At 38.5% G+C, this 144,179-nt stretch overlaps 2 protein-coding genes across 4 annotated transcripts; one reads left to right on the top strand and one right to left on the bottom strand.

Moving 5' to 3' along the window:
• Positions 1-69,105: 69,105 nt before the first annotated feature.
• Positions 69,106-87,394, top strand: Serinc1 (serine incorporator 1). The gene is made up of 10 exons (XM_048425414.3): positions 69,106-69,264; positions 73,342-73,503; positions 75,253-75,422; positions 76,327-76,406; positions 76,629-76,766; positions 77,325-77,494; positions 77,590-77,680; positions 83,759-83,903; positions 84,005-84,235; positions 85,911-87,394. Exons 1-10 carry the CDS (start codon positions 69,226-69,228, stop codon positions 86,044-86,046), a joined length of 1,362 nt encoding a protein of 453 aa, XP_048281371.1. The 5' UTR covers positions 69,106-69,225; the 3' UTR covers positions 86,047-87,394.
• A 3,654-nt stretch (positions 87,395-91,048) lies between these two features.
• Positions 91,049-115,248, bottom strand: Hsf2 (heat shock transcription factor 2). Of its 3 annotated transcripts, none has more exons than XM_085690057.2 (13): positions 115,034-115,248; positions 109,451-109,559; positions 109,180-109,307; positions 107,607-107,731; positions 105,738-105,813; positions 103,802-103,863; positions 102,679-102,766; positions 100,587-100,732; positions 99,971-100,210; positions 99,248-99,353; positions 94,980-95,033; positions 92,468-92,552; positions 91,049-92,006 (listed from the first exon to the last, which is right to left on the bottom strand). In XM_085690057.2, exons 1-13 carry the CDS (start codon positions 115,124-115,126, stop codon positions 91,711-91,713), a joined length of 1,608 nt encoding a protein of 535 aa, XP_085546183.2. In that variant the 5' UTR covers positions 115,127-115,248; the 3' UTR covers positions 91,049-91,710. The 3 variants fall into 3 exon arrangements, with proteins under 3 accessions (XP_085546183.2, XP_085546185.2, XP_085546184.2); XM_085690059.2 differs by lacking the exon at positions 115,034-115,248 and adding an exon at positions 114,137-114,156; XM_085690058.2 differs by lacking the exon at positions 94,980-95,033.
• Positions 115,249-144,179: the final 28,931 nt, after the last annotated feature.

Genomic DNA, 144,179 nt, shown 5'->3' with positions numbered 1-144,179 from the left:
TTTTCTCTTCAATTCCTCCCATATGTCCCCTCTCACTCCTTCTCAAATTCATGGTATACTTAAACCTGTAGGGCATTTTCTTATTTAGTGATTGATGGGGGAAGGCCCATTGTATGTAGGAACTGGTGGTCCTGGATTCTATAGAAATGCAGTCTCAGCAAGTCGTAGGGAGCAAGTCAGTAAGAATCACTTATCCATGACCTCTGCATCATCTCCAGCCTCCAGATTTCTGTCCTGTTTGAGTTCCTGTCCTGACTTCCTTTGATGATGAATAGTGATGTAGAAGCATATTCCAAATAAACTCTTTCCTCCCCAAGTTGATGTTAGCCATGGTGTTTCATCACAGCAATAGGAACACTGACTAAGACAGTCCCTTAGGAGCATCATCCCTGAGGATAAATAATGGTTTGTCTTTCAGCAGACATTAGTTTCCTGTAGTTGTCTAAGGCTGGGATCCCATAACATTTTATTTTTACAAAAATCATGAGCACTACTTGAAGAGTGAGTAGATATTCTGGCTGTGCTATGTGAAAGTTCCCTGACTTTGGTGGCAGTGGGAGGGTATATCTTGCATCCTTGGCAGATGGAATATTGGGGTTCAGCAAGTGTGAGCCTGTGACAAAGAACCAGAACCAGCCACCTAGTAGTCTAGACAATAAGAATTGCAGACAATCATTGTTTTCCCATCAGCTTCTTCCCACAGGCTTTCTAGTCGGTGTAGAATAACAAACGCATCACAGTATAAGCCAGTGGAAAGAAGCAAAGCTTGTTCCAACTAAAGGAGGCCTGACAGCAGGGGGCTGGGCAGTCCTTGCTCAGAAAAGAGTCATTTAAGAACATACTAAGAAAGAAACCAATCAGTTTCAAAGAAGAGAATGAGGGAAAAAAATAAAAACTGAAATTTATTTTTAATTTACTTTATGAGTAACATGCTAATGGCTGTAGGCTTGGTAATTACCTTCATTTCATAGACTAGATGGAAACAACGCAATTCTGTGCTCGGATCACTTTCTAGAGCTCCAATTTCCCACCCTCCCCGATCACCCAACTTCTACAACCTTATTTTTTTTCCTGTAACCCATAATTGAGTGTAGCAGAACACTGTTCTTTGCTTACACTCATTTGAACCACTTTCATCAAAAGAAGAGACTTCAAACAAATTATCTCAGTGCATGCATTTAATCGCATTTGCTTGGAGCCTATTTATCTTCAAAGAAAAGAAAAACAGATTTTAAAAGCTTTGGAATAATGAACTGTGTTACTACAGGTAAAATATAAAATTTAGTGACTAGCCTTGCCTGTAATCTCAAGTACTCAGAAGGTTGAAGCAGGATAGCCGTAATTCTAGGTGACTGAAGTATAATGTCGAGGCTGGGATATGGATCAGCTGGGAAAACGGCAGCTGTGCACGCATAAAAACCTGAGTTTGGGTTTCTCAACACTCACTTCAGAAGCTGGTCATGGGGCTGGAGAGATGGCTCAGAGATTAAGACCACTGACTGCTCTTCCAGAGGTACTGAGTTCAATTCCCAGCAACCACATGGTGGCTCACATGATTGTGATCATGAGCTCTGGTGCCCGCTTCTGGCCAGCAGACATAAATGGAGGCTGAACACTGTGTACATAATAAGTAAATAAATCTAAAAAGAAGAAGAAGAAGAAGAAGAGAAGGAGGAGGAGGAGGAGGAGAAGCTGGTCATGGTGACATATGCTTAACTTCGTGTTTAGGAGGCAGAGACAGGAGAATATGGAGCTTGCTGGTGAGCTAGTCTTAACAAATTGGTGAGCTCCGTGTTAAGAGATCCTGTCTCAAAAAAATGGAGATCGGTAAAAAGGACAGCAGTAGAGGAAGACAGCTGACATTGCTATCTAGCTTCTACACACATGAAACAAACCTGCATACACGTGCACACAGTACATAAACACAACAGCATACACATACACACAAACCCAAAACACAAGAGTCATCATCTTTCAGTCTACTGTCTACATAAATCCTGAATGTAGAATCATAATTAACTTTATATTATGACCAGTTTTCTTCCACTTAATATTATTTTCTGTTCTTTGTTGTAAAAATTTTAGAAAATGTTTTTTCCTGCTATTTACTGTTCCCAATGAAAACAGTGCCATAACTTTTTATCTATAACTCTTGTGTACCAGGCCTTTGTCTAGCTCTAAATCTGTAGATGAAGCCTAGGTACAAGAAACATCAGTGTGGCAAAATGGTTATTAGGTAAGTAACTGAATGCCTCACCCTATAGAAGTCTTTAATTACAAACTTGAATTTAATCTTCATGATGCTATTACCCAAATTTTACAGAGAAAGTAGGCTCAGTGAAAATAAAATATAACTCATTTTGACTGGCATAATGAGGAAGAAGGCTCTTCTGATACCCTAGCTTTTCTTTTAAGATTTATTTACTTTTCGTTTTTATTAATGGGCATGTTGTTGAATGCACATCAGTGTACTATGTGTGTGCCTGGTGTCTTGTGTGGCCAGAATGGGATGGACATCTTAGAACTGGATTGACAGTTGGCTGTGAATTGTCATGTGGTTCCTGAGAGCTGAACCCAGGTCCTCTGGAAGAGTAGACAGTGCTCTTATCCACTCCTCAGAATCAGGTTTTTTCTGATTGCAAGCACCAGATCCTAACTGGACCCATATGGCCGAGTTCAAGAGAGCAGACTATGCAGTCACAAAGGGCCCGCTCTCTAAAACGCTATAAGCACATCACTGCAGCCTAACTAGCATTTGGAGTGATTAAATTTTAAATCTTTGCCATTTTTAGAGATGCTTCTGACTACAGTAAAGTTCACTAAAAGTTCACTGATGAATTCTTATGCCTTAAAATCATTTTTACTTCCTCTTTCAGAACTGTATGTTTATGCTCATTTAGTTTTTTTCTTATGGTTTTCTTAATGATTTTTGTGACCTTTATATTCTAAGAATATTATATTCTTAATAACAATGGTAATTTACTAATTTAAAATTTTTTATTGAATTTTCAAATTTCAAACTCCATATTAATTGTGCCATGACTCCAGTCTTAATTGTGGTATGACTTTTGCATTTGTAGAACTATTTTTACTTAGCTATTAAATAAGATTTTTTTACAATATTTAGTTAATTTTCTTTATTTTGTTTAAAATATCATTCTCATAACATGTAAGCACACAAAAAGCACATGGGAATAATATAAAGTTCTGTCATAATAATAGTGGTAAATATCTATTGTGTGTGTTTGCCCATCACTCCTTTTATCATAACATAATTTCTTTGATTTTTATAATTCTAATTTTCAAGGACAGGTGATAGGTCCAGTCTTTTCTATGAAGAAAACAAAACAGAGTGATAGCCACAGCTAGACCTATGACCCAGGGTTAAAATATCAAAGTCAACCCCGTGTACTTGCAGGAAGATTGGAGAAAGAGATGATGCTGTCTACATCTGTTTTCTGTTGTTATAAGGAAACTCCTGAGGCTGGGAACTTAATAATAAACGTATGTTTATTTAGTTCACAGTTCTGGAGACTAAAGAGCACGGTGTTGCTGTGTACAGGGCTTCGATGAGGTCCTGTGGATATATTACAAAGCAATCAAATATTGCAAAGGGGGGAGCAAGAATTCAAAAGAGATTCAGAAGTGATTTGTAATGTTCTGACTTCCACAAGGGATAACAGTGGCCCCACAAGAAGGACATCAGTTTCATCTGAGCATGATGAGGCCAGTGATTTAATCACTTCCTTCTGCACCAACCCTCTTCATAATTTCATTCATTCTCAATATCAGTTGGGGAACTGTACCTTTGGGTGATGAAGCATACCCAAGTCATAGCAAATAGCTTCTCAGAGTGGGCTTATTAAACTAAATGGGTGGTGAAGACTGCTGTGGGCTGGAGGCAAAGCCTGTTGGTAGAGTGCTTGCCTCTCAATGATGAAACCCTGGCTTAAGCCCCAGTACCTCATAAAACTATAAATGGTGACATATAACTATAATGTCAGCACTTGGGAAATGGAAGCATCATCCAAGGATTAAAAGTTCAAAGTCATCACTCAGCTACTCAGTGAGTTCCAGACCTGTTTGGGATACATGACAGTCCGAGAACCAACAAAAGCCCAGAGTTGTTTGCAGGTACTCTTGATAGCCCATTAAAAAAAATAAACAAATAAAAATCCTACAGAAAAGCAAAGGAAAGACATCAGAGAGAAGCGATACAGAGAGACAGGTTTCCGCTCATGTGAGTAGAATAGTCCCTGGATGGTCCAGGGGGTCAAAGCACTTGCTGCTCAAGCCAAATGATCTGTGTTTGATCCTTGAGACCCAATGGAAGAAGGTAAGAATCCACCCCAGATGTCACACTCAGACTCACACACACATGCGATGTCACACAAATACCCACACTTACACAAACAATAATAAGAAAGAAAATACTAACAAATACAGCACTCAGATATTCAGCTCTAACTACACCCATAGCCTAATTTGCCCCTGACCTTCCAGGCTTATAGCTTCCAACTATAAGCTATAGTACCAACTTATAGCTTCTTCTTCCCATTTTCTACCTACAAACAATTGAGCTAACATGGAAGATGGTTATTACTGACAGATATTCAAGTGTCAGGTTGGCCAAATTGAAGCGGGCTGCTGGGTAGTGAGTATTCCCCTTGGACCAGCTGAAAAGCGGTCCATATGGCTGTCCAGTAGGAAAGCAGATGGCTATACGGCTGTCTGTCATTCTTCAGACTCAGCTTGTGTGTTTCCTGAAGCTAGAACTTTAGGATGAGTGATAGAAAAAGTCAGACTGCTTCAGTATCTTCACCACATCCTAACTGTGCGTGCCTAAAGACAAATGAAAGCACAATCTGTAAGTCTATATTCCACAGTCCTACTTGGGGGAGAATCACATAGCCATGGGTTTTGACAACTATAAAAGAAAAATTTTCCACCCAAGACAAAGTGAAAAGAGAGGCAGTGAGGCCTGGCATAGTAAGAATTGGGTCTAGGGGAGTCTGTGTGATTTCCCAGGCCCTTCTCAGGGAGCCTGGGTGCTGCTTCCTGGCTGAAGAAATTAGAATACTTAAGGTGAAGATGACAAAAGCTTGATCTAATTATCTTAATTAAAAAACGGTGGAAAGAACATTGTGTCGTAGCCGCCTGGAGATATGGGGAAGATTAATTATCACTCCCAACCCCAACCAACTGTGCTGAGTCACCATAAGCCTGTGTGCTAAGAATTGAACTACCGCTTGGAGTTTCAAGGCCTGAATCTGAGAAACAGAAAACACTGACTCTCTTGAGAGGATGATTCAGCAAGACCTTAAGCTCCAGTTACTAGTTTAAGACATTAACCACATTTGAATTAATTGGCTGCAACTAAAGACTTTAGGAAGGTTTTTCAGTCCTGAGGAACTTCAACCCCAGCAAAGCAAACGTATGGCAGTACTACCTAGCTAACTTCCTCAACAGAATGTAGTCTGCTAATATAACAAATAGCAGACTTTCCCAGTATCAATATCAAATGGGACTTCAAGACCTTAATTATCAAGGAAATTGATAATTTTCTCTCATGAGTCAGATTAACTGACTGGGGACAGTGAAAAATAAAATCCTTAACCAGTAGAATCATTGGCTAGTTTCCCCTTCCTTTCTAATTCCAAGAGAGAATTTTATTGAAGTCATATTTGGTTTTGTTGACTCCATGATAATCTACTACATTTATTGCATAAAGGTGAACAAAAACATCCTCTTAGTTGTACATTGCTTGACCATATGTAGCTATATCCTAAAGTGGTAGAAAAGCAGACACAAAACCAAGACTGTGCTTATGGATACAAAGAATAATTACACCAAACACTGTATATTTTAGAGAGAAAATGACGGTAGGTTGTTATTGCTATGTTGTGTATGAAATAGTTACAGTATGTTATACAAAAATATTGAATGTGTAAAAATAAACTATGATTTATTAACTTAAAAATATATATTTTATGGAAAACCAAATGTTGTGTTGATTTACTGATTTTTTTTTTGCCAAGAATCCTAACAGCAGAGCTCTCCTTTCTGCCATAAATTTTTCTGAGGGCTACATGGGCTGCCTTAGTTCTTGGGTCATGGTCTTACCTTGCCTGCTACTTGTAAAATCCAATAACTGTTTATCGTATGAACACCTGACTCGAGATTCACCAGCAAAACCAGACTATACTAAAAGTGAGTCTTTGATAATACAAGTCTCATAGACTATAAACCTGGAACTGTCTATACTCAACTTTGCTATGGCTTACAGCGCTTCTAAGAATTAAACCAATGAAGAGGGCAGAGCAGAGAAGCATGGGGAGAAAAATTCTTGATAACTTCTGTAAGTTCTTAAATTCACTCAGGCCTAAAAAAGCAATATATGGTCCTCAGCCATTTGAATCAAAATTTCACTTTTCTGCTTCACAAGTTCCAAATGTATTTCTAGAACTTAGAGTCTTAAGAATATGAATATACTTCTGGTCTTACTCTCCATGCTAATTACATAAATTCCTTTTTCTTTATGTCCTTCTTTGTTGCAATTTTACTTTGTTTTCTTGTCATTACTGTATTGTGGTGGTGGTGGTTTTGAGATAGTGCTTCACCATAGAGCCCAGGCTCTCCTCATGCTCACAAGTCACTGCCTCAGCCTCATTGAGGCTGTGATGACAGACATGGACCTCATAAAAGAGAAAGAAGTAAGTACACTTGAACACATTGGCACAGGAAATCACTTCCTAAATATAATCCCAGTAGCACAGACACTGAGAGAAACAATTAATATATGGGACCTCCTGAAACTGGGAAGCTTCTGTAAAGCAAAGAACATGGTCAACAAGATAAAGCAACACCCTACGGAATGGGAAAAGATTGTCACCAATCCCACATTGGACAAAGGGCTGATCTCCAAAATATGTAAAGAACCCAAGAAATTGGTCATCAAAAGAATAAATCCAATTAAAAAAATGGAGTAGAGATCAAAACAGAGAACTCATAACAGAAGAATCTAAAATGGCTGAAAGACACTTAAGAAAATGCTCAAAATCCTTAGCCATCAGAAAAATGTCAATCAAAACAACTCTGAGATCCCATCTTACACCTATAAGAATGGTCAAGATCAAAAACACTGATGACAACTTATGCTAGAGAGGATATGGGGTAAAATGAACACTCCTCCATTGCTGGTGGGAGTGCAAACTGGTACGACCTCTTTGGCTATCAGTATGGCAATTTCTCAGAAAATTAGGAAACAACCTTCCTCAAGACCCAACAATACCACTTTTGGGTATATACCCAAAGGATGCTCAATTGTACCATAAGGACATGTGTTCAACTATGTTCAATGCAGCATTGTTTGTCATAGCCAGAACCTGAAAACAACCTAAATGCCCCTTGACCAAAGAAGGGATAAGAAAAATGTGGTACATTTACACAATGAAGTACTACACCGCTGAAAAAAAAAAAAAAGAATGACATCTTGAAATTTGTGGGCAAATGGATATATCTAGAAAACATCATATTGAATGAGGCAACCCAGACTCAGAAAGACAAATATCATATGTATTCACTCAGAAGTAGCTTTTAGGACAGTGAGGACCCTAAAAGAGACATACATGTGTAACATGAGGGGCCGGCTTGTTGGGGTTTCTGTCCCGCCCAGTACCCCATAGCCGGCAACTCCCAAGGAAAATCAATCACACAGAGATCTCTATAAGTTTTAAAGCTGATTGGCCCATTAGGTCAGGCTTCTTATTAGCTCTTGTAACTTATATTAACCCATTATTCTGATCTATGTTAGCCATATGGCTTGGTACCTTTTTCAGCTGGGCAGGTTACATGCTGTCTCTTCGGTGGTCTGCACAGGAGTGGCAGAGGAACCTCTCTGCTTCCCAGAATTCTCCTGTTCTCATTGCATCACCTCTACTTCCTGTCTGATTTTCCCGCCTATGCTTCCTGCCTGGCCAATCAGTGTTTTATTAAAATATGATTGACAGAATACAGACAATTCTCCCGCATCATACATGGATCTAAACTATATGGAAAGTAGAAGAAGATATGATCTCCTGAGTAAATTGGGAGCAGGGGGACCGTGGGAGAAGGTAGAAGGGGAGGGAAAAAGAAGAAAGGGGTATGGAGAAAAATATATAGCTCAATAAAAACAATAAAAAATACTTAATCATATACATAATCATAGTATTATGAAAATGTCTAAGAAAATCAAGAGCATATTTGCTGTAGTCATGTAAAAGAATTGAACTACCAGTGAAGAGACCTATTATAGTGCATAAAACTTACCCAGAAGGAGCTTGGCCATGGACAGTCTTAAAGAATGAGTAGAATTATAGGAGAGTCTCACACCAATGCAATGAGGTAATGGCCCAAAGTCAACAAGTTCACAGATGGTCAGAGTGGCTCATGCCTGTAATCTCATCCCTGGGAAGACTGAGATAGCAGGACGCCAGTTCAAAGCCATTCTGGACTATAGCATGAGATGGTCTCAGAAAGCCAAGGAGAGTGATTAATGCCTGCAGGGGACTCTGAAGACAACAGCACGTCAAGCCACCAGAGTGAGTCTGTGTCCTGAGCGGGAGCTGTGAGAGGTCCGTAGATGCCACTGTGGCTTCTGTGAGTCACACCAAGTTAGACCCCACACTGCTTTTACTTGGCCAGGACAACCGTTGGAAAAAAGGTTTCATTTCTCTGCTTCTTTAACTGGCTCCAGAGACTTCCAGAGAATTAAGGCTGATTTAATTCTCATGCCTTCCAAATCTCACAAGTTCTCTTTTGACGGACTCTAGGTTACAATCTTACAAGGGAAAAATTGGGGGACCTGTGGTTCTTAGCAAAGCCTTCCTATGGTCCATGTGTGGATGCTGGTAGGGTGTCAGGGACCACCCTCCACAAAAGCATCTCTTGCCAGAGTAGGGGCATGGGAATCAGAAATATAAGGAAAGAATACAAAGGTGTGTTTAAAAATAACAAAATAGAAACCATAGACTAGTACTGGGAGGGAGTTCCAGTGAATACTGAAATCGCCCACATTTAATTTTCCATGTGCTTTTATACCCCAATACAAAAGGAGGAAGAAGGCAACAAAATACTTCTTCAACATGATACAAAGGACAACTCAAACAATTAATTGCTTTAACACTTTGAGACATCAAGTCTTTAGTATTCTGTTGGTTAAGCAGTGAAGTCAGTCTAGACTAAGTATCCTGAAGACAGTCATTCACCAAATAACCTTATATTACAAAATAAGGAACAGAAGTATCCTTGCGTATCCTGATCATCTGTCAGGATGGGATGGATCTACTTGTATGAGCCATCTTAATATCAAAAGAACCAAGTAACCACATCCTGAGTCAGGATACGTAGCAACCCTTGTTGTCCACAATTTTGAGCAACCTTCAAACTCTCTGACCATCAGACAAAGTGGAAATAGGCTCACATTTTATGCCTCCACAGTAGCGTGTGCAGAAAATGTCACCCTAGCTTTCTCCTCCTCTGGATATTTATGACCTGAAGACTGTACCCCTAAAGGGGTTACTTCTACAAGGATTAACAAAATCTGTATCCTTAATCCAGCTGTGTACTGTAATCCCTGCCTCCTTGTTTATATGTTTATAATAATCCTACCTCTTTGTTCAACTGAACATAGTAAACACGCTGAGTTTCCAGTGTTCTGTGGTTTCTCCATCAGAGATTCCAGTCCAACCAACCCCAGATTTTCTGTCTGTCTGTCTGTCCTTTCTTTATTCCCTCAGCATGTCAATCATTTCTGTCTCTGGAGACTGAACAAGACTCAGCAAGAATTGGTCCCCGGAGTGTGCGTACCTTTCCAGGCCCCACAGTCTTTCGCTCACCTGCAGTTTCTTATTAAACTCTGTCACAGAATATGGGTAATAATGGCACCACCATTGATTTCAGTCAGTTAGGCAGCACAAGGTGCATATACAAGGCAGGTGCCAGTCTTACCAACCTGCTCAGTTAAGTTATCTCTTCTTGAAAATGATCAGTTTGGAGTTGAGGGGGAATCTATGACCTCCAAACCAGTTGTCAACTGGTGCAGAAGTGAGAAGCAAAAATTGATATCCACTCCTATTTCAAGCCTATGAATTACAGCTCTAGGCAAAACAGTATCACATATTATTCTCAAATTGACATGAATTAGCTGATTGGAAAGGATATCACTCCAGACTCCAGCAATATTGCTTTATAGTTGGCACCATAGTAGAGTTTCCCAAATGTCATTCCATAGTGAGGCTGCTTTAGAGTGATAGGCAACATACTGAAACCAATGTGTTCTATGGATATGAACCCACTGCCACATTGCATTTGTCATGCTAAGTTCCATGGCCAGAGGCAATGTTGGATCAAAACCCATGATGCTGAAAAACCATTCTGAATGGAGAATGAGTTGGCTTCGAAACAACCATGGGCAATGCTTTTGGCAGAAGCACTGGAGGTAGAGAAGGCATACCTACGTCCAGAGATACATCTATTCCAGAGGAAACAAAGCTCCAAAGCATCCATGATGTAAATGATCCAAATAATTTCCTTGTCTGCATCTAACTGTTGGCGACTTCCCAGGAGCACCACACGCATGCTCAGATTCTGTCTGATGGCAGGATAGACATTCAACATTCCGGATCAACTTTGCTCCATCAATCCCCCTTGCATATCTTTCATTCCATCTCCCATGACTATTATCTGTGTTCTCTTGGCTAGGATAACAGTGGTTGGGAAAGATGAAAGCCACATGATTATTAAAATTATTTTTTGCTGATGTCACTCTTCAAGGAGAATTCACTTACGAGAAAATATTGTCATTCTTTGTAGGCAGAGGCATTTGCTCATTTACTTCTCAAGACTGTCTCGACAAATTTCTAGAAGTGTTTTCAATAGTGTCTGAATATTCATCAAACTCTAAACAGTGCATGTGGATCAGAGTAGACTTATGACTTCAACCCTATTTCCTCACAGGCAGAAATAAACAGCCTGGTGCCATGATCTAGGGGTTTCCCTTGTGACTGTCCTTTGGGGCTATTCATGAACAGATCGTTCTTGAGTAGAGCTGTAAAACCTGCAGTTTTGTTCTTTTGGATGGTGCCAGCATATTAAGCTGAAACTCCTATAAACCAGATTTTATTCTTTGTAATTTGCCCATCATAGTGAACTCCACATGATAACATAGGTGCAGGTTGATATGGAACAAACAGAAGCAGAAGTATGGACCGTGAGCTTCTAGGACACTAGCTAACAGACTGACTTGTGTTATCAGGCACCTGCTTAATCCTGTCTTTTGTATAGTTCTTCCTGCAGATGTGGGAATGCTAGAGCAACATTTTGACTAAGAGCCAAGTATGGCCCCTAATAAGCAGCTCCTGTAGTCTTAAGAGGCAATGGTCACAAATGTAGCTTGCCAAGTAGCAAAGCCAAAGCTATTTTGGGAAAGTATTTTTTTCCAAAAATAAAAAAGCTATCTTTTTTTTCCACATAGACATATATTTACTCCTAAATCACGTAAACTCTCTGGCAGGCCCTCTCTTGGGAAGCTGACAAAAGTCTTATCCATGACTCTTATCAGGACCTCACACTTCAGACACCTCAGATCTGTTCACACATAAGAATCAAGTTCTGAAACAACTTTCTCCAGGGTTTTTATTTTTCCTGGTCCTCCTCAAAGTTGACAGCCGAAACTGGGTGGATGATCTGAAATAGTACACCGAAATGGGATGTCTCATTGTCTCCAAATATCCAACAAAGCCCCAAGGTTTGATAAGTCTTTGTTAGTGTGTGAAGAGGACAGATGCATGGGGCACCTTTCACTTTCAAAGGATTTACTGACATGCTGCCAAGCACTGCCCCTGGAACAGCATTATGAAGGGAACAAGCCTAAATTAACTCATGGCACCTCCATATTACATACACCTCTACATTTCCAAGGCTGTGCATTTTCCTCTTAAATATCCTGAGTCTAGCCTCTTCAGAAGTGTCAACACTAATAAAGAAGAGCTAGGAGAAAATGAACAGGATCTTCAAAACAGTAATCCAAACATGTTCTGAAAGAAAGCAGAACTCTACACTACAAAAGGAGTCAAGGCCCCAGGTCCTTCTAATGGCCACTTAAGAGGAGAAGAAAGGGAAAAGGAAGGCTGGCCGAGTCTGCAGCCGCAAAATCATGATACGCAATTATCCTCTCACATGGAAGACAGAATATGCGTCAAGGTTCTTGCTCCTCATCTTTCTTCCTCTTCTTAAGCACTCTGTGTTTCCTTGACTCTCAGCCTACATTCTGCAGCTCTTCGACTATTCCTGTGACAATTCTCAGTTTTCAGTGGCCTTCTCCCGGCTCCAATATAAATAGCAGACAACACTCAACTGAACGGTTCCTTCAAATAAGCATCTCAGTCTGGTTTGACAGACCGAACTGTGAGAACTCACTTCATGCAACCTTTTCCCCCATCCTGCCAAATCTGACATATACTACAGAATGTGCTGTGTTTTTTCAATTTCTAATCTCACATTTTGATCCCTTCACAGGGAGTGTCCTTTTCCCTGCAGGATTACTCAAGTCATGCTCAAGACTCACTTCAAATATCAACCCTAGGATTTCTTTGATTTCTCTAATATGTGGTTGAGTGCCATCTCTGAGTTCCCCCACCCTGTACAGTGGATGAGCATGATACACGAGTGATACATAAATGAATGGGTGGGTTGATCACCTTCAGTTTTGCCAAATTCTTAGCAGTAGCTCCCTATCTAGTCGGTTATAATTTACTATCGATTTTGTTTGAGATCTTCAGGAGGGAATTTAGCATAACAGAACAACTGTTTGAGCAATTAGTAAAGTCTATAATAGAATGCTTTTTTTCCCAAAGATTTACTTTGTTGTTTCGTTCATTGATTTTCTTTTGTTGGCCAAGTCGTGCATGAATCTCTCTGCAATAAAAAAAAAGCGATTGATCACTTAATTTCAGTGTTAATCTTCTTTTTATAGTTTACCCTGCTAAAATTATGTACTTGTCCTAGTATAATAGGCGCAGCCTTCTCATAAAATTCCACCTTCAGATGTAATACCAGTGAGACCTTTAGTACATAGCCCCATGTGGCTCATTCCTGCTTACTATGAAAGGAAGAGGACTGTTACTGCCTGTCTTCCAGATGTTATAGATGCTTCGCCTCTTCTTTGGCAAGAGCCAGCACTACTCAGTTGCAGGCATTCTGAGTATCAGGTATTGAATAAATACATTGATATATTCTGTGGCATGTGCCATGCACAATCTCTGTGCTCTAAAATTTATTTAACATTTTGCCTGCGCAATGTCCAAACAAAACAGGAACATAAGTAACTCCTCTAAATAGCTACAGTTCAAAACTTGTGAGTCAGATAAACCAGGAAAATTCAGGTCTCTTTGACTCTTAGTTGGGATGAACTATTTTGTTGTAGGTTAATGACTTACATTGTTTTCATGAAAAAAGTAGTTTTTAACCATAGTAATTGATAGCAGTCCTGTTATGTTGGCCAAATTTTCACTCAAGTCAATTCCAACTCCATAATACAGAGCTTTTAATTAGAAAAATTTTTAGAATTCTATAAAATTATTTCTAATTTTTTTAAAATTCACAAATTCTCAGTTATGCCTGTAGACCTAAAAATGCAAATGTGTACTAGGTGAAAGGAAGGCACCAAAGACTGACTTTTCCCTCCATGCAAACCACCTGTGTCCCTCTGTTCCATTTGGATGCACTCATGAAGAACGTTAAGCTCAAGCTGGCCTGACAGCTGCTTGAAATACCAGGGTGGTGCCGCCGAACTGTGATGACAGCAGTGGAAATAAGGTCGTATACCAGTTGGAATCATTGCTTCATTAACATTTTTTTCTTCCAAGAAATCTTACCCTCACTGCTCTGTAGAAGTAATTGTAAATGAAATCCCTTAAAATAGAACCCTTTTGTTCATTTCACAAAGGTGCAATGAGCTCTTCACATGTGGGCAAAAGATATCACGAGCTAGGTCTGGTAATAAAAAGAGAATACAGCATTCACCATAAACTCATGGGCCCTAGGGAGAGAAAAGCAACTGATTCAAGTCAAAAGGTCAAAGCCAGCTTCAGAGAGACAACACTGAGAGATCTTGAGAGATAGCGCACCACGCTGATGAACTCAAATATTTCTAGAGAAGGGAAGTTATAGAGTTTTAAAGCCCAGGGATCAATCTGCCTTGGCAATTTTGAAAACAAGTAAGTTAGACTCTTAAACGTAATGACCACCTGGAGATAGACAGGATATAGCAGGGCAATTAAAATGGGTTGATCTGGATAAGTGACCAAAGCGGGAGAAGAAAAGTATGGCAAGTCACAGTATTCCCCTGTGGGAAACACCCAGCATCTGAGGGACTTTCCATGACTATATTGAACAATAAAAACAGAGATTTGAACAGAAAAGGGTCAGTATGAAAAATCACTTACTACCTGGTTGTGGTTAGAGAAACATTTAGGTGGCCCTCTCTTAGACAAAAATCCAAACAAGACAAAAACACTGGACTTATTAACTCGGAAAGAGATGAAGCAAGGATAGGTAGTAAGAAATCATAAGGACTCTAGAGATATAGAAATATAGGTTTAACAAGTGGTCACTGTGCCTTAGGATGAGATTGAGTTTGAGTATGAATCGGTTTCTGCCTAACTTCTAGCTGCTTGCCCTACAGACAGAAATCTAGACCCCCTTAGCAAATGGCAGAAGTGTCATACTTAATACAGGGATGCTGTGAGATATTTTGATTGCATTCTGACAATAAAGTTTGTTTTGAATCAAAGGGCAGAGCTAGCCACTAGCTGACCAAAATTAACCATAGAGGTTTTGGAGGACTGAGGAAGTAGTAAGGCCGGGCTTAGAGTGGATCTCGGCCGTTGTTGGATTGAGGAACAGAAGAGAGAGGAAGTGACTGTTGGCATCTCTGCATCTCTGATCAATCAGGTTCTTGCCACAATATCTGACTCCTGATTTTTTATTGTTAAAATACTTAGACAAATGCTTCTCAGGGAAGATGCTGAGATGCTAAACTGATGGAATTTGTTGAAAACACAACCTTTGTGTTTTGAGGAGACTGTCTACTAGGAGGCGACTCATGGGAGACACTGAAATAAAGCACTTGACTGGGGAGATACAGAGAGGGTGAGCAGCTTGCTGTCAGTTCTGCTGCATGATGTGAGCCTTGGGGCCAAGAGCTGAAGATGCTTGTATGGAGAGAGCCTGGTGCTCCATAAGCTACACAAAGCAGGTGTAGGGTAGTTTCAGAATAGTGAGACACTCAAAGAAATCCTGGTTCAAATACAACATCGGAGATGGACAAAAGCTTTAGAAACTGGAAACAATTTAGGAAGTAGAGTTGGAGAAAAAAAAATGGAAAATTGGCAGAAAGTTTCATGGATTCCACCCACGACTGTGGGGTAACCGCCTTTCTTCAGTCCAGAAGATATTAAGGATTTTAGTCTCTGAAGACAAAACTGAGGTCTGTAGACTGGGAAATGCCATGCTCAGTGTAAAAAATAATGATAATATTATAAATTCTGAGATCCCTGAATTATTCTTCAATGATGTCCAGAAAACTAGCTTGACTAAATTCTTAATTCCTGTATTTAAAATGAAATCAATACAGGACAAGAGGAAAAGTGTGATAGGAAAGATCCAGACAGAAAACACAAAGATCTAAAAGGGGGGAGAGCCTGAAAAATACTCTCAGAGTAATCAGAAAGCACATTGCACTCACGAAACAAACACAGGTACGAAGTGAGCATTGGAGAGCAAAGGGAAAATCACTACAGAAGAGGACGATAAAATGATAAGAGGCCCAGTCGAGATGATGAAAGGCAACACCAAGGAAATCATACAGAAGATGGAGGATAAAAACAGCCAGGAAGTGAGAGAAGATAAGAACACAAGGCAGCCCAGGAGGAAGAGAGTTTCGATTTAGAAGAGATCAAATGAAGCCCTACGCTGAGGGTCATGAGCAGTGTAATTATAATTCCCCAGCATTAGAAGGCAAGAGTTCTTAGCTTTTAAAAGAAAGCAAAAAGATCAAAACTACATTCCATAGTAAGACCCTAATAGAAATTTCAGACTAACAAATAAAGTGAGAAAACAGCAGATTATGCCAATATGAGAAATGGAATTAGTTACAGGTATTCAACAATGCCACTTGTGTTGAGTAGAGGAAGAACTAACATGAAATTCTGAAGGAAAAAATCCTTCTTAACATACAAATTGATGCTCAATTTACCAATGTTATAATAAAATAAAAATGTTTACTGGTAAGTAAATTCTCAAGGATTGCATTTCCCATGCACCCATTCTCGAGAAAGAGAGAATATTCTCCAGTAAAATAAGAAATAGAGCCAGGAGGTGGTGGCGCACGCCTTTAATCCCAGCACTCAGAAGGCAGAGGCAGGCAGATCTCTGTGAGTTCCAGGTTTGTATTGTTCCTGGTTTACAATACCTAGTTCCAGGACAGGCTGCAAAGCTACAGTGAAATCCTGTCTCAAATCTCTCCCTCTCTCAAAAAAAGAAAAAGAGAGAGAGAGAGAGAGAGAGAGAGAGAGAGAGAGAGAGAGAGAGAGAATAAGAAAATGAGTAAAGAGGCAAGATGCCCGAATTAGAAGAAAGTCAAGAAAATTTCCAGCATAGTAAAGGAAATGGGCACCTGGAGGCTGCCTTTGGTAAAAACCATCCACTCTTTATTTGGGTGCACAAGCTGATACCAGCATGTTGAAAACCTGTCTTCATTTTGTGTCTCTTCAGCTGCGTTGTGGCTTTCCTCTGAACCTAACTAAGCCTGTCAGTCTCTAAGGAATGCCCAGGTACTCTGCTTCCCTTTAGAGGAAGAAGGCCAAAGATAAATGAAGTCCCAGAACAGCGGTCACCTTGGATTCCAGGAACAGCAGACCTCCGGGGAGGGAATTTCCCCCTCTAGACTGGGAAATTACCTACCCTGTGGAAGAGAACCAGACTAACCTGCTCTGGGGAATGATAGCAATAAAAACTCAGAGAATTATCGACCAGATAAGCCCACCAGAACTGCTTAATTATGCATGCCTCTTGTCCCTTGCCTTAGATCTTCCGCTGTTTAAATTGAAAGCTCTAGTCTGCAGCCTCAGAATGGCCTTGGGCCCTGAACCAGTGTTTTCCTTCCTCTCTAAAAGTGATCACATAGAATAAATCTTCTCTCCTCTTTCCTTTTGAGCATCGCTAATCTTTTATAGGGAACACTGGGTACGGGTAAGGAAGTCTAGCTCTGGAGAGCTGCCGGAGTCCCTGATTTTTCTCCGAACCTCTGGTTATGTAAGGTATGTAAGTTGCTGGACAAGTACTCTGCTGTGGCTCTGAAAGGCAATGAATGCAGATTAACAAAATTGACATCTCCATTTGGATGACCCATGAAGCTAATGAGGATGACCTCTGGGAAAGTGGAAAGCACATAAAAATTAGCAGAAGGCTTAAGTGGCAACAAGCTAATAAAAAACTCTATAACTAATGTCAAAAAAGATGAAAAATACAAGTTTCAGTAATTTCAAAAATGCTTAAATATGCTATTTTTATTTTCCTAGGAGCAAATTTATATTCAAACAAAGGTTTTCTAAACAGCTTTGTTATAGATAATAAGAAAAGAAAGCAAAAGAGAGAGACATTTTGGAGAGCTAAATCCTCAACCATAACATTAAAGAGTCAGTGCAAACTATCTAAAATAAAATAACAAGACATAAACAACTATAGATTCCTATTGTTTCTGAATATGGTGGTATATATGGAGTAAATCTTTAAATCTGTCAAATGGGATGTCTTCTGAGGTAGAAATCTGGAAATGCAGGAAAATTTTTCGCCATGTTACATGTTATTTTGCTCTGTTTAATTTATGGATTAGGTGCATGAATTACTTTTTACAATAATGAAAAGTATATTTATTTAGAAAGTTGATTTCATGTTAACCCTCACTGATCAAGTGTGTGCCAAGCATTACTATGTACTGTGTATGGGGCTAAAATTGGACCAAGACTCAGTTCCTAACCATGCAGAGTTCATATAATCAGCCAAGAGAGAAAAATTAGATGCATTCCTTGTAAATTCTAGATGTTTGGGTGTGAATGTCCAAGACATCCATACAAAAATCTTTTACCAACATCTTTTAATTTAGTCTTCAAATTTCAAATGAAGCACACTTTAGTAGCCTTAATGCAGGGAGGAGCTAACACACAGACATATCACGTCAATGCTAATGACTGGCCTGGTTCAGACTCAAGGGGATAAACTAAATTATCTTCTTGGCCATGACACACAGGGTAGTTTCTAGATTATGGGCTGCAATCAAGAAAAGCTGGGAAGTCCCTGATACACATGACCAGAACCTGGCACTGCTACCGGAAGAGCTGTGTGCTACAAGATGATTTTGCCATGTAAAACACTTCTTTAAAAACTGAATTGTAATTATCTATCTATCTAAATGTGTTTCCTTTCTCTTTAAAGAAATTCCTTAAAATTTCTATGTGAATGAATTCAAAACAGTCTAAAGGGGCTTCAGTGTTCTCTGCTTTTGCAATTCTCCAAATGCAAATATAATTAATTGTGATGTTAATATGTTCCTAAAAATTTAACTCTTAGATATTTTATTTTTCCACAAATGCAGTCATTTGAACCTGCCATGGTCGTCTTCCCACAACTTAAATAAAGGATGAAAGCTGGTAATGGTGCCAAATACTTAATTTAATTTTTTTTTTATTCATTCTGCCTTTGTTTCACGGAAGCAGCATCTACAGTACAACCCATATATCTCAACACTGTATTGTGAACTGAAATGAAACGATGGGCAGCATAAATATTTGATCTCTCCTCACTCCTGTTTGCAGTGTGCTCTCCATTCCGGCATCAGATGGCCACTTTGAAGGCAGTACGATGAGGTTTCATATTTGCCAAGAGACTCAGAACGTTTGAATACGCCCTGGAGTCCAGAGTTCAGCCATTGTCAGCCCATAAAATATTACTTAAATCATAGGAGCTTCCTAAATCCTCACCATCAAGGTCTCATGCTATTTTCAGATTTAAATTTTCCATGAACTTATTTTGAGTGAGAAAATGAATTGAGGGCTTTTATTAAACTAGTATGATTCCCAGGTGTGTTTCAAATTGATCACAGTCATGTCAGAGCAGGTCTGTTGGCGTTAAATTATCCTTTATTTCTTCCAACATATTCCTGAATCCAAGAGGAAAGACATCCAGTCGAATTCACATAGCAGGGTGCCTCTTCTCAGAAGCAGGCAGATTTCTTTGATGAATTTAGTTTCTTTGGCCACTAATCTGAAGCTGACCTGTGTGTGTACATTGTAAACAAGTGGTGCAAAGCCACAATGAGGGGACTCCCCAGTTCTCAGAAACTCAGGTGGGCTCTCCTGTAGCATTGCACTAAGCAAGGAGTGAGAGCCACAGCTCTTCTGCTCTGCATGGGGAATCCCTTCTTATGCTCTCTACCCCTGGAGTACCTGCCTCTAGTGTAAGACATGGTTGACAGTAAACACACTGAATTTACTAACAGTTTTATATTTATTCACTAAAACAAATTTTAAAAGTTAAAGACTCACATTCCCCACAGCTTACACCAACGTTAATGTCAAATATTTTCCGCTTTCAGCCTGATCTGAATAGTTTTTGTGTAACTGGAGATATTCTAGTGCTGTAGGAAGTCTTACAGCTGGTGGTCACCCGCCCACTGGGGCGTAGCCTCTTATACTATATGCTGATGCAGAGCACACATCCAGACTCTTTTCCAGCCTCTCCCTCTGTTCCGACTGTGGATTTCACTTTCTGATCTTCGTTCCAACAGAGGATTCTGATTTGTGAGTTTACCCCTAAATAAATAACGATCTATTTCTCAATTCTGAGCTAGTGTGGGATTTCTTTTAAGCGGCGGTCTTCATTCTAGTGTTGTTGGAGGCTGCTCATTCCATTCCTGGCCACCCAGAACTGAAATAACCACAAAGAAAGGATATTATTTATAATACTGTTTGGTCAATAGCTTAAGTGTAATGGTGTGAGGAGTCCCTTCTGCATTTGTGTTGTTTTTATTGGTTAATGAATAAAAAAAGCTATCTTGGGCCTGCACATGGCAGAATAGACATAGGTGGGAAAAACTAAACTGAATGCTGGGAGAAAGAAGGCAGAATAAGGAGAAGTCTCCCTTTGCCTGCCCACCCCCCCCCCCCCCTGTAGAGACAGACTTTGGACAGAACCTTGCTGGTAAGCCACAGCCACATGACAATGTACAGATTAACAGAAATGGGTTAAATTAAGATGTAAGAGCTAGCCAATAAGAAGCTAGAATTAATAGACCAAGCAGTGGCTTAATTAAGAGTTTCTGTGTGGTTAATTTGTGAGTCTGGGCAGCCAGGAAACAAACAAGCGTCCTCATCCAACAAATGGTGCCAATGTGGACAACTACATCCACATAAAACCTGAGAGAGCTTGGGAAGGAATTCTAAACACAAAAGAACAGATTTAATCATGACTTCTTGGTAGCAGCATCTTCTCAGGTGGGCTCTGTTTCCTAGAAGTACAAGCATCTCATTTAAGAGAGGCTTCCTGACTCAGCTTTAGCTGAAAAAACTTTGCAGCCCTTTTAAGAGACCCAGACACAAAATATTTAAATGGTGTTTATGAATAGTCAACAGCATGATTCTCAGTTGTGGCAGGAACTTTGAAACTCCACAGAGCTGTGGAAATAGACATTGCTCCCATCAGTACCTCAGCCATAAAGCTAGACGCTCAAAAAGCTAAGGAATTTGGTGGATCCAGTTATCAAAACCATAGTTTTAATCCTAGTCAATCCACTTAGCAAATTAAAGACTCATGTAGTCCGAAAAAAAAGAGATATACAGTAAAGATAGATTCAGACAATAAAAACCTCTAAATGGTTTACAGTATGTTTAAAAATATAGGCTAGGGAGAGAAAGGAAAAGAGGATAAAGTTCTTACAAAAAGAGAGAGAGTAGTTGGGTGTGGTGGCACACACCTCTATTTCCAGCACTTGGGAGGCAGAGACAGGCAGATCTTTGTGAGTTTCAGGACAGCAAAAGATACACAGAAAAATCCTGCCTCAAAAAAAACAAAAATTAAAAATAAAAGAAATAGAGTTTAAAATAAAGCCATGTAAATATGGAAAATACACAAAGAATTTGGATATTGTATGTTATTGTGTTGTCTTTGAATTGTTTGATAGCTGAGGGAAAAACAATAGTTGCTAAAAGACATTTAATTATAAATATTGCTGGATTAATCCAATATATATTTTGAAAATGTCTTGACTTCAAAATTTAAGTCAAAAGATATGTTACTTTGGAGAAGTGATGTGGGACTCACCTTGGTATGCTGTGAATATCATTAGTTAATAAAGAAAATGGCTAGGCCTGATAGGGTAGAACACAACTAGGCAGGGAAAACTGAACTGAATGCTTGGAAAAAGAAGGTGGAGTCAGAGAGAAGCCATGGAGCCACCGGAGATAGATGCTGGGAACTTTAGCCGGTAAGCCACAGCCATGTGGTCAGATACAGATTAATAGAAGTGGGTTACATTAATATGTAAGAGTTATCCAATAAGAAGCTAGAGCTAATGGGCCAAGCAGTGATTTAATTAATACAGTTTTATATGGTCATTTTGGGGCTGAGCAACTGGGAACAAGCAAGCAGCCTTCTAACAACAGAGAAGAGGTTTTGTTTTTGTTTCCACAGGAAATGAAAGGCTGTGGATTCATTCTGCATTAAGAAAAATCAGATTTGACCAAGGGAGGGCCCCTGAAAAAATCTCCAATAGGAGTTGATGGCTCAGATGATCCAACATTTCAAAAAACCTCTGTTTGAGTTTCTTCTGAGTTATACATCCAGAACAGCCTCAAAACTGTTGGCTGAGATGATCAAGCCTCACAGAATATTTCAGTCAGGACTTGATCATAATCCTAAATTTTTTTAGGCCTCCATAAGATTATCAGCAACCCTAATCATCAGGAAATAGCCTGGAAACTATCCCCACAATCCCAAAATGGATTATGGATGTTTGTCTTTGTTTAAAGTATTGGATACAAATTGTTATGGATAATGGTCAAGAAAAAAAGTTAAGCAAAGAAGATTAGATTCTTGTTCTGAAAATAAAAGGGGGGAATGCTGTGGGACAATGGTCTTACATCCTATAAAGATTTGTCAGTTGTATTTGTTTAATAAAGTGCTGATTGGCCAGTATTCAGGCAGGAAGTATAGGCAGGACAACCAGGTAGGAAGTATAGGTGGGGTGAGAAGAACAAGAGAATTTTGGGAAGAGGAAAGGCTCAGTCTGCAGTTGCCACCCAGACACAGAGAAAGCAAGATGAGAATGTCTCACTGATAAAGGTACCAAGCCACACAGTCTGTGGCTAACACAGACAAGAATTATGGGTTACTATCAGATGTAAGAATAAGTTAATAAGAAAGCCCAAGTTACTAGGTCAACCAGTTTATAATTAAAGTATATATGTTGGTTTAGTTTTGCAGCCAGTACAATGAAATATCTCTCTGTACTTAGCTCTTTCACAGTCAAAAAATGCAAAGAAAACACAATAATATACATAATCCAGATTCTCTTGTGCATATCCCATCTTTTCATGGCTTATTTTTCTTTTATTCCTTTAATCTATGACTGTATTCTATCTCCTCAAAGACTTCGTTTTACTTTTTAAAACCATTTACTATTTTTATAACTGTCTATATTCTTTTCCTTCTTTCTCCCAAGCCTACGTACATTTATTCAACACTGTGACACACTTAGAGGTCTTTTTCATCTATATTTGTCTTTTTTCATGCATATCTGTAATTATTTTCTGACCAGAGTGACTTTTTTTTAAATGCTAAGCAGGCATGGCTAGGACCAACTTCATGGTCATGCCTGTTGGCTCCACCCAGTCCAACATGGTGGAGGTCCATTCACTGTTTCTGAGACTACCAGGTGGGAGCATGTTCACCATCTAAACTCTGGTAACCAGTTGGTCTATGCTGCCACCAAGTAACTTGCAGCATACTGCCCACAAACCCCATTCAAGTGTTAGGTCTCCTGAAAGACAGAGTTCATGCTGGCAACACGGAGCAGGAAGCCACAGTTTTGAAACTACGTGGGTTTTTTTGTTGTTGTTGTTGTTGTTGTTGTTGTTTGTTTTCTGCTACCACTGAATCAGGAAGACCTCGCTTAAAGGAGATGTGGCACACTGCCAACAAACAGAGTCCATCTGAAAAAGAAAATATGACTAAACTTTGATTTTTTGTGTGTGTCTAGAATTCCTTTCTAAGATCTCTGGTTTTATGTGGATTTAGCTAGCACATGTTGGCACACCAGTCTGTTGTTGGAGGCTGCTCATTTGTTCCTGGCCACCCAGAACCAAAATAACTACACAAAAACTATATTATTTGCAATACTGTTTGGCAAATAGCTTAAGCATATTTTCGCTAGTTCTTATATCCTAAACTAACACATCTCCACTAATCTGTGCATTGCCACGTGACTGTGGCTTAACAGGTAAAGTTCTGCCCCTGGCATCTGTCTCCAGAGGGCAGCTACACAACTTCTCTCTGACTTCATCTACTCTCTCTGTGTATCTCTTTCAGCTTAGCCTTACTCTGTTAAACCATTGGCTGAAAGCAGCTTCTTTATTAACCAATGGCAATAAAACATATTTATAGCATACAGAGGGGAATCTGATATCACCCTAGCACGAAGGGAAAAGCAGCGATACAATTCTTATATTTAAAGCCTTCCATACAATAATCTTTTATTTTAAGGGATAAAATTAGTTGCCAATCCAGGCTTAAATCTTAATATTGTGTTTTTGAATTCCTAGACCTCATTTTCAAAGTACCGCAGTATTGTGAAGAAACCACACTTCATAGTACTGGTTTTCGACTGTATCATGTCTAGCTAGAAGACAGTTATGTTACACACAGCTCTGAAACGTGAAGGCACGAGGTTTATCTGATATTAATAATTTGTTTTGATTTTTCTCCTTTGACCACTACAGAATGACTCCTTCAAGAAAAGGTAGGACCAGAGAGGTGGTTTAATTATACAAGCTCAACAATCTGAATTTGATGCACAGATGCAGTGTGAAAAGGGAAGGAGAAAATTGAATCTACACAGTTGCCATATGACTGCTACGCGGGCTGTAACACACACATGCGCATAAATAAAATGCTTTTAAAAAGAGGAAGGAATTGGCAGCTTTTGATAGTAATTTGCCTAATTACAATCCCTAATTTTCCTCAATTTGTTCTAATTGACACTATTGTGTCATCCCATATTTACTGCTAATTGGATGATTTCTCTAAAGAGAAATGAGCCCTAAGGTAAGACTCTTGTCCCCGGGATTTTTCCACCCATGGCGCCCAGATCCCTCAGTTCTGCTCAGAGGAACCCCAGTGATCTCCCTTGACTTTACCTCTTCCCTGCACTTAATCCCGTTAGCGTCCTGGATGCCAACTGCACTGCTCTGCAGTATAGAGTTCACCTTCCATCAGACTCTTCTGAAGCCATGGTTTATTCAGTAAGATTTCATTGGGGAGGGGGATGGAAAGCTGCTGTGCAAGCCTATCTTGCAGGGTGCATTTTCCAGCATGCTCAGATCTCAAAAGTTTCTTCTGGTCGTTTTCTTTCAGGGAACAAATTCAGACACTGATTGATTCTTTAGCATATAATTTATACAACCCAAAATAACTGCCAGTTTTACTTAATATGGTATGTTCAGCAATTTGGCTTAAATATTTAAGCGTTTTAATTTATTAATATGTTGTGATCAAGTATATGATTTTACACTAATTTTAATATTTGAACAGAAAGTAAAATATGTATTCAGAGACTGCAAAAAAAAAACCTTGTGAAGTTTACTGGCAAATCTTCACTCAAGTCAAAGCATTTATTCATAAAGGCAGTACATACTGTCTAATATGTTTTCAGAGTGGGTGGATATCTTCAGGAATTACTGTCCCGGCTCAAAAGAATATGCTCTAAGGCTCAACTCCTCCCAGTTCCTCCTAGCTCCTCCCAGATCCATCCCCTGCTTCCACCCCTTCCCAACTTTGTGTCTTCTTTGGTTTTTTGTTTGTCTGATTGATTGATGGTTTCTTGCACTGAATCCAATTTGTTCTGCCTATAGATCTATGGGTATGGAGCCATCCATTGGATCTTTGTTTACCTAACAGAAGTCACATTCTTAAAGAAAAAATGAGTCTCCCTTCTGATCACATTCCAGAGTGGTAATTGACTTGATTTACTGCAGCTCTTAGCAGGAATTGACAGGTGCCATGAGTTCATGTGTAAAATCGTCCCGTTATGTTCAGAAGACACTATTTCTCTATGGTTCTCCACAACCCCTAGGTTCCTACAGTCTTCCCATCTTTTGTTCCTTGATAGTGTCTGAGCATCAAGGGTAGAGGAGCTCTAGATGTCCCATTTGTGTCTGAGCACTGTGCAGACATTTACCTGCATTCTAACAAGCCTTAATTCTGAAGCATTGTTCTGAACGCCTCATCAGTTTGTCTCTCTTGGGGTAAGAGAGTCTCCAAAGGAAAACCAAGGGTACACAGGACTGAAAAAAGTCTTACAAAGAAGATAAGAACATCATGTTGAAATATTTATGAACTTTTTAAAATTCTAATCAATTCAGGTTCTGCCATCTTTCAATACATGAACTGGGAGTAAGCAGTGTAAAACCATAAGTGTTAAATTTTAATAGTTGTCATTATAATAACATATAATAAAAACATCATGTCATGGTTTACTAGTAAAGAGCTCGAAAAAGAAAAGAAAATATTTTAAGTAATTTTAATATAATTGATCACATAATAATAACACAGAAAAAAATTGTGAGGAGAAAAAAGAGAACAACCAGTGATTTATAAAGAATGTCTAAAAAATCTAAATTTTAAGTTGAGTACCCACTGTAACGACTTAGTGTTCTGGCAATTGAATATCTTTCTGACATTATAAAGTCCCTGAAGAGAAGGATAAATTAAATTCATTAATTAATATTATTTTTTGGTGGACTGGGGAGATGGCTTAGTGGTTAATAGTATTCACTGTTCTTGTAGAGGACCAGGGTTTGGTTCCTAGCATCTGTATCAGGCAGTTTACAAATGCTTATAAATTCAGCTTCAGGGAATTTGAAACCTCAGGCCTCTGAAAGTGCGTAAGCACACGTGCGTACACACACACACACACACACACACACTCACACACAATATTACTATTATAATATAATAAATATAAAATGCATTTTTAACTATTGTATTTTATGAGCTGGATAGATGGCATGATGTAATACTTGCCTTGCAAACACAGAGCCTTAAGTTCAATATCCAGAACCCATGTGGAAAATGTGAGTGCAGTGGTATGACTTGTAATCTCAGTGTTGGGAAGGCAGAACATCTGAGATTACTCAACCCATAAATACAGCCCAGATATAACTGTCCCGAGACAGAGTTTTACTGGAACTCTAGTGGCATCCCTCCATTTTGGTGATTGCTTTTACACTAAGGTGCTGACGAGGAGCTGAGGTAGAAACCACAAGTCCTTGGTCTAAAATAATTCCCTTTACCGAAAAGAAAAAGTACCAATGTCTTCTTAGACTGCACAACAATATTTTCTTAAAATTTAAAAGTCTCTATTATTAGCTCTTGTAATGATTGTTAAATATTTGATTACTATTTAAACATTTTCCAAAAAGTTACATTGGAAAGAAAAATATTTTTTCCAAACCTCTTTAATAGAGTTGGAAAAGTAATTACATGGGAACTCAAATGTCGGACAGCAAACAGGAGTGAAACTTTTAGAGTAAGATGTTTTCTATACTTTGATGTAGATGTTGGCTAGGATGCTTGCACCGTAAAAGTATACTTATGTATACTCTGCAGAGCTTACACTCTATGTCGCAATAAAAGCCCACTAAAATAATCTAAAACATGAAATGCTTGAATACATTTAGTATATCTCAAGTTATTTTGGTCTCTAGATATTCTGAGGGTCTAAGACAAAAGTGACTGTACAAAATGTCCATATGAGCAGGACACCTGCATCAATTCCACACCACAGAGGAAGAGGTTATCTATCAGTGATGAAGTTAGATGACTGCCCACCCCAGCCTGGTAACTGCACCCCTTTTAGCTCTCCTGGAAAGAGTGTGAAGAAGAGAGCAAGCAATAACCTCCTTCTCCATTTCTCCACTGTTCCTGCTCCTCCTCCTTGCTCCCTTCTTTGCCTGCTTCCATTCTCAACCGGGGACTTGTTTTAACCATTGCCATATATTTGCAACTTCTTGATTCTAATTTTTTCATATTTTCTACATTTTAGCCAACCCAGCTCCCATTGGCTATAAACTGGATCTAAGGAGCAATGACCTGACTATAAGCTGGATCCCTAGGCAGATGGACAAGCCTCTGATATCCTGGTCAGCAGACTGGTTCAGGTTGAATAAGAAGGGGGGGGGGGGGTACAATGCACACAGAAAGCAGGCCAGTTGTGAGCACTCAGCACAGGCACCAGAAGAGAAATGTGTGATTTTGCAGCTATCAGCGAATCAATCCCACACCAGTTATGTTTTAAGGGGTTATTTATTTTGGGGGGTAAAACTTACATACACCATAAACCGTCAGGAAGGGAGCCTAGTCTCTGGAGCAGGAGCCGGGAGCAGGAGCCAGGAGCAGGCACCGGAACCAAGAGGGCCTGATCCGGATCTGCTTCTCTTTTTAAAAGAGAAATATACCACGCCCCAGTGGGCTGGTATTTCAGCAGCTATTGGCTGACGGAGCGGAAGTCGCTCCCCGCTGCACTGTGGGCTCGTATTTCAGCGACTATTGGTTGAGGCAGCGGAAGTTACTCCCACAACAAGCAGCTCATTCACTTAGTAAGTCTTTAAAAAGACAAGAAGGAGCAACTCCCAGTCCAAGTGTCTGTTGTAACAGGCCACACAAAGCCTTGAAAAATTAAGAACTCCAACCAGTGACTGGGGTTAGTTAGCAAAGACATTACAGATGCGTACACAGAAAACTGATCCTGGATCTTGACTCCACTTGGAACAGTCCATATTATATTAAATGTGAGGTCACTTCCCATGAGAGGCTGGTCTGAAGGGAGAGGGTGAGAAGGGGAGCATAATTGGAACTACCTGAATGATGAAGGACAAAAATTGCAAACTATGACCTCCCAGCAAACCAGACACAGGTTTGTGCCCCAGTACTGTACCATGAAATGTTTTATATCCTATAGGGAACACACAAGTTATCTAGTCTTTTACCTAATATTGATTTCTGTTATTAGCCAGGAATCATAGAAATTCATGAATAAACAATTTGAAAAATAATCTTAGTTCATACACAGTAATTCAAATGGAATATTTCACTTCTTTGAATGGACTACACAAACACTCATTCGAATGTAACATCTGCCCCTCCATTTTTATCTATCCTTAAATCAGGTTCCCAAGAGCACCTATTAAACAATGCTCTGTTCTTCAGTTTTCCGTTTGTACTTGAAAGTGTGAAAAGACCTTGCTTTACTCTCAAGCACTTACTCTCAGCTCTCTCTTACATGACCTTGACTTTCTATTAATCCGAATGAAGAGAATGTCTCTAAAGAAAATAAACTCATTTTTTTCTTCTGAATAAGATATTCTTTTCAAATGACAACTTTCAATGTTTATTAAACTTGAAGAAGTCATAAATTGAAAGCTGAAAGACTTTACATATTATTGTGTGGCTTCCATAATATGTTTCTACACCTGAACCAAATGGTTTAAATGCAGAGCTCTATCATGAAGTTATAAGCATGGAAAAGTATTTGGTACTGGGTTGGATTTTTTGATTGGATTTTTGATGAATTAGTTATCTTCCACTTAACTCTTGTAAGTTATTTTTCCATTCGGAATAATGTAAATTTTTATAAAATATCCCAGTAGGAGTTGTGAGTCTGAAGCCGTGTTACAATTTGGTTATGGGAACAATCATATTGCGATAAAGGGAAGTGTGCCCAAGCTGTACTGTCCACTTCTGCAATGATGCAGTCTCCTAATGAATGAATGAATGAATGAATGAATGAAATTGATTCAAAGTCTGAAGAAAACTACTTCAAATGCAATATCCACAGAAAGGAAATAAGTCAAGTCTTAAGCTTTCCCCACCTACTTCATTCAATAGATTAAGCACTCAAATACTTGTTATACTTACAAATTTGAATGTTTTTGTTCTGATAAGTTTTACTAAAGGTTTTTTTTTTCAAAGCATTTAAAACAATACTTTTTGTTGTTTTGATGCCATCTCCCTCCAGGGACCAGGTTGGCCTCAAACTCTGGGGCTCAATTGATATCATTGCTTCAGTCTTCTGCATACCTGTAATCACACCTGTCGTACCCCTTGCTCACACCCAGCTAAGAGGCCTTTGTTTCTTGGAAGCCATGTTCCTTCGAAATTGAACAGTGAGATTTCCTTGAGGTCTAAGGTGGTGGAGACAGTGGTTGTTTGAGACAGGCTCTCACTTTGTAGCTATGGCTCGCCAGGAACTCAGAGTTCTGCCGGCCTCTGCTCTTTGAGTGACTAAAGGTACCACCACATCCTTCTGAGGTCTAGGTTTCAAGAATATCCCTTCCAGGATGTGAATTACCCTGTGTTCAGGATCAGCTTGGTATAAATTGTGGTGTGACAGGTCCAAGTTTACTCGTTCTTGTCTCAGCTGGAGCCATCTTTGATTTGATTTAACCGGAAACTAATCTCTTCTCTGCCCCTTTACCCCACCGCTTTTACTACTCTTACTCTGAAAAGTCCCATGGGGAAAGTACCCAACTCTCTTCTAGAAAATTGAGGTCAAGATGCCCAGCTAACTGCCATTTCCACTTCTGTTAAATTGCTTGCTTGTTTACTTCCTCCTGCAAATGCCAACCAGGATAGGGCTTTTGCCTTTTAAAGCTCCCTGTGGAAAGCAGTCTGGGCTGTACCCGTGAGTACTATTTCTCTCCAGGCAGTAGCTAGCCGGCTTAATAAAGATTCTCAAATTCAGACCCAAAGACAAGGTCTTTGGTCTCTGCAACAACGGCATGAGAGATTTTTCCCCCCAAGCATACTATGCGTATAAATTCTACCCAAACCAGACAGTAGTTTGTTGAATAATTTCCAGTGAGGAACTTCCTCCTCCACCTACTCTTTTTTCCATTTTACACAACCCTTTGGAAGTTCAGGGACTACGTAGACCCTTTAGGGTAGGTCTTCTCACTGCAATTCCTCAAGATATTTTCTCAAAGGCATGCCCAGAGGTTAACCAAAAACAAAATTTCCTGGAAGATGTACCTGGTTCTGGAGGTTTATCTCATGGATAATTGTAGATCCCAGCAGGTTGATAGTCCACACTAACCCTCACAAATAAATACCCCGTGTTTTCTCTGACCTTGGAGTGTGTGTGTGTGTGTGTGTGTGTGTGTGTGTGTGTAAACTAGAAAGGAAAGTATCTGTAGTACATCAAGAAACAGAGAAAACAGGCAATAGACCTCTAGAGTGGGGAGACTCACTCAAGTCTCAGGATAACACACCACCCCCCAAGAACTCAGGGGAGACCATCCTTGCTACAATCACACCAGGTTTATTGACAGGACAGAAACCAGAGCACTGGGGCCGAAACTCATTTCCCACGCAGGGGTAGAGAGTTTGACCCCAAGTAGCTGGGAGAAGGGGTATTTAAGGGAAGAAACCACAACCCAGTAATCTAAAGGGAGTAGAGAGGGCGTCATTGGAAAATTCCCAAAATACCAGTGATCATTGAAAAATTCTGAAAATACCAGTGGTAATTACAAGGGGGTAACTCCCTGCTTCTCAAGATTATTCTCAAGATTATAATCTAACTTTATCTTCAGCTAGTTCCTGAAACAGAGTCACTGAACCGGCTAACCTAGATTTTGGTTCTTCTCTTCCTGCTAGATTTTTGTCTCTATTTTTCCTGTTAGATGAGTCTGGATTTATCTGGGTCTTTCAGCTGTGCTTGTTCCACTAGCTTTCTCCTAATCTTCCCTTTTGGTTCAGTACAGGAGTACAGCCGATTGGTTGGGACCACCCACGTTCTATGTGGCTTTTCTTCCTCTCAGTTAATTCTACCATAAAATGCCCTCAAAGATCTTCCTTTTGTGCGTTTCCTAGGTAATCCAAAAGTCAATCAAGGTGGCCATGAAGATTAACCATCATATATGTTAAACTTTTATTTTTAAAAATAATAGTTTAAAGCCAGAAAGTAAAGGGCAATTTGTGTTGCATCATTATTCAAGCTATCAGAAATAACTATCTCTGAGCATCCAGGTGCTTCTTGAAAGAATGCTAAAATTAGACACAAAATGTATTCAGTGAGATTGACATCAACTCTCAAGGAATCTGGAAAGACAGGTAGCATGTTTTCAACAACCTCCGTTAGTTGACATAGGCACATTTTAAGTCATTGCAAGTAAAGCTGAGTCCCTAGCTCTTCCAAGAAGCCATGGCCCTAAGACTGAATGAGTTTTATAGTTAAGCGAATTGTCTATTCAAACATATGATGCAATTAATATGATGCAATTAATCAATGTCTAAGATTAATTAAAAAGGAGCAGAAAGAGGAGAGAGGAAGGAACAAACATTTCACTTAAAGGATAATTCAGATTAGTAACCTTTTTTAAGCTTTGCTTCCGGGATCTAAAGACTGGATATTTTATAATGAAGTTTCAGAAAAAAAAATTCTATTTTTTATTGCAAAGTGTACCACAAAAGACAAAAGCACAGAAAACTATGTTTGATATGTACTACATATCAAATATAAACTTTCCCATATGTAAAAAAATGCAATACCTAATTATTCTGTGGAAAACAACCATATCCAGATATCTATACTCATATCCCCCAACTGTCTAAAAAAGTCAAGATTATTCTAAAAGTAGTCACAGAGAGTATACTTTTTTGCTTAAATTCTAATTGCACAGCCTAAACATTTCACATCGTTGACATAGGAGAAAAAAATACATATTTCTTGTACTAACTGTGTGATTGGACTGAATTCAAAATTTTATCTGTAGGGGCATGTTTAATTGGCAATCTATTAAGAGCACAGTTCACTTTTATTAATACTTATTAAGCCCTTACTCTAGTCTGTATATTGACAATAAAACACAGTATAAGTTAGTGTCTTCTTACTAGGAATTCATTATTCTCACGACCTCGTGGGATAGTCAACTACTAAGTACTGAACAGATCATTGAGGAAAGCATTCTCACAGGTGTCAATCCAAGTATATTCTCAATAAATTCATGATAACTCAGATTCGCTTGTGGGCCCATGATTGGAAGGAATGGTTGTCTGTAGCCCTGCATCTCGGTACTGAGGCTGAATTCCAATCTTTAAGTTGGAGTATTTCATCCTCACACACTTCCACCCCCATCATTTTGATGAAAGCATTCAAACACAGTTAAATTATAGCAGGGTATATATGAATTCCTTGTACTATCTTTGGAAATGATGCAATATCAAGCAAAACTATTCGAAAATTCCTGCAATCCATTTATAAGATCCATTTATAAGAAGTCTGAATGTTAGATAATGAGCTTCCATTGAATATATTTGCAAAATATTTTGAAAGAATTATTAATCAATACTCTAAATATTTTAGGACACTTAAAAGCAACATTAAATGCTAATATCTTCTGTGGTAGATATTTTTCTTAGACCAAAATAGGAATGAGATTTTCTTTGAGGCAGTTCTTCTCTATTCCTTTTCAACATGTCTTTAAATCATAAGAATCAAAATATTTCCAAGGAGCTTCTCCATTATCTGCCATGTTTGCAACAGGATTGCAAAGCATGTGGCTTAGATAGTCCTCTTGTTTCACCACACTGTAGCAAGTATTTGAGAATAATTAACATTCTAGCCCCATATTTTTTTCATGATGAAAGCAAAAATAAACCCATGTGTTTCCAAAGGTCTATTGGAATGAGACACCATCTGGTGCCACTGTCTGGCCCAATCCCAGTTTCCTCAAAGGGAACAAAAGTCCAAGGAGTTTAAGTGGCTTGAGCAAAATCACAAAGCTAATAGAATTGAAGCCAGCACATTGGGAGGCATTCACCAGAGAAGACTACTTGGGCATGGTTTAAGCCAATAGAAAGCTTTTATTAGATGCCTGGCAACTACACTGGGTGTTCACATCCCAGTGGAGCGCTGAGCCTTCTCAGAATGAGCTTTTAAGAACAAATTCCATGTTCTGGGTTGACATACTTCAGTTAACAAGAACGGTTGGCCAGAAATGGAACTACAGAAGCTAAAACCCAAGGTTAATACATTTAGAGAGTTTCCCTGAACTATATGGACTTTGAAGGATGAGGCCTTTATTTTTGTTTCAGCACGTGATGCTGTCTATGTGCCGAGTTTTCAGTCTCAATGGTGCTTTCATCATAGAGTCAGTTGTGTTAACGTCCAGGGCCCTACTAAGGTCTGGAGTTCTGTTATCAGAAGGCAGGCTTTCCTTTTTTAATATTCTAAAGATGCATGATTGTCTTTTAATTCTGTAGAACTCAATTTTCAGAAATTTTCCATTTATACTAAATGTGAATCAAGAAAATACTTTTCAAACAAAGAAGTACAGAGCAAGTATATAATTGGAAAGTGTTGCTGATGTTCTTACTCTTTTACACTTTTTGGCCTTTTTGGCTATTTTGAGGGGCCCTCCACCCACCTCCCAAATAAATCATACAAAGAGGCTTATTCTTAGTTATGAATGCCCAGCCTTAGCTTGGCTTGTTTCTTGCCAGCTTTTCTTAACTTAAATTATTTTGACTACCTTTTGTCTCTGAGCTTTTATCTTTCTTTATTTCTGTTTACCTTTCCTTACTTCTTTTACCGTGGCTTGCTATGTAGCTGGGTGATTGGCCCCTGATGTCCTCCTTCCCTTATTCTCTCATTGTTCCTCTGTACTTTCTGTCTGCCAGCTCTGCTTATTCTTGGTCTTGCCCTGCTATTTATTGGCCATTCAGCTCTTTATTAGACCGTTAGGTGTTTTATTTATTTATTTTTTGAAAGTAAATTTTATCAAATTATAAAAGTTTCCATTTCCGCCCCTCTTCCCAACACCCTCCCACTCCCCCCACTCCCTCTCCTCCTCCCTCTTCGTCCCTTAGGGCAGTCAGGGTTTCCTGCCCTGTGGGAAGTTCAAGTTCCTCCCCCCTCCCTCCAGGTCCAGGAAGGTGAGTATCCAAACAGACTGGATCCCCAAAATCCAGTATAGGCAGAGGAAACAAGTCCCAGTATCATAGTCAATGGCTTTTCAGAAAGACTTCGGGCCAGCCACATTCAGAGAATCCGGCCAAATTCCGAGAATCTGGTTAGATCACCTCCTCGTTCAGTCTCAGTCCAACTGGCCTTGGTAAACTCTCATTAGATCTGTTCCCTTGTATCAGTGGGTGATAGCATCCCTCGCAGTCCTGATTTCCTTTTTCATGTTCTTCCTCCTTCTGCTCCTCATTTGGACCTTGGGGGGCTCAGTCCGGTGCTCCAGTGTGGGTCTCCGTCTGTATCGCCGTCCTTCGCCAGATGAAGGATCTATGGTGATAAGTAAAATATACATCAGTATGGTTATGGGCCACGGCCGGTTCAGGCACCCTCTCCTCTGTCCAGAGAACAATCTGGGGGATCTCTCCTTGGACCTTGGATCCCATATATAATCAAGTCTCCTGTAAACCCTAAAATGACTCCCTTAGTTGAAATATATTCTTCCCTGATCCCATATTCATCCTTCCTCCCCCCCCATCCCAGGCCACCAAGCTTTCCCCATTCCTCCCTACTCCCTTCTCTCTAACCCTCTCCCCTTCCATCAACCCTCCCACCCCCCCCCATGCACCCGAGGTTACCTGGGACTCTTGTCTATTTCCTACCTCCTGGCAGATAGCTAAATAATCTTCATCAGGTTCATCTTCTTATTTAGCTTCTCTAGGATCACGAATAATAGGCTCAAAGACCTTTAATTATGGTTAGAATCCACTTATGAGTGAATACATTCTGTGTTCCTCTTTTTGGGTCTGGCTTACCTCACTCAGTAAAGCGTTTTTCTATTTCCATCCATTTGCATGCAAAATTCAAGATGTCATTGTTTTTTACCGCTGAGTAGAACTCTAATGTGTATATGTTCCACACCTTTTTTAACCATTCTTCTATTGAGGGGCACCTAGGCTGTTTCCAGGTTCTGGCTATTACAAATAGTGCTGCTATGAACATAGTAGAACAAATGCTTTTGTAGTATTATAGGGAATCTCTAGGGTATATTCCCAAGAGTGGAATTGCTGGGTCCTGAGGGAGGTTGACTCCCAGTTTCCTGAGAAACCGCCACACTGATTTCCACAGTGGCTGCACAAGTTTGCATTCCCACCAACAATGGATGAGTGTTCCCCTCACCCCACATCCTCTCCAGCATAGGCTATCATTGGTGTTTTTGACTTTAGCTATTCTGACAGGTGTAAGATGGTATCTCAGAGTGGTTTTGATTTGCATTTCCCTGATCGCTAAGGAGGTTGAGCATGACCTTAAGTGTCTTCTGGCCATTCGAAGTTCATCTGTTGTGAATTCTCTGTTAAGTTCAGTACCCCATTTTTTAATTGGGTTAATTAGAGTTTTAGTGTCTAGTTTTTTGAGTTCTTTGTATATTTTGGAGATCAGACCTTTGTCTGATGAGGGGTTGGTGAAGATCTTCTCCCAGTCAGAAGGCAGCCTTTTTGTCCTACTGACAGTGTCCTTTGCTTTACAGAAGCTTCTCAGTTTCAGTAGATCCCATTTTTTCATTGTTTCTCTTATTGTCTGTGCTACTGGGGTCCTACTTAGGAAGAGGCCTCCTGTGCCTATATCTTGTAGACTACTTCCCACTTTCTCTTCTATCAGGTTCAAAGTGGACGGATTAATGTTGATGTCTTTAATCCATCTGGACTTGATTTTTGTGCATGGTGATAGATATGGATCTACTTTCATTTTTTTACAGGTTGACATCCAGTTATGCCAGCACCATTTGTTAAAGATGCTTTCCTTCTTCCATTGTATACCTTTAGCTCCCTTGTCGAAAATTAGGTGTTCATAAGTTTGTGGGTTAATATCTGGGTCTTCTTTTCGATTCCATAGGTCGACTTCTCTGTTCTTATGCCAATACCAAGCTGTTTTCAATACTGTAGCTCTATAATAGAGTTGGAAGTCAGGGATGGTAATGCCTCCAGAAGTTCTTTTATTGTATAAGATTGTTTTGGCTATCCTGGGTTTTTTGTTTTGCCATATAAACTTGATTATTGTTCTCTCAAGGTCTGTGAAGAAGTTTGATGGGATTTTGATGGGGATTGCATTGAATCTATAGATTGCTTTTGGTAGAATTGCCATTTTTACTATGTTGATTCTCCCAATTCAAGAGCAGGGGAGGTCTTTCCATTTTCTGGTATCCTCCTCAATTTCTTTCTTCAAAGACTTAAAGTTTTTGTTAAATAGGTCTTTCACTTCCTTGGTTAGAGTAACCCCAAGATATTTTATGCTGTTTGTGGCTATCATGAAAGGTGATGTTTCTCTGATTTCCCTCTCTGCTTCTTTATCCTTTGTGTATAGGAGGGCCACTGATTTTTTGGAGTTGATCTTGTATCCTGCCACATTACTAAAGGTGTTTATCAGCTGTAGGAATTCTTTGGTAGAGTTTTTGGGGTCACTTATGTAAACTATCATATCGTCAGCAAATAACGAAAGTTTAACTTCGTCCTTTCCAATACGAATCCCCTTGATCTCCTTATGTTGTCTTATTGCTATTGCTAGAACTGCAAGCACTATATTGAAGAGGTATGGAGAGAGTGGACAGCCTTGTCGCGTTCCTGATTTTAGTGGAAAGGCTTTGAGTTTCTCTCCATTCAGTTTGATGTTAGCTGTCGGCTTGCTGTATATTGCTTTTATTATATTTAGGTATGATCCTTGTATCCCCAGTCTCTCCAATACCTTTATCATAAAGGGGTGTTGAATTTTCTCAAATGCTTTTTCAGCATCTAGTGAGATGATCATATGGCTTTTTTCTTTCAGTTTATTTATATGATGGATTACATTGATAGATTTGCGTATGTTGAACCAGCCCTGCATCTCTGGAATGAAGCCGACTTGATCATAATGGATAATTTTTCTAATGTGTTCTTGGATTCGGTTTGCCAGTATTTTATTGAGAATTTTCGCGTCGATGTTCATGAGTGAGATTGGCCTGTAATTCTCTTTCTTGGTTGTGTCTTTGTGTGGTTTTGGTATTAGGGTAACTGTAACTTCATAAAAGGAGTTAGGCAATGACTCTTCTGTTTCTATATTGTGGAATACATTAAGGAGTATAGGTGTTAGATCTTCCTGGAAGTTCTGGTAGAATTCTGCATTGAAACTATCTGGTCCTGGACTTTTTTTGGTAGGAAGATTTTTGATAATAGCTTCTAATTCTTCGCGACTAATAGGTCTATTTAGATTGTTCACCTGTTCTTGGTTAAACTTTGGTATATGGTACTTATCTAAAAAAATGTCCATTTCTTTTACATTTTCCAACTTTGTGGCATATAAACTTTCATAGTAAGATCTAATGATTCTCTGAATTTCCTCTGTGTCTGTGGTTATGTCCCCCTTTTCATTTCTGATCTTATTAATTTGCATGTTCTCTCTCTGCCGTTTGATTAATTTGGATAGGGGTTTGTCAATCTTGTTGATTTTCTCCAAGAACCAGCTTTTTGATTCATTGATTCTTTGGATTGTTTTCTCTGTTTCTATTTTGTTGATTTCAGCCCTCAGTTTGATTATTTCCAGTCTTCTAGACCTCCTGGGTGAATCAGCTTTTTTTTTTTCTAGATCTTTCAAGTGTGCTGTTAAGTCTCCAATGTGTGCTTTCTCCGCTTTCTTTAATTGGGCACTTAGTGCTATGAACTTTCCTCTTAGCACTGCTTTCATAGTGTCCCATAGGTTTGAGTATGTTGTGCCTTTGTTTTCATTAAATTCAAGGAAGAGTTTAATTACTTTCTTTATTTCTTCCTTGACCCAGGGGTGATTTAGTAGTTGACTGTTCAGCTTCCATGAGTTTGTTGGCTTCCTGGGGGAAGCATTGTTGTTGAATTCTAATTTTAGTCCATGGTGATCTGACAAGACACAGGTAGTTACTAGTATTTTTTTGTATCTGTGGAAGTTTGCTTTGTTACTGAGTATGTGGTCAATTTTCAAGAAGGTTCCATGAGCTGCAGAGAAAAAGGTATATTCTTTCCTATTTGGGTGGAGTGTTCTATAGATGTCTGTTAAGTCCATTTGATTCAATACCTCCAATAAATCTCTCAATTCTCTGTTTGATTTCTGTCTGATTGACCTGTCCATTGGTGAAAGAGGAGTGTTGAAGTCTCCTACTATTAGTGTGTGTGGTTTGATGACTGCCTTGAGTTCTAGAAGAGTTTCTTTTACATATGTGGGTGCCTTTATATTAGGAGCATAGATATTCAGGATTGAGACTTCCTCCTGATGAATTGTTCCAGTTATGAGTATGAAATGTCCATCTCCATTTCTTCTGATTGATTTTAGTTTGAAGTCGATTTTGTTAGATATTAGAATGGCCACACCCGCTTGTTTCTTAGGTCCATTTGCTTGGAAAACCTTTTCCCAACGCTTTACTCTTAGTAGATGTCTGTCTTTGTGGTTGAGGTGTGTTTCTTGTAAACAGCAGAATGTTGGATCCTGTTTTCGTATCCAATCTCTAAGTCTGTGCCTCTTTATAGGTGAATTGAGTCCATTGATATTAAGTGATATTAATGACCAGTGGTTGTTGACTCCGGTCATTTTTTTTTTTTTTTAGGTAGTAGAGTGTTTATGTTTTTCTTCTTTGATTTGTGCTTGTGAATGGTCGCTAGATGTTCGAGTTATTGTAGGCCGTGTTGGGAATGTTGGATTCCTTCGGTAGTGATTTTCCTTCTAATATTCTCTGTAAGGCTGGATTAGTAGCCACGTATTGTTTAAATTTGTTTTTATCCTGGAATATTTTGTTTTCTCCGTTGATAGTGAACAGTAGCTTGGCTGGGTATAGTAGTCTGGGTTTGCATCCATGGTCTCGTAGTTTCTGCAGTACCTCTATCCAGGATCTTCTGGCTTTCATGGTTTCCATAGAGAAATCCGGTGTAAGCCTGATAGGTTTACCTTTATAAGTTACTTGACCTTTTTCCTTTGCAGCTCTTAAAATTTTTTCTTTAATATGTATGTTTTGTGTTTTGATTATTATATGGCAAGGGGATGTTTTTTTCTGATCCAGTCTATTCGGTGTTCTGTATGCTTCTTGAACCTTCATAGGAATATCGTTCTTTAGGTTGGGAAAGTTTTCTTCTATAATTTTGTTGAATATATTTTCTGGGCCTTTGATCTGCAGTTCTTCTCCTTCTTCAATCCCTATTATTCTTAGATTTGGTTTTTTTTTATTGTGTCCCAGATTTCCTGAATGTTTTGTGAAGAGAATTTGTTGGATTTGCCGTTTTCTTTGACCAGAGCATTTATTTTCTCTATGGTATCTTCAGAATCTGAGATTCGTTCTTCTATCTCTTGTATTCTATTGGTCATGCTTGATTCTGTAGTCTCCGTTCGTTTACCTAGGTTTTCCATATCCAGCCGGTTCTCGGTTTGTGTTTTCTTCATTGCCTCCATTTCAGTTTTCAATTCTTGCACTGTTTTCTTTACTTGTTTGATTGTTTTTTCTTGGTTTCTCAGGGTCTCATTCACGGATTTACTTATTTCTTCAAACTTTTTGTTATATTTCTCATCTAATTCTATACTCATTTCTTCAAACTTTTTGTTATATTTCTCATCCAATTCTTTAAGGGAGTTATTCATATCCTGTTTAAGGGACTCTATTGCTTTCATAATGGCACTTTTTTCCACTTCTTCTGGGTTAAGGTGTTCAAGTCCTTCTATTTTAGGGTCCTTGGGATCTGGTGTTTTCATGTTGTTTTTCAGATTGTTGGATGAGGTCCTGCCTTGGCGTCTGCCCATCTCTTACTTCAAATGTTCTCTGTTGGAACTTCTGTTACCGGGTCAGGTTCCCTTCTTGGGCAGGGACTTCACTGACAGAATGCCCACCTTTCCTCAGGCAGGCTATTGAAGCACAGGCATTCCCTCTTTCCGGGATGTGCTTACAATGCAGGCCCAGCTTGCAAGGCAGCTGAGCTGGGGAAATTTTATGGCCCCAGGGGGAAGGGAGAAATATAGGAATTCGTACCTGGATGGGAGCTGGGATGACAGGCGGGAGGGGGTAGCCAGCACTGCAGGGCGACCTGGGCGTCTATGGGGTCGGGGAACACCCAACCTCCTCCTCACCGGGACCCTGCCCCAGCCCGAAGGAAACTCACCCCTCCGATGGCCCTCTGCTAGCCGTCAGGTGTTTTAGACAGGCAAAAAATTAAAGCTTCACAGAGTTAAACAAACGCAACATAAACAAAAATAACACCCCTTAAAAATAATATTCACCAACAGGGAAGAGTTGAATAAATTTCATTCTCTGTGAATATGCACATATGTCTCATTGCTTTAAGGACGATGTACTGAAATGGTGTTGACTAATCAGTGGAGACCGGAGATCCCATTGCCAGCAGGGATACTAGAGAAAAGCCCACAAGAACAAGATTAGCAACGACAACCTGCTCTGCTTCTCTCAACTCTAAAAGAGAACTCTATTTGCCTCCAGTGAGGAAACAAGAAGAGCTCAAGGCGGGAAGGCTTAGAATGATCATTCCCATCCATTATGGAACAAGGACTAAGAAAATGCAGAGCCCAGGAAAGATCTAGAAAGACAAGAGAAAGGAAACACAAGCCTAAAAACTCAGAAAAAAAAAAAGAAAAGGCGTACATATGGATTCTGTGGCCCACTGAGGCATCAAAACATTTTAGAAAACTTAGTAATTTAACTCTTGCAGACAAGAGCACCGCATCAAACTAAGTAAGTCTATCAGGAAGAAATGAAACCAAGGAGAACCTACCTGTTCTATGGAGGGTTGTCACACTTCTTGCATGTCTTCATCTACTAGACCGCTGCAACAAATGAGCATCAACCTGACAGATCTTTATAACAGAAAGGGATTTCTCATATTTCTGAAAGCTGGGAAGTCCAAGACCAAAAGGCCAGCAGATTCAGGCTGAACAGCGTTCATATTCTGTCCTTGAGATCCTGTCTCCTTACTCTATTCTCACAGCGTAGAACACAAAGAGGCTCTCTTGGGACTGTGAAGTCCTGATACCAACCAAGGACTCCTTCCTCTTGTTCTGAATCACTTCCCAGTATTTTTACCTCCAAGTACCATATGCTAAACACTATGCTTAAGCATATGAAATTTGAGATATTATTTCCATATTGTACTATCCAAACTGGTCCAACTCAAAATAATTTCTTAAAGAAATTTAAAATTTTAGAAAGCTCAAAACAAGTCCAATTAGTGACAGTCTTAGGTAGATAGGTAATGGAACATTTGTAATAGGACATATACTTTCCAAGAATTCATGAAGCAAAATTAATCACATACTCAGACATAAACCTTCAACTATGACAGGCAAAATAGAAAAACATTATGATAATGGTTTAAACAGAAAGGCTACCTTTGTAGAAAATTAAAAACATGTTCTAAACAATAATTGAATTAAATGAAGAACAGTGTCCAAATTAAGAACATTTAGAAAATAATTCAAAGTAATAACTGTTTCTATTAAAATGTGTGTAAGATGCAATAAAATTATTCTAGGCAAACTCATTCAATTTTCTTAATAGGGAAAATAAAAGTAACAAACACTTTTAAAAAGTAAAACAAAATTCTAGGACAACAAAAATAATAGAAATAAAGCTGTAAGTTGAGAAGAAATACAGCTTCACTAACAAAGTTTTAAAATTTTTCTATCAAAGATTATCAACTCTTACCTCCATTATGACAGTTCAGGAATTAGTGGGAAGAAATGCAGACTTACACAAATTTTGCTAAAGCTAGCCTTTGTCACATATGCTGAGGGGTCCTGAAGTAACTGTGACTCTAAAATCCCTAGCAAGCTATGGATGTACCTGTAACCTGGAATCTGCTTGTCTTCATTCTATTTAGTTTTTTTTTGTTGTTTTTTTTTGTCTCATCAACACTGCCCATAAGCAATTGATGATTCATCTAGTGCTTATTGAATTTGAAATCGAAGAGTCTGCTTCTTTGTTAGCACAAACAAGCAAATCTATTTATTGATCTGGTTATCCAAGACCCAGCTAGATGCTGCCGGGATCACGCAAAGCTTCTGCACTGTGGTTCTCTGCTGCCATCTCTTGGGCAGTCAGAATTCCTTCAGACTGTTTTTATTGCGCTATACATTTTCCTCCCCTCTCCTTCCTTCCCCTCCTTTTCCCTTCTAGCCTCTCCCATGACCCCCACGCTCCCAATTTACTCAGGAGCTTTTGTCTTTTTTCCCTTCCTAGACCGTGTCTTAGCTTTCAGTAAGGTAATAAAATTGCCGGGTATTTGAGTGTTCCCAATCCTCACGCAAAGGTAAATGAAATTGTCCCATTGTAAAAACAGCGTATATCTTATTACTGTGTTGTTTCAGAAATCAACTTCATTCAGTTGAGTATTTTCTAGATGAACTTTGGTTTTCTAAATAAAAAATGTTTGACTTACTGAACTCTGCCAGTTCAGTGATTTGTGGAGCATTTGATTCATAAACAATTTTGAAGTACAATAAAACCAAAGTCTGCACATTCAGCGGGCATCGACCGGGACACCGGGCTGTGCTTCTTGGCTTCATTTTCAAGAAAGGACTGAATGTGCCCAATGAGGCAAGTGCTGTCTTTAGATAGACTTCAGACAGCCGCCTTTTCAACAAGGTTGAAACTTACGGAAGTCTACCTATGTGCCTAATCAAAGCCTACGCGTAAGTCCTGGCCATTCTGGTCCACAGAGGCTGCTCTAAAGGATCCCCATAGCCCTTTAGCGTATCAAGCTGCGACCCTTCTTGTTTCTCCCTGTACCATACATATGCTTCCTTCCTCTCCCTGCCTCAGGTATCCACCCAAAGGTTTTCTTTTGCCAACATGCTAATTTTTATCTCGCAGTCTTTTTGGAGCCCAACATGTGGCAGTTGTGAATGTAACTGCCGAAAACTGCTCACAAGATCGCGAGGACAGAGGTAGAAAATAGTACCTCAAATACTTTACTTAGGCTGAAGAGATGGCTAAGAGATTAAGAAGACTTTCTGCCCCGCCAGAGGACTTGAGTTTGATTCCAACACCCACAGAAGGTGGCTCATAAACCCTGTAGCTCCAGCTCCAGGGGTTCCAACCCCTTCTTCTGGCCTCAGGCACTCATGTGTATCTGGTATACATTTACACAGAACACAAACATGTAAATAAAAACACTTTCATCATTTTATTTAGCTGCTCCATTTATCACCTACATGCTATATGGGCTTATAAATGTCCATCTTATCCTGGCGACAGGAGACTCACACCAAAAGTAGCTTCTGGGAAAAGGAATTTGAGAGACAAAAGTTGAAAAGAGATAATGTTTGGTGACCAAATAATTTCAATAATCACCCACAGTGGTGGCAATCATGCAAAAAAGATTTCAAAAGGCAAGATGTACACAAGTGACTCCAACCTCATAGACTCTAAACCAGTGGTTCTCAACCTTCCATTGCTGCCACACTTTAATACAGCTTCTTTTGTTAGAGTGACTCTCCAATCATAAAATTGTTTTTGTTGCTATTTCATAACTGTAATTTGCTACAGTTATGAATCAAAATATCTGTGTTTCAAAACAGTCTTAGGTGACCCCTGTGAAAGGGTCATTTGATCCCCTGAAGGCATCTGGACTCACAGATTGAGTACTACAGATCGAAACCCAGGCTACTCCAGTGCTTCAGGCTGCTTCCTGATACAGGACACAGCAGCGGCCGCAGTGTTCAGCCCTCAGCCCCTGCAGCTGCCATGATTTCTAGCACTGTTGTGGAATGGTTAACTGTGTAAAGACACATTACGCTTGTTTATGCTGTGGGATATTACTTTAACTGTGTAAAAGTGTGTTAATTTGCTCCTGCCACCTTTGCTTAATTATAAAAAGACGTTTTCCCGTTTCACCTTGCCTGCCTAGGGTACCTGATTGGTCTAATAAAAAGCTGAACAGTCAATAGCTAGGCAGGAGAGGGATAGACGGGACTAGCAGGCAGGGAGAGAAGAAAAGCAGGAAGACAGAATGAGGAGAAAGAGAGGGAGACAGAGGGGGAGACTCCCAGGGGCCATCCAGCTAGGCAGCCCCAGCCAGCTACTCAGGGTAGGGCATACAGAAAGAAAAGGTCAAAAGTCCCAAGGCAAAACATAGATGAAGAGAAATGGGTTACATTAAAAGAGTGTAAGATAAAGTCAAGTATTCATAACTAATGAGCAATCTCCATGTCATGACTGGGAGCTGGTTTGTGGTCCAAAAGAAAAAGCCTGGTATATGTCACCGTACTTCAGGTCACAAACCCGAACATCTTCTCAAACACTGTTGATGTGTCTACTGTTAAACTGTCTGTCCTTACCAGACTCCACTGTCTTCTAGCTGCGACAGGGAACCATACTAAGTAAGCACTTTATTGAGTTGCTTGTTCTTTTTCTGTTGGCTATGCATACTTCCCATGCATACTAATTTCTATATTCCAATTCCAAAGTATGAATTTTTCCAGGTGCCTAATTAGTCCATGAAATATGTTATTTCTGTTGCTGATCCATTCTTCATTAACCTAAACTACTGTACTATGTCACATGTGGTAGCATCTACCTGTAATCCTAGCACCCAGGATGATGAAGCAGGAGGATCACTGCGAATTTGAGATCAGCTAGGGACCCAGGGTGAAGTCTGTTCTAATATTTTAATCCCCAAACCACAAAAGTACGTACAAAATTTTCAGTTCTGCTTTAAATGATATACTAACTTGTTGGAGGGAGCTGCTTGTTTGTCCCAACCGCGCAGAACCGAAATAACTACACAGAAATATACTCACAAAATCACTGCTTGGCCCATTAGCTCTAACTTCTTATTGGCTAACTCTTACATCTTAATTTAACCTATTTCTATTAATCTGCGTATGACCACAAGGTCATGGCCTACCAGCAAAGTTCCAGCATTTCAATCTGCAATCTCTGGCTGCAGATTCATGGCATCTCTTGACTCTGTCCTTCTTTCTCCCAACATTCAGTTCTGTCTTTCCTGCCTACCTAAGTTCTGCCCTATCAATAGGGCAAGGCAGTTTCTTTATTTATTAATGGTATTCAAGCATACAGAGGGAAATCCCACAACACTACCTCTCTCATCTTTCCCGCTTATCATCGTCATCATCACAAACATTTTTATAATGCTGGGATTAAATTTAAGTCCTCATGCAAACAGTCAAGAGCTCCACCACAGAGTTGCAACCTAATCCTTTTCATGTTCCTTTAGGAAGTATGTTTAGTATGCAAACTCTCACTTAGACCTCTTAAATCTACTGAATGGGTTGATTCACTTTCCCTAATGTCTTACTTTATTCTCAATAGAAATACAGGTGACCTAGATACCATATTTAGGGAAATATTTTAAGAGTGTTTTCCCAAATCATGACTCATAGAATGGAGCATGTGTTTGTTTTATTTCAGGAAACAGAAAGTGTTGACTTCATATAAATTTGGGAAACATTAGATTAAAAATGTTAAATAGGCTTAATCCTGGTAGAATTTCTCAAAGCCTTTATTCCGTATAATGATTTACTAAAAGGTAATTACCAATCCTACTTGAGAAATATCAACTTGAGACTATCCTTACTTTTCTCTGTGAGTTTTTATTCATATTTTATCTTTGAAATTAAATATTGTTTTTAATCAGCATTCAATGAGTCCCATATAATGTTTCAATACAGTTATAAATTGTGTAATCAAAGTGAATGTATCTATTTTTTGAAATATTTATTATTTTATGGCAAAAATACTAAAAGTACTTCTTTTGTCTTTTAAAAAAGTATACAATACTTTCTGGGAAGATGGTCTACTCAGAAAACTGCTCACGGCACAAGCATGAGAAGTTCAGATCCCTGCACCCATGAAAAAGCCAGAGTGTGGCGGAGATAAGAGGATCCATGAGACTCACTGGAATGTCATTTTCGTCAAATGAATGAGCTTCAGGTTGAGAAGAGTCCTTGTCCCGTAGAATAAGGTGAAGAGAAATTAAGGCCTCTGTAGTTTCCACATGCACACATACATGTGTATGATGACACTTATGTGTACCACACTCACAAATGCAGTCCCTTATTGTCAATGTATACTCTACTATACAAAAACATATCAGAAATCATTTTTCTTACCTTAACTGTAAGTCAGTGACCACGTTTTCCCAGGTCTCCTGTTTTCCTATTCTTCCAGTCCTGAAGGCCACTATTCCGCTCACAACTTCTGTGAGGTCAGTTTTCTTATACTCCACATATCAGAGAGAATCAGAGGCATTTGTCATCCTCTTTCTGGATTATTTCACTTGAATAATATTACTCATTTCCATGCATGTGTGATAGATGGCAGGGCTTAATCCTTTGTTCCCCAAAGACTGTTCTTTCATGTCAGGATTCTCCTTTGAACAAAGTTAAGCAATAATTACTATTTCACTTCCTGAAATCGTTCCTTAGAGAATATGTCACTCCCAAATTAAATAAATTATTCTTTATAACTGTTCACATTTCAAGAATTGATGAGACCAGTTGTCAGTTAAGATGTAAAGTGGACTCTGGTTTGCAAAGATACCACTTTTAATAATTAGTGATGGCGAGCCAACTCCAAAATACTCGCAGATACTTGCAAATTTAGGGGGCGCTCTTCCATGCAGTCATACCTCAGTCTCCAATTCACATCCTTTAACAAATATGTGCATTCATTTTGCATGATTTACTTTGTGTTTATAGGGATTTCTTCTCATTAGACTTTAGATATTGATAAAATATTTTGGATTTATATTTAATGTTTATATTTTGAAAAATTATATCTAATATTTCCTTCAGAAGCATCCCATATGAAATATGAATGATCCAATTAAATGCATCAATTTCATCAACAGTTGCTAACTAACTGAAGTGACAAGATCATTAGCCAGATGATGGAAATATTAAAGCTCTGTGTGTATGTATCTGTGTGTGTGTGTGTGTGTGTGTACATGTGCAATTGTGTGGGCATCTGCATGGTGTCTGTGGTGTGTGTATATGTATGTGTGTATGTCTGAGGAGAGGTGTGGTGTCTGTGGGGTGTGTGTGTGTGTGTATGTGTGTGTGTGTCTAAGGCCCTGCCTTCCAGGCAGGAAAACACACAAATCTATTCTTTCTGAACTGTTATAAGGTAACAGAATACACAATTCTCAAAATGGCACAAAGCACGTGGATTCTTTTGACCTGAAGAGAGCTAACAAGAAGGGGATACAAGAAAAGCTTTGTACCCTACGTGGGTTGTCTAACCAAGCAAAGATCTACAAAAATATCCTATATTGTTCCCACCAGACAGGACAAAATGCAATTGTCAAAGGCATTCTAGTCTCTAGCAGCCTCCAGACACTGGGGTCATGGCATAACAAGCTTTGTTATGATCCCATGGTTAGCATTAGTTTATCAGAGTTGAAGTTTCTCACCACTTGCTGCCCTTAGAGACTACACACTCCTCTCCCATATGGTCATTTTTTTCCAAATTTTGCTTTTACTTACTAAATATTATGAATCTTATCAAACCTTTGAATTGGATATCCTTGTGTGCAGTGTGTGTGTTTATAAGCTTCATGTTTTTCTTTTGCAGGCATGTCTCTGTTTATGAGGCCTGTTCAGTTTATGAGGGCATCAGTCAGAAAATTCACAGCATGCAAAAGGAATTTCCCTACCCTTTACCGAACATCTCCGACTTTTCGTAAGCATTTGGGGTATCTGGCAGATAGATACACAAATTATTTTTCTGTTTTCACCCACATTAATTTGGACATGGCCAGGAGAAGTTCAATTTATAACTAAGGACTATTTTTCTCATAGTTCTAATTTAAAATTTTGATATAAAGTAGTAGCTGCCTAGTTAATTTCAATTAATATTCATCACAGATTCTTTAAAGTCTTCTTGGGGTCTGGGGAAATTTCTCAGTGGTTAAGAACATTGGCTGCTCTTCCAGAGTACAAAGGTTCAGTTCCCAGCATCCACATGACAGTTCATAACTGTCTGCAAGTCCAGGCTCTGACACCCTCATATAGACATACATGCAGGCAAAACACTGATACACATGAAATGAAAATAAATAAATCATTAAAAATGTTTAAAATTGTTTGTGGTTTTGGAATAGAGCATAATCATTAGATGAATTAGAGAATCACAAATGCTTTATATTCATATACTTCATGCCTTGTTTCTTTTCAAGTATGAGGAAGCTATGAATTAAAAAGTAGTAACTTACTGCAAGTATAATTAACGAACACTGACTTTTAAAATCCAAGTTTTGGTTTACTGAGATTCTTAATAAATTCATTTAATCACATAGTTTTGAAACTACCTAATTACAGCTAAAATAAAGTCAATGTAATGTCTAACTTTTTCTTTTGAATTAATTACAGAATTCAGGAAAATTTCAAGTATCAAATAAATGTTTCTGTATGGCTTTCATTTTTGAAACATCAGTATTTCATCTTGCTTGCATTATACATTATATATATTTGCATGTGTATATGCGTATTTTTAAAAAACTTTTAAAGAACAAACTTCAAACATGATGCCCCTTACTCTCAAACGGATCACTGTGTATTCAAAAGCATAAAGACACTTTCCCTTACAACAACCAATCAGGACATCAATGCTTTCCTAGTTCATAGACCTATTCAAGTTTTGTGACATCTCAGTAATGACCTGTAAGGTAACAGCAGTATTGTTAGTCATTATTTCTACTCCATGATCATGTGACAAACATAATTATAATGTCTCTTTTAATCTGGACACTCTCTTTTTCTTTTCTTGTCTGGTTTTTATTTTTGGTATTTGAGTAAGACCTTAATTTTCTTATTTTCACAAATTCATGCACATTAATTATACAGAATATTGGGTTTCATACATCTGTATAACACACTCTGATCATATTCACCCCCTGTTATCTCCGTGTTCTTCCTATAGGCAGCTTCTTGATCTTCTGTGAACTACATCTTTCAAAAAGCACACGGGGATATATGCTGTATTATTTCTTATATTTAGTTTTTCTGATATTTTATGATTCATTCATATTGAATTATTTTTGTAAGAAAACAAAACAGCAACAAAAAACCAGAGAGTGCCTTCAGTATAACAACATAGGGAGCATGGAATGCCTTCTGGTGCCAGCAGTGGTGATGTTAAACCTTTGCCCTCCTGTGTACGGGAGATTTGCTAACTGAGACACACTTCTGTGCACCAAAATAACTGCAGGCTTAATTAGTTCCAGAAATAAACCAGCTGATATTTTGAGACTTGTTCAATTTTATTTTTATAATCTATGCATACTAAATTTTTTTAAAGTATTCCAAAAGGTTACACCCATATATGAAGTTTTATAATATGTGTAATACCCTTTTTAATAATTTCATATTTGTCTATAATTGGTACCAACAGATTTTAGTATATATGAAAATGTTAAGTGTATCTAACACCCTTTATACAGTGCAACTTCTAAATTTAACACAAAAGTACGTTTCCAGAAGAGAAAGTGAGGTGGATATCACAACCCACTAACAAGTATTTGAAAAAAAACATAGAAATATAGCCATTTAAAGATCAAAAGGATAAAACAGAAACAAAATCCACATTCTAGGCACATGAATAGAAAAATAAGTTTCCCAAGATCACTATCACTACATATTTAGGAAATTTATTCTCATTGAAATAGGTAAATTATAATCTGAAAAGGAATGAAGGTTTGAAAATAACATTAATATAATTTAATCTTGTTTCTGTCATAATTGACATTAAAGTATTTTATTTACCTGCACTTATTTCTCTAATCTTCATAAACTCAGACCTGATTATCAGAATCTTGTATTCATTGTTGACTGTAATAACTGTAGGTTAGAATTTTATTCAGAATTATTTTAATCAGTCATATAATTATTGATACACACCAACATAGGACAAAGTTCATTTATAGTTTTTGTGGTTCTTTGTTTATTTTTTGTTTTCCAGACAGGGTTTCTCTGTGAAACAATCCTGGAACTCACTCACACTGTAGACTGTGCTGGCCTTAAACTCACAGAAAACCTCTTCCCCTGCCTCCCAAGTGCTGGGATTAAAGGCATGCACCACCACTGCCCAGCTGTAGTTTTGAATATAGTTCCTTAATAGTTTCTTTTCACACTGTAGGCTAGCTTTCCACAGTTAAGCAATGGGTCTGAGAACCTTGATTTAAAAGCAAAGAACAGTTTCTGTTACCATACACAGCCTCTAAAAGACTATGTGGAGTGAGCCCACATACAGAAAACTTCAGATTTCTATTGATGTGGTTTTCGTTCTGTTTTTGTTTTTTCTTTTTTAAAAGTTTCATATAGTGATGTATTGTCTTAAACTCACCTTCCTGCTTGTACCTCCCAAGGGCAAAGATTTTTGGTATGTACAACAATGCCCAACGACAATCTAAAATTTGAAATTGTTTAAATATTCAAGACAACTTTGAGTGTCTACCATGTTTATTATGGAAAGTACCTGTCCTTTAACTTCTCAGAAGGAACGTGTGGTGTGTGTGTGTGTGTGTGTGTGTGTGTGTGTGTGTGTGTGTGTGGTTTATATGTATATGTTTATGTGTATGAACACTTATGTGTAGAGATCAGAGATTTATATAGGATGCCTTCCTCTAACTCCCACTTTTCCTCCAGACAGCTTTTCTCGCTGAACCCAGGACTCACTGGTTGTCTGATTCCCTGGACACAGAGCTCTGGACCTGTCCTCTGCTATCCTCCACCATTCTCTCAACGCGCAGACACAGGCTAGTCTGCTTGGTCTTTATGAGGATTCTAATTCTGATCTCTACCAATCAAGTCTTCTCCCCAGACAGGGAAGGAAATTTGTAAATAAATCAAGGACAGCGAGAAATCAATTGAGTCAACATGTGAAACTGATTTTAGCATTATATAAAATCCCCGGTGTGAGGGAAAGAAAATGAGATATTAGTAATATATAAATGTCCTGAACAAATTGTGTCATTCTCACCTGTTAGTGATGATTGTACTAAGTGTCTAGAGCTGATTCTTGGTCCCAACTGATATGAACTAAGTCACACAGTTATAACCTACCTGTTTTCTCCCCAGTCAATTCAAGTGTGTGATGTGGGATTCCCCTCTGTATGCTGTGAATGCTATTGGTTTGCTACGGACTGGCTCAGGGGAGCCACTCAAACCGTGAGGGAATCAGGGCGAAGGATGGAAGATTTCAGGATACAGCAGAGGAATTGACAGACAGACCATTCTCAATGTATTTTTGAAAATGCTGCTGTGTTTTACTTATTCAGTGTGAGGTTTTTATATTATTACAAACAAAGAACTTGGCAAAGGCATACATCATCAGATCATAAAAAAAAGCATAGAATAGTTTACAAAAAGAATCTTTGAAAATGCTTTGACTTGGGCACAAGGACTTTCCCCCAGTCTGTACCAGGCAGCTGGCAGGGCTAAGTGACCTTGTGCTCAGAATATCTTGGGGTGTGAGAGGAGAAGGCCACTATCTTCCTGGGAAAACTTTCTGCTAGGAAATTTTAGACATGATCTCAAACTTGTCTGAATCTGGTTTCATACCATAAATCTCAACTTTCTTCCCTCTCCGACTCTCAAGGTCAGATGTTGTAATTAGCCTAGGTTTATTCTGGCCATAATGAAGGCTGCATAGGCCTCCTGCACGTAATTCTCAGGCAAACATCTAGTGTTGCTGCAGCTGTTTTCCTACAGAAGGCTTCTAAGGTTTCTCCTGATAAGAGCAACTCCTTTTGATCCACATCATTAAGGAATTATTTTAACGATGACTTCCCTATTTCCAGAACTGGCTATTTCTTTAAAGGCTTTAATGAATAGGGGTGCAAAACTCAAAAATGTCCTCAGCAGTCTTGTTTGTATCTGCAACTGCCTGGAATAGTCTGATCTGTTAGCAATATGCAAGGATCACAAAGAACACACAGACAAGGGGAAAAGACAGACATATAGCACCAAGTACAGTCAGGTCGAGTCAGTACAAATGGCAACTCATGAGGATTGTAGAGACCTCTAGATAGTCTCCTTGCCACCCCTGCACATCCCCCTTTCTCAAATGAGAAAATGATTTCACGTTCCATCCTTAACATTTGTGAGAAAGTTCACAGCAAAGTTACTATTGCTGCATTTGAGTTCACAGTAGAAAAGTGTGTACATATCTGTGGTTCAGTGTCCTGTGCTGTTTGTGCTGGCCTGCCTAGCACTCCAGACCACATCCCTAGAACTCACGTTTGAACAGAAAATTTGAATTCAGCACAGTTCCACCAGGAATGGAAAGTCAGAAAGGGCTTCCTGGCTTAGGATTTGTTCTTTGCTTTTAGTAGATTTTGGTTTTGTTTTATGTTGTTTACGAGGATCAACTTCTGTCTGTTTTCATGAGGAGATAGGGAGGCCAGCTAGTTCAGCCTGTTGATGCTTGGCTCTGATACACAGCCCCAGGTTCTGAAGTTGTCATTGCTCCAATCACTTTCTCCAGTTAATGACAATATGCTGGCAAGAGGCTGTGCTCCACAGAAAGCCCTTCCCTTCTCCCTCCACAGTCACAGCACAGTTTGACAATTGACTGTCAAGCTGTGTATGCTTTAAAGAAGGAGCTGTTTTTAAAAGGAAGCAATGTCTGTGTTGTTTAAGGAACTCACTTTGGGCACAGTCATATATAGGGAGTTCATTGGATGACAAAAGTATTCACCCTAAATATCCGTGTTTCCAAAAGTCATCAATGAGATGGAGGGTGGAGGGGTGCAGTTCAGTGTGCAAGACCTTGTGCTTGATTTGAGCTCTCATTTACAGCTGTAAAATTATTGTGAAAGCCTTTCTAATTAATATGATCTCTGATTTTGTCACCAACACCATGGCCAAGAGATTTTCAGAGGGAATAACAGACCAGAATCTTGGTAATTCCTTTTTTTCTTGTGTTCTATGAAGTAAAAGTAGAAGTCTTTTCAAAATGTCCCAGTAGTTCACACTGCAACTCTCAGAACTGCAAAGGGCTGTAACTAATCATCCAAAGTAGACTAGCACCGGCAAAGCCTGTGTGTTGATCCTACAGTTCCCAAATGATGTTCTCTCTATGATACTGCTTTATTATCACGTACAGTCAGAAAGTAGGCCTGTACTTTGGAAGAACCACACCCATTTCTTCCAAAGGCAAGAGGTTCATTAGAATCCAGGAATTGGCCAGAAGTCTACATTGTGAGGACACTGGTCACTGAGAAGATGTCTTCTCCCCAAATCCACGCTAGCATCCATTAGGGCTGGCTATGAGTCTCATGTTTGAATTACTCCTGCAGGAAGTTAGGGATGTCTTATCTCACCTTCTCATATACTACAACTCTTCTTTCACTGAGCCCTCTCTATGCCATCCCTTATTCACGGCTGGTTGCTGTTTTGGAGAGTAGAATCCATCAGGTTCAAGTAATCCTGCTCTAACTGCCTAATGGCATGAAGATCGTGAATCTAGACTCTCACTGCCTATATGGCCCCTGTGGTATATAGGTAGAGGATACATCTAGTCTGAGTAAAAGAAACACTAAGGGGTGGTGTGAATGAAAAAAAGGATAATTACCAAGGTACTAGAACCTAGCATAGGTACCGGAACCCAGCAGTATGCAAGTTCTCTTTGCTGATTGAGATTTATTCGACACTGAGATATCCCCACTGTGCCAGGCAGCCCCTGAACTTACAGTTGAGCTTCACTGGGAGGACCATGTGTCTGGATAACCTGCTGTTATCTAGTTCGTCTTTTTTTCTAGGGGTTAGAGTTTCATGCCCTTTTCTGACTTTGCTACTAATTTCAGATAGAGATTACTCTCGATAACCAAGGTCCAAGCTACAGCTTTGTCCTTCTCTCTGTCCCTAGCTCTCCCATTCATTCTCTTCTCTTAGGTGAACTGTCTGAAGCAGGGTTCTGTGTGCTCACACCCTCTTAGTCCACAGTCTTCATGTCTCATTGAATTATATGCCATTTCTGTAGGTTCTCAGAAATCAAAGTAAGATGTAGGTGGGTCTTCTATCTATCTGTTGCTTTCATTGGTTAATTAATAAAGAAAACTGCTTGGCCTGATAGGTGAGAACATAGGTAGGCGGGGAAGACAGAACAGAATTGTGGGAGAAAGAAAGCAGATCCCATGCCATGGATCCAGCCTCCAGGTCAGACATGCTGAATCTTTCCCGGTAAGCCACCACTTCGTGGTGCTACACAGATTATTAGAAATGGGTTAATCAAGATGTGAGAATTAGCCAATAAGTGGCTAGAGCTAATGGGACAGGCAGTGTTTAAAAGAATACAGTTTCCGTGTAATTATTTCGGGTGTCATCTAGCCAGGAGTCGGACGGTGGGAACGCAGCCCACTGCTCCTTCTACAAAAGTAGAACTTATCTTTGGGTACTTTAGTGAGCAAAGTCAGCAACAAACTGCTGAGAAAATAGTTCTCCAGCCAGGGTAGATGATATTCATGCTCTTAAGGCTCAAAGAGGTAGGTAATCAGCGTAGGATTTCAAGGTGGCATGTCACAATGTACAAACTCTTCTCATGTAGAAGAAGTGGAAGTGTTTACACAGAAAAAGGGAAACCACCCAAGAATGTCATTTTTTGTTTTCAAGCGATATTGGGATTTTTGTTTTGACATGCACTTGTAAACCAACCTGGCTGATGTATCTAGGCTGCTGTGATTTTTCACTAATGTACTTGCTGCTCCTTCTCTCTTGGCTGCTGTTGTTACTCAGGTACTCTAATGCCTATTTCATGGGAGCCAATCGCCATAAAACCAGAGGTGAAGTTTAACTAACCTCATGAGGAATTTGCAGAAAACCATGGGGCCCACCTGGAATAAAAGGTTGATATTTGTTGGAAACGTTTTTGTTTCTAAGCCTCGGATGATAGAGAATAAACCTAATTCCACATTATTGTGCTATCTCAAAGGTAATCTTACTTTAAAGTCATCTTTTAGTCTGAATTGTGTGCAGATTATTAAAATATCTTTCAACTGGAATTATTTTTGTTTGGGGTCAATCTTATTTTGACCTATTTTTACATTGGTATTTTAGTCTCAAAAGAATAGGTAATTGATTTCACTATGAAGTCTGCAGGATTAAGAACTGCTGTGAGCATCTATTTGTGGTATGACAAATGAGGTTATTTCCAAAATAACCTAAAGAGGGAAAAACTACCTTGAACACGGTGACAATATTCCATGGCTGCATTCTGGGCAGAATAGAAAGAAAAAAATCGAGTGAAGTAGCAGCTTTCTCTCTCTCTTTTCTCTCAGCGCAGACAATACTAACAACTGCTTCACACCCCAGCTGCTGTGCCTTCCTGCCGTGATAGACTGGATTCTCAGCTGTGAGCTGAGTCCCTCCGCCCTTTACAAAACCAGAGGAGCTGGAGAGGCGGCTCAGTGGTTAGGAGCACTTGCTCTTGCACAGGATTCAGGTTTTGTTCCCAGCGCACACATGAGGGCTCACAACCACCTGTAACTCCAGTTCCAAGGTAATCGAACCCTCTTCTGACGTCTACAGGCACCAGACATGCATATAGTACTTATACATATACACAAGCACTCATACATGCTCAAGGCAAAATACTCATGCCCACAAAATAAAATTTACAGAAAATTTAACAGTTTCAAGGATACTTTATCGCCTTTCACACTCTCATTTCTTTTGTACCATCATTTTTACACGCTTTAATTACTTAACTATTTTAAGCCATATTCTTAAAAAAGAATATGTCATTGAAAGCAAATCATTTTTGCTCTATGGCACCAAATATATAATTGAAAGTCATTAAGAATTATACCATTGTTTGCCTTAGACAAAGTTGGAGTTGTAGGGGGAAATTCCAAGAATCAGACTCACCGTTGATTGCTAAAGGTTGACAGAGGACTGGAGAGATGGCTAAGTCAGTAGACTATTCAGTCTGCAAGTAAAAGGACCTCAGTTTGATTGCAGAATTTACATGAAAAGCCAGTGCAGGGCCTGGCACCTGCAATCCCAGCACTGCAGAAGCAGAGACAAGAGTATCCCTGGGTCTACTGAGTAGACATTCTAGGCCACCAGGGAGCTCTGTCAACTGCTATGGGCAAATAGTATTTAAACGACTTCAAATTAACTACTTTATTTAGCCAAAGCTACTTAGAGTGTGGTAGTGCTGGTATTCTTTAAAAATAACAGAATTGCTGAAGTGGATTGCACTTAACCACTTTATGTTACAGTAAGCCTTAATTGGATTCCTTGTTCAAAACTTAATCTTTTTGGCCCAGTTAATAGAAAAGACTTGGCACACAAGCATGAGGATGTAAATTTAATCCCCAGAACTCAAGTTTAAAAAACCCAGTTATGATGGCACACATTTGTCATACCAGTATTAAGGAGATAGAGTTCAGTGACCAGCTCCCTCTGGGGTTCAGTGCCCGGTCAACCTAACCTACTCATCAAGAGACAGGCTGTGAGAGACCCTTTCTCAATAAAACCAAGGAGGAAGGACCTCAGAAATGACAGCCAAGGTTGACCTCTGGCTTCATCACACATTTACAAATATATGTAAACCTGCATGTATGTACTCATATTTAATAGTTGTCTAGGAGAAAAATTTAATGAATTAGTTTATTATTATTATTATTATTATTATTATTATTATTATTATTATTACTGTTGTGATAAAACAGCAAGGACAAAAGCAGCTTAGGGAAGAAGTTCATTTCAGATTATGGTTCTAGAGGGGAGTCCCTTATGGTGAGGCGGGCATTACAGAAAGCTGAAAGACCACATCTTTAACTACAAACTTAAACCAGAGAGCAAACTGGAAATGGACTGAGAGTACGAAGTCTCAAAGCCTGCCCCCAATGGTGTACTTTCTCCAGCAAGGCTGCATCTCCGAAACTTCCTCAGATAGTGCCACCAACATGGTCTTTTATTAGTTCTGTCAATAACTATGTATTTAACAACTTTTAATTTATGTTTTATGAGGCTGAACAGTGAGATTGGTCTTTATGTTTACTATTCATGACATTAAATTTACTTAGTACTTCATTCTTCCTAAAGTAGAACAAGACGTATGCATGAGGTTCTTTTTAAACATGTCTTTATTTCCATATTAAGAGGCTTATAGATGAACTAAATTATGGTACTCAGTGTATTTTCATTTATGCACAAGCAAACAATGTATATTTTAGTTTATATTGAGCTATGTCTCTTGAGGGCTAAATGTTAATTACTACACCCTTACATTTACCCTTAGTATCTAATTCTAGTTAATGTGAAAATAATCCTTGCTTTTTTGCTTTCTTTCAAGCCAGCCTTTCTAGCTGTTTACTGCAGGAGGAATAACAGCTTATTTCCTCTCGTGCTACAGAGTGAGAATTGCCAGTTACGAAGCAATTGGAATAATTGTTACTGATGAGAATTCAAGACAGAAATAGCTCATTTGTTGACAGCTTGCAGGTGGTATGTGGGCTTCCGGAAGCAGCAAAAATCACATTTCTACTTGAAGGAAAACATATTTGCTATTAAAACCTTTGAGAAATATAAAGAATATAAAGATCTTAATCTTTATGATCTTAATCACACCAATCTATATTTTCTAAGATGAACTGGTATTTCAGAGTCATATCTATATAATTATTTATCAGATTTTCTTTACAACAAATATATTTATTTGTGTTTAGGATAAAATATTGGTAGATTTAAATTCATCAGAACAAGATTTTTGAGAGTTGCTTCAAAGTAAAGCAGTTTTGTATTCATTCAACTACCATTTTTGCATGTGTGTGACATGTGTTTGTGCATATGTTATAGTGTAAATGTATGCACACATGTGTGTAGATGCCTGTGCACATGTACATGGAGGCCATAGATTGGCATCGGATATGTTCTGCAATCTCTCTCCATCCTACTTTTTGAAACAAAGTCTTTTATAGGATTTGTGGGTCATTGATTTGTCTAGGTTGCTTGACATTGAGCTCTAGAAATCTTCCCATTTCTTCACTTCAGCACTGTAGAGGTTACAGACAAGCATCCATGTACCCAGCTCTCCCAAGGATGTTGGGGATCAAACATAGGTGCTTATACACACAAAGCAGGTACTTTACCATCTGAACAATAAATATGATTTCTGTTGTAGTTTGTTTCCTGTTGCTATGATAAACACCATAACCAAAAGGATCTTAGGGGAGTAAAGGGTTTCTTTCAACTTACAATTTATTGTCCTTCATAAAGGGAGGTCAGAGCAGGAACTCAATGCAGGAACCTGGAGGCAGAATCAAAGTAAAACCACACAGAAGCACTGCCTACTAACTAGCTTGCTTCCCAAGGCTTGCACAATTTGTTTTCTTATACCACCTAGGACAACTTGCACAAGAAAGGCACTGCCCATAGTGAGTTGGGCTCTCCCATGTCAACCATTAATAAAGTGCCCCACAGACTTGCCTACAGGCAGCCTGAGGGAGGAAATCTCTCAATTAAATTTCCCTCTTTCAGATGACCCCAGGTTTGTGTCAATTGTTTAACATAGTCCTAATTTGCCTAACTTGATATAAAAGTGACAGTGACAGTATTTCACTGTCTCCAAGTCTAGTCTAGTTCGTGATAAAGAATTACAAAATAACAATAGAGCAAAGAAGCTTGCATCACATAAAACTACACACATAGCCTAAAGCACAATTATTGAAATTTAGTATTAATATTGGAGAAGAGACAAACCCCAAAGCAAGTTGTTAGGTCTTGAAGTAGAAATTAAGCTTAGTTATAGTGGATGAGTAAACAGGAGTCAGTGAGACAGAAGCCTTTATGCTCGAAATGAGTGCCTAAGCAGAGATAAGAAGTTTTTTGAAAGTTCATGGCACATTCAGGCAGCAAGCAGTGTGGGATGTCTGAGCAAGGAGATGAAAAAAAAAAAAAAAGAAATCCAAGTCACCTAACCGATTTCCACTTCCAGGACAGAAGTGGGAATTATCACTTCTCCTATTCTGTCCTTGGTAATTTCACATAAAATAAATAAGCCTCCTTTGACCTCAGAACCTCTTGTCCAGAAGACCAGAAGACAACTAAAATAATACAGAACTGAAGAGAATAATTGCAAAAAAGGGGACACTAATGTATAAAGGTGTACGACGAAGGGAAGAAAAGATGTTTTCATCACAGATCCCAGCAAGATCCACCTCTCAATAGGAACAGCACGCCTTAAACTAGAAAATCAAGTTCCTTTTTTGTCATAGTAAAACTAATGCAGGCAAGGGTCACCCTTCTCTCTTCTGGGATTTCTCCTGAAAAACAGAAGTGGGGTGAACTGAAGGTCATGAAAATAAGTACCACGTGGAGGGAACAGGGAATGACAAATAAGATAAGAAAGCAAAGAGAACGTTGGTGTGATCGTAGAGAGCAGGGATAATAACACTGCCCATTAACTGAGCAGGACTCAAGTGTAAATGACAGCCAGACTTTTTCCCACATTCCAGGTAAACAAGTTTCTCTTTCACCCCTTTTATTAAAGATAGATTTTTTTATCACACAATACATCCTCTACTTCTCCCAATTCCCTTCACTTCCCTCATCATCTCCATCTATTCTGCCTCTCAGAAAAGTAAAGCCCCATAAAGGATTATATATTATAACATAATGAGATAAAATCTAACAAAATCCAACACATTGAGATTGAACAAAACAATGAAACAGAAAGAAAGCAGTTCAAAAGAAAGTACAAGAAACTGAGATTCCCCCACTCACACACACAGGAATCTCATAAAAGCACTAAAGTGACAGCCTAAATATATCTACAAAGAACCTGTAGGGTAAATGAGAGAAGAAAAAAATATAAATAAAATATAAATAATAGTAAAATCAAATTTTTAAAAATTAAAAAGGCAAAAGTTCTGAGATGACAAAGAACCTCCAAAGATTCCATTGAGTTCACTTTCTGTTGGCTATCTACTGCTGGGCATATAGCCTACCCTTAAGAGTAATTTGTATCCCCAGTGAGATTATCTTGGAAAAAAAGAAAAAAATGCAAGTGGTTATCAATTTTGTGCCACCATTGCACAAGGATATCTTTCAGGAAGAACATCCTTGCAGATCAAATGATGTGTAGCTCATTTGGTGTTTCTATAACATGAAGAGTACCTTCCAGTTCATATCGAAGAACGATAGAATGTGGGACTGAATGATCTATGTAGGAACTAACTCAAGTTCTCCATATTCAGGTGTTCTCTTCAGCAATAGGACATTGCTGACATTTTGTTGAGAGCAACCTACAATGTTGACAACTTCCTGGATTGTCTGGGGATTCCCATGGGACTCCTTTGGCCAACAACTGAATTAATGGTAACCCAATCCAAACACTTGAAGCATCATTGCGTGGCAATTGATGGCCACTTGAAGGTCTATCTCCCCATTATTTGTCAATGTCATTCAGATCACATTCATACTGCGTATGGATTTGAAGGCAAGAAAGAAAGGGTGAAGTCCCATAGTTAGCCTGTTTCCCTGGCTGGACTGAGGATTGCTTTTCAAATTAAGAAAACATAGTAAGATCATGAGCATTTGTCTACCTGGACTGCCTTCCATTCTTGAGCACAGACTCTATATAATTCTAAATAGATAAGAAAGTTAATAGGAGACCATGACAGCGGACTGAAGAACAATGTCACAGTACAGATAAAAGTAGTTAACTATTAGATCAGTCCCACCGTCTCAGTGGGTGGACGCACCCCTCGCAGTCCTGCCTTCCTTGCTCATGTTCTCCCTCCTTCTGCTCCTCATTTGGACCTTGGGAGCTCAGTCCAGTAATCCAGTGTGGGTCTCTGTCTCTATCTCCATTCATCGCTAGATGAAGGTTCTAGGGTGATATGCAAGATATTCATCAGTGTGGCTATGGGACAAGGCCAGTTCAAGCACCCTCTCCTCTGCTGCCCAAGGAACAAGCTGGGAACATCTCCTTGGACCTGGGAACCCCTCTAGAGTCAAGTCTCTTGCCAACCCTAAAATGGCTCCCTTAATTAAGATATTTACTTCCCTGCTCCCATATTCACCTTTCCTCCATCCCACCCATCCCATTTCCCCAAGCTCTCCCCAATCTTCCCCTTCTCACTTCTCTCTAGCCATCTCCCCTTACAGCCCCCCCACCCCGTGCACCCAACTATTGCCTGGCAATCTTGTCTACTTCCAATATCCAGGAGGATAACATTATGATTTTGTTTGGGTTCACCTTCTTATTTAGCTTTTCTAGGATAACGAATTATAGGCTCAATGTCCTTTATCTATGGCTAGAATCCACTTATGACTGAGTACATACCATATTCATCTTTTTGGGTCTGGGTTATCTCACTCATTAAAGCATTTTCTATTTCCATCCATTTGCATGCAAAATTCAAGATGTCATTGTTTTTACCACTGAGTAAAACTTTAAAGTGTATATGTTCCACACCTTCTTTAACCATTCTTCATACTGGGACTGATGGAGCATGTGATCAAACCGGACTCTCTGAAAGTGGCTGTCAATGAAGGCTGACTGAGAAGCCAAGGGCAATGGCACTGGGTTTTGATTCTACTTCATGGACTGGCTTTGTGGGAGCCTGTTTTATTTGGATGCTCACCTTCCTAGACCTGGATGGAGGGGGTAGGACCTTGGACTTCCCACAGGGCAAGGAACCCTGACTGCTCTTAGGACTGAAAAGGGAGGGGGCGGGGGAAGGGGGAGGGAAAAAGAAGGTGGGGAGGAGGTGGAAATTTTTAATAAATAAATAAATGAATTTTAAAAAAGAAAAAAAAAACAAAAAACAAAAGAAAGTAGTTAACTATGATCTTAAACAAATTAGACTTTGTAAAATAAAGCACAAAATGAAGACACATAGAACTTGGTGATGAGATGAGGAAATAATAAAATGTAAATTCACAAGTGTTTGGCACTGTGTAGAAAAAACTGAGCAAAGCCAAATTTTTAAAAAGGACTATAAAGAAGATAATCAATATGGAAGATAGACAAAAGACAAAATTCCAGACACTTTTTCTTAAGGAAAAAAACTTGAATTTACCCATGAAAGGGCTCCCAGGTTCTTGGGTGAGTTTTCTCAGGATATTCAATATTGAGATACATCCAAGTAAAGTTGCTGAACTGGAAATTAATAAAACAATGCTTTTGAGATGTAGTTCATTAAAGAAAACATTAACAGACTGGTGAAATAACTTATTTTATAAATACCCTCGTTACCAAGTCTAATGGCCTGAGCTCAGGTCAGACTGGGACAGACCTGGTAGAGGGCGAGAACCAACTCTTCACACACACACACACACACACACACACACACACACACACACACACACACACAGTTAGTTACACAAGCAGTCTACAACTGTTGGTCAACACACTGGCACAGAAGCCAGTCAGATGTGTAGAGGGCTTCACTGATGCAGCTTTTGGGAGGGACAGCCCCTTCAGAAGTGGGCTCATTAGTAAGCCAGCCACCCTTGAGTCTTCTGTGCGCCACTAAGTAGTTTAGTTAACTAACGCTCACTGGTTCACGAGGTAGACGCAGGTGGGTTGAATTGTTTCCTCAGGCTGTTGAGGCTTTCTCAAAGGTAAATGGACATTTGTTTATGGCTCTTGAGGGCAAATCAAAAAGCCAGATACAGAAAATAGAAAAGAATTTTGTATGCCATAGTGGGGAGCTATATAAGCCCTGAGTGAATGTATAAAGAGCAAACGATTATCTGAGTGTTGTTTGACATAGTATCTTAGAGTTTCTACTGCTGTGGTGGAACATCATGATCAAAAGTAATTTGGGAAGAAAGGATTTATTTCCCCCACATCATTGAAAGCACTCAGGGCAGGAATTTGGAGACAGGAGCTGATGCAGAGACCATGGGTGGACGCTGCTTATTGGATTGTTCTCCAAGGTTTGCACGGCCGGCTTTCTTTCTTTCTCTCTCACACTGATTAAGAAAATACCCTATAGGTTTATCCACAGCTAGATCTTATGGAGGTGTTTTCTCAGTTGAGCTTCTCTCCTCTTAGATACTCCACCTCATATCAAGCTGACATAAAAGCAGCCAACACACATGGGCACAGCAATGTTAAGAATCTATATCTCAGACCCATGGGAAACTGAAAAGATGTTTCCCTGGCTCAGATGGATGTCAAAGCCTTCTTCTAGTGTCAGAGTGCCTATGTTGACAGTGTGTATAATTATGAGTGTTTATGAATTATTGATGGCTGTGTGTAAAAACTAGCTTCCTCATCTTTAATGTTTACAGCCTGAGAATGCTTGCCTACAAACAGATACCATAGCATTTCAATCCGTACAAGAGACATGTTTCTAATAGCTTAGAATATTTGATGACTTTTCTCGAAATGCTGCCAAAGGGGAGCTTTGCCACTGTAGAAAATAACTTCTCAAAACTAAAAATTATTATTAACTAATTAAGATGTACATTGTCACATTGGCTAACAATTCTCCCTCAAGCTTAAGCAATCTTTTTAAGCTTTCTTTTCTTTTCTTTTTTCTTTTCTCTTCTCCTCTCCTCTCCTCTCCCCTCTCCCCCCCTCCTTTTTTTCCTTTTTTTTTTCAAGACAAGACTTCTCTGTGTAGCCCTGTCTTCCATGGAATTCACTTTGTAGTCCAGGCTGACCTTGAACTGACAGCTATCCACCTGCCTCAGCCTCCTGAGTGATTAAAGGTAAGTGCCACCACCACCGGGCTTGATTTTTAACATTTTGTATCGGTACAGTTTATATACAATAGTATTTTGTTATAATTTTTATTGTTGAGAAGACAATGCATGTGTAAAATTTGTTTAAGGAAGGAGTAGCTTCTAGATTAGAGAGGTAGGTCTATAAGAGGCTTGTAATGTTGTCCTGGTGTGATCCCAGGCTATGCCTTTCAGGGACCGGTGTGAGAGCACTTATAAGAAAGCTATCCATATAGCTTATCCACTTATAAGAAGGCTCTCCCATGCTGAGCCGTTGATTTAAACACTAACATGTAACATGACTTTGACACTGAGTCTACAGCAGAATGTGGCAGCTAAGGAACAGGAGGGTGAGGCTACAACTGGACAAGGTTTTCTTCACCATGGAAACAAATTGTTTAGGAAGAAATAGTCCCTTTTCTATCTCTCAAAATTATGTCTCAGTTAGCCATTCTGCAACTATGTCTCACGAGGACGGATTAGCTTAACTGTAGATACTTCTGTCTCCTTTTTTTCTTGAGTATGGGGTCTTTGATAACAAAAGGTGATAAGATATGATGACGTGAGATTGATAAGAGGAGGAAAGAAAGAAGAAAGGAAGGAAGCTAGCAAGCAAGGTAGACAGAGGGAAGGAAGGAAGGCAAAGAAGAGAGAGGGGAGGAGTTGTTTAACAAACAACACTTTGGAGTTTTACATTTCTAAATTAATTTTAAGTAGAAACTGGATTATTTTGTAGCTATGTAACTTAGAATCACCTGAAATCCCTAGCCTATTCCACACCAATTGACTGTACAAAAAGAAAAAAAAAACTATATGAAAATATTTGGCTGAATGTTCAATATATAGTTTGAAAGATTTAAAAAAATGAGATGGGATTGAAGAACAGGGACTAAAGATAGCGAAGTCCCTGATAAATAGAAGCAGTAACTATCATTTAGAAAACATTTCGCTTGGGTGAATCATAAAGCAATGTACATGATTCTAATTATTTTTTTCACAGAAAGATATCAATAAGGTACTATGAATTGATTTTTTAAGGTTGAAAGATATGAAACTCACAGAACAGAATCTGTTGAGTCTTGAGTGGACTAACACTTAAGCAAAGGCCATCTTATTGCAGATTTATTTATGTGCTTAAAATTTTAGCGTCTGATGTGCTTCATCAGTCTGTCTCTGGATGGTGAGCCAGTAGGAGAAAACCAAGAAGAAAGTGCCCACAGTCCTTGATCACTCACATCAAAGAGCTTCTTGCATGGATTTGTAAAAATGCTATTTGAGCTAATATAATTCAGGAGTAACAGAACACGGTATGGAGAAGTACATGAGAATCATCAATAGGCTTACTGAATATAAGTAATAATAAATAAAATAATTTCAACTGCTCTTTTTTATTCTTTTTAATATAGATATTGAACATTTCAAGTTACCAAAGTGATAACTTTGGCAAATAATGGGAATTTGGAAATATGAGGAATATTGTATCTTAGACATTCTTAATACCATATTTATTAGGAATTCAGAAACCTGAAGAAGAGCAAAAGTAGTTCCTTCCTGTATAAAAACTTTTTTGGTCAATTCATGCTTTACTTCAATATGTTTTTCAGCATGATTCTCTTATACTTTATAGTATAAAGTCAATAAGACCTTTTAAAAAATTATTGTATTTATTCATTTTCTTGAGCATGTGTTGGCATATATGGTCTGGGAACGTGCCCCATTAACACATACATGCAGAAGTCAGAAGGTGACTTGAAGCAATTGATTCTCTCTTACCATCATGCAGTCTAAGTTGCCATGGTTACAAGAGCCTTTACCTACTAAGCCATCTTACTGGAATGAAATCATAAACACATTACCTAGCTACCATTAAGACATAAACTACTTTGAAAATTTTCTTAGTATGTTTTAAGTAGTTACTTTGTTTCTTCTTATTGCTTAGAAAATAGTATATTTCACATTAGAACCAAACTTGGCTCTCTGTCTATGTCATTATTTGTATTATGAATATGCACTTTGATCCCGAGTTTATGTATGTTTTTCCTGAAATAAATAAATTCTTGTAACAATTACTTCACTAGTATAAAAACAGTTATTGAATTTGATTTTTAAAACTGTGTAAACTAGCTGAAAAAAGGTACATCCTTAATCACAATGTGGTATCTTCCAATTCTAAGTTAATACTGACCCCTATGGGTTACTTTATTCTAAACTTTAAAATATTCTTATAGAAAATTTGATAAACTATTCAAATATTTGGGTAAATTTGGGAATGAATTTCTTTAGGAAGAATGCCATAAAAATACTCATATGTCCTTTCTCTCCTTTCATGATACAACCCAAACTATCCTTAGAATTTTTCATAAAAAAATTTTGCTCATTACTCAACTTCATATGGAAATGGAAAAAAACTCAGGATAGCCAAAACAATCCTGTACAATAAAGGAACTTCTGGAAGCATCACAATCCCTGACTCCAAACACCTGATGATGACTGAGAGTCAAGGTTCATGACCAACTTCTCTCATAAAAATTTAATCTCACGCCCAGTCCAGCTGGCCTTGGTGAGCTCCCATTAGATCAGTCCCACCGTCTCAGTGAGTGGACGCATCCCTCGTGGTCCTGACTTCCTTATTCATGTTCTCCCTCCTTCTGCTTCTCAGAAGCAGAAGCTTCTGGACCTTGGGAGCTCAGTCCAGTGCTCCAATGTGGGTCTCTGTCTCTATTTCCATCCATCGCCAGATGGAGCATGTGATCAAACTGGACACTCTGAATGTGGCTGGCAATGAAGGCTGACTGAGAAGCCAAGGACAATGGAACTGGGTATTGAGTCTACTGCATGGACTGACTTTGTGGGAGTCTGGTTTGTTTGGATGCTCACCTTTATGGACCTGGATGGAGGGGGAGGACCTTGACTTCCCACGGGGCAGGGAACCCTGACTGCTCTTAGGACTAAAGAGGGAAGAGGAGGTGGAGAGGAGAAGGGAAAAGGGAGGTGGGGAGGAGGTGGTGGAAATTTTTAATAAATAAAAAAAATCTAATCTCACTCAATAAAGAACTATATACAGAGAGAAATATAAGTATATTTTATGGAGAAAAGCTTTACCATGAAGAAGCCTGTATGGTTACTTATGACATACTTTTAAAACCTTGACAAAGCCTTATGATTAGAGTGGCTATGTAATTTATCATCCAGATTTTATGAGAACCTTAAAATATTTATGGAAAAATAAAGAACTAAGAGCAGGAAAAACAAATGTCTAGGAAGAGAACTTCCATTTTATAGGTTATCTGATTTTATAGGTTATCCCTCCCACAGACAGAGACAAGAAAATATAAAGAACCCTGGAAAGAATCACTTGAGAAATTGACACAACCCTTTGTGTGAATGTTTCCTACCCTAGGCTGGCTGATAGGGAAGAAAGTAAGAAACATAGTCTGCATTGATTGTCTATGGATTCCTATACGTGATGCTAGAATTTGCAATTGTAAAAGCACATATCCTATTTAACCCTCACAATTCTATATGATTAATTATCGTAGCTATATAGCACTAATGAAGATGCTAAAATTTTAAGAAATCAAGGATCTAACTAATGTTGTCTTAGTTTCCTTCCCTCCTTCCTTGTTCCCTTTCTCCCTCCCTTCCTTCCTTTCTTACACTCTTCCACCCTCCTTCCTCTCCCTCACTCCCTCCTTTCCTCACTTCCCTAGCTGTTGTTGTTGCTGCTGTAGCAGCGATAAGATACTCTGACTAAAAAGCTCAGGGAGGAAGGGCTTATTTTTAGCTCACAGCTGCAGGATATAGCCTGTCATGGTTCTGTTCACAATACGACCCTTATCAATTAGAATAATCGGGATGATCTCCCATAGGCTTGACCAGAGATGATTCTAGATTCTGTGAGGTTGACAATTCATACTTACCACAATAATCAGTTTCTTTAAAACTTATACTAAAACCAGAGTTTAAAACTAGGGTAAAGGAGCGTATAGAGATGACATTATCAATCACACAGGTACAAATAATAATTTTTCCCCGATAGTTATTTGTCTTGAATTTTGGGGTTCTATGTTTAGAAATCTTCTAACGTCAATGTTTTCCACTGGTATGGAACTATATAGTATCTGCAACTATAAATGGAATCACTCTACATTTTGTAGATAACTTTTTTATTTCCAAGCTTGAATTTCCAAGTACTAGCAGGCTCATTTCAAAGACTTCAAAGTTTGAGATGCTCAAAACACACTGATTTTCTTTTATTTACAATTCCATCCCTTCTGGCGGGGGTAAGGTGGGGATGGGGGGGTGGGGGTCTGTGTTAGTTAACAGTTACAGTCCTACCAGATTGCTAAGGGTTACTCCACCCCTTCTTATGAATTTTTTTGTCAATCTTATAGACATTTTCCTTTCTTTTTTAAAAAATATTTATATTAATGGTTATTTCAAAGTGAAGTTCTTTCTGTGTCTCAAACTCTTTTCATAGGATATTTTCAAGGGTCAATTACAAAAAATTAGAATCAACACTCTCCAAGGACACATTTCAATCATGTATAGTTAATCAAAATGAGAATGCTCATCTTAAATTTGGACAGCTGTCAGTAAAATCACTGCACTATAATAAGAATCTTAATTAAAATGTTTTCCAAGTCCAAACCATGTAAAATCTTACTAGGAAAAAAAGTCAAAACGTGCATCGACAGTAAACAGAAGAACTAAGCGTCATACTTGGGGGGCGGGGAACGGATATGTACATACATGAACTGCGTATGTAAACAGAAATGCAAAGGGGAACACAAAACTAGCTGAAAAGGGACTTAAGTGAAAATGAGCCGGTTAAATCCCAAGGGGAACCGATCTCTGAGAACAGTTCTGAGCTCTGCTAACGTCCAGTTCAAGTAGAAAGTAAGCAAGGGTCTTCCCTAAGTCTACTAAACTAAGCAGGCCGGCTCGGCAAGGCCATAAACCTATTTGCACGAGAGCAACCAGTTTGCACTGATGGAGAGACAGACCGACCAGCTAGCCTGGCTCCGGCGCACCACGGACGCGTCGCCGCCGTCACTCCGCCCTCGTCTGCGAGGAAGTGACGCAAGGCCGAGGGGCGGGTGCTTCTGCGCCGGAAGTGCCTGCCAGACAGTAAATAAGCACGGAAAAGCAGAAGGCACTGTCTCCATCTTGTCGACAAACGCTGGGCCAGCGACGCGGAGACGATGGGGAGCGTGCTGGGGCTGTGCTCCGTGGCGAGCTGGGTAAGGCGGCCTGGTGCGGGTCGGTGCGGACCGGCTTTTCCGCCGTTCTCCGGTCTGAGCGGGGCCCGAGCCTAGTGAGGGCGAGGCCGGGCGGATAGGGGAGCCGCCCGAGCAGATAGCGCCCTATGGGAGTTCCCTCTGGTGTCAGCCTCGGCCGTCGTTATTCCAGCTCCTTCCTTCGGTTGGGCGCCGCGTCCCTTTCAGTCACTTCGTGCCGGGCGACCTCGCACTGCGGCACTGTCATTCCCGGAGGCCTCTTTGTTCTAACGCGCAGCCTCCAGGGAATCGGGCCCGTTCTTTGGCACAGCTTGACAGCAGTGCCGATGTAGTAATGGCGTTTTGGAAATAAAATAGTCTAAACTCTCTCAGTGCCTTCTTCAGCTTTAGTGGCTGGACAGTTCATACTTCCAAATTGGTTTTTCTAGAAAAGCTGTTTGGTTCTTTGGTACTAAATATTCTTTGTCGTCAGCCATGGGCTTGCAATCTGAAACTCGATGCTTTAAAAGGAAGGGTATGTTGCGTTTTCGTTAGACAATAAAAGCGTCTTTAGTGTAGTGGCAAGATTTCGTAACCCAGATAGCACAGACAACCCCATTCCCCAATAGTCAAAACATTAGCAATGCAGGTTATAATAAAGAGCTTCATTGCTTTGGGCGGGGCATTTGGATTAAAATCTTACTCTTCAATCTGTGATTTCTTAGTTTAACCCATAACAATTTTCTGGCTAACCAAATGATTCCATTACATGTACATTAACCAACGTATTGGCTAATTTATATGTTTAGTCTCTTAAAACATGCTTTGGTATAACTTGAGTTATAAATGCTTAATTTTTTATCAAGTACTTTGTGGAACTTTTTGTTCCAGCAAGCTATTCTGTTGTATTTCTATTTGCCGTTGGCTCTGGAAATTTGACTGCAGAAGTTAAGAGAGTCTAATGAAATCTGTTGAACCTTTTATGCAGAAGGCAAAATTTAGTGCAATAAAAATTGATAAGGGCCTGGAAAGATGCTTCAGGTAGCTAGTGCTTGATGCCTCCGCTAAATAATAGAATTTGGTTCTCAGCACCCACACTTGGCAATTCACTACTGCCTGTAACTCCAGCTCCAGGGAATCTGGTTCCCTCTTCTGCTCTGGCCTTGTCTTCCCTGGGAACATGCTACCATGCAGACACGCATGCATGCACATAAGAATTAGGGATTAGTTATTAAAAAAAACCTTTCCTTTTTTGATTTGTTTTTTAATTTACTAGAATTGGTTTGGTTGTGATAATGACATAAAATAGTTCTATTGAGGTCATAGAGATAGAGGGATATGAAGTCCCCATTTTATTATTTTCCAATTCAGTTTTGAGTACCTATTTTTGGTATCAAGGTCAGTGTTTTATTGACTTTTTTATGTTTTAAGGAATTTTTTTGTATGTATGTATTTTAAGTCAAAATGGCTCTGGAGATTAACATGGGAGAAGTTTCGTTATGACTTTTACCACTTAGACTGCCAGTTTTGTTCACTAAAAGAATGCCCTTGGTAAAACTGACACTGCCTTGCCATCATCATTTGATTAGCACCCTGAAAAGCAACAATATGCAGGGTTAAAGCTGACAGAAGCTAGGGTGCCAAGTTGTTCATCGCGATCCTGCTTCCTGGTGACTGATCTGAGGATTCATGGTGTGTCATTTGGACGGTCCCCTTCATTCTGTGTTCTTTTCTCTATTTTAATTATTTCAGTGCACATTTGCCCTATGACATACGAATCCATCTTTTTCACATTCCCAAATTAATATGCTCATTTACTTGAAAGCTTTGATAAAGTAAATGTTTATTCAAACATTTCTACATTGAAATCATTATGTCAAGTAATCCATAATTGAAAGACTTGCTTCTCGAACATGTTTTTGCAGACTTAGTCAAATTTAATAACTTCTCCCACCTTGTTCATAAAAGAATTATAGAACACTGTTACTGACCAAAAAGAAGTATGAAAGAAAAATTACATGTAAGGATCTCTGGACCTTTAACCACTCCTAAATCTACATATACCACCAGCCACTAATTAATATACCTTTCTCTAACCTGAGGTCAGCTTTTGTGTTTGAATAGAATTTTTTTTAAAATAGCTAGACCTGTAAATAATTACAATCAGTTCTCTACTCAAAATAGTTAATGTGGTTAAATAATTAAGAAAGAAGTAGGAATTACCAGATACTGACTTTGTGCCAACCTCTGCTCCATTTTTATTTTGTATGCAATGACCTTTTGGGGAGGGGTTATTCATGGTTGCTATGGGACACAGAACAGTTTGGTGGGACTTGTCAGCTTTGACTTTATGAGGAAATGATCTAGTTTTGTTGTTTCCAGCAGAAAGCTCATCTAAGGCTGTTGGTGCACCTAGAGAAAACTCGTAGCTTCCTGTCTGCATAGAATACCTAGATTTGGGGAGCCACATGTGGTGAAGTGCCACATTCTACATATAAAGCGTGATTTTATGTAGTTAATATGTTGTCAGCTCTACTTGGTGTTCATTTATCTACCAAGAGCCTTGCTTTATTCTCTTCAGTTTTGTCTTTCACTCTGAGTTTTACATCTTTTGTGCCTATCTCCTATGTTGGCCAAGATCCTCAGTGGAAATGTAAAGCCCCTTGATTGCCTTGTTTTAGATGGTAGGGGAAAATGCATTCGATTTAAATGTAGATGAGAAGGATAGGTATTTTGTAAATTCCTTTTTCAAGCCAAGGATACTTTATTCCAATTCTGCTGGCTGAGAGTACTGTATTTCATCCAGTAGCTTCTCTTCACGTATTGAGATGGCCAAGTTGAGCTTTTTCCTTAGTTTGTGAATACTATGAATTAAATTTGTTGTTTTTAAAAGTTCAGGCATTTTTTTCCCCCAGACTAAAACTTATCTTGGTCACAATATTCTATTCCTTTTATATTTCTGCTTGATGTGCTAAAATTTAGTTAAGAATTTTCATGTTCAGGTTGATATTAATCTGTTGTTTTCTTATAGTATCTTTGGATTTAGTACTAGTAGTTCTTGTTCATGTTTTAAGTAAGAATATATATTCAATATCTCTGATAGTTTGCATCTTTTAGATTTGATTTCTTTGCTGGTTTTGCTCCTAAAAATGCCCCTCTTTTGCCTTAACTTTTGAAGACTATTTTCATTGACTACAAAATTAAAGTTGTTTTTTTTTTCTCTCTCTCCCTCTCTCTTGTAGTACTGACATTTGTCTGGAAGTATTTCTTACCATCAATTTTTTTTTTTTGGTCTTTGTTCCTCTATATAATATGCCCTTATTTATTTATATTATTTTTGGTGCTTTTAAGATTTTTCTGGTTATTACTGCTTTTAAGCAATGTTATAGTGTTACTTAGTATAATTTTTATCATTTATTTTACTGAGATTTTATTCAATTTGGACATGTGAATGTGTAGTTTTTATTGAATTGATAGAAATTTGGTAATTATTTCTGCAGGATTCCTCCTTTTTCTTTTGTCCTTCAGGGACTCTGATTTCACTCACATTAAATGCTTAGAATTGTGTTATATGCACTGACCTTTTTAAACCTCTCTTTCTCTTTTTATGTTAGATCATATCTGAGCAAGTTCTCTCGCTCGCTCGCTCGCTCACACAGGTGTGCGCGTGCACACTCACTCACTCACTCACTGATTTACCATAGTGTTGTGGTGAGTGATATTCCTTCCCCCTGCACTGTTCCCTCCATCTTCTTGTGTTGAGAATGCCCAGAATTTTATCTGGGAGGCAGGGGCTGGAGGAGGGCTTAGTAGCTGTGCTGTTGATGAGCAGCCCATTTCTTAGTTAAATCTTGGTTATTGTTGATTATTTCTCTCGGTTTTGAATAATTTTATTAGGTATAGAGGACATTGACTGTTTATTGTTTGACCTTGCTCCATTTCTGCCTTTAGGTTTTAGAGCATATAGATAATGTTTATGAGTCAGATATGATTAGTCTTTTTAAAATTTATGTCACTGTTTATCTCTCCTTTCAACAAATAGAATGTACATTTTTATTGAACCATTTTAAACTCTGCTGATCTTTAATATTTTTTTCCCAGATACCATGTTTGTGTGGCAGTGCCCCATGCTTGCTGTGCCGATGCTGCCCTAGTGGAAACAACTCCACTGTAACTAGGTTGATCTATGCACTTTTCTTGCTTGTGGGAGTTTGTGTAGCTTGTGTTATGTTAATACCAGGAATGGAAGAACAACTGAACAAGGTCAGTCTTTTGTTTTACTGTTTATGAACTAAACTGTAGAATATACAAAAATAACTTTGGGATAATAAAAAGTAATATAAAAATACAGTAATATATAATCCTAGTTTTAGTAGATTATATTCTGTTAGGAAAGACAAACAGTATGAGATAGCTTGTTCAGTTCTATGATAGCAGCACAAAAAAGGTTTTTTGGTAATTTCTATGGTTGTTGGTTTCCCACCAAAACTAAATAGTAGATTCCATTACTGAAAACATCACATGCTATAGTCTTAGGAGTACATAAAGAAATCAGGTTGGAAGTGGTCTGGATGCCTCCTTCCTTCTGAGTAATTCTCATCTTACCAGAAGGTGTTATCTAGGCTCTTGGGGAAGAATTGTCTTCCTTCGTCCAGTGGCAAGCCTGTTAGAGATGACCAGTTACTTTGTGATTAAATTTGAGGTCCACTCCCTTGGAAGGAATTTATATCTGGTATTGTAAATTCTTTTACTGTAAACCCCATTGAAAGCCTGTGACTAGAGACTATTAGGCCTAGTGGGGGATGCCACTGTTACTGCTTTACTAAATGGACTACACATCAGATTTCCTTCCAAGTAGCTGTTCTTCAAGCCTATAGATGAGTGGTATTGTCAGCTTTGATCAGAGAAACTTGTTTTTACAGTGGACACCTGCAGACTGTTTGCAGTACTTGCAGAGGCTCATAAACTGGTTAGTGTTGAAAATAACGAAGGTTGAATGCTCAGCAATAAATAGGTTATCTGTGTCACTGCTTCCAAGACTCAATGAACATTGCTCAAGTAGATACAGAAAATGTAAGAGCCAGAGGAAAATGAAGAGTGATAGCAAATCCCAATTTTCAGGCATAACATTACAAACTCACAGGATCTGGTTGTGTGGACCCACTAACATCCAGTAATGGAGAAGGGAGGAGCTCACAAGATTCTGCCTCTTTGTGAAATTTATGTGCAGTTAGTAGTTGTTGGGAGAGTGAAAGGCATTTTTTTTCAGTGGTATAGCCAGTGTTAAAATGCTCATGGTCCTGTAGAGAACCCTTCAACGCTTCTGGAAACAACTCTAGTAAAACTCGTTGGGTCAAAGAAAAAACAAACAATATGGAAGAAGGAGGAGGACAAATAGGAAGATAGGGATCAGCAGGAGTGGGAGAGAGTTTGGTGGGTGATGGGGTGAATATGATCAATGTAATTATATGTATGTATGAAAATCTCATGTTGAAAACCATGTGTATAACTAATATATCAATAAAATCAGGAAAACGACTTTGGTGATGTCACTGTAATTGGAAAGCAGATTGTGTATGTGTGTTTTCTTTTTGTTCCTGAAAAGGGGACATTTTAAAAATATGTAAAAGTTAAGTGCAGTGCCTGAAAATGAGGAAGCAACATGACTAGGAAAGGTTTTGAGAAAATTATGCCTAAGATTAACTTTGTAAAGACAGAAGCCAAGTGCTTAGATCTGGAGGCTTGATAAAATAGAATCAGTGAGGGAACAGGCCTCAGATATAGACTATGCTGACCTCAAAGTCTTAGAGCTCTGTCTTCTAGTGCCTCCCTCAGTACTGGAATTAAATGCTTGTGCCACCATGTCTGGCCCTAACTCCCCCTCCCTGAATGAAAATGCAGCAGGGTTATTTTGATTATATATATTTTTATGGCTTGTAAAGTAGATTACAGTTTACATGGAAGTTTTAGTTCATGAAAAGTATTGACCATAAACCCATTTTGTTGCCCTAGATTCCTGGGTTCTGTGAGAATGAGAAGGGTGTTGTTCCTTGTAATATTCTGGTTGGCTACAAGGCTGTGTATCGCTTGTGCTTTGGCTTAGCCATGTTCTACCTTCTCCTCTCTTTACTAATGATCAAAGTGAAAAGCAGCAGTGATCCTAGAGCCGCAGTCCACAATGGGTAAGCCTTAAATTATGTGAGAGAAAAGTCTGTAGAGCCTGTTTCCTGGTAATTTTGAATTTATCCAAAGAAATTTCAAAGCAGAATCATCTGACCATAAAAAACTTTTAAGAACGTCAGTTGATTTTACTAGAGAAAGTCTTGCTTTGGATATTAAATAATGGTGGTGAGTCATTTATCAGCATCAATTCTGATGATGTATTTTAATATCAAAGGAGGATGTATACATTTGACTAAAGGAAGACGTATTGTTGCCTCTTAGCTTTTAGTGAACCGGTCCTATTACATAGAACACTCAACTCCTACATCTACAAGGCAGCCAAATAGAAAGAAATTTTATTCCTGAACAGGCATTGATTTTCTAGATGATTGTTTTGCACAACCTAGGGGGGGAAAATGCTAATTTAATCAGTCTCTTTTAATCTTGAGTATTTCATCTGGTATTTTATTTGAATGTTTTATTGCTTCTTTTTCAACATGCTATGCCAAACATGGAATAAAAATGTAATATTACATAATAAAAATGTTCTATAACAGGCTTTTACCATTTTAGTTAAATGTCTTAACAGGCTGTCTTAAATTACTGTTTTGGATGTAGGCATTTGTCATAATGTATTAAAGCTATTAATTCATTAAATTAAATTGTACTTTATATACTGACATATTACCCAGTTCAGTCCTCTGGAATGAAACCAGTATTCTCAAATGAGTTGTTGGCATAGCTTTCTTAAGACTGTCTTTACAATAGCCTATGTAATGGTCGGGGTTTTTTTTTTGTTGTTATTGTTGTTTTTTAGTATATGCTTTAGACTATTTACTATTATGTAAAATGTAACTGTTCTTTAAGATTTATTGTTTATTTTTTGGGTGCTTATTATTAAAATTACATTTCTTTCTGTCTTAGATTTTGGTTCTTTAAATTTGCTACAGCAGTCGCAATTATTGTTGGAGCTTTCTTCATTCCAGAAGGCACTTTTACAACCGGTGAGGATTTAAAAAAAAATTCTGTGATATTTTTGTTTGCTTGTTGTAAACGAAGCCATAGTAACTGCTACCTGGAGTTGTTTATTCTTTTAGTGTTTGGTTTTCTGTTTTTCCCAAGTTGCAAAATCAATTTCCATAAATTTTGTGTCAAGATTATTAAGAAATGTAATAAAAACTAAAGCAGTCATTCCTTTGCTTAAAATATGCTATTTTTCCTTTCAGTGTGGTTTTATGTAGGCATGGCAGGTGCCTTTTGTTTTATCCTCATACAACTAGTCTTGCTTATTGATTTTGCCCATTCTTGGAATGAATCATGGGTTGAAAAAATGGAAGAAGGGAACTCAAGGTGTTGGTATGCAGGTAAGCTTTTATTTCATGGAGTATCCTCAGTATAGTGAACATTGACGAGAACAGATGGTTTGCAGAGAAATCTTTTAGGATTTTTGTGTTTTAATTTCCTATGAAGAGGTTTTCAGTTTAAGTTTATGAGTGACTGTATCAGCAACTTGTAGAGAATTACTAACTAGCACTATCACTTTATCTTTTACTAGTAAGGAGACTGGAAGACCCTTGAATAGACAGCATGATATTCTGAGTCTATTGATTAAAGATTTTTGCAGACAGATTTCCCAGTACATTAAAAGTAAAATTTGAAAGGGAATTCTACTAGAAATAATATAGAATTGTGTTAACTCATCAACAGCAATAAACAGAAACAAACAAAACCTTTGGAACACTTTATAAAAGTATAAAAGATGCCTAATACCTAAGGGGATTTCTGTATAGTATAACTGTATTAACAAGCTTGAGTTAATTGGTTAGTTACATAAAATAAAAAAATTTATTTTAAAAAAAGTACCATGCTGAATATATAATATTTTTATTAAAAATGTAATAATTCAATGTTTTCTTTCACAGCCCTGTTATCAGCTACAGCTCTGAATTATTTGCTGTCTTTAGTTGCCATCATCTTATTCTTTGTCTACTACACTCACCCAGCCAGTTGTTCAGAAAATAAGGCATTCATCAGCGTCAACATGCTCCTCTGCGTTGGTGCTTCTGTAATGTCTATACTGCCCAAGATCCAGGTATGCACTCATTTTTATGAAGCCTTTAATACTCTAAATTTTCATAAAACAGAATGTCAGATACTTATTTACATTACTTCATATTTTCTTTGTAGGAATCACAACCAAGATCTGGCTTGTTACAATCTTCAGTAATTACAGTCTACACAATGTATTTGACATGGTCTGCTATGACCAATGAACCAGGTATATTTTACTTATAATGAGTCTTGCAGAATTGACTTTTTATTCCAAACTGTTCATTTTAAGGGGGAAAAGTTCCTTAAATTAGGCTGGTAGAGGAGCAGAACATGTAAGCAGTACTACTTCATCTTTAAGATATGGCTGTTTTTATTTTTACTTTGTTTTCTCCTTTACTAACAAAATGATACGGTTATAAGAAATCATGAAAGCATATATACTTAACTTTTATAGTATCTAAGATAGTTGTATATAAGAAGAAATAAAGTATTTTCAATTTTTTTTTTTAATGTTTTGTTTGAGACAAAGTTTCACTTTGTAGCTCAGGCTGACCATGCCCTCTCAGCAGCCTTCATGCCTCAACCTCCAAAATGCTGGGTATGGCCCACGCCTGGCTTTAAGTGCTTTTTCAGTTATAAATTTAATTATAACCTATTCACGGGTTTTTTTTTTTGGTAACTATTTTGCAAATAGATAACTGGCTTTGTAATGAATCTGTATACTCGAGTCACAGTAAGTCCCATAGGAAATAAACTTCTGTATGTCTTGAAGGAACAGAGAAATTACATTTTTAGAATTTTTTAGGATTTTTTTCCCTATAAAATCATATTTGGATAAAATATTTTCTATGACTCTCATCACTGTTTACAAACTCATTAAATACCTTTTCAGTTGTTACAGAGACAGGGATCTTAGTGTATAGAGAATCCTCTTCCCCCACCCCAAAATAAGTAGTTTTTAAAAATATCACTAATGATTTGTTTGAGATGTTAGCTTTATGTAGTTTTCTTTAATAAAGTGGAGATTGAAGATTTGGATTTTTTGGAATCAAAACTGAATGTGTATTGCACACTTAAATGTATGCTTATCCTTTTAAAATGGCAAAGAAATTCTTAGGAAAGGCAGCATGTTGTAGGTTAAAAGATCTGCATTGTTTTTCTTTTTTTTTTTACAAGATGAATTTTCTTTCCTTGAGTTTTATGAGGGTAATAGATTATAAATGTGGGCTCAAGTGCTAATACTTGATTGGTTGAAAGCACAGTTTTCCTAAGGAGTTGTATTTCATCACAGCATCCTTCCTCTAGCTTACAAGAGTAAATGCAGTGAAGTTCATTGAAAAAAAACTCTTTGTTCACTGTCTGTGGGAAGAGTAAGAGTTGCACTTTGAGTGGTACTAACAGTAATTTCTGATTTAGCCTTTGTTCTACTGCATAAATAACAAGCCCGACCATCAAACCTGTGGTACCCAATTACCAAGATTAACTCTTGCAACCTACCAAGGTGTCCAGTGTATCATGTTAAGGTCACTGTAGGATTCTATTTTTTTTTCATTTCTTTTCTCATACGATGTATCCTGATCATAGTTTCCCCTAACTCTACTCTTCCCAGCCCCTCCCCATCTCTCTTCCCTTCTGGGTGTCCTCTGTGTCTCTCATTAGAAAAGAACAAGGTTCTAAGAGATAACCAAGCATAATAAAATAAAAGATGAAGCAAAAACTATCATATAAAGTTGGACACAGCAACCCAAGAGGAGGAGAAGAATCCCAACAGCAGGCACAAGAGTTAGATACCCACTCATCATGGTCAGAAGTCCCATAAAAATACTAAGCCAGTAGTTATAATACATATGCAGAGGACCTGGTAGAGACCCTCTGTAGGCCCTCTGCTTGCTCCTTTAGTCTCTGTGAGCTCTGTGTGCCTTGATTAATTCAGAGGTCCTTGTTCTCCTGCTGTCCTCCATCTTCTCTTTCCACATCTGATTCTACAGATTCCCTGAGCTCTGAGGGGAAGGATTTCATGAAGATCTTCCATTCAGACTTTCCACATGCCTGGAGGGAGAGATTCCTTTTTTTTAGACCAGTATGTGTGGTTTTACTTAAAACACATGGACTACCTAACCTGTGGTTCTAGGTTACTCAAGCAGTGTCGCGTTGTCAGATGAGTTCTGTCTCATGGGGTAGGCCTTAGGTCAAATCAGATTGGTTGGCTAACTCCCATGGGTTGTGTGCCACTATTGCCCTAGCATATTTTGTTGGCAGGACAGCAGGTCAGGTCAGTTGTTTGGTGGCTGGGTACCCTGCAGAGTACCTTTCTGCACCAAAGAGACTAGAACATAAGGGTCTCTGTTCCATGAGTTGTGTGGGTGTTGTCCTCATCAATGGGGCCCTGGTAACAGTCTACAGAGAGCAACTCCTTTGTCTTAGCAAGAGCCAGGGTTGTTTGGGGATTTCCTTGGGAAACACTTGGCCAACTCAATTGAATGTAACCCAGTCCCACCACTGGAAACCTCCCCTGGCAACAAGAGATGGACAGTTGAGACTTCATATCCCCTTTCCTGGGAGTCCTCATTAGGATCACCTTCATATATGCCAGGATGTTTACACTGTATTAGGTTTCCACACCACCCCTTGACACACCCTCCCAATTCTAGCTATCTCTCCCTCCACACACCCCATCTTCCCTCTACCTGATTCCACTTCTCTTCCATCCCTACTGGTACCCAGTTTGCCCTAAAATCTATTGTTTCCTCCTCCCAAAGAGACCATGCTCCACCACCACCACCCTCGCCCTGCTCTTTACCTAACCTCTCTGGGTCTATGGATTGTAGCTTGGTTATCATTTACTTAATGGCTTATGTCCACTTATATGTGAGTAAATACCATATTTATCTTTCTGGGTCTGAGTTACTGCACTCAGGCTTAATTTTTTCTAGTTCTATTTACCTGCAAATTTCATGTTGCTGTTTTTTAAATAGCTGAGTAATACTCCATTGTGTATTTTCTTTCTCCATTCTTCTGCTGAGTGACATCTAGGTTGTTTTCTAGTTTCTGGATATTATGAATAAAGCTGCAGTGAACATGATTGATCAGATATCCTTGTTAGGATGGAGAGTCCTTTGGGTATATGCCCAGGAGTAGTATAGTTGAATCTTAAGGTAGATCAGTTCCCAACTTTCTGAGAAACCACCATACTGATTTCCATAGTGGCTGTACAAGTTTGCACTCCCACCAGCAATGAAGGAGTGTTCTTGCTCCACATCTTCACCAGCACGAGCTGTCAATTGTGTTACTGATTTTAGCCATCTGACAGGTATAAGATGGATTTGTATTTCTCAAAATTGGTCAAGGATGTTGAACATTTCTTTAAGTGTTTCTCAAACATTGAGATTCCTCTACTGGGAATTCTGTTTAGTTCTGTACTCCATTTTTCATTGTATCATTTGGTTTTGTGCTTTCTAGTTTAAGTTCTTTGTATATTTTGGTTTAGTCCACAAATGGATGTGAAGTTGGTAAAAATCTTTCCTCATTTTGTAGCCTGCCACTTTGTCCACTTGACAAGTTTTATATTGAGGTCTTTGATCCAGTTGGACCTGAGTTTTGTGAAGGATGACAAGTATGGGTTTATTTGCATTCTTTGCCATGAAGGCATCTAGCTTGATCAGCACCATTTGTTGGAAATGTTGTGTTTTTTCCAGTGTAGCTTTTGTTGTTGTTGTTTTTAAATCAAAACCCAGCAGTTTATTATTGTTCAGCGTTATTTTAGCTATCCTGTTTTTTTTCTTTTTTTTTTTTTTGGTTTTTGTTTTTCCTTATTAGGCTACCGATTGTTCTGTCAATGTCTGTAAAGAATTGTGTTGGAATTTTGATGGGGATTACACTAAATCTGTAGACGGCTTTCGGTAAGATGGGCATTGTTACTATGAGAGATCTTTCCATCTTCTGATATCTTCTTCAGTTTCTTTCCTCAAATACTTGGATTTCTTATCACATAAGCCTTTCCTTGCTTGGTTAAAGTTACCTCAAGATATTTTACATTTGAGGCTATTGTGAATGGTGCTATTTCCCTGATTTCCTTCCCAGTCTGTCAGTTGCCTATAGGAGGGGTTCTGATTTTTATTTATTTAATTTTTGTAAATTAATCTTGTATCCAGCTACTTTGCTCTAAGTGTTTATCAGTTGTAGGAGTTCCCTGGTAGAATTTCTAGGGTCATTTATGTACAATATCATATCACCTGCAAATAATACTTTAGATTTCTTCCTTTCCAAATTGTATCTCTTTGGTGTCCTTCAGTTGTCTAATTGCTTTAACTAGAACTTCAAGTACTATCTTGACTAGATATAGAATGAGTGGGCAGCCTTGTCTTGTATCTGATTTTAGTGGAATTGTTTTGAGTTTCTCCTCATTTAATTTGTGTTGCCTGTTTTTTGGTGTAAATTGCCATTATTATGTTTAGTTATGTCCCTTATATCCCTAATCTCTTTATTTATGGTGTTGAATTTTTTTACAAATGCCTTTCCTGCATTTAATGAGATGATCATGTGATTCTTTTCAGTTTGTTTATACAGTGGATTATTCTTACAGATTTTCATGTATTGAGTCATTCTGCATCGCTGGGATGAGTCTACTTTGGATGATCTTTTTGATGTGTTCATGGATTCAGTTTCCAAGTATTTTATTGAATATTTTTGTATCTTTGTTCATAAGGGAAAATAGTCTGTAATTCTAAAAGTGCTATGTTAAGTCTATGTGGTTTAGATACCAGGTTAACCCTGGCCTCATAAAATGAACTGGGCAGTGTTCCTTATGTTTCTATTTTCTGGAATAATTTGAGGCGTACTGACGTTAACTCTACTTCGGAAGTTTAGTACAGTTCTGTGCTAAAAAACATATGGCCCTGGGATTTTTGGGTTTTAATTTTGGTTTTTAGAATTTTAATGACTGCTTTTTATTTCCCTAGGGGTTTAAGGTTTCTTTGTTTTGTTTATTTGAACTTGGATTTAATTTTGGTAAATGGAGAAAATTAACCATTTCTTTTAGAATATCCAATTTGGTGGAGTATAGGCTTTTAGCATGTTTATAGTTAAATTAATTTTATTTCATATAAAATGTGTATGTATTACTATAATTCTCTGGATTTCATCAGTGTCTCGTTATGTCCCCCTTTTCATTTCTGTTTTTGTTAATTTGGATATTCTTTCTCTCTTGTCTATTAGCTAGTTTGGAATAAGGCTTTGTCTATCTTGATTTTCTAAAAGAATCAACTTTTTGTTTCATTGATTCTTTGTATTCTCTTTGCTTTTTTTCATTTCAGCCTCAATTTGATTATTTCTTGCTGTCTACTCTTAGGTGTGCTGTTAAATTGCTATGCTAGTATGAGATCACTTCAATTTTTTATATAGGAACCCAGTACTGTGAGCTTTTCTCTTAGCACCCTTTCACCGTGTCCTATAAGGTTGGGTATGCTGAGTATTATTCTCATTTAATCGTAGTCTTTAACTTATTTCTGTCTTGACCCATTTTTATGGGTCAGTAGTAAACTGTTCAGTTTCCTTGAGTTTCTGAGTTTTCTGTTGTGAATAGGATGCAGGGAGTTACTACAGTTTTTTTCTATCTGTTGAAATTTGCTTTGTGTCCAAGTATGTGATCAGTATTGGACAAAGTTTCATGAGGTAGAGAGATGGTAGAATCTTTCGTGTTCTTTAGAAAAAAAAAAAAGGTTCATTTGGTTTTTAATGTTTGTTAGTTTTCTGTTTAGTTTTCGTCTGGATGACGTGTCAGTGAGAGTGGGGTATGGAAGTCTCCCACTGTTAATGCTTGAGGGTCAGTATGTGATTTCGGCTGCAGTAGTGTTTCTTTTACAAACTTGGGTATCCTTGTGTTTGATGCATAGCTGTTCAGATTTGAAATGTCATCTTGGTGAATTTTTCCTTTGAATTATGTAGTGTCCTCCCTGTTAGCTTTGGTTTATTTTGTTAGATAATAAAATTGCTATACTAGTTTGCATTGTATTTCTAAATGTACTACCTTTAGGTAGGTTGTCTAAATTCTGTCCATTTGTTGATCAAGATATCTTGGCTCTCATAAGGTTAGAAATAAAGTGATTTAAGTTTTCTAAACAGTTCTCTAAAATAAAGTTAGGCAAAAAAAAAAAACCTTTAAGTCTTACTATTAATACATACAAATTATGCTTAAGTATGTAATTAGCTTGTGCCTTTTTTAATCAACCCTTTTTTCTCCATGGGTTAAATGTCCTAATTTTTTATCTTGCTCTAACATTTAATTTGACCTTCATGTACTTTATAGAAACAAATTGCAACCCAAGTCTACTAAGCATCATTGGCTTCAATACCACAAACCCTATCCCAAAGGACGGGCAGTCTGTTCAGTGGTGGCATCCCCAAGGAATTATAGGACTGGTTCTCTTCTTACTGTGTGTGTTTTATTCAAGGTAAGAAAGTCTATAAACCATACTTTCAGCTGGTGTATTTGTGTAGATTAAGAAATTATCTGTTTTTAAAAGTTGTTTCTTTTCCTGACTTTTTCATGCAGTATCCGTACCTCCAACAATAGTCAGGTTAATAAGCTGACTCTAACAAGTGATGAGTCAACACTAATAGAAGACGGGAATGCCAGAAGTGATGGATCCTTAGAAGATGGCGATGATGTTCACCGGGCTGTAGATAACGAAAGGGATGGCGTTACTTACAGTTACTCCTTCTTTCACTTCATGCTTTTCCTGGCTTCACTTTATATCATGATGACCCTTACCAACTGGTACAGGTACTTAGATTTCATGTTAACTTCAAGTAATTTTGGTGGATTTTTCATGACTCTGTTGTAAAATATGTTACAGTAAGTACTTGAGTATGCATGTATGTGTCAATGTTTATGTGTAAGTAGGTGCATATGTACTTGGTGTGTGAAGGCCAGAGATGGAACTCACGTGTATTCCTCAGGTACTGTAGAACAGTGTATGGAACACCAAATAGACTAGGCTAGCTAGCCAGAAAACTCTAGTGATTATCTATTTCCACCCTTACCCTGCTGGAATGATAAGTGAGTGCCTCTGTATCTGGCTTATTAAAAATGTGAGCCCTGGGAGTCAGAACCCAGTCTTTATGTTTGCAGGGCAAACCATTTCTCAAGCGCCAAAGTACTTTTTAATCCTCTGATGTATTTCGATATTAGTTAAAATTAATCAGTTAAAATTAATTCTGAGAGAATGAGAAATGCAAATTTTACTTCCTTAACAATTAAACAAATGTAGTTGTTCAAATTTTGAAGACAGTTAAACAGGAAACTATATATAACCATGTTTTAACAGAAATGCATGTTAATAGTTGATTTAACATACCGTTTAGTTTTAATTTTTAATTCTGTAAATTTATTGCTAACATACTATAGTAATAGTATACAGTTTTAAAAACAATGGTTCTTTTAAAACTAAATCATTAAACTGGGCTGGTGAGATAGATGACTTTAATTAAGAGCACTGGCTCCTTTTCCAGAGGTCCCAGATTCAATTTTCAGCACTCATATGGTACTCAAAATTTTTGTAACACCAGCTCCAAGAGATCTGATAGTCTTTATAGACATGGCACTGTATGCAGAGAGTCAGAGGCAAAACAATCATACACATATAATAAAGTATTAGAGACATGCAAATCATTATGTGATTTATTTTTAGTATTCTCTTAACTATGTTTATTATCCCTTCAAAATTAATTCATACTTTCATAAATAATAAAAGTAATGAATTATAGTTTGTTTCTTACTTTGTCTAAAATGATTACCAAAAGATTCTTCACAAGCCTGATATTGGCCTGTATGGTTGGACAAGTTTGTTTTCAATAATTTTTAACACATGTCTTTAACCAGCAAAGGGTGGAGAAAAATATTCTAACCTGATGTTTTTGAGGGTGGTGCTTACTCATTTTTATTATGAAAGTGTATTTTATCAAGTTCTTAAACTACATCTTATTTAGTTAAGATGTATCTCTCAGTAATCAGTAACTTTTACTATCAGATAATAGTAAATGCTAAAAAAAATTAAAGAGATGTATATTTCTGTTTGTATGCAAAAATCAGCTAACTTAAGGATATATTTCCTTCCCTATCTGTCAGATTTGAGAAGTGGCATTAGTTGAGAAGAGAAGCCCATAAACCTTCCAGTTTTGTATATAATAATCACATGTTATTTACTCAGGTCTCATCTGCTCCTATTTAATATCATGTAGAATTACATATGATGCCTCAGAACCATGTGAAAAATCTGCTTCAGAGTTCTGTGCTGTGCTCAAAGAAAGTCTTCCTGATGCATCAGTACGGAAGGCATGGCAGCAAGATGAGCTGCTCCATACAAAGGAAGCCTGAGTGAAGGGACTTAGTAGCTTGATGGCTTAGTAAGACAATCCACTCACCAAAGTAGTCACTTCTGCATTTCCTCAAATTTTAGGTATGAGCCTTCTCGTGAGATGAAGAGTCAGTGGACAGCAGTCTGGGTGAAAATTTCGTCCAGCTGGATTGGCATCGTGTTGTATGTTTGGACACTGGTGGCACCACTTGTTCTTACAAATCGTGATTTTGACTGAATGGGACTTCTGGCATGAAAGCCCATCATGGTCATTTGTTTATTTGACATTAACAGTATTCCCAGTTTTTGTAAAGTTGTATGTGTTGTTGTATAACTGTTTTTCTCTTGCATGAATTAGATTTACTCTGCCATTTTATCCACGTTCTTGCTTAGTATATGGATGATACAGATTGCAAAGGGAGAATTTTGAATAAGGTGGTAAACTAAGGAAAGATAGACACTGATAGGCATATCATCTGCTCTGTACATATGAAATTAAAAGTAAAAAAAGAATTCTTGACAGTTGTTTTCAAAATTGTGTTAGAGCTTATGCTGTTTTAGAAACATAACAATGGCTGCCTTTTGAAATACTTGGTGTGTTGCCTTACAGAAGACTGCAAAGCAAATACCTGTTCTGAAATTATGTAAATAAGTCAAAGCTAGTTGTCTGAAAAATGCAGATTACTTCAGGTTTGTCAGGATGCCCTCTTACTAGGTACAGAATGCTCACATTCAGTGGAAGGAGTTTAGGATACCGAGGGAGGCTACAGAACAGATAGAAGCCTTCACCGAAAGTCTCTGGTAGCAGGCTTTAAAGTGGATACTCTTAGATCATGAGATCTAAGATCATGACTTTCTCTTTAAGAAAGGGTGGCCTTTACAAACATACAATTACAGATTTCATAGAGTTGTTAGCAGTCCCGAAACATTTACACAAGGAAAATCATGTTTGAAAATTTTGAAACTAAACATTTGCAAATCAAAGCTGGGAAAGCTCTGACAGGACATGAAGCACCAGGCTCTGCGTTAGGTACTGAAGATCTAGTCCACCTCTAGAGAAGCTGAAGCACAGGCTGAGTCAGCCAAAAATAGCTGGTTAGTGGCAAAGCTGAGAAATTCTAAGTTTGCCAATACTAGCCAACATACTAAAAACTTTTGTATCTAAAATACGTAATTCGCTTCATAAATCATCAATGGTAGATAATTTGTGTGATGTGTATTGCTGCTGTTCAGCATGCTTTTTATCCAAACAGGAAGGCCAGGAGTATAATGAACTTGTAGAATAGACTACTTATGTTATATTACACTACACATTTAAACATGCTTAAAATGTTTGTATTTACTGCCATGTAATTGAGAAAATAGTCAACTTGAAAATCAGTATGCCATTTAATTTAGATAAAAATGCCTATTTATGTGTAAATTAGCACCAAGTAAATTAACATTTGCTTCTTTAAAAATATTTATTCTGCACATGGAATATAATTCCTGTTAATTTCCCAAACTTACTCTGTGTTAATACTGTGTGTGTTTCACAATTTTGAACGGCTGTGTTCTGCCTCTTAAATAAATGAATTCAGAGAAAATATGTGGTGGTAGTTCCTTAGCATTAAAACATTAGGTGGCTTGAACTCAAGATTTCTTTTTTCCTTTTTGGAAAGAACTTAGCTCTAGAGGAAATGCCCATTTTTGCCCTGATAAATGAATTATTTTGAAAGTAATTTTACCTCTTTTGTCTGTAAATGAATCCTGAAGTTGGGTCTCAAAAGTAAAAGTGGTGTTCTTACCCTTAAAGAACCTTCAGTAGGTGAGCCAGGTCAGTCTGGAGAATGGATCTTAGTTCTCAAAACTGAAAATGCACAACTCTTGTGTCCTCCACCAGCCATGTTTTTTAAAGTTGTGGTCAGTGTGTGAATATAATTGGTCTCAGGGTTTCTTTCTGTCACTGTGATAAGACCGTGACCATAGACAGCTTGGGGAAGAACCCATGCAGAGGCTAAGAGAGTGCTGCTTACTTGATGGCTTGCTCCCTATGATTTAGTCGACCTGCTTTTATACCATTCCAGGATGGCCTGGGCCCTCCTAACTCCTACAGCAATGACGGTTTAAGAAAATGACCACCAGGCTTGCCTAACTGGCCAGTATAGCTGGGCATTTTCTCAGTTGAGGTTTCCTATTCCCAAATGATTCTAGCGTCTTTGTAGTTGAAATAAACTCTAACTAGTCCATAATTGTACTGATAAAATACCTCTGTCTGTGAATTACATTAATTTTCTATCACTATAAAGGAATATATGTAAGAACATATATTCCTTTTGTCAAGGAATCATGCCAGTGAGAATCCAATTAAGGGCCAAGATTACATCTTCAAGGATATGCTCACAAGGCCCACCCTCTGTAGTTTCCATCACCACTCCTTAGTTAGTATTCTGGAAACGGTGCCATCAACATGGGAATTTTTGAGAACTCTGGTATATTTTGTTTCAAAATTCTTCAGTTTCTACAGTATTTAGGCAGGTAATTGTGTGTGGGGGAGAGAGAGACATGGTGTGGGAGAATGGTCTATATGCTGTCAATATATTTTAAATAAATGCTGATTAGCCAGTAGCCAAGCAGGAAGTATAGGCGGGTCAATGAGAACAGGAGAATTCTGGGAAGGAGGAAGCCCATTCCTCTGCAGTCCTTGCCTAGCCACAGAAGAAGTAAAATGTGACTGCCTCACTGAAAAAGGTACTGAGCCATGTGGCTAACATAGACAAAAATAATGGGCTAATATATAGTATAAGAGTTAATAAGAAGCCTGAGCTAATGGGCCAATCAGTTTATAGTTAATGTAGACCTCTATGATTTCTTTGGGACTTAACGACTGTGGGAACCGGGCAGAACAAGGACTGGGCAGGACAGAAACGTCAGACAACAGAGACAGACAGACTTGAGGCTAGAGAAGGGCACTGAATTCTTTGGATCCAGTTACAGTGGTTGTGGACTACTTGACTGTGGTGCTGGGAACTGAATTCTGATCTCTCTAGTCACTACAGCAGTTTGTAATAGCCCGAACTAGTGTGTGACTGACAAAACATGGAGTACAAGTAGTAAGGAAGTAAGTAATAACTCAAAATCTGGGTTAGTATAAAATAAGAACTCTGGAAATTGTTTTTTTTTTTAAGAAATACTACTTGTAGTTTGCCTTTGCAAACCAAACTCTAACTTATAGCAACGTTATTAATAGGTGTTGAGAGCATTTATAGCTATATACTCATTATGTCTAAGGTAACTTTCAATAAAAACAATATAATCAGTCTTATGCTTTGGAACCCACCACTGGTGTACCTACCATACTCCCTAATTTTTCTTTGTGGCCCAATTTTCCCCCTAAATATTTATGTAAGATGTCATGGCTAGACCAAAGACTATTTGCTGGAGACAGCCAAAGTCAAAAGAAACAGTTTCCCTATTTAAGTTTCTTTTCAGATTAAAACAATGCATCCTATAGTAAGAAGCTCTTAAGCAGGAAGGAAAACTTAGAATTTCTTCAGGAAGTTCCTGAAACCAAAATCAAAAGGCCCTTTCCTGCCACAATTAGCAATTTGAAAAGCAGAAAAAAGCTAAGCTGCCAAGATCCAGACAGCCCCAGCTGCCAAGATCCAGACAGCCCCAGCTGCCTGGAAGAAGCAAAAACCAGCTGATCTGACAAAGGGGTTCAGAGCAACTAAATCACTTGGAAAGGATACTGTCCAACCTGTACCTCCTTCCTTTTACATAATGTATTTGCTGTGCTGTTCAGTAGTGTACAACATTTATAGAGGAGGAAAGATCTGAATTCCTCTAAACAGATCAGGCCTAATCTTTTGTAGGTGGCACCTAGGGTCAATTTCATTTCTTGTTTGCCTGTTACTTTTTAACATTTGTCTAATCTGATATTTTGCTTTCAGAAAAATTAAAAACATGGCCTGATTGCTGTGGGACAATGCTCTTGTGCCCTGTAAAGGTCTGTCACTTGTACTGGTTTAATAAAATGCTGATTGACCAGTAGCCAGGCAGAAGGTATAGGTAGGGCAACCAGAAAAGGAGAATTCTGGGAAAGGGAAAGGCTCAGTCTGCAGTCATCACCCAGACACAGAGGACACAAGATGAGAATGCCTCATTGATGAAAGGACCCTGCAGGACAGAAACCTCTGTCAACACCTGATGACTAGCCGAATTCAGATATATAATTATGAAGGTTAAAAGAATTAACATTATATCAAAATTCTCCTTTATTTTATATTAATACATGAAATTTTTTTATCAATAAAAAAATCAAAACTGATACCCAACAGCCTTTACTACCTTTATAAACCTTGAGTCCTGTTTATCCTAATAAAATATATTTGTGTTTAACCTTTTTATGTTTAACAGCATACAAAATTGGACTATTCTATCACTGAACACTAAAATCTTTAACAAACCAACTTCCAAAGCTCAAAAAATAATCAAAGATGATTGATTAGTGTAAAGTGGGTGTGCAGGAGAGCTGGGTAGCTCTATCTGGTTTGGAAAGCCAGTCTGTTCCTTCTGTGAATGAGTATTTTTAGAAGCTAAACTTCTCTGCATGAAGCCAGTGAAGGAATAGAGACTGGAGGGCTGGACGAGGGGTGTCAGAAAAGACCAGGAAAATGCTACTTGATTTCTCCTGTTAATTTATTAGATCTCTAATTTAGCACATGGAAGAAAATTTCTAATACTGAGGTACAATATGGCCAACAGAGAAGTCTTCTTGATGTGCCTTACTGCATAATTGCATAAATATGTAAAATTTAGGTATTAACTACACTACTCCTAGCCCTCTGCCTGAGTGTAGACTTCTTGAACTTTTAAAGTACCCTAGCCTGTTGATTTGACTCTCTTATCTTGTATCAGGGCAAATAATATAGGCATTTGGTGGCATCCACTGATAATGTTCCCATCTTATTTGCAACAATGAGAGGATTGTTTTTCTCTCTGTTCTTTATTAGAAACATAAAAAGCAAGCCAGTATACGTTTAAAACAAAGAACACTAAAATACATGAAGATTAGAAGCATCATATTCCCTCATTACTGCAACAATCTATATTTTCAGATAAAGCACAAAGATCTTGATTTGAGTCACACTGAGATAAAGATGGACAACACATAGTTTAAAGCCACCTTCTTCCCATGAGAAGGAAAAATCATTTTATGTGGACATCACCTCCAAAGACGACACAACAAATACTAGTACTCAACATTAGTCATATTTATTTTACTAAATACCATGGTTTAAAAGAACCAACCAGAAAACATACTTAAACTAGTCTAAGTGGACAGGGTTAATGCAACCTGTCTCCACGTTCTATGTATGTGGAGCTGGAATCACTTCAGAGTGATTACTCATGTATACTTGGCCTTTTCTGTTGAGGCATTTCTCTGAACATAAAAGAACTTCTCTGAACCAAAAATGACATGAAATATTACAAGATACAGGCACTTTATGTTCCCAGTTTTAAAAAATAAGTCAAAAATACTTAACAAAAGTAAGTAGATCAGAGTTTTCTACCTTTAGTTCTAAACACTCACTCAATTGAAAATAAACAAGTTTAACTGGGATTAAATGGTCATATTTGCATATAAAAAATCCAAATTACTACAATTGGAGAAAAATGGCCATTTGAATTCAACTTAAGATATTCCAATAATGTGCATTAAAATTTATACACCTAAAGCAGCCAAGTAACATCTGAAAGCTTTGCAAGAGTGTGGTTAGTGAGAAAAGCAAAAGGTGCTTTTATTCCACAGTATCTGATTAAACAAAAAGTAATTTACAAAACAAAGTACCAAATGATACTTTAAAATAAATACTTCATCATTTTGATGAATATATACATAGAGTGTCCATTTGGGAGTTTAACTATCTAAAAGTGGCATATCACTATCCAGAGGTGCAGGAGCAAGTTCACATAAATAAAACAGTGTGGCTTCACTAGCTTCGGCTTCAGTCAACGGTTCCAGGCGAACAAGCTTACTTTGGGTTGGCTCTTGGTCCAGGTTGTTGTCCAGAAGCTCATCAACTTCTATGGGTTTATCTACAGACGGTATAACTTCTGATGTCACAGTTGTAGTCCCCTGTTCAATAGCAGAAGCAGAGTTCCCGTCGAGGAATGCAAGAAGTGGAAAGGCAGTATACTGGATAAGTTGTTTATCTATAAAGATAAGAAAAATACTTTTATATACCCAAATAAGAAATCGTATACTTTATATCACTAAGTTTTAAAACATTAAAGCCAGGAAAGTTAACCTAAATTCAATTTAGCTATAAGATTTGTCTTTTAATCTTAAATAAGGCAAAAAATTCAAAGTACAGAAACCATTACCTCACCATTTACATTTTGTTATGATATTAGAAACTTGAAACACCACCCACAAAGTCAAGGCAGCAGTCCATCCTGTTTGTATGGATTTTGTTTTCTGCAGTGCTGAACTACAGGAAATTGTGGGATTGAACCCAGTGCTTTGTACATGCACACAAGAGCCTAGCCCATCCAGTTGTTCAAGTATGACAGTATTTCCATGGTTTGCATTAAATTCTATAGTGAAACTCAAACAAACCAACCAAAACAACAAAAAAAAGTCCTACAGGAATTCAGACTACTTGCATAGCTACCTGGTTTGGACTTGGATTTTCTTCCGTCTTCTGAAACTTGTTGAATGACAGTGCTCTTGGTAGTTTCTAATACCTTATTCTCAGACTAAAAGAAAAATAATAATAAATTATAATATAAAAACTTGTTTTACATCTTTAAGGGTATCAACATTTAAAAACTGATAAAATAATATCAACATATCTGAAATATACTGGAAAGGGGAGCACCAGAAAAGATGAACAAAAGAGGAAAATCTCACTGGAATTAACCATACTGGCTAAGAAACTTGTCCTTAGGGTTAGAATAAAGTACGTGAAGTAAAAGAAAAGAAAAGCATTTCAGTACAGGACAGACAGAATTGTCAAAGATTAAAGATAGGAATAAATCAAATACAGGTGGTTTCACATGCTAATGAGGATATAATTAAATATGCATTTTAAACAGTTTTGATTAGAAATGCATTGCACAATATTCTTCATGTGACCAGAAGAGCTAGCAGAGAAAAATGCACTCAACAGTTGCAAAGGATGACACAGTGACTTCTATGAAAACATCCCTGCTCTTGGAAGCCTCAACTGTGATGGCTTCTTCTTGTCCTTTAAGTGACTTCTTTAGGTTCTTTAATTTCACTTCCGTTGATTCTTCAGGCACTGTGTCCTTCCCTTCTGATTCTTAGGGGACTTAAATCTTAAATCTACAATGTTGCTAAGATGTCAGCCATCTTTTCAGCAGTGCTCAAACTCTGAGGTGCAGACGAAGCACAATTACTTCTGATAATCCTAAGTACATTTCTACATGTTGCTTTAGTATGTATGGGCTAACAAACATGTAAAATTCCTACATTCTTCTGACAGAAGCAAAACATAATGACCATAAGATGAAAACTAAACCATTACAAATATTTAAGTAAAAATAGTTCATCATTTAAGAGTCATAATACACAAATGTTTATACATTTTATTTTCCTTGAAAAAGGTATTTACCAAGGATGCCGCTAATCTGAGAACCAAGATTATGAATTTATTTTTTACCATCCAAGTTCTTACTCATTTAGTAGTGGCCACTCAGCTACACTAAGGAGTAAAAGGTATCCAGACTAAGAAAATATGTTACATGTCATATACCCTTGTCATGAGCAAAAAGATAAGTGATAAAAATACCAAATTTGCAAGTTCCCTGGAATCAGACTGTAATAAAACATCACCCTTAAAATATATTTTTCATAAGATCAGAAAGCAATATGCAATTTTCTGTTTTCTGATTATTTCTGAAAATTCTAAGTTTTTAGTTTCTAGAATAAAGAGGATAATCAAAGAACAATGACTCAGTTTTAGCAATAAACAGCAAAGCATATCACTAAATTAAAATATGATGTGATTTAACACTCAATATACTGAGAAAATATTCATACTTTAAGCCTAGGTAAATGGTAGTGAAATTTGGCTTATTGCCTGCTTAGATTTATGTTTATCAAAACACAGCAACGCATTCTTATATGCATTACCCATACATGCTTAACCTACAATTACAGTATTCACAGTTGTGACATAGAACCCATAAAACCTAGTAGGCTTGGCTGTTTACAGAAATAGTGCACCGTATGTCAATAACCCAAACTGCACGATGAATGTCCTACTCTACAATTTCAGAGTTCTGAGAGGCTCTGCGTCAGACAAGACAAACCTTTAAAATGTAGGAAAACTGGCCAGGTGATCTCCTTACACATGACAATAGAAAATTTCAACTTATCAACTCTATAATCATTCATATTTGAGATGTGTCATTTTTAGATTAAAAGGACAGGAATGTAACTGACTTCACTAATCCAGAATTGGAATTTGATTTGTTTTGTAATCAGTAAAAAAAACAAAAACCCAAAAGAACAAAGATAATTAGGTATACATATTAGATATGGGGAATAAATTGGTCAAGGTAATTAAGCTATATAAAAATAAAAAAATTTATAAGCATCTGCCATAACAGATTGTCCTTAAAACTCTCCTATGAGTTTGCTAAGTCCAACTGGAGTTCCTAGTTGTTGAAAAAAATTCTTTTGGTTAAAAAAAAAAAAAAGCTTTATACAGGTAAAGCTCCTAGCTAGCAAAATCTGCCTTTGCTTTAGCTAGTTTTTAATTAACGGACCTAAAGAAGAAAAATGAACCAGTTATTTTCAACTGAAAAATCTGAGAAATTGTTTATGGAAAGAAAGAATACAAAATGCAGAAATTAAATTTTAATCATTTTTGCTTTAATGAAGTATCTGAACAAACCAAGGCCAGGTGATTTCCCAGCACTGAGGCCGATTTTCACTGAGAGTGAATCCCACATGTGCCAGCAGAGTTGGGCAGTGAAGATGACCCCAGACCCAAATGTTAATTTTCCATCTAGTACTTTACTATCTCAATCACACATTAGGTAGGAATGTAAAATGTTTTCTGTAATTGAGAGAGCTACTGCTTTCTATGTATGTGTACTAGGACTTTTTCAGATGTTTATAGCTATGGGTCCTGAGCAACATGAATTAAAACTTACTTTTGTATTATTGATGTAATCTGTGGGATTCATCTGCACAGAACTAGTGAAAAGCTGAAAGACCAAACAAGAAAGATGATAAGTTTAAAAAATATTTTAAAGGATTTGTGTGTTAAAAAGTTTTATACAACCATGTTGAGTGAAGGGATGTCATTCCTCCACTATGAGGGTTCCACAGACTGAAACAAGCTTGGAAAAGCAAGAAAGCAAAAGAAAACAAAGGCAGAGCAAGCTGGCCATGCACTAGATGGGATTTTATGCTCTAAGGGTGTCTCTCCAGGGGAGCAAAGCATTTGAAATAGTTTCCCACAATTCCTAACCCTTCCTTAATCTCCATTCAATTTCCTATCTTTTCTCTTCCTGAACGTCCTTAGGCAAATGTAGCACCAAACGCTGTCTCATGTCTTGAAACTAGGCCTTCATATAATACCTGCTAATCACATGACAAAATCAGAACCCACTGTGACAGTGAAACCTAACAAACACATCCGGTGGTGCCCTGACAAAACACCTGCTTCATTTTATTTTCCACGTAGCAAGGGAAGTTGTTAAGTACCAAAATAATGCCAATGAATTGTACTCATAGTCCAGCCGACTCATAAATACAACTTTAAGTCATAAGCTTCAAAATAAGAAATCACTGACACCAAGAAAACATTATTTCTGCTCTCTAGGAGCTTACAATCTGAAAGACACTGCTAACATTAAATAGTCTACTTATAGACAATCCAGTTTCACAAGTAGTAGAGCTTAAGAGCATTAGAGAGCATGGAGAACAAGAGCAGAGGGAAGCACAGACGCGGGCATACACAAGATGGCGCTATGTCCCAAGAGAATGGTCCGGAAGACAGAGTACTAGCCACTGTAACACCAAGGGTTACAGCATATTCTAGAAATGGTTAAGTACGACGCAAATTACAGAAATTCTGACTTGAACAGTTCTAGACAAAAGTTTAGAAAAAGCAGTGCAAAGCCATTCAGTGGACGAGTTCAGATTCTACCAGGAATTAAGATTCCTAATAGACTGAGCACTGAAATAAACGTTCGGTCCGCATTTTATAAGAATGACCAAAGCCAGTGGTTCACAAATAATAAAATGCAGAGATCACAGTTATCCTTCTTCTCGCTCTGGTTTTGGTTGGTTTTTTTTTTTTTTTTGGTGAGCCAATGAATTTATTCGAGTTACTTATAAGAATACAGGAATGTGGGTGAAGGGTTACTTTCAGGGAAAGACTCCTTTCTTAAAGACCACAGTTGTCAAAAAAAAAAAAAAAATCCTTGGATCTCTTCCCATTTTATTTCCCTCTTTTCATATCACCCACTGACTACTGAAGAGGTTAAGGAGCTCAAATCTATCGCGGCAGGTGACTATGACTATTCTAGAGAAGTCTGATGCAATTTTGTACCTACAGACAGGGTAGTACCTGAGTAAGGTCAGCAATGTATGCTGTTTTATCCCTTTCTGTCTCAAAACCCTATTCCCTGACTTAGGAGTATTCATTGACTTGGAGTATACTTACTCCAAGATAGATGGTACAAAATATACACAACCAATTCACATATAAGGAACTGAGACAACTTCTTGAATTCTAAGGCTCAACGACTTCCTAAGATGTAAGAACTGAACTTGATAAAGAGAAGCCGGAACTCTACAACGCACTTGGTTTGTATCTTGATTATCTTCACCATCCATTTCAGAGAATGAGGCAGCCAGAGGTAGATTTTAAAATTTATGACACTATAATCTAATTCATAAGAGATGTAAGTCTTGGTTAAAAAAAGATAAAATGCAAATTATGATAGTTTGTCAATACTGTTTTGAAAAAAGTATCTAGTGATGAGATAAAGAAAATCAAAGTGATTCTGGTAATATATATCCCATGAAAGTTGATATTACTATAAAAATTAAGAATGCTGTAAATGGGCATAGTTATTAGGAATAAAGAAAATTTTGGCATTGAACTTATATAATCTAAAGACAGGCAGATAAGGCATCACAAAGTCATGGAGTAGAATTTAAGCCAAGTTTGCATTTAAAAGTATTAAGAACCAGAGATACATACATTTCAGAACAGGATAATGTCAAAATGTCTTCAAAGAGGAAGAACAGAAAGACAAGAAATGGGGGGGGGGATACAAAACGGAGTGCCCCAGAGTAGAAGACATCAGAAAAAGTTCTTCTGAAAATAGAATGATTAGGAAGACACAAGAAGAAAGATGTGAGACCCTCATAAGGAAGACACCTATAATCCTAGCACGTGGGAGGCAGAAGTTTAAATACAAGGCATTCTGTGTTCTAAGAGATCTTGTTTCAAAACCAAAAACAAATCCGCTTGTAGACTACTCTATAGTACTAAAATACAGCATCCACAGTGGGGTTAGTTATTTGTAATTCCTCCAATAGCTCTTCCTGTTAAGCATTAGCCCTACTTAATAGATGAAGAAACCTGAAAGACCACCTTTCCACGTTGGGGATGTAGTTCAGTTGACAGCGTCTGAGTAGCATGCATCAAAGTCTGTGTTTAATCACCCCAAAGTGAAAAGTAGGAGTAATGATCTAATGGTGTCTGCCTGTAATCCTACCACTTAGGAGGGAAGCAGAAGATTAGAAGTTCAAGGTCATCCTCAGCTATACAGGAAGTTCCAGGACAGCTTAGAGAATGCATGAAACCCTATCTTAATAAAAGAAAGTTAAGTTTTCTAAGGCCAGTTAAATAATTAAGAAGCACTATTCAAAACAGGTGGTGGCGGCACATGCCTTTAATCCCAGTACTCAGGAGGCAGAGGCAGATGGATCTCTAAGTTTGAGGCCAGACTACTCTACAAAACCTAGTTCGAGGACAGGCTCCAAAGCTACAGAGAACCAACCCTCCCTCCCTCCCTCTCTCTCTGTCTCTCTCTCTCTCACATACACACAGAGAGAAATGAAAACGGAACCCAAAACAAACAATATCCAAAAACTCAGACTTTTCTAATTCAAAACAAGCCATCTTTCACCAGTCCAGCAAAAGAAAACTAAAGCAAACAAACAAACCCAGAGGGACAGAAAAAGAGAGACAGAGACAAACAGACACACACACACCCAAGAACAGAAAACTGAATTGGGTTAAGGAGGCATTAAGTTATTTTCTCTAACAAAGGATACAAAACTGCAAAAAACCACAGCTTGAAGCCTAGAGCACGGTGAATATGGAAGTTTGAAGACGAATTCTGTAAATGTTCAACGTAAAATTAAATGGACCCAAAGACCACAGAATTGTAGATAACATAAACTATTATATTTTAACACCCACATTCAGACTTGGGAATGGGTCTGATGGACTCAAAAAGGACTGTTAGATTATTGCTGCCAAGCTGAAATGGGTATCACATGCTTACCAAGATCAGCATGGCAAGGAAATCTTTAAAGATAGTGAAATACAGTCCTGTGTAGTACTGACAATTTGGGAAGGGTGTTTAAGCTATGTGACAGACCAATTTTATGATAAGAGATGCAAATGATTAGTTAACCAAAAATCAGACTGAAAAGTAAAAAAGGACTAATTCCTTTTAGCATCATTAAGAAGTTCTTAAAGTGGCAATTTTAAGGATTCCTTTGATCTAAAAGGAAGTTCATTGTAAGGCAAAATATTTCTTAGAATAAACAGATATTAGAGAGGAAAGAACAAGATTTGCCTGAGTAGGACAAAGTTAGATGAATATAGAAAGCTCTGGATAGGGCAAGAAGAATGAAGAGAACAAAATCAAAATGGGTAAGAAGGTGTTTAGGGACTAAAATCAGAGAAAAGATTATCAGTCCAGACAATATTGGAGTTAAGTTCACACAGATGGTGACAAAGACTAGAGAAGGGATTCGGATTCAAGACATACAAAATATAACAAATATAATGAAAGGTATTTACTAGAAAATGTTAATTCCAAGTATTAACAAGTGTCTCTATGATACTCTGTGACTACATGTAGCTATTACTATTTTCAAAGATCCTTTATTCAGTGACAGTTTATTCTAGAATAAAATATACATAAAGTAACAAGTTTAGATAAAACTTGCATTTAGTAGTGGTAATACAGAAAAGAATGGGCAAGTGCTTCTCAGAGGCAGAGAGTGGTCACACCCCAGTGCCCTATGTCCACCTGTTACAATTCCTAATAAAAATCATTAAATAAGAAAAACGCAGAAAGTATAGAATACAAAAAAGTATCAACTTTAAACAATATATATAAGTACACAAACCACCAGTATAGTAAAGATTATGCAAAGTACCTACATCAACCAGGAGATCTGGGTCTATGCTAAATTGTCTTCCTGAGAGCATGGCTTGGAAGTCCTCTAAACTACAATCAATGCTGTCAAGATAATCCAACAGCTCAACCCTAAAGAAAAAAAATAACAATTTCATATTTATTAAGTATTCTCATTCTTACATTACAAACCACTGCTGGTGATTTAGCTCTACAGAATCATCTTAGTGACTTCTAGGTTCTTACCAGCTCTGAAAACATCCCATTTAAGATTTGGGACTTCTGAAAATTGAAAAACTCAAGTCTTTTACACAAATTTAGTATTTTCAGAAAAGGTGTGCTTTCCCCTTTTTTTCTTTATTTCTCTACTCTAAAACTCCTAATAGTCACACTAATTACTTCTGTACTATAAATGACTACACTTTTAATACAATCTGTCCCTTAAAAGAAACTACACTAGTATACAGAACTGGTAGAGTTAAAAGCACAAATACCTTCAAGAATTTTTAAAAATCTAAAGAATTGCTCAACAAAGTTCTATTTACTCACGGGACAGTTAGATCCCTTTGCCTATGGAGTTCAACTGTGATCAATAGAAAAAGAGACAACCTGGGGTCAAGCATGTGAAAGGAAGATCATTGTACCACTATCATTATTGCTTTCGAATTTACAGAAATTTAATATTTACTTCAGGTTTATTATTGAACCAATTTTAAAAAGTAATTTAAAACATCTAGATGAATACTCACTTTCCCAAGAGGTTAATGTTATCATTCAAAATGGAATCCATCATGGTCACAGGATCCTCTGAGGTCAGACCGGATGAGCCATTTATCTGGACTGCACTAGACATGAGCGGGCTGCTGCCAGCGCTTCCCAAACTTAATGACTCTCTGGCTAGCTCGTTCTGATCTGTACTCTGAATGACAGGAGCGTACTCGTCTTCATTGTCATCTTCAACAATTACAATGTCAGGATACTGGCTACAGCTAATCAGCAATATAAGAAAAAAATACAATTTTAGAAAAGGCAAATTTATTTTCATTCTCTGATAGAATTTACAAAACACCAATTAAAAGATTTTCTTTTTCTGGAATGAGTAGTTTAGACCAATTCTGATAATTCGTAACAAAGAAAACCACAAAGAATCAAGGAAAAAGGTTTAACTCAAAATAAAAATCATCTATTTTCTTTCTTTCTTTCTTTGGTAGGGTTTCTCTGGATCAATACTCCAAATATGAGAAGAAGATTAGCACTTCAAACCAAATATGGGAAAAAAATTAGTTTTTCAAAAAACTTTTAATTTAGTCATTTGGTAAGAACAATGATGGATCCTTTTCCAAATATTATCTCATGATCACTTACTTGGGATCAGATACAACATCCTCATTAGTTTCTGGAATAACTGGAATATTTTCTTCATCAGCATTATCATCAGTAACATCATAAATAATTATGTCATCTGAAATCCGCTCTCTTGACTTTAAACCTTCAGTCCTACTATGTGGAACCTAAAGATTCAGGAGAAAACAAGAACACATGGACTACTACAAAGGATGTCATCACATAGACAAACTGGATCTATCCTATTTACTAAATGTTGAGCACAATAAACAAAACAGCTTTGTCCTCTGCCCTTCTGGGACTCACATACTAATGAGTTATTATAAATCATTTTTATACTTATGAAGTATATACTCATATTCTACTTAACAACAAATTACTTTATTATAGGAGACCCTGAAGATGACATGCCCAAAGCGTGCTTCTATGAAGATCTTCAAATTCTAAAGAACTTTTATAGATAAATAGTGAACAGGTTCTATGTCTTCAGAAATTTCAAGCAAAATCACACGGCCACTGTACTGACAGCGATTGTTCTATCTGAACCGGCTGTGTCTAAAGAGGTTTTATTCTTAGTTATTAAATAGCTTCACTAAGAGATATATAAAACGTCAACAGTTTCACAGCTAAAGGTCACTTTGGCTATTTTACCAACAATTTGTTCTTTCTAATGTGAAGATGCAATTACAAAGGTAGTGTGATGGCCCAGGCTATTATGCCAACTACTGAGGAGGCTGAGACAGGAAAATCTGGAGTTCAAGGCCTGCCTGGATTACAGAGTGAGTTCAATAGCAGGCTAGGCAGCCTGGTGGGTCCTATCACAAAGTGAAAAAAGGTAGCTGGGGGATATACCTCAGGGACATAATACTTGCCTAACAAGCATGGCATTCTAGGTTCAACCCCCAAGATCCAAAAAAGAAAAAGGAAAAATGTATAGGTACTTTCAGGTCAGTTACATTAAAAAGTTCATTCCCTAAAAAGTAAATTATAATGCAAAAATTTTTGAAGTTTGATATTAGATGACAAAGGTAAGAGATGTAAAGTGCTTTAAAATATTTAAATTCTAGTTTAAAAAATCATCTAAAATATATGAAACACTTTAAAAATACATAAATTTCAGTTAACAAACACTCATTTACTTCTATAAGCCTTCAATCCAAAAATCAAGTTACATCTACTTGGTTTAGAAAGAGAAGTGGGTGAACACTGTAATATAAAGTTAACTCTGTTTCGTACCAGAGGGGTTAAAATAAAGATAAATAAAAAAAAAAAAACTCAACTGTTCAGTAATTAATCTGACACAACATTTTAAAAATCCTAACATTCAAACTAACAACAGTAACTCAGTGATACAGCATTTTCCTTGCTGTGCAAGAACTTAGATTTGATCTCTAGCACTATCAAAAAAAAAAAAAATCCCAGGATTATCAATCAGAGAGCAGTATCACAAAAAGAGGCTTGGACTAGTTTGATGGTAGACTAATATCCAATTAGAAGTCTATAGAAAAAAACAGAGGTATATAAAAATATTAGACGTTGCCAGAGAAAAGCATCCTAGTCAATACATATTTATCTCAGAAGAACAAAAGGAAATAAGCATCAGGACTTCACACAACTGTATCACACCATGATGACATCATCATACTGTTTAATTTATACAAGATCACAACACATGGCATATGTTTTATCAATTTCAAAAGTAACAAAAAGGTACTGCTGAGCTACAGCTCACTGGTACAACAGTGCAGGCTTAGCAGGTTAAGAGGCCGGCATTCAACCAATCCCTTGTACCGAGGAGGAAGTCATACTGCAGAGTATATAAATAATATCATTTATATAAAATTTAGATATATGCCAAATGACAACAGTATTCCTGAGTTCATAGACATAAAACACCCTTGGCAATAACAAATACTAAAGCTTGGAAATAACAACTATTTGTAATGACTTATTTCTTAAAATTACTCTAAAGCGAACAATGAAAACGTCATGCTTTAATAGAGCTGGGGATGAGCACTTACATTATTATTCACTAAACGTCTTTGACTGCATAAAACACTGCCATAATAAAATTTAGTTTGAGACAATAAATATAAAATACATTAAAATTTACTTTATGATGGTGACTATCAGTTGGTTCTTTGACTATGTGCTGAAATAGATTCTTCTTCTGAGCTCCATTAGTGTTTAGAAGAAGAGGCCTGTTAAATAAGAATATTTATATAATTCCAAAAGAGAAAAAAATAAAAGAAATTTAAGGTTTCTAGTAATTTGCTCACAACACCTCAAGCAAACTTACTTAAATGATCAAAAACCTCCAATAAAAATACAATAGAAATTCTTCATAACTACTGAATTTCTTACAACAAACACTTAATTTTTTAAAGTGGTATCTTACAATTAAAGCCACAGACAATTATACACTGCCACAAAATCTTGGCCTTCCAGATCATCTTTTTTGCCTTCTATCTATGCCTTTTGTCAACTAGTCTTCTGGTTTACGTGTAACAATGGCATTATGAGCTAACATATTTATCATTAAGATTTTAAAAGATTGGGTCAACTTATATTTAAAATAAACCGAGTAATATTTGGTTCTTTCCCTTCCACATAACAAATAATATAATTTAGAGTTCTCCTCATTAAGACCTAATGCTACTTTAAACTGTCAATATGAATGAAAATCAATTACCAGTAAGATCCTTGAGTCTACAAACTGACCATCTAGCCTACCTTACTTCTCAAAAAAGCATCAGCATGAAGCTGGGCATAGAGAATAAATAGGCTGCATATCTTCAAAATCAGTAAACTTGTGAGCATTAATATGGCATGAATGGAAAAGTCCTTTCTATTGACGTGACGGGCCATGGTCAAGTAAAGGTATCAACATAAAATCTCAACCCTTTTAGCTGCTTAACATATAAAACTACCTCATGTACAAAATTACTGAAGAGGTAATTACTTTCAGACCACATGAAGTATGCCTAACACATAAATAAATTTTGAGTTCAGACACAAATTTTCAGATACCTCACATGTATATAAATATCCCAAAATCTGAAGAAAATTACAATCTCCAATGTGTCTACTTTCCTAAGCATTGTGATATCACTCTTGAATTGCTAATATAATTTAACAAGCAGCAGCTGTGCTTTGGTACCAGATGTATACTCAGCAAACACGGGTCGTCATGATTAAACACTAAAATGTTTGGAAGGCAAAAAAAAAAAAGTTACCTTTTACGTTTTAAACTCACAAGCTGATTATTCTGAACCAATGTAACAATAAACTGGACAATCTGAAAAGAAAATGTAAACAAAATTTTTTCAAAGATTCTGTCGACATTATATCAAATCTTTTGTTTGTTTTTTGAGATATGGTTTCTCTATATAGCTTTGCTGCCTCTCCCAGAACTACATCTTGTAGACCAGGCTGGCCTCGAACTCACAGAGATCTGCCTGCCGACTCTGCGTCCGGAGTGCTGGGATTAAAGGTGTGCGCCACCACCACCCAGCTATATCAAATCTTTATATATACTTCAGATCATTATTCCCCACTTTCTGCCTTACATGCATTGTTCACAATAAGTGATTCTAAACACATACCAACTAAAGCCAAGTCACTGTAATTTCTCACAAATTAACACTCGAGATTTGGTTTTTTTATCAGGAAGACTAAAGTGTGATGCAAGGACAGATAATCTGGTGTTTGATAGCTAATTAGAGGCAAAAGGAATTATTAACTCAGAACAGATCATAAAGTTTAAGGTTCAAAAGAGTGTACTGACCAATCTTAGAAATACAAGCGGCTTTTGCAATACATCCATCTAAGCTTGCCCAATTAACAGACAGTAAATTTTAAGTATCTGATTAAATTTAGAGAGAAAGTGATTGAACAGATAAACTTATAAATAAACCTTATTTTTAAGCTTGTTTCTTTAAGTAAGATATGGCCCAGCAGCACTGTTCTAGTATGTTCTTAGACATTTAAGTCATCAACTTCACCACAGAAATATCCAATCTAAATTCTGGTGGGATCCAGCAATGACTGTATTAACTAACAGTTTAGCCTTCTAGGTATCATTTATGAGAACCCCTCTGGCTTAGGAGATGACCTGAAATTTTAACGTCAGCTTCCTACTAAAGATGTCAAGTGAAGACAGTCGGTAACAACAAAAAGAAGTGCTACAATGTCTGAATAAAAGCCCAAGTGGTTGGAGGACTGTTTTAGACTCTGTAGAGTTTTATATCTTATAAATTTTAACATGATTAAAACAGAATCGTCAACTAAGTTTATTGTATAGCATATTCAAACTTCTAAGTTGAGCAGAAAAATTAGTAAAAAACTAAAATTCTGTTAGTTAATTATTTCACCAACTATCTTTGCTTTTGGATAAAACAATACAGATTAAGTAGTTAATACTTAAGCAAAATGCTGTTTTGTGAAAAATATGAACAGATCTTTTCATCTAGCACAAAATTAAAAACACCTGTTATTTTAACTCAATTATCCTTAACAGGGCTATGCATTAGAACTGCCTACACAAGTTTTAAAAACACATACTTGAATGAAACACAGAATTGAATTCAATTATGTCTAACCTTAATGCTACTTTATTTTATAAAACTGGCACATTATTTTGATCATAGGCCCAGTGTGACAACTGCTATTCCTCTCTGCCATAAGCCTGGTTCGCAAGATCCAACTCCTGTCATTCATAAGCTTATTTTTAGCTCAACTGCCTTTTCAAGCAAGAACAAGATTCATCTCTCCCCCACCCTTCCCTCAAAGGAACCTGTTGCTATGAGTCCAGTTCACTCATAAGCAAAAAATAGATACCATAATTACTCTCATGTTTCTTTTCTTAATGGCAAATGAAAGCTGGAATGTAGAGATTAAATGACAAGGACATAATGCCATGGACAGATTCTAATTCTTTCATTAATTTTCAGCTCAGTATCTTAAATTTATTTTGTTATTTTTTAAACTATTTTTATACTATGTCCAATTACAGCACACATAGGAAAAAAATATCGCTGAATTCCCAATTTGGCCAAATGACTTTAAAACTATGCCGATCAGAGAAAACAGCAACACCAACAAAATAGTCCAGACAGTAAAACTGTCTGCCTACCGCGCAAACAGAGCGCAGTGTGGCCAGACGCTTCTTACCTTCCTAATGACTTGCTGCTGCTGTGCGTGCTTTGCTCTTAATTCAGACACCTCCTTCCAAAGTGACTCATTCTCACTGTATTAAAATTCATTTATAAACCAAAACAAGGAAGATTTGGTCAGAAGATCAAGCCACATTTTTTAATCAAGAAAGCCAGAGACCTTAACAACCCAGAGGTGGAGTAGCCAGGCAGAGGTAGGAGAACTACAGGTTTAAGACCTTGCCTAAAGAACAAATATTAAACAACCAAGCTTCTCAACTGTATTGTCTACTCGTCACAGCAATACTGTAAAAAGCCTGAAGATACATACTTGCATGCACAGTGGTAGGTAATTTACTCCTTTTGATAACTGGACTTAGTGCTTTTAGCTTGAAAATTAAGTTTAAATAAGATGACAAGAATATACTGATTTTAATAACTGTTTCGGGAAACAAAGGGAAGAACACTGACCAGCACATGACAGGTTCTGGGCACTATGCTTAGCATCTCATGTGTATGAACCACCTAAACTTCCATAAACACTGCCAGGAAAAGAATCACAATCTTGCTATATAGATGAAGTGAAGGACTTTTGCCCAATATATACAGATAACTGCAACTATTAAAGTAAATTTAGTCTGTTAGGCCCTAAAGCTATCTGAAGATCTGTATCAAACCCTCTAAGGAGGCAAAGAACACCTCTAAGTCTTTTTAAAGAGGGAAGTCCAATAACTTACCCAATAGCTATAATTCCTTTCCCTTCTTGCCTTTGTAAAATCAAAATTGCTATTATTAAAATTGCCAAACTAATAGAATAAGGATAATTCAACTATCAAATGCTTATTTTAACTTCTATTAATCTCCCAAAAGTTCTCTTCCTCAAGTTATCTGTACTACTGTAACAAAAAAGGGCAGATTCACACATAGAGGTACCAGAAAAGAAAATAGTTTGTAATACTTACTAAATAATCACTGTATATTTTCAAAATCAAATTTAAAGATGCTGCTACCTGTCTACTGAGGCAGAAGATGGTTATCTCTAAGAGTTAAAGAATGACTGATCAAATCTTGAATTAGCTTAAAGGATGATGCTAGCAGAAGACAAATAGAGCAAACAGCAAACTAGTTAGATAAAATAAGTAAAACTGCAAAGTTTAAGGCTTATTCAAACAAGGAATCAAAGTCCAAAGTCACTCATCATGAAAACATCTGAATAACTTAACAGCCCAACTGTAAGATAGACTGTGAAATAACTACTCTCTTGCTATTAAGAAAATGCCTCGTATATGTAAGAATAAAACATACCTACTCTATTTACAAGTTAAGAGTGTGTCAGTTGAGAAAATACTACTAAATAATGTTGTGAAACAAGAAAAGTCATGTTTTTGAATATAAGAGGTGTGTGTAACCCTCTCCTGGGTCTGTGTCAGGATCAAGTAGGACAACTCTGTGTGTATGTGTGTGAGATTTCCTAACAGACAGGCCACAATGACATACACATTTTAAAAAGTCATTTATGTATGAAGACCACAGGAGAACTAATCTTTGCTAAACTACTGACTACACTATCAACCAGTTATATGTGATTTCTAAAGTGCCCTCACTTCCATGTGAAACCATATGAAAACTAATCTATGTAGAACTTATTTACTACATTATCTTAAATATCTACCATTTCATAAACCAGACAAGCTTCATGGCAACGTTATATATTCTGACAACCATAATTAAAGTCTACATCTACACACTAAAAGTAAAGGGAAGTGATATGGAAAAAAAAAAAAAACCACCGAGAGTTAAAAAAAGTAAAACACTAGACACTCTCCAAACCCCAACACACACTCCCCAACTTCCTTAATAGTAGGATTATATTTGGAAATATTTTTACCTTTTTAATTCTGAAAGCCTGGACTCAATAGTTTCTTGCTTTATCTGAACCTTCTGAGCACTACTTATAATTTTTGTTAAATCTTCCTGACGAATTTTATTTTCCTCTGGTTTTGAAGATGAAACCTTCCAAAATACAAATTTAAAAAATTAAATATATACTAAGCCCCCATGATTATAATTCAAAACTTCCTATTATGAGAAGTCTCTGTATCCTATTAAAAAAGTGAGATGTGGTTATAATTTCTAGATAAATTCTAGAGTAAGAATAAACTGCATAGCTTAGTACAAGAGAAAGCAAGGAATAATCACTTAATTTCCCCCCTTTCCCTAGTCTGCTTAGGAGTAGTCATCATAATGGAATGAGCAGGAATATAAGGATCTGTAGCAGAATTGATAAAAACCCAGCAATAGTAACTGGGGTTCAACCTGAAAGTCAGAAAAGCAAAACAGTCACTGGTTCTTAGCTCTACCTCAGTCCAAAATGGCAAGCCTGCCTCCAGCAATCTCAGAGTGAGACTGTGTCTGTGAGCTGTCTCCTCCCATCTTATAGACCTCTCTAGTGCTGGGATTAAAGACATGCACCAGCCGGTTTCTATGTCAAACTAGTATGGCTACTGGGATTAAAGGTGTGCGATATCACTGCCTGGTCTAAAGACTGACAAGTGGGGCTGTTTTACTCTCTGATCTTCAGGCAAGCTTTATTTATTAAAATATAAATGAAATATCACTACAAATATCTTTTTATTTCCTCTGTCAATTGAATTTCCTATCATTTCCAAGATTCTTTATTATATCATATTCCATATTAATTAAAATTATGTAGTAATACAGCTGCATATTAGGTAAATTTCTTTCATGGGCTCGTCACCTTTTATTTTTATTCTGCAGTATTTAGGATTGAACTCAAGGCCTTGTGTTAGATTAAGTAGACTTACATTTCTAGCCACTGGGCTATAGGTAGTCTCCTGTCCCCTTTTCACCACCACCTCCCACCTTTTGGTGACAGGAACTGAGGAAGAGTTTTAAGGTGCTAGAAATGCTCTACCACTGGACTATCTCTATCCCCACTCTCTTTCTTATACACCTCCTATGAATTTACTAAGACATCTCATTTTAGCAGAAGATAGTTAATTCTTTTCTCTGCAAATTCAAGAGTAAGCCCTCCCTTGACAATGAGTAACTCTACTCTGGCACAATATGGTATTTTCCTTCCCTCCTTAAAGTGGGGACTGTAATACTCTCACACAGCCAAGTCTGAAGTAGGTGGTCGGAACAGATGAACAATTAATTAGATTTATTAGTCTAGTTCATCTCTATAGGGAATATCTCTGTATTTCTACACATTCATTTTCATTATCTATATATTCGTTAGTAGTAATGGTTATTGATACAGAATCTCACTCTATAGTCCAGGCTGGTCTGGAACTCAATATTTAGACCAAGCTGGACTCAAATATACAGCAAATCTCCTGCCTCTGCCAACCAAGTGCTGGGATTACAGGTGTACACCACCATACCCAGTCTGTTCCTTAGGTCTATAACCTCATTAATGCACGTCAGCAGCAGCTCACCTTCCTTTTAATGTTCTCCAGCAAGTCGTCCTGGCCTTGTTTGAAGTAAGGATGCTGAAATTCAACAGGGCCATCTCTTTCCTGTTTTATAATTCCAGAATCGATATGTAATACTTTACGGAAGCCATCTGACAAAGATTCAAATTTACATACTAAAATTAGACAACTGAAAAATAAAGCTTACACAGAAATATACTTCATTTTTTTAATGAGAAAAACTGGCTTAATCAGAGGTTAATAGCATTAAAGGCAAACCACTGGTCATACTCACACATATTTAGTTGTCTCACAAAGCTGGCCATGTTATTATGTTTGAAGTACTTGGGAAGAATTTCTTTTGCAAATCTCTGTTCATCCAAGACCAGAAAACTTTGCCCATTCTAAAAACCAAACAAAAAGCCCACAAATGTCAATCAGCTAAGGCCCTCTGACAAAGTTATATATGTGAATCATAGTAAACCTTTCTAGATACCTTCAGACCAACATTCTATTTTTGATATTGGGACAAAAAAAACTGTAATTACAAGTCAAATTACAAAAACATTTTAGGTATCAGCATCAAACCAAAGGCTGCATCATACTCTGTGAAGAAATATTCAAAGTGTGTATACTAAACAAAAGGCCTAATATGTAAACAGTGCTACTAAGTTACTGTAAAGTTAAGGTAAATAAACTGACAAAAACAAATTGAGAAATCACTATTTTACCACTATCCATAACATATGTAACTATTACACTGAAAAACTATGAAAGAGCTTCGAAAGATTTCTGGTTACAAGACTAATTCATTGAATAGGGTGTGGTGCTGGTGTCCAGATTTAGAGCTAGGCAAGCACTCACTCACTGAACACTATCTCCAGCACCCACCCCCTTTTACTTTCTAAAAAAAGATACAGGCAAAACACTTAGGCACATACAATTAATTAAAGGCAAAACACTTAGGTACACACAATTAAATATCTGTACATATACTGCAAATATGCCTGATGTTTATGGAGGTTAAAATGCTTCAGAGTCCCTGGAACTGAGTTACATGTGCATCAGCATGTGAGCTGGGAACCAAACCTCTGTCCTCTAACAAGTGCTCTTAACTTCCAAGCCACCTCTTCAGCCCTTAGTTTCTGAGGCAAGAGTCTCATTAGATGCCCAGGTTGGCTTAGAACTCATCTGCAGCCCAGGCAGGTCTCAACTTTGTGATCTTCCTGACTCAGCCTATGAGGAGCTACAACAGGCTACACCACCATTGCCACAGGCCAGGCTGGCTTCTAGACTAATTATGGAGAAAACAAGATACTCATATGTAAAACAAAACAGTTGACCTCTTACCTGACACCATGTATATAACTTAACTCAAAATAGCCACTAAAAACTAAACACATTAGCATCAAAGATCTGAATCTTGCCAGGTCGCTATAGTGTGCATCATCAGTCCCAGCACTCAGCAGGCAGAGGCAGGTAGTTCTGCCCAGTCCAGAACAGCCAGGGATACACAGAGAAACTTGTGCATGAGCGCGCGCGCGCACGCGTGCATACACACACACACACACACAGGAAAAATTTCATGATGTTTGATTTGGAAATGAAGTCTTGAATACAAAACTGAAATACAGGCAATATAAAATATGGGATAATATCAAGTTTAAAAACTTTTGTATACTGAACATCAATAAGCAAGAAAACCCCTCCCACAGAATGGTCAAAAGATTTGTAAATGAGGTATGAAACATATATCAAAAACCAACAAATATCCAATTAAAAATGAGCAAGGACTCCGATTATCATTTTCCAAGGATTCAAAATTGCCAATAAGTATATGAAAGATGCCTGATATTCACAAATCATTAGAAAAACGAAAGTTAAACAATACGATACTACTTTCCCAGCAATTTAGAATGGCTTTATCAAAGAACTATAACGTGTTGAAGGTGTGAAGGAATGAGTCATGACTTGATGGTGGTACAGACGATACTGCAGCTGTTGTTGAATACAGTACAGCAGTTGCTCAAAAACAAACAAAAAACAAAAATTAAAGAACAGATTTACCAAAGGAACCAGTAATTCCTATTTTATATAAACACCCCAAAACTAACAAAGGACCTGAAGAGATACTGGCACCTCATGATCCCTGTAATATGTCACAAAATTCAAAAAAAGTGAAAGCAACTTAAGTGTCCATCATCTAATCAATGGATGAACAAAATGTGGTATAGAAATACTGAGAAATATTATTCAGCTTTTCAAATAGAATTTGACATGTGTTACACAGGCTCAAGTATTTGAATGGTCGGCCCCCAGTTAGTGGAACTGTTTGGGAAGGACCAGGTGGCCTTGTTGGAGGACGTGTGTCACTGGGAGGTGGGCTTTCTGAGGTTTCAGAAGTCCACACAATTTCCAGCTAGCGTTCTCTGCCTCTTGTGAATCAGATGTAAGCTCCTAACTACTGCTCCTAATCCATGCTGGTGTGACTGCTATGCTCCCCACCCTGATGGTCATGGACTCACCTTCTGAACTGTAAGCCTCAAACAGACTCTTCTGTAAGCTGTTTTGATCACGGTTTCTTACCACAGCAAAAGAAAGTAAGCCATAATTTCAGTTTGGAAAGATAAAAGTTATTCTACAGCTGGGCAGTGATAATGTAATATAATGTAATATAATATAATATAATTGAAGTGTACATTTATTTAATACATAGCTAAAATGTTTTGATTTCACCTTATTTCACCAAAAATGCACATTTACTAATATAGAGCTAAAATGTTCAATTTGATTTCATGTTTTTTTACAAAAAAAAAAAGGACTGCACAAAGGTGATGGCATAAAGAACCCAGAAAATTATTCAATAAAGATGCTGGATAACTAATAAATGAAAAAAAACAGTGAGATATATCCCTCAAATTACCCTCAAAAGTTTATTCCACATAAACTTAAGACATGGGAAAGAAAAAGTACATTTCTCTTCATAAAATGTGCAAAAGAAGGCAATTTGGAACCACAATAGAGTAAAATATCCCTATAATAAATAATCTAAACACATGGGACCTTTAATTAAATATTAAAATAAAAGAATCTAAGGAAAACAAATATAGCATTGTAAAGCTAATACTCCAAAGCTAATAATCCAATACATTAAAGTGTCTCAACTTTAAACTATCTTAATTTTCAAAAGGTTTTTAAAGATGAAGATATGCAATTACAAGAAAAAGGTAACTATATACCTATACTATAAACAATAAAATATTAATAAACTCCACAATACAAATTTTTCACAGAAGAGGGAACCCAAGAGGCTAATATAAAAAAACTTTAGAACTCACTAATTACTAACAGAAATATAACTTAACATAAAGTTTTTTTAAGGAAATATTTTCTACCTACCACCCTGGGAATCTCCGAGAATGGTAATATTCTCTTTGACAAAGAGATGAAGTAACTGAACACCTCATGCACAGCTTTCAAGAGGGAATGCTGATTAGATCACAATGGGGCTAGAGAGAAGCCTCAGCAGTCAAGAGCTCATACTGCTCTCAGAGAACCCAGTTTGGTTCCTACCACTCATGTGGGTAGGCTCATGATAGCCCATAAACCCAGCATTAGGAAATCTGACTCTCGCCCCTGCCCTCTGAAGGTACCTGCACTATATACACACGCGCGCACACTCACACACCATTAAAAAAGAGAGAATAACTTATTTCAGTTTTCCAACCTTTCACTATTGGCACTGCTTTCTGGAAAAAAAAAAATCTGTGACAGCAAAACAGAGAGAAATCTGTCCTAAGAAACTAGGATTAGCTCTAGATAGCGTTACCTAGAACTTCCTACTAGTCGTACAGGACAACACTTTGATATAAAACTAAAGACAGTGCCAGCCTGTATAAAACGTACACTGTCAGACAGTGGGAGAGTTTGGAGCCCAGAATCTTGTTAGGAGTCTCCCGTACCCTACATACACATAAGCATTATAGTCCCCCGTAAGCCTGGAAATTTTTACCTATGAAAGAACTAGGCTCATCCAAATGATTTCTAAGACACTTTTCAAATATTATTCCATCAGTGCTGTCCAACCTTTAACATTACAGCAGGACCATATGGGCCATAGTCATTGTTATCCCAGGATACCAGTGATACCATTCCAATCAAACCCATTACATTTTGTAGCAGTTTCATTGATTCAAACATCAAGAACTAATTGTGTCTCTAGAACAAATACCCTACTGAGTTTACATTTTGACTGTCCTATGAGTATATTAGAAATGGGAAGTTAAAATATAAATGGAGACTTAATGAGATGAATAAAAATAAGTAGCTTGATTCATTTAGAAGTAGTAAGACTTCATAGTTAAGCACTGGTTTAAATCCTCCACATTTCAAACCATTCCGAAGAAAGTTATTAAAATGTTTTGTCTAATTTGAATTTATTAGACAGCCTTTCGCAAGCCTAAGGAAGTTCAATAAACTTAGCTTGGTTGGGGAAAGTACTGCAGCCCAATTTCTAACGATAAAGCCCAGCTGAGTAACAGTCTGTACTCAGTCTTGTCAACCTTTAATCCTGCCGACTGACGAATAGCATGAGACATCTGTTTATTTTAAGTACCTGCTGGTAGTTGTCCTTCTTCACATCTTTGCACCAATGTACCAAATTCACCAAATACTTACTATACACAATTTGCAGGGGGTGGGACACCTAGGTGGCAATACTTACCCAAGAAAAGGAAATTCTAAGTTAGTTTAGAAGACCAAAATGAGGCTAATACTAGGCGAAATTCAGTGACATAGTTGTCAAACTATCAGGTATTCTATTGTTCGCTATTAAAGGCATGTAAACGGAAAACTAGCTTAACAGCAAAAAGGAGCACAGAAACAAAGAGATACCATTTATTTCACATATAGCAAGTGCTAGGTATTAAGAGGTTAGTTTTCACTAACTCATCTCAAAAACTGTAAACATGAGAATACCCACGACTAGGTGATCTTCTACAGTAAGAGCCGCCAATCCCCTTCATAAAGCCATTCCGATCATCTAAGAACTGCGCCCACCAAAGAAAAGGCACTAGAGATGCAAGCAATCACTCCGCAAAGAACCTTTGTGTGGAACTGGGGGGGAGAGGGGGAGGGTTCCTTAGGTCACCTAGGCAACGCATCCATCTTACGCATAACTTAGACCAAGCGAGATACCGGGCTTGATTTAAGGTCATCTTTATTTATAAGTAGAATCTGGATCAAACTGATCAAGGCAGCCAGACACCACTCCGCCAACAACCACTCAGTGAAATTTAACGACTCGTTTTTAACTCCCCACTAAGTTACCAAGCATGGTCTACTGCCACTTTTCACTAAAATAACCGTTTAAAAAAAAAGCCGATTAAACAAGTGGTTCAGTCTCCAAACAATAATTAATCTCTACGCAGCTTTGGTCTGAGTCTGTACATTTTCCCTTTACCCTGACCACCATAAAAGATTCCCCGACGCGAGGGCGAGCAATCCCCGCCGCGGAGGTGATTTCCTTAGATAAGACCCGCGCACGCTCACCCACCCGCCCGCCCGCGGCTCCGCGAGCGACCTCCGCGCCCGCAGCGAGCAGACGACGAGGGATGAGTGTGCAGAACGCGCGGCTGCGGGGCCGGTTCCGAGCGCCCGGGCCGGCCGGCGGGACCGTTACCAGGGCGCCCCTCCCCCACCGCGGCCCGTGCGAGCGCAGCCGGCCGGCCGGGCCCGGCTCGCGGCTCACACAAAGCCGGGGGTCCGCGCGAGGAGCGGGAGGCCGCGCAGGCCGCCGCCGCAGGCCGCGGGAGCCACCGAGCCCAGCCCAGCCGGTTCGGCAGGGACACCCGCGGGGCCACCGAATCCCCGACTCTACCTGGCTCCAGGTGATGAACTCATTGGTATGGGTTTCCTCCACCAGCGTCCACAGCTTGCTGAGGAAAGCCGGCACGTTGGAACTCTGCTTCATTGTTAGCCAGGCGCAGGGATTCCGAATTCTACTCCCGAACGCGGAGGTCGCTTCAGACGCGGCTTCGGTGGCTGTGGCTGTGTCGGTGGCGGCGGCGGCGCGGCAGCGGCGGCGGCAGCAGCTGCTCCCCGAGAAAGCGCACCGCGCAGGCGCGGCGGCTCGCGGGCCCCGCCCCCCTCGGCGCCCCGGGGCGTGCAGTGAGGCGGGGGAGACCCCGCGGCCGCACGTGACGGACAGGGATTTCGCGGCTCCACCCATGCGCTCGGCTTCCGCGCCGAGCCTCGGCGAGTCCAATCCAAAGCCTCGGGCGCACCACGGAGCAAAGCGATTGGCTGCTGCCGCGAGGAGGGGTGGGCGCAGGGGGGGTACCGCCTTCTCTTTTACCTTTTAGGCTGGCTTCTCTGTGAGGGAATGAGGTGGGGACCAGGGAATCCTTGTTTGGTGGATTCACGTGGCGAGCGTTTGGGTGCACGGGCTGTGGCTGGCCGAGTGCAGAAACGCCCAGGGGCCGTTGACTCAGGAGTCTGGCCGGCAAAGAGTAATTTGCTCCAGTCTAAAGGAAGGAATAAATCACATGGGGGCAGAGCAAGATGTGCTAGGCCCCTGATTGAAACTATCTTAAAGATAATGAGCCTTGTTTTACATTTTTTTTATTGGGAGAAAATGGCTTATTTGAGACACTTCTTAATCAAAGTCTGCCTGAAGCTTAAATAATAGTTCGTTACTGGTTGAGTACTTACTATTATATTTACTATTCTAAGTCAGCAACTGGTACATGCAGTTTTCTATTGAGCAGACATCAGGTATCTGCCATAAACCCAGTTCAAAAGCAATTAGTCTAGTTTATAGTATTTGGGCCAAAATTGTACAGTATGTACCTTACACAGGTTTCTTCTGGTAATGTGTGATTTGGAAAAACTCCTTAAAGCACAATTTCCCCCATTTCTTCTCTGAGAATAAGATGCTTTACCTATTAAGAGTAGCTGTAATAATGTGGACCTCTGAAAATACTCTGAAAGTAAAGAATTCTTTTAAGGTCTTTTTTTTTAACCACAAAAACAAACACACACACACACACACACGAAAGAATGATTTGCAAATAGATAATAATTAACACTCCATACGTTTCAGTGCAAAGTCGGTTTTCTTCCCGGGTATGTGTACAACAGTACATTAAAAACAAGAGCTGAGCATGGTGTTTCGCACCTGTAAGTCCAGCACTGTGGCAGCTGAGGCAGAATTGGGCAGAAGAGGCCAGCTTGGGTTAAATATGAGCGCCAGGTCATCCTGGGCTACATGACAAGATCCTCTCTCTCAAAAAACATAAGCATACATGTATATAATGTTTGTTTATGTTTACAACATAACTTTTGTTGTTACATACAGTTTACTGTATGTAAACTGTATGTTTACATACAGCTTTTTCAGTGACCATATACTGAATGTAGCACTGCTTGCTACAAAAATATTGAACATATGATGACAGTAATTGTAATAAAAAGATTCATATTTGACAAGATCTTATTTGACAAGGGCTTTACATGTATTCTTATTTAATCTTCATAGTAATCCAAAAGACGCATCAAAAGGCCTGATTCAGGTTGCTACAAATTTTATTCAGCCAGCTATTCAAAGCAAATCAGAACCAAGCCTGGAACCAGATTCCCAGAATGGGTGACTTGGCAGTTTCCAATTGCATTCCAGTGTGACAATGTAGTGGCTTTCCTCAGTTTGGGAGTAGCTTTCCATTCCCAGAGCATCAAAGATAAAAAGCCAGTGGCAATCCTGCTATAGTTACTTCACAAGATAAAGATCAAATAAGTTGCTCCCCCAGCTCGCTCAACCTGCTTTCTTATAGAACCCAGGCCACCTGCCCAGAGATGGCCCTGTACCCAGTGAGCTAGGCCCTCCCCTGTCAATCATTAATCAGATACCCTACAGACTTGCCTATAGGCAATCTGATGGAGGCATTATCTCAACTGAGGTTCCTCTTCCCGGATAATTCTAACTTACTTCAAGTTGCAAAAAAACTAGCTAGGATGATTGACCCCCTTATCTGTTTGGCACATCAGTACAACACTATTAAATCTTTACTTTTTTATCAATATCAGCTTGATAATATAAAACATTCCAACTTTTAAAAAGCCCCACAGTATTTAAAAATTCAGACATTTTAAAGGTTCAATTTTTAAAAAAAAATATCCGTCCTATTAATTGTGGGTAACTGTAAATCAAAAAGAAGTTTAATACCTTCTTCTTTCAAGTGGGAAGAATCAAGGACCAGTCACAAAGCAAAGCAAAGCAAAACCCAGCTGTAAATAAAATCCTGTAGCTCAATGTTTTGCACCTGAAGTTTACTGATACCGTTCTGGGTTTGAAAGAGCTTGGGCAGCTCCTCCTCTCGAGGTCTGTCCATCACAGACATGCAGCTTCTCCTACAGGCTTAGGCCACCACTATCCTACACTACCACTGTTCCTGGCAGTCGTCCACGGTTCTGCCATCCCCAAGATGTTGGAGTCTGCACTGCAACCGCGCTGCACCTTAACCCATTCCTCACCTAAACCATCCTCAGGTACCCTGACCCTGCCGCATGGTCCCTGACCCCGTAAATCCTGGGCTTGTCAAGACAATGGAGTCTGCACCTTTCCCAGTGGCCGCTCCCGCTGCAAAACCTCAGCTATTCTCCATGATCGTGTTATGCATTCAAAACCGGTGTCACCTGGAAGACACATTACCAAATTCAGTTTGCAGCATGAGTTTCAGCCTTGGCCGTCTTCAAACCACAGCTTCTTTGTGCCGACCGTGAGGAAATCCTCCCAGAGAACTCCGCTTCAGTGATGCTGGTGTCTTCTGAATCATAGCAAACTTAACTCCAGCTACCCAGAGTCATTTGTTCCAGGAAAAGTTTCACGGCAGTGGTATTGGTGTCTTTTGAAGCACAGCTAATTCTTTAACTCCAGCTGACCAAATAGATACAACCGATTCTTCATACAAAGCATCACCATGAGTGGCTCCCATAGTCTTTGAGGCCCTCTCAGATTTCTCTCTGAAGCATCACAAGCCAGGCCTCCATTTTCTCCAGATAAGGCACTGTTCTCAATTATCTTCCAAGTCCCAACATCTCATTAATCCCTCAACACTCACTGTTCTTTGTTGTCTGGTTTTTGTTTGTTTGTTTTTTCTAGCCCAGTATCTCGAACCCCTTGGATGATCTCCTCCTAGATAACACAGTCAGGTTGGTCATCTCATCCTCCCACTCTCGGTACCAGTTTTGGTCCTGGATTGCTTTCTGTTGCTGTGGTCAAACACTATGACCGAAAGCAACTTCCAAAGGAAAGGGTTTCTTTCAACTTTTAGTTGTAGTTCATCATGAAGGGAAAGTCAGGGCGGGTACTCAAAGCAAGAACCTGGAGACAGGAACTGAAGTGAGAGCCATGGAGAAGTGGTGTGGGAGAATTATCTGTATTCTGTCAATTATATTTTAATAAAACGCTGATTGGCCAGGCAGGCAGTATAGGCGGGAAAGCCAGACAGGAAGTAGGGGTGGAGCAAAGAGACTGGGAGTATTCTGGAAGCAGAGCTCCCTCACCACTCCTGCACAGACCACCGAAGAGGCAACATGTAAGCTGTCACACTGAGAAAGGTACTGAGCCCATATGGCTAAAATAGATAAGGATAATGGGGTAATATATGTTATAAGAGCTAATAAGTAGCCTGACCAAATGGGCCAATCAGTTTATAACCTAATGTAGACTCCGTGTGATTTTCCTTGGGACTTGCTGGCTTGTTGGGGTACTGGGCGGGACAGAAACCCCAACAAGCTGGCCCCTCATGTTACAGAGAAGTGCTGCCTGCCGGCCTGCTCCTCTTGCTTGGACAGTTTTCTTATACGGTCAAGCCCAGGGGTGGCACTGAACATAGTAAGGTAGGCCCTTCCACATAATCATTAATCAAGAAAACATGCTACAGGCAATATGATGGTGTCATTTGTTAGGATTCCAGCATTATACTAGCCCCAGTAGTCCCACTGCCCGTCAATCCAGGGGCCCTGTGACTGCATGTTGTTATGTTGTGGTGTTGCTTGGCTGCTTACAGCTGTCTGCTTGTGCAAGCTTTCCCCTTTAAGCAAACTCTTCCCGCCTGTTGGGCCCTTCACGTTCCTCTCTTCAGGTGGACCAACAGAAGTCCCCTCTTACCTCCCCTTTCCTAGTAAACTTCCACCCACGTGGGTTTGTTGAGCTCTGTGGTTCATTTCTTGCCACTGCAGCTGCAGCCAAACACCACCACCATTAACTGAGGTTCTTCTCCAATAACTAGTATCAAGGTGAGCAAAACTGACTAGGACAACTGAACAACATCCTTCTTCCTAAGGCCACAGTTGTATGTCACAGGCATGTAGGTGAGGGGGGAAATGCGTGGGTGTGATTTTCAGCAGGTCTGAGTTTAAAATACCACGTTGTTACAATCCAGCTGACCTGGTTTAAGTCAATGGTGTGTACTCTAGGTTTGGGCAAGATATGTCTTAAGTGTTGAAAGTTCTATGCCCCCAACAAGGCAGCAGAGTTAGTCACTTCCGCTCGAGTCTCGCTCAGTCATTGATGTTGGACAGGAAGCAAATTTTAGAAGTTAAGCATCTAGTGTGGCTAGGTGATTTAAACACCTTAATACCCGCCTGTACCAGTTCGTTTTCATCAACTTGACACAAACTACAGTCCACCCGAGAAGAGATTTTTCAACTGAGAGATCGCCTCCCTCAGACTGGCCTGTGGGCTTGTCTGTCAGGCATTTTCTTGATTACTACTTGTTGTAGGGTGGCCCAGCCCATTGTGGACAGTGCTATCCCTGGGTAGGCAGTCCTGGGTTCTGTAAGGAAATTAACTGAGCAAGCCAGAGGAAGCCAGTCAGTAAACTGTATTCCTCCATGGTTTCTGCTTCAGTTCCTATCTACCGGATCCCCTTTGGCTTCCTTTGATGATGTGCTGAAACCTGTAATCTACATAAACTCTTTCCAACCTTGTTGTTTTAGGTCACAGTGCTTCTCACAGCAACAGAAGAGTAACTAGAATACGGGCCTTATAGCTTTTTCAGAAACAGAGTGGAGGTATTCAACAGGCTTTCCAGCAGATGGTTGATAAATAGAAGCACTTGGTGTCCTCCTCACAGCCCTGATGGAAGTTTGCTGATTACAAAGGAAACAACAGGTCTAGACAATCGAAAGGTCTGGAAGCAGCAGAAAAATGGAGTTCATTGCTCAGTGACTTTCATTTGAAGTCTTTTGTTATTTTCACCAGACTAGGTTTATATTAAGGCCACAATCTTCATTCTCCTCATTCCAGTTGAAGGTGGTGGGAAGGATAAAGGAGTTTGCAGTTTGTCTTTCTAAGTGATCGTTTGGCAACAGAGATGTTTGAGCCACCTCAAATATTAAGCGCATTGTATATGAATGAACTCAGATAAATGGTCTTGATTTGAATATTTTATTAAATTGTAGATATTGACTTCTGGGAGATACAACCACTATCATGGATATGTCATGATCTGAGGTGTGTACGGAGATGTAGGATTGATCACTTCTGACTTCTTTGCTGTTTAGCCAACATGAACAGTACCCAGGCACCAGCTATATTGAGAAGACTGTCCTTTCTATTCTATTCATTCACAGCGTGTGTTTTGGTACAGCTGTAATCCAGCAAAAGCTCAAGTCATGCCACATGGATAGGACTGCATAATGGCGACTTCCAAATCGGGATTTAATATTGTCTTAATCATGGCCTTATAGGGCATGAGAAATAATTACTAAGTAGCAAAAAAAAATTTAATTTTCATACCTCTAATATCTAAAGTTTGTTCCATTTACTCTAATTTGCTGTAAAATACCATTTAAGCACTACTGTAGAGTGTAATAGTTCATTGTAATCTGTACTCTGGGGTGGGTTAACACGAAGTATTGTCACAATGAATGGGGTTTTCTGGCCGTTAATTAGCGTTAGAAAGATGTATTGAATGCCTGCCATATGAAAGCTTAGCTTAATTTTTCTTCTTTTTAAAAAGAACATCAGAAGTTTTGTTAATTATGACAAAGAATGTAGAAATATTACTTTTTGGTAGTACAAATCAAGTTCAGAGTATTGAAATCAACTAGAAACAGTGTTTTCTTTTGAACTGTTGACCCAACTGAAAGTCATAATATCTTGAGTGACAACCTATAGCCTTGTGAAGATACACACATTTTTGGGTTCTCCTAAGTTTTACTGAAAGAGTTGGTGGCCTGAGTTCAATGTGAAAAATAAAGGGCTACACACCATTCTTAGAGTACATTAAGAGTACTTAAAGCCTGTGAATCAAGTTAACAAATTGTTCAATAAAACGTGTTCTTTTCTCTACCTCATTGAATGCACGTTCATAACAACAGACTGAAAGATGTATAGAGCCACATGGTTTTTCTGAGAATAGTCTAGAAAGTGAGCATGTGGTTCAGTGATAGAGAACTTGACTGATTCCCAGCCACAGGTATCTGATATTTTAATAGAGGAAGGGTTGTTTTTTAAATGATTAATAGCATAAAAATATATAATTTTTTTGAGACAGGGTCTTTCTATGCAGCTCTGGTTGGTCTGGAACTTGATAAGTTGGACTTGAACCTGTGGCTTTTGCTGTAACTTCACAAGTACCGGGCTTATGGGCATGCTCTACTATACCCGTCTGTAATATGTATAATTATTAACCATATAATTTAAATTATATTGTTATAGCTTATAATTATTTAATTATTATTTAATTATTGTTATATGGTCATTGAATACAATTATTGTTATAAATATTTACTTCAGTAAAGCCATTGGTTGGTTTGTCTTTATTAAAATTTGTGTTTTTGCTAGCAGTATTGATCAAAATATTAAAAATGCAGTTATATTGAAAGTCTGAAAAAGTGAATGTACTTTTCTTTCTAAACTATACAAGTAAATATTGAACATTGAGACATTTTGAAGTTGTGTTCTTGTATTTAGATTATAGAAAATTAGAATTGTGAAATTTTAAACTACATATGAGTCTAATTAATGACTTTAATATAAAATATCCCCACAGAATTGATACTATAAACTTAATGCTTTGGGAATATAATCAAATTCTCTTATATTTGGAAAAGCGAATTAATTCCTTATGCTGAAGCCACTTCTGTGTCTTTCACCTGCAGCCTGCATAGCCTGGAAACTTTTTATTCAGGGCATTTGAGACTCAAGCACTTTCCTAGAGTCCTCTGTTGCCGGAGTGGTACAGAGTGTTCCAGGTTATTAATATTGAGTGTTGGGTCTCAAGTGGTAAGAGGTATCCATTTATTTCTTAATACATTTTAAAATTTTAATAACCAATGTATTAAATTAATATTTTTATGTGGCTTTGGGTGTCTAGGATTCCTAAATCTTGGCAGTGGCCCAGCTTTCCGGGGTCTGAAGGAGCATTCGTCACTTTTCTGCAGCTCCGATGAGACTCCACGAACCCAGACAGCTCATAGAGTGGAGCATCTGCTTGAATTCCCAGTTCTAGAGAGATAGGAGTTCACGGTGACAGAATGGATGGCAGCTGGAGGTGACAGCTGAGAGCTTACATCCGGAACAGCAGGTATGAAGAGAGAACCTAGGAAGAATGATGCAAAACTGAGACCTTGAAGCCTGTCTCTGGTGTCGTGATGCCTCTGGCAAGGACACACCTTCTAAACTAACCCAAACAATGCCACCAGCTGAGGACTAAATGTCCAAATACCCTGACTAGAGAGGACATTCTCTTTCAACCCATTGAGATAGTAATAGTGCGGTTTTGCCAGTTGACCTTTGTCTTGAAAGGTAGCGGGCACCTATAGTTACTGTAACTCTTTCTAGACAGCATACTCCATCAGGTTCACACAACATGGTGCCCTCTGGCTGACTCATCCTGGTATGCGTGAAGGAATTCCAACTGAGACTTAGGTTCCTGGTAACATTCCACATCATGGTGAGTTTGTAGAAGAATGACCGACCTTTCCCCTAACTTTAGGGGCAACCAGAAAAACCCTGTCATTGTAAATAGCAAATTAACTGAGTTTCATTTTTCTGAGTGGAAATGTGGCAAAATTCTCTGAACTTGTGCAACAAAACAGATTCTTCTTTCAACCATGAGTTCAGCGAAGAAGCTGAATTTCTTTGCCAGCTTGTAGAGTTTATTACATGTGACTTTGCAGTTCCTCTTAGTGGCTAGGGATATAGTTTAAGATCTTACCAGCCACTCCTGGCTTTTTTTAATCTGTGAAGAACTCATTGTTTCCACATAGGTTGTGTATCTCTTATTTTCTTGATCTACTAGAATATCTGTTAACCCTTACCAAGCATTTACACAGGAAACTCATTTGACAACCTACTGGCAGCCTTCCAGCTTCTCCTCATAATTGGCAATTCTGCACCAGAGAATATATGTGTTTATACACACACAATGAGTTTGTTGACATTTTCACTCATATATTTTTAGATTTGTTGCCATTTTCTTGTTGGGTGTAAGAGGCAAGAGTTATAGGCTCTCCTTGAGTTCTGGGCTCAGTTGAGGTTCTTGCCTTAAACTAGCTAGGTCTAAAGGCGTACACCACTGTATCTATCTTAACTTTTCAAAGTTTACCTTTAACGAGTATAGTTAAATGCCTGTTTTTACAGTGTTGTTAATTTCTCTCATTTGTAGTTTAAACAGAAGTAAAGAGAGAATAAAATAATTTGGGGAATGACTATCAGTGTTTGAAATATAGTAAAATTCAGTACTGGTTGGATATTTTTATATAAAATTGAATAGAGAAGTCAGTTGTACCAGGATTGAGTGTTTAAGATAGTGTAATGTTTAATCAATAATCTTTTTATTGTTTATTACCAGAAATGTAGTTAACATAATTTCAGTCTGTTTTCTGAAAACAAGACATGATTATACTCACTGTAAGTCAGTATGTAACCGCCATGTTGTTCAGTACTGACTCTGGGATTGGCACAGTGGTGTTATTTCCAGAGAAAACAGCTCGTGCCATTGAACTCAATGTGACTTAATAGGTAGTCACCAGAGAGGGAGAGCCTCCCCTCTTTTCTGACTTCAAAAGATTTAAGATTAGTTAAGATGAACATAAGCTACTTGGCATTAAATTCAGGCAGCTGGCAACGGATTTTGCCTTTCTTGAGTGTGTCAAGTGCTGACTAACACCTGAAATCCCTTAGAATATTTAATCATACACACGTTTACAGTATGTGTGTGTGTGTGTGTGTTTTCTTGCTGTTGTTTTTATTTGAGACAATGTCTTGACCTTGATGAACTTCCTCTGTAGACGTCCTGGAACTACTGAACCTCCTGCTTCCCGAGTGCTAGGACGGGCACCATTTCCAGTTCATGTTATCTGTTTTCAGTCCAAGGTTCGATAGTGTTAAATACATTCAAATTGTGCGACAAAACTGCAGGGCTCTTTTATCTTGACAACACATAGCCATATATGAATGAAATTACCACTTTCCCCTTCCCACCCAGTCCAGAAAGACAGCACTTTACTTTCTCTCTTTATAAACTGGGTACTCCAATCACCTCTTCTACACTGGATCATACACTGTGTGTGTGTGTGTGTGTGTGTGTGTGTGTGTGTGTGTGTCTTATTTCCCTTGGCACAATGTCTTCAGAATTCATTCATCTTGCAGCATTTGTCAGAATTATCATCATATTTAATATTTAAAGTGGAATAACATGCCTTTGGGAGCATACATTTGGATTGTCTACGCTGGATGCTAGTTGCTCCCCATTTTTGATTATTGTAATTAACAGGCTATGAACGTTGGTGCATATACACAGTTTGAGATAATTTTTTGTTCTCACTTGGCAGCACATAGTAGAAATTCTTTCAAACTAACTAGTAGAGATACACTTATATTAATGATAATTAATATACTTATATTACTCCTTTTAATGATCCCATGGCATTCTGTGGTGTGACTATCATACTATTGTCAGACATTTTGCTACCAATGGGCATCTTTGTCTCAGGACTTTTATTTATTTTGTTGTTGTTGTTCCTTAATGACACTGAACACAAGAAAAATTTCTTGGACATAAGTCTTTAAATACTGGTGTTTATGTTTCTCTGGAGTAGTGGATTTAAGTTTTTTGTGTATAATTTAATTGTAGATCTAACCTTTCTAATATGGTACAGCATGTAAAAACAGAATCCTGCTGATTAAGAAGTCTTACATTTGAGCCAACAGAATGCTATTATATATGCTTCCAAAGACATGATGTGCCTAGCAACTAGAAATGTCAACAGCATGCTTCTATGGCAATAGCAAATGTTTAAGCTTCACAAAAGACGCTAATGCTGAGAGTTCAGGAGAGATTTCATCATTGGCTAGAAATGAAAGAAAATACTTCTTTGTTAGCTTAATAAGATATTATTGCAATGCTAATAAAAGAACTAAATTTTATTACTTGTGACATTTTGGATATTGGTAACTGAAGATGGAATCTTGGTTGCTCTGGGACCAATTTCTTCCTGCTTTAGTTTTCACTGGATTAATTTATAATTTTCCACAACGATCTCTTTGGTCCCACTTAGCTGTGAGATCAAAAAGAAGCTGACAAGTATTTATGAAGATGCTTGTAGAGTTGGGACCCAGAGAAGCTTGCTCATATTCTTCTTGATTTACCGCCACTGTAGTGCAACGCCTGCTCTACGCATTATGGTACAGTTTGTGGTTGGGCAAGGAGCTGGAGATTGAAACACACACACAAACATGGGTAACGCCAAGAATGCCCCTTTATTGTAGTCCAGAACAGCTTATATAGGGTCTCCTTGACTAATGGCCACACCCTAACTCTCAGCTGCAAGCCCACCAGAAACCACTCCCCTGCCATCAGGAACTCCTGGGGGTCTTGTGCTCAGAGCAGCTGCAAAACACAGGAAAACAAGTTGTTTACTCCGGCAGGCAGGGGCCACAGGAAATTCAGGGTCTGGGGGTCCACAGGCCCCAACAATCACTGTGTATTTGTATATGTGTTTGTGTGGGTAGTGTTGGAACTTATGTCTTTCTGCGATTTTATGATTTATCTGTCTCTAAAGGAATTCAAATCAAACTTGATATTCCAGGTATGTTCTGTCTGTCATATACGAAATGAGTGCCTGCTATCCCCCATCTTCATCCAAAATGAAAGCCTCTTTTTTTTTGCCTCTCCAATTTCTAAATTGGAGTAGTTATAGTTTTCTGATATGTACTCCAATTTCCATGCAAGATTCTAATCCGGCTTCCAAACCTACCCACTTGGCCGGGCAGCTTTCTTGGCTCTTAGCCACGGGATGGATAGTAAGTGAATGTACATGAAGATTTATATATAAGAAAATACAAAGTTCTACTTTTCCCTCAATGATTCAATTTAATAATTTCTAAAATCTCAAAGTCTGCAGCAAAGAAGTACCCTTTTCCCCAACAAAGTCATGCTCTGGTACTCTCTGTCTAAAAGTTAAATAGCTGAATATTCCTATTCAGAGTCTTGGTTCTCCAGAGAGATCATTTGGATATTGAAAGTAGGTGTTACCGACTGATTTGATCACCCCCTCAAAGTTTCTGTGTAGAAACCTCAGAATGTGACTCTATTGCTGATAAGGCCTTTAAGATCTGTAAATAAGATAACTGAATAATTGAGGTCATGTGGGTGGACCTGATCCAGTATGACTAGTGTACTCTCAAAGAGAGTTTAGGTTACAGATGCACTATAGACCAAGAGGGATTATGCATGGACACATAAAATGCAATAATTTCTAAATCTAGATATCTCTAAAGAAAGCAGACCTGATGACATCTTGCCCTTGAACTTCTTGGCTTCAGATATGTATAAAATGTTTATATAGTTTAATATACATCGTGATAATCGTGATGGCAGTTGGATTGCAGCGAAATCAAGCATGCAATGGAGCAGCTTTGATATCTTCTGTCTCTTTGTCTTAGGTACCAGTGCTGTCTCAGAGAGAGAGAATTCACCATGCCCTCTGGGTACAGCAACTGGATTCGCTGGCCATCTGGTCCCAGCTGCTCTGACGCTGGGGTCCTGCTCTAGCCCTGAGTTTTGTAAGTTTGCTTTTCCTACATCTCACCTACTGTAGTTGAGACTGCTAACAGGGTCTCCACAAAAGAGGATCCCTCCCTCCAGTTAAATCAAAACATCTGTTTACCCTGAAAGGCCAGCTGCTCTGTGTGTGAAAGCAACTCTGACAACATATTTCACTAAGATACTTGGTTTCTAGTGATTGTATATACTGTGAAACATCATCAGCATTTTCATTTTGGTAACTGAAAGTTAGCGATTAGATGAAAGTATCATTCTAAGTCTATATAAGCCAAGCACTTCACTTATGTTAAAATTGAGATTATCTATGAAACATTTGTTAACTACTATAAAAAGCTTAATTGACATGTTTCCATATCTAAGGGAAGACTAACTACTGATGTTTTGGATGGTAGGCTGTGTTCCTCTTTGTTTTCAGTGTTTTGCTGTTGTTGTTGGTGGTGGTGGTTGTTTTTTCTGGTGGTGGTTGTTTAGGAATCTAACCCAGGGCCTCACAGATGTTAGACAAGCACCTGACTGCTGATCTGCAGTTCTGGCACTTTTTTTTTTCATTTTTTATTTTGAAATAAGACCTTGTTGAATTGCCAAGGCTAGCTTTAAACTTGCCCTTCTCCTGCATCAGCCTACTGAATAACTGGGATTGCGGGTCTGCGCCAACAAGCCATAGCTCCCAATTTTAAATATTCTCTAACAATAATTACATGACTTGACGCCAATGACTTTGTAGTTTAGATAATATGAGGGCATGTCCCTCCCATCATTCATCTCCCTCCAAGTAAAACCAGAGTCCTTCCAAGGTCTACATGTTTCTGCCTGCTTTGTGTCCTTACACCATGCACTCTCCCCAGATCAGCTCATCTCTTACCGGCCTTGTCTGTTTCTGTCCAGATGCTCTGGAGGTTTTATCATTCATTAAGCATGTCAGAAGAACTGTGCCTAGGGGCCTTCTCCATGGTGACTCTCTGTGTCTGGACTGTTGTTTTCCTAGATTTCCTCAGAGCTCTTTTTATCTCAGTGTTTGTAGCTCATCTTTTCCTTGGGGCTGTCCTGAACTGCTCATTCTGAAAATCAAATGTCTCGATACCCTCCTGCCTTGTGGACCCCAAATCTCCATCCCTTCCACAGGTATAGGAACGCGGCTGAGCGTGGTATGCATGCTCACTACTACAGAGTCAGAAGCAGCAGGGTTGCTGTAAAGTTGAAGCCAACACGGTCCATGTAGTGAGAACCAGGCCAGCCAGGGCTGCATAGTAGAAAGTCCTAGTCTCAGAAGAAAAAAAGGGAATGTTTGCATTTTTCACTAGTGTATCCCAAATTCTGAACGCATACCAGAACATTGCAGGTTCTCAATAGAGACCTGTTGAAAAACAGATGTACAACAAAGAAAACCAAATTGTTATGGAGCTCTCAATCAAGCTAGCAACAGGAGCTGGCAGAGAACGTGGCATGAAGGCGGTTTATTACTCATTTTAGTATGAGAGAACCAAGAAATGATTCTGTCACAGGGGAGTAAGGGATAGATTCTGCTCCTTGAAACATGAAATAAAAAATCAAATGCCTCGTTGTTCTCAGAGACTTGAGTCTCTCAATAATGAATGCTTATTCAAGCTCTCACATATTCCTTGTTTAAAAGAAAAGTGTATTGCACCATTGAAAAATGTCAGCATTGATTTTTTGGGGGACCTTGACATATTATAAAAATTTCTAATCTTCTAAATTAATCAATTTTATTTGCATTGTTAGCTTCCCCAATATTTCATTGATGAACTCTGCAAGTATGCCTTTTTCATCTTCTTTTTTACCTTAATTGTTCATTTAATAATTGTTCTGCTATACACATTTGCTTAGTCCCAAAAAAGAGAATTACTACTCCTCATTTGCTTATATCAGTGGAAGGTGCTTATGGGGAAGAACACACACTTAGTTTACAGATAGAGTTACGGATCTTAGCTCCTCCGTGATTGGTAACAGTATGATTCAGAACCTTTGGAAATCTCATCCCCTCACAAAACCTCACAAGGCTGTCATATAAATTATAATAATAAATCTGAATGGATAAATATTTGATAGTAGATGTCAAATAAACGTTCCAACTATAAGTGAAGAACCTTGAAGCAGGGAAATCAGTTTGTGAGGATAGTTTTTCTCACTGGCTCTTACCTCGACCTCAGTACAAAATAGTGATCCAGCCTCCAGAATCTCAGAAGGATACTGAGTCCGGGAGCTGTCTTCTTTTGTTTTACAATCCTTCCTAGAGCTGGGATTAAGGGAATGCACCACTGGAATTAAAGGCATACACCGCCCGATTTCTATGGCAACTAGTATGGCTACTGGAATTAAAGGTGAGTGTTACTACTGTCTCGTCTGTAAGGCTGACCAGTGGAACTGTTTTACTCTCTGACTTCAGGCAAGCTTTATTTATTAGAATACAAATGATATGCTGCTACATCAGTTCCCTTCCAAACTTATGCATTGTCTTCACTTCCATTAACCGGTACACAGGCTCATGCTACTCCCTACTCTTAAAACACTGATCACTTTAAACTCTGAGTGCATCAGCTGGTGTGTATCCTGAGTCCCTTTAGTTCCACAGGAAGCTTAGCAAACGTGACAATAGTTTACTGTCCCGTTCAAGAGGTGATCATAATTCGGTGAAGGCACAAAATGAAAACATACAAAATAACTGGAGAATAATAACATAGCATCCAGCCAGTACTCTAGAAGTACAGTGTGAGTTGGAGCCATTATAAGAGCTTCCAGCAAATAACCTTTTGATAAAAACATCAGTGCTCAGAAGCACCATCACAACATTTAGTATGCTGTTAGTGTAGTTATAAGGAATTTCTGCTCCATGACTTTTAAAATTCTCATCAAATTCCTAAGAAGAAGGAACTAATATTATCTCACATTACAAAGGAGGAAGAAAGCAAGGAAGTACTAGTTGTGGTCATTGGGATTTCCAGTCTTTCTCATTGAGACTGCAGAGGATGAAAGGGGGTTAATAAAGGCAGAGTCCGATCTGAATGTTGTGAATCATCCCTATTGTCACACAATGCACATGGTGCTCAACTGGCCCTGCGTGTTCCCTCTGGACTCAACACCCTTCCTGCAGCCTGTGTCGCCATTCATCGTACTTTCTCCAGTACACTTACTCATGATCTCATTCACTATCGTTCATTACACTCATTGACATCTCATTCATCCCTTAAGACTCCTCACAGCCTTTCCTCCTCAGAAGTAGTTATCATGCTAATTCCAAATCCCAAGGGAAAATATTGTGTTTTCTTGGGGTGCTGCATGGTAGTGCTTTCAATATATTTATTCTTACTTACTGTAAGCTTTACTGTTCCTTTTTCATTTTTTAATCTGCCTTATTTTTATTTATACACACCAATCACAGCATCTTGTATATGTCTTAGCATACTATATCTTTATGCTATACTATACTATACTATACATGGCACTGAATAAACATTTACAAAATAAATTAATGAACAGAGACAAATATACTTTCTACTTTACAAAAGTAGACAAGGAGTCTCCCAGTAAGTGTGGAAGAAAAGAAAGAAAAGATTTTCCTTTCTTTTTTAGATTTGATAGCTTAAGTACAGAAGGGAAATGCATGGGTGGACTGAAAAATAAATGAAAGTCTTGCTTATGAATGTGGATTATGCCCTCTGTCTCAGCCTCCAGCTCTAGGAGGTACTCTCTGGAGTCCCCCCAGTCACCCCAACTAAGGAATCAAGTAGGCTGTCTTCTTTCTCATTTATGTCCTCCAGTTCCATTTCCTGGGAAATTATCCCCAACTTTGTAGCAGCTGCAGCCTCTCCTTCCTCTCTGCCCCCATTGTCAAGGGTCTACATAGATTCTCAAGGCACATGCAGATTGCTTTCCACTGTGGTCCCTCTCAGTCCTCCACACTCTTAGTCTCTCTTGATTCCTTAGTATCTGCTCCCAATACCTAGAAACACGTTCTTCCCCAGAACCCCAGAGGCCATACATGGCACTGTCACAGAAGCATTCGCTACTAGACAAACCACAGCTACTACGGTCTCCTAAAAACCACAGAGGGCAACAGGAACCAAGGACCAAAACACACCCCCAACAAAGACATGACCAAATATCAGCACCTGGAATTACAATCATCTCAAACCCAGATTCCTGGATGCCAACATAAAAACACAATCCAAGCAGCCAGGAAGTATCTCTCCACTAGAGCTCATCACTCCTACTACACTAGGCCCTGAAAAATGCAATATAGCTGAACACAAAAAAAGAACCCCAAAAGGCTATTATGATTATGTTCAAGGACCTTAAAGAGGATATGAGTAAAACAGTTAATTAATGCCATGAAAACACAAACAGTAGAATGAAACAAAGAAATTAGTTCAAGACATGAAAAAAAATAAATTGAATTAGAATTAAATTGGGATTGAAAACTGAAACAGAGGTAAAACTGGAAATGAAAAGTTTAGAACTTGAGTAGGAACCTCAGAACCAAGCCTCACCAATAGAATCCAAAAGATGGAAGAGAGAGTCTCAGGCACTCAAAAGGAGTAGATGGCAAGAAATAACCAAACTCAGAACTAAAATCAGTAAAATACAAACAAACAAACAAATAAAAACAATAAAAAGAACCAATGAACAAAAGAGTTGATTCTTGGAGAAAACCAAAAAGGTTGATAAACCCTCAGCCAACTAGCTAAAAAGTGGAAGATAAGATCAAAATGAACAAAAATGGAAATGGAAAGGTAGACATAACCACAGACAATGAGGAAAACCTGAAAGTTATAAAGACATATTTAAAAATCTGCAATTCACCAAATTGGAAAATCTAAAAGAAATGGGTTATTGTCTCAAAAGGTACCACTTATCAAAGTTAAATCAAAATCAGATAAGCAATTTAAACATACCTATAATCAACCTCTACTTACATGGAAGGAGTTAATAAATGTCAATGTCTTCCAACCCCAAAATGCCCAGGGCCAAATGGTTTTAGTCATTTGGAATTCTACTGAACCTTCAAAGAAGATTTAATGCCAACACTCCTCAAATTATTCCACAAAATAGGAACAGAAGGATCATCTGTTTTATGAGATCAGAGCTACTCTGATCCTAAACTACACGAAGACCAAACAAGAGAAAGAGAATCACAGATCAATTTCCATTATGAACAAAGATGTAAAAATTCTCAATAAAATATTAGCAAACAGTCCAAGACCATATCAAAATCATCCACCATGATCAAGTAAGCATCATCCTAAAGGTGCAGGAACGGTTCAATGTACATAAAATGATAAATGTAATCCACCACTTAAAGAAACAAAATCCACATGACCATCCTATTAGATGCAGAAAAGGTCCTTGACAAAATCCAACACCCTTTCATGATAATTGTCATAGAGAAATTATAGATTCAAGAGATACATCCCCATGTTAGAAAGGTGAATTACAACAAGCTTATATTCATCATCAACTTAAGCGGAGAGAAATTAAAAGCATTTCCACTAAAAGACAAGGTTGTCCACTCTCTCCATACCTATTTAATATAGTGTTTGAAAGCAATAAGACAACTGAAGGAGGTCAGGTGGATACAAATAGAAAGGGAAAAAAACCTCAAGTATCTTTATTTGTAGTATGCATAAACCATCCTAAAAATTCTACTGGAGGGCTCCTGAAGCTGATAAACACTTTTAGCAAAGTTGCTGGATACAAAATTTGCTTACAAAAATCATTAGTTTTTCTATATGAAAATGACAAATGGATAAAGAAATCAGAAATGGGGGAACAATATCTTTTATAATAACCCCTATCAATGAAAGAGAGAGAGAGAGAGAGAGAGAGAGAGAGAGAGAGAGAGAGAGAGAGAGAAACAAGAGGAAACAAGAAAAGAATAACTCTTCAGGTAGCTCTAACCAAACAAGTAAAAAGCTTATATGATAAAGATTTTAAGACATTGAAGAAGGAAGTTGAAAAAAGATATCAGAAAATTAAAAGCTCTCCCATGTTCATGAACCAGTAGCATTAATATAGTAAAAATGGGCATCCAACCAAAAGCAATCTACAGATTCAATGCAATCCCAAGAAAAATTTCAACACAATTCTTCACAAAATATAAAGGACAATCCTCAGCTTCCTGTGGAAATATAAAAGTGCCAGGATACCAAAATCATCCTGAATAATAAAAGAACTGGTAGAGGTTTCACCATTCCTAACCTCAAATTTTGCTATAGACCCACCGTACTAAGAATAATATGGTATTAGAACAAAGACAGATACACGGATCAATGTAATCAGCAGTCCCAGATATAAATCTATATAGCAATGGGTGCCTGAATTTTTTTTTATAAGAAGTCATAAATACGTACTGTAAAAAAGACAACATCTATAAGAAATGGTGCTGGTCAAACTGGACAGCTATAGGTAGGAGAATACAAATAGATCCACAGTTATCACCCTGCACAAAACTTGACTGAAATGAGTTAAATATGTAAACATAAAACCAGAGGACACACTGAACCTGATAGAAGAGAAAGTGGCAAATAACATTGAATTCATTGACAAAGGCAAAGAGACTTTGAACAGAACACTGGTAGCACAGGCACTAAGATCAATAATTAATAAACGAGCCCTCACTAAACTGAAAAGCTTCTGCATGGCAAAGGGCACCATTATTTGGACAAAACAGCTGCCTAAATAAGGGAAAAGTATTGTACCAACCCCACATTTGATGGAGGGGTAATATTAAAAATACGTAAAGAACTTGAAAATATTAGAAAACACATGATTAAGTACACAGAATTCTTAAATGAGGAAACTCAAATGACTGAGAAACAGCTAAAGAATGTTCAACATCCTTAGCAAATCAAAACTATTTTGGGATTTCATCTTACACCAGTCAAATGACTAAGGTCAATAAGAGAAATGATAGCTTATGCTAGTGAGGATGTAGAATAAGGGGAGCACTCATCCGCTGCTGCTGGGGCTGCAAACTTGTAGAGCTACTATGGAAATCAGTGTGGCAGTTCCTCAGAAAGATTTAAATCAATTTCCTTTGAAACTCAGTTATACCACTCTTGGGCTCATACCCAAAAGATGCTTCATCTGACCACAGAGACACCCACTAAGCCATGTTTGTTGCTGTTCTATTCATAGTAGCCAGAAATTGGAAACAAATTAGATAACCATCAATAAATGAATGAATAAAGAAAATGTGACACATTTATACAATGGAATATTGTTCAGTCATTAAATTATGAGATTCACAGGTACATGCTGGGGGAGAACCAGAAAAAAATCCTCCTGAGTGAGGTAACCCAGAACCAAAAAGAAAAGTTTGGTACATATTTGCTTATATGTGAACATTATCTATTAAGTAAATGATAAGCAAAGTATAGTCCTTATGATTACAGAGGTTAGGTAAAGTAAGAGATTGAGTGAAGACTGGGTTATCCCCAGGAAGAAGAAATAGGATAGTTATGGGTACATGAGGCAGGATCTAGAACTGGAAAGATCAAACAAAGAGGGAAGGTATTGAGGGAGTAAGGGAAAGAATAGAGGGACAGCTGAAACTAAGGGAAATTTAAGAGATCCTGTGGAAACCAAATAGAGTAGAAGCTTCTTAAAATATAATCATGTAGGAAAATGATCTAAATAAAAGCACCAAATAAGAGGGGAGACGGATCCCTGTTGGCGGAGGCTGTTCATTTGTTCCTGGCTGCCCTGACCTGAAATATTCACCCCGAAACTATTAATTACAACACTGCTTGTAATTAATTACAAGCTGTATTATTTACATTATTACATAATTAATTACAGTGCTGTACTAATTACAACAATGACTCTAGCGTATTCCTAGCAAGCTCTTACATCTTAAATTAACTCATTTGTGCAGGCCCCTTCATGTCACACTCATTCCTATTATTTTATATTTTACCATGAGGTTCATGGCCTACTGGCAAGGTTTCACCTGGAAGTTGGCGTCTTTCTCCTCTGGAGGCTACACGGCATCTCACAGACTCTGCCTTCTTTCTCCCAGCATTCATTTTAGTTTTCCCACCTAGCTCTATCCTGCCCTGTCAGAGGCCCAAGCCGCTTCTTTATTCATTAACCAATAAACAGAAGGATTTCCCATATCAGATACCCAGATGGACATCTCTCATAACCACATATAGCTTTCAGTACTGGGAATTGCTTGCATCTAATTGAGTTTTTGGCCAAAGGGGCCCTATGGGAAACCCCAAACAACCCAAACTATTGCCAAGGCTATTGATGGCTTCTTCCAAACTGATGACAAGGCCCTATTGCTGAAGAAAACATCTACACAACTCATTCAACATAGAAAATTTGCACTGGTTCCTACTTATAGTCCTCGCACCTATAGACTAGTGTTCATGGTACAGGAAGTTACTCTTCATGCTGCCAAAGGAGAAATGTAAGCCCCAGTCCAGCTACAAACCCTGTAGTATACAATTGTGCAAGTGTAATGGTGGTACAATGTTTGTGGAGGCAACCAATCAATGTCTGATTGGATTTAAGACCAACTCTGTGAGATGGACTCCATCCCTGACATTCTTTTGGTGGCCAAGAACCTGAGACTAGATAGGTCAGTGATCTAGGGGAAAACAAAATACTATCATTCTCCTTAAGGACATATCAATACAATGACTCCAAGTGACATTATGCTGTACTCATAGATCAGCATGTTGCTTAGGCAGCATCAGAAAAACTTCCCTCTGCTTCCTGATGGGAAGAAATATGGAAGACCACAATAAGGCAATATGAATAGAGTGAGAGTCCTTTGACCACTCAGTTCTAAATGGAATGTCTCCTTCAAATCCCTCCACCCCAGGTTCATAGAAACCTGAAGAAAAATGGTGGCCTCCTGGTAAGGTTCTAGCATCCTTCTCTTTCAGCAGTTATGTGGTGTCTCCTTGATTCTGCCTTCTTTCCTCCTCTGTCTCTGCTTGGATTTCCTGACTTGTTATATTTTGCCCTGCCATAGGTTAAAGCATCTTCTTTATTAACCAATGGTAATAAAACATAGTCACAGCATACAGAGGGGAAATCCCACATCAGGAATTCTCTTTCTTTGTTGGATTTTTATGTGGTTTAGGTACCAGTAATTTTGACTTTTTAAAATGAACCAGTAAATGTCCGTTCTGTTCCTATTTTGTAGGATACTTTGAAGAATATTGGCATTAACTCTTATTTGAAAGTGCTATATAAAATTCTGTGCTAAAATCTTCTGGTGCTGGGTTCTATTTCACTAGGGAATATAGATCTGCTTAAATTGCTTGTTTGGTCTCAATTTAATTTTATTGGGTAGTATTTATTGAGAAGATTACTCATTTCTTTAGATTTTTCAATTTGGTGGTCTACAGGTTTTTAAAGGACATCCTTAGGATTCTCCGAATTTCCTCAGTGTCTGTTGTTATATCCCATTTTTTCATCCTCATTTTATCTACCTAGATCTTGTCTCTCCACCTCTTAGTTTGGCTAAGGTTTTGCTAGTGAAATATATTTAAAAGAAAATCAATGGGCAAATATAGTACCATAGAGGTGCTGTACGTGAAGAGCTGAGAAAATGTGCACCAACAGAAAGCAGTAGTAAACAGAGATAAACCATTGCTTCATCTGTGGTGAACGACCTGTAACTGAGGCTCTTTACAAGTCTGCAGGAACACCGAGTGGCTCACACCCCTCTTTCTCTTTGCATTCATTCGTGGTACACTCATAAGAAGAACTATAGAAATGCTGAGATATTTGAAAATGGTGTATTCAATGTTTGTTTAAAATAAATGAATATAAAGGCCTTTTCCTAGATACATTTGCCTTTAATATTTGGCAAGCATGGGCTTCAAGAAAGTTACAGTGACATCTTCATATTACAGACATTGTAGAAACTTGTCTTTCCCCACAGTGTAGTTTCTACATCCTTACGGTTTTCCCCGTGTGATTGAGTCTGAGCATGGTTAGGTTTTGGGAAGTATTGTGAAGGCTTGTGGGCAGTCACTGGATGGCTTTGCCTCTTGCTCCCCCTACTGTTCATGTTATGTTACTGCTGTCACTCACGAATACATACACAAATGCACCTGCTTTTCACTATCAGATGTACTCATATGCCACTTAATCTGATTAATTCCTTAATTTTAACCCTCACATCGTAATTTCATGTCCTCATAAAAGTTATGTTTTAGAAAGTAATTTAGGGAGTTGTATTTTCTGAGATCAAATTTTCTCTCCTTCCTTAGCATCAGTTTTCTCATGCATACTGATAAATACAAATGTGCAACATTTCTCTTGGAAGGTATGGTTTTACAAAAGTTGCCTAGGTAATGTTCCGTGAACACACCTCAGCTTTGCTTCTGTAATGCACCAGGAATGAGAATTCAAAATATTTTTATAGTGTGTTTCACACTTACTTAAATATTTTATAAAAATTATTTCCTAAATTGAAAGCTGTGGTCATCTCTCAGGTCTTGGGAAACAATCCAGCAACCTGTCTGTGTCTCACATTCTCTTATGTTAATTTTTTGGTATTATTTCTTCTTTTTTTTCTCTTTTTTATTGAGTTAGACATTTTTCTCTGCTCCTCTCCCTTGTTCTCCCCTCCCTTTCAACCCTCTTCCATGGTCCCCATGATCCCAATTTACTCAGGAGATCTTGTATTTTTCTACTTCCCATGTAGTTTAGATCCATGTATGTCTCTCTCAGGGTCCTCATTGGTTCTATTTTTTTTTTAAGTTTTAATATATGTACCTTTTAATTCCAAAGTATATGTTTGCTTTATTCCTACTCTCTCTCTAGCTCCTCTTCCCCAACCCCCTCTCTTAGAGGCAGGGTTTCTCTATATCTTTGGAACCTGTCATGGAACTAGTTCTTGTAGACTAGGCTGCCCTTGAACTCACAGAGATCCACCTGCCTTTTGAGTGCTGGGATTAAAAGTGTGTGCCGCCACCACCCAGCACCTTTCCTTTACTTCCCCTCTCCTGTTTTTCCTTTTCTTTCACCCAGGGTTGGGATTGGGTCAATGGTAGCTGTTAGACCTACTGAGGTAGAACTTGGCCAAGAGTGAAGGTAATATGTTCTGTCTGAAACATGTTTTTAACATAATTCTTTATTGATTATTTGGGAATTTCACATCATGCACCCCTTCTGCTCACCTCCCAGTTCCTCCATAACGTTCCTGTACCCCTGCAACATCCCCCCCAACAAAAGAACCTCCTTAATTAATTATTAACAAACCGAAACAAACAAACAAAAACCACCTTTCTCCTCTGTCTTTCCTATATCTCTTCATTCATCCTAGTGGTATCAGGAGCTGTGGTGTGTTGCTCACTATACCCTTTGGTCCAATTAGCCCCACTCACAAAATGTTTATTGCAGTGAGTCATTGGTCTGGTTGGAAACTTCTGGCACACCATCATCACTGGATCTTCACCAAAACTCCTTTCATATATCCTGCTATTGCCCCAGGTCATGGAGATCTCAAGGTTATTGTTCTTTAATACCAGTCCTCTCACTCAGTCCAGATGGGGTAGATGTTGCAGAGTGGGGGGTGGCCACCCAAAGCCCAGTTGTTCCCAGTCACTGGGACCACCCTCTTCAGGTAAGGAGCAGAGCCAGTTCTCCCAGGCTCATGCCACCTGGACCAGTTCTCCCATGCCCATGGTGAGGGGTTGGGCGATCTCTCCTACTGTAATGTCCAGCTAGGGGCAGAGCCAGCTATCCCGGGGTCAGTGAGGGTTTCGACCTTGGATTTCAACATGCATGGTTCCTATGAACCCCTGTGGAAACATGGGGCATGGACATCATCCCAGAATCCAGATGCAACAGGAGAATCCAGATGTGGCCCTAGGCAGCAACCAAGGCCCAGACACCACCATGGCTCTGTGACAGCAGTGTTACCAGATCAGTATGGCTCCAGCTGCAGCAAGGCCCTCAGATATCACCATGGTCTCAAGTGTCTGTCCAGACTCTGGGCATTCACATATCTCTAACACGAGCCATGGACATCAACTCAGACCCCGGTTGCTGCTGGGCCACAGATGCAGACATGGCCCTAGGCATCATCCCAGGCCCAGATAACACCATGGCCCTGTGGCGTAGATCACCCAAATTATTAGGGCACCCATAGTTGCACAGCCCTCAGACACCAACGTAGCCCCAGGTTGCAGCCTGGACCCTGGGCATCCCCATGGCCTTTGGTGTTACCATAGGTCATGGACATCCACACAACCCCTGGCAGTGGTAGGACCCAGACATGGTCCTCAGAAACAGCCCGGGCCTTGATATCACTATGGCCCCAGGTGTCAGTGCAGGCCGTGCAGGTTTGCATGGCCCTGGTGGCAGTGTGGACCTTGGACACCAACATGGTCTCAGGTGTCTGGCCAGACCCTGCTCATTCATACAGCCTTCAGTGGTTACTGAAGTCACGGACCCTGGATGCTGCAGGGTCACTGATACAGACATGGCCCCAGGCAGCAGCCCAGGTCCGGGATGCCTTCCTGGCCAGCAGGCGCCAACATCAACCCATTCCTCATCTCCCTCATTTCTTCAGATCCGCCTGCTACCACAGCAACGGAACCATTCCGCCTCTCTTTCTCTCCTACTTCCCCAGCAGATACTTGCTCATCATCACACAGGTAGGTTGCTGAATGCCCTGAGGGCATAGGCTGGCCCATGGGTGGCTGCCATATGGCACAGGAGGGTCGTGGATCTGTCTAGAGTATTTCAATATCTCTTACCCATTGCAGCCCGTGCCTAACTTTGCTCGCCACTGTAATCAGCGCCTGAAGTTCTCCACGCCCTGGGGTCTGTGGAACGGCTCAATTTCTGCATATGCCCCCTGTGTGAGTGTTCTGTGGCACCCCTCCCTCCTTTGCTGTGTTTGTCAGTCGCTGGTCCTTCATCTGCTCTCAGTCTTCCCAATACGGTTTTGCAGTCAGTTGTTGAATGCCCTATTTTCCTGTCAGTTCGCACCATTTTCTGTGTGTACTGTCCAACGTGCTGGTAATTTGAGTTAGCTTTTTGGTAAAGTGTGGCAAGGGATGGCCATTCTGAGAGTCATTTAAGTGTGAAGTCAGTGGACTAGACCCTGGATGAGACAAGGAAAGAGAAGATGCATTTTAAAGGTTTTTCAAATTTGATGGTGTCATAGATTTCTAGGACATCACCGTTGAGAAGGCCTTGAGCATGTTTTGAGAAGTCAAGGCAAGACACGTAGTTCCAACGAAGCACTGTCAATTACGACCAAGGTAGACAGAAATCTCTTCTTGTTTTTCGTTTTGTTTTCTGGAGTGGAATCCCCCCCACTCTGTAGCCCAGCTGGTCTGGAAATGAGACCATAGAGTAGGCTGACCTCAAACTTGCCCCTACTTCCTCCTGTTTCTGTTTCTCCAGTGCCTGGACCTTTTCCCTTTCTTTAGAATATAGTATTTATAGAGCCAGGCGTATGATGCTTGTCATCTCAGCATTTAGGAGACTGAAGCAGGAAAATTGCTTTGAATTTCAGGTAAATTAGTGAATTCCAGACCAACCTGTCTACACACACACACCACTACCACCACTGCCAACAATCACATCCTGGTGCGGGAGAACTGTCTGTATTCTGTCAATCATGTATTTTAATAAAACGCTGATTGGCCAGGCAGGAAGCATAGGCGGGTCAACCAGACAGGAAGTAGAGGCGGGGCAATGAGAATAGGATAAGGCTAGGGAGGAGGAAGCTCCCCCCGCCACTCCTGTGCAGACCACCGAAGAGGCAGGATGTAACCTGCCCAGCTGAGAAAGGTACTGAGCCGTGTGGCTAATGTAGATAAGGATAATGGGGTAACATAAGTTATAAGAGCTAAGAAGTGGCCTGACCTAATGGACCAATCAGTTTATAACCTAATGTAGACTCTGTGATTTTCTTTGGGACTTGCTGGCTATGGGGTACCGGGTGGGACAGATACCCCAACAAGCTGGCCCCTCATGTTACAACACCCGAAATGTGTTTGTAAAGTAATTGTTTGGTTTTTCGAGATAGGGTTTCTCTATAGCCTGTCCTGGAACTAATTCTTGTAGACTGGCCTCGAGCTTACAAAGATCTGCCTCCCTCTGCTTTCCGGGTGCTGGGATTAAAGGCATGCAACACAATTGTTTTTTTTTTAAATATTTATTTATTTATTATGCATACAATATTCTTTCTGCGTGTATGCCTGAAGGCCAGAAGAGGGCAGCAGACCTCATTACAGATGGTTGTGAGCCACCATGTGGTTGCTGGGAATTGAACTCAGGACCTTTGGAAGAGCAGGCAATGCTCTTAACCGCTGAGCCATCTCTCCAGCCCCTAAAGTAATTGTTTTTATAAGTAGTAATTATTGTAAGAAGTTAAGGGAAGTATCTGAGGTTTATATTAAGGATGTTTGCTTCTAAAAAGTACTTTAGCTATTAATTTAATGTTCTTTGCTACGTAGATGTGCTGAGGTCAGAAACATCTGGTGAAAAGTTCAATTTATTTTTTCTCATTTTGGGGGCAAAAAAATTGCCTTGGAAATTTTGTAATAAATATTTTAGATTTTTTTGTTAGTAATACAAACCTTGTTGTTTACAGGGAAAGCAAAGGAGAGCAAGACTTTTCCTTTAAAAATTGCCTTCTGATAACACAAGTGTTCCATTTCATTTTAAGAATAGATTTTGTTTTAAAGCTAAATGAAAATCTAGTACCAATAAAATAAAATATTAAGTAACTGCATCTGTAGGCATGTATACTTCATTTCAGACATCTGTGCCAGACCTGACCATGTTTGGGGAAAGATTTTTGGGAGGACTTGTGCATTTGAGGCTAGAGGAGTCATTGAGTGTTGAGAGCTTAGTGGGCTGTTGTGTAGGATCTTGGAAGATAAGAACGTTGAGAGCAGTACAGGTGATGGAAACCTGGCTTGGGAAATTTCAGAGGGAAGCAAAGACTTGACCTGTCCATTTAAGTGAAGAATCTGTGATGTCTGGTCAGCTGGACCTGAAGAATCAGCTGTGCTTGACAAGAGACCAAAACCACTAAAGTGAAACTTTTGCTTTGGTGGGACAATGGAGGCTAGTCAACTGGGACTGAAGAGTCAGCTGTAGTTAGAAAATACTGGCCCCATGGAAGTGAAATCTTCTGGAGGTGGTGTTTCCTGAGAGGTAACACACAGAAGCTGTATTCCAGAGGTGACCAAGGCTGTACCTTGAGCTGTTAACTAAACTTGGCAGTGTAAGAGTCACCCAGGTGGTACTGGTTTTGAAGGCATGAAGGGGTTATGGAGAGCAGCTGAGGCTTGACTCTGCGTGGCAGTTTGGGGGTCCTTGAAGAGAGTCCAAGAAAGGCTAATGCTGAAGTTGAAACCCGGATGCAGCAAGAGATCTCAGCATTTCAGAGATTCCACTACCATGAGATGTAAGAAAAGCAATAGCAACAGAGCAAGCCAGCAAGCAACTCTTCCCCACGGTCTCTGCATCCATTCCTGCCTCCGGAGTCCTGTCCTGCTTGTCCTCCTGTCATTCCTGCCCTGACTTCCTCTGGGGATGAACTGTGTGGTGGAAGTGTCAGCAAACAGACCCTGTCCTCCGAAGTTGCCTTGGTCATGGTGTCTGCTCACAGCAGTAGTAATTTTAGTACAGTATTTGACTCCATTTCTATAAGATTCAAAGTCATATTCCAGAGGGCTACATGAGAAACCTCTCAGCGAGGTTGTTTTTATAAACTTAGTGATAAGCTTGCTCGGTTTGTCTATATCAGTGGTTCTCAACCTGTGGGTCACGATTCCTTTGGGGCCACACATCAGATACCCTGCATATCATATCAGATATTTATATTATGATTCATAACAGTAGCAGAATTACAGTTATGATGTGGCAACAATAATAATTTTATGGTTGGGGTCACCACAACATGAGGAACTGTATTAAAGGGTTACAGGATCAGGAATGTTGAGAACTACTTGTCTGTATGGTCCACACACTTGTATATGCTTAATATAAGTTTTACAAATTTCCAGTAGGTGGCGCAGAAAGCACAGTAAAGTTAAAAAGATCAGGCAAAGAATCATTTTTCTATTATAATCTAAAACTGAATCAAATATATTTCTATATTTTCCTCATAATTTAATAACTGAGATGACACTATGTTATACGTTTGAGAAATTTAAACATATACAATAATTTTTTTTGGAGTAGAATAAAATCCAGGCATAATTTTTCTTAATGTTACTGTAAAATTAGCTTTTTGAACTTAAGAAAATTTTGATGTCTCACAATGAGTCTCCTTCAGCTATTTCCAGTGAACATCTGACTAGCGAGAAGATCCCAACTGTACAGCCATCAGTGTGTAAGGGAAAACAGATATACCCCGAGGAGCTTCAGATTCATTCCTGAAGGTGTGACCAGTATGTCCTCATATACCTTCAGCAATCCTCATCTTTTTTCCAACTTCGAAACTCGATGGATGGGGAGACATACACCTTTTGTATTATCTTCCATTTAAGGCGAGTATTCTAGAGGACGCGTGCTGCCATGCGCAGAAGCCGCCACAGGGGGGCAGCACAACGTTTGGCAAGAAATGATTCAGCTGTGAATTGTTATGGAAACAAGGCGGTTGGACGGAATCTACTGTTATCTTTTAATTAATATGAATATTTTAAAAATTCATTACAACCTGATTATCTGAAAGGAATGACTACTCTGCATTGTCATTACCACGATATCATGACAGTTCTTAATAACCTTCCTAAATCACACCTGCATACGTTAAAAAGTAAAACACCCTGGTGTTCATACCTAACACTAGAACTCTTAAAACAGGTCTTACCTGCAGGGATGAAAGAGTGACTGTGAGGTTCCATCTTTCATTTCTTTCCCCTCTCATTGTCTGCTTCTTCATGCTTCCATCAATGTTTAATTATTAAAAGACATATGTGCTAATGAAAA

The sequence above is a fragment of the Myodes glareolus genome, chromosome 1 (assembly GCF_982192425.1).
Source record: "Myodes glareolus chromosome 1, mMyoGla1.1, whole genome shotgun sequence".
Lineage (NCBI taxonomy): Eukaryota > Metazoa > Chordata > Mammalia > Rodentia > Cricetidae > Myodes > Myodes glareolus.
This window is presented reverse-complemented; position numbering and strand designations above follow the sequence as displayed.

Coding starts and splice junctions, on each gene's coding strand:
- Serinc1 (XM_048425414.3), top strand. CDS start 69,226: ATGGGGAGCGTGCTGGGGCTGTGCTCCGTGGCGAGCTGG. Junction 76,767..77,324: donor CTCAAGGTGTTGGTATGCAG/GTAAGCTTTTAT, acceptor TTTCTTTCACAG/CCCTGTTATCAGCTACAGCT. Junction 84,236..85,910: donor ACCCTTACCAACTGGTACAG/GTACTTAGATTT, acceptor CTCAAATTTTAG/GTATGAGCCTTCTCGTGAGA.
- Hsf2 (XM_085690057.2), bottom strand. CDS start 115,126: ATGAAGCAGAGTTCCAACGTGCCGGCTTTCCTCAGCAAGCTGTGGACG. Junction 105,814..107,606: donor AGGCTTTCAGAATTAAAAAG/GTAAAAATATTT, acceptor ATTTTAATACAG/TGAGAATGAGTCACTTTGGA. Junction 92,553..94,979: donor ATTACATCAATAATACAAAA/GTAAGTTTTAAT, acceptor TTTTTCTTTTAG/TCTGAGAATAAGGTATTAGA.